General features: G+C 32.4%; 6 protein-coding genes, 4 long non-coding RNA genes and 1 pseudogene across 22 annotated transcripts; 7 read left to right on the top strand and 4 right to left on the bottom strand.

Moving 5' to 3' along the window:
- Window positions 1-19,976: 19,976 nt before the first annotated feature.
- Window positions 19,977-22,249, top strand: LOC107897122 (glycolipid transfer protein 3). Its single transcript, XM_016822469.2, has 6 exons — window positions 19,977-20,302; window positions 20,393-20,448; window positions 20,653-20,783; window positions 21,388-21,523; window positions 21,791-21,934; window positions 22,011-22,249. The coding sequence occupies exons 1-6, from the start codon at window positions 20,131-20,133 to the stop codon at window positions 22,044-22,046; spliced, it is 675 nt and encodes a 224-aa protein (XP_016677958.1). The 5' UTR covers window positions 19,977-20,130; the 3' UTR covers window positions 22,047-22,249.
- A 6,057-nt stretch (window positions 22,250-28,306) lies between these two features.
- Window positions 28,307-35,779, bottom strand: LOC107897123 (protein LAZ1 homolog 1). Of its 8 annotated transcripts, none has more exons than XM_041114113.1 (10): window positions 35,474-35,779; window positions 33,898-34,009; window positions 33,441-33,801; window positions 33,267-33,323; window positions 31,840-31,948; window positions 30,583-30,767; window positions 30,382-30,470; window positions 29,959-30,214; window positions 29,041-29,286; window positions 28,307-28,932 (listed from the first exon to the last, which is right to left on the bottom strand). In XM_041114113.1, exons 3-10 carry the CDS (start codon window positions 33,654-33,656, stop codon window positions 28,642-28,644), a joined length of 1,449 nt encoding a protein of 482 aa, XP_040970047.1. In that variant the 5' UTR covers window positions 33,657-33,801; window positions 33,898-34,009; window positions 35,474-35,779; the 3' UTR covers window positions 28,307-28,641. The 8 variants fall into 8 exon arrangements, with proteins under 8 accessions (XP_040970047.1, XP_040970044.1, XP_040970050.1 ...); XM_041114110.1 differs by having other exon boundaries at window positions 35,246-35,629; XM_041114116.1 differs by having other exon boundaries at window positions 34,872-35,625.
- A 14,822-nt stretch (window positions 35,780-50,601) lies between these two features.
- On the top strand, window positions 50,602-53,643 carry LOC107897121 (uncharacterized). The gene is made up of 5 exons (XM_016822468.2): window positions 50,602-51,095; window positions 51,706-51,785; window positions 51,889-52,064; window positions 52,740-52,848; window positions 53,147-53,643. The coding sequence occupies exons 1-5, from the start codon at window positions 50,765-50,767 to the stop codon at window positions 53,453-53,455; spliced, it is 1,005 nt and encodes a 334-aa protein (XP_016677957.1). The 5' UTR covers window positions 50,602-50,764; the 3' UTR covers window positions 53,456-53,643.
- Window positions 53,644-60,551: 6,908 nt separating this feature from the next.
- LOC107897120 (serine carboxypeptidase-like 42) lies at window positions 60,552-64,614 on the top strand. 2 transcript variants are annotated; one of them, XM_041114109.1, is made up of 11 exons: window positions 60,552-60,858; window positions 61,039-61,338; window positions 61,977-62,039; window positions 62,194-62,286; window positions 62,410-62,502; window positions 62,755-62,840; window positions 62,983-63,261; window positions 63,385-63,518; window positions 63,707-63,799; window positions 63,923-64,040; window positions 64,130-64,614. In XM_041114109.1, the coding sequence occupies exons 2-11, from the start codon at window positions 61,059-61,061 to the stop codon at window positions 64,295-64,297; spliced, it is 1,407 nt and encodes a 468-aa protein (XP_040970043.1). In that variant the 5' UTR covers window positions 60,552-60,858; window positions 61,039-61,058; the 3' UTR covers window positions 64,298-64,614. The 2 variants fall into 2 exon arrangements, with proteins under 2 accessions (XP_040970043.1, XP_016677956.2); XM_016822467.2 differs by having other exon boundaries at window positions 61,977-62,084.
- A 1,127-nt stretch (window positions 64,615-65,741) lies between these two features.
- Window positions 65,742-73,520, bottom strand: LOC107897119 (putative transcription elongation factor SPT5 homolog 1). The gene is given in 23 exon segments (XM_016822466.2): window positions 65,742-65,966; window positions 65,969-66,098; window positions 66,914-67,011; window positions 67,421-67,564; window positions 67,653-67,770; window positions 67,884-67,938; window positions 68,040-68,118; window positions 68,240-68,334; window positions 68,431-68,479; window positions 68,561-68,722; window positions 68,854-68,947; window positions 69,038-69,181; window positions 69,269-69,421; window positions 69,500-69,548; window positions 69,625-69,722; window positions 69,803-69,958; window positions 70,069-70,426; window positions 70,524-70,594; window positions 70,805-70,888; window positions 70,971-71,129; window positions 71,228-71,374; window positions 71,485-71,723; window positions 72,978-73,520. Coding segments are annotated over 23 exon segments (3,126 nt in total). The 5' UTR covers window positions 73,315-73,520; the 3' UTR covers window positions 65,742-65,859.
- Window positions 73,521-78,634: 5,114 nt separating this feature from the next.
- LOC107897118 (uncharacterized) lies at window positions 78,635-82,433 on the top strand. Of its 5 annotated transcripts, XR_005927299.1 has the most exons (6): window positions 78,637-78,918; window positions 79,201-79,366; window positions 79,484-79,546; window positions 79,885-80,057; window positions 80,140-80,500; window positions 80,610-82,433. It is a non-coding gene; the product is annotated as an uncharacterized lncRNA (long non-coding RNA). The 5 variants fall into 5 exon arrangements; XR_001684038.2 differs by lacking the exon at window positions 79,885-80,057 and having other exon boundaries at window positions 78,635-78,918; window positions 80,380-80,500; XR_001684035.2 differs by having other exon boundaries at window positions 79,885-80,500.
- A 4,270-nt stretch (window positions 82,434-86,703) lies between these two features.
- LOC107896061 (uncharacterized) lies at window positions 86,704-87,544 on the top strand. The gene is made up of 2 exons (XR_001683571.2): window positions 86,704-86,914; window positions 87,228-87,544. It is a non-coding gene; the product is annotated as an uncharacterized lncRNA (long non-coding RNA).
- A 20,419-nt stretch (window positions 87,545-107,963) lies between these two features.
- Window positions 107,964-108,656, top strand: LOC121229521 (uncharacterized). The gene is made up of 2 exons (XR_005927298.1): window positions 107,964-108,044; window positions 108,402-108,656. It is a non-coding gene; the product is annotated as an uncharacterized lncRNA (long non-coding RNA).
- Window positions 108,657-109,997: 1,341 nt separating this feature from the next.
- On the bottom strand, window positions 109,998-113,492 carry LOC107897117 (chalcone synthase-like; annotated as a pseudogene).
- Window positions 113,493-133,687: 20,195 nt separating this feature from the next.
- On the top strand, window positions 133,688-134,649 carry LOC107897116 (uncharacterized). Its single transcript, XR_001684032.2, has 2 exons — window positions 133,688-134,118; window positions 134,369-134,649. It is a non-coding gene; the product is annotated as an uncharacterized lncRNA (long non-coding RNA).
- A 6,356-nt stretch (window positions 134,650-141,005) lies between these two features.
- LOC107897115 (chalcone synthase) lies at window positions 141,006-142,503 on the bottom strand. The gene is made up of 2 exons (XM_016822464.2): window positions 142,306-142,503; window positions 141,006-142,189 (listed from the first exon to the last, which is right to left on the bottom strand). The coding sequence occupies exons 1-2, from the start codon at window positions 142,478-142,480 to the stop codon at window positions 141,183-141,185; spliced, it is 1,182 nt and encodes a 393-aa protein (XP_016677953.1). The 5' UTR covers window positions 142,481-142,503; the 3' UTR covers window positions 141,006-141,182.
- Between the last annotated feature and the right edge of the window lie 1,676 nt (window positions 142,504-144,179).

The following is a 144,179-nucleotide window of genomic DNA, read 5'->3' as shown; positions in this document are numbered from 1 at the left end:
ATGAAAATGGGCATAAAATTTTTCCAAAAACACAAAAGTATAAAATATATATTCTCTATTTTTTAAAAGTTTTATATATGATTTGAATTCTCTTATTTTGTCAGTATTTGAATTCTGTTAAATATATTTTTAACTTTTAACTTTTTTATATTTAACGAAATATGATAAACGTACTTAAGGAGCCACTAGATTGCTGAACTCCGTTTATTAACAAAAAATTGAAGTGTTATAAGACTAAGTATTCTTTATAAATCCGAAATTTATTTTAAATATTTTAATATATTTTTATTTTTAAGAGGCTCTCAAATTTTTGTTATTCGAAATTTAGATCCAATTGTCATAGTTATTTTTTTGTTAAATTTATTAATGTAACATTTTGAAATAAAAAATAATGTAATATTTTAAAATAAAAAATACTCACTTGATAATCATGTCACTAAAAAATGATGTTGTAATAAATCTGAATATAAAAAATAATTTGATTTAAATATGTCAAAGGTCCCTATACTCTTTTGAAATTTAAAATTCAATCATTGTACTTTAATTTTGAAGTCTTGAGTCCTATACTTTTTTTTTATTTGAAAATCTTTGTCCCCGTTAGTTTTACCATTAAGTTGGCAGATTTGAAAGTTAAAAAAAAAGATAAATTAATTCTTTTAGCCCTTATTATTTATAGTTTTGTGTTAATTTGGTCTTTACTCTTTAAAAATATAAAAATAATTACAAAAAATATGTTAATATTTTTATTTTCAATAAAAATATTAAAAGTTTGTGAAAATTTTAAAACTCTTTAAAATTTAAAAATAAATAAGTTTAAATAATTTAAAAAGATATGAAACATATAAAAATTTCATATAAAGAATAAAAAAAGAAAATGTTATTTACTTAGACTTGTCCAAGGGTCGGGCTAACTTGGATCATGGCCTGGGTCCAAAAAATCTCTAAGCCTAGGCCCGTTTTTGGCTTAATCCACCCAAAACGCTTAATTTCACTGTTCAAAAATCAATAAAATATTAGAAATATATTTTTATATTAATATTTTATAATTAAATTAAAGTTTAAAAATGTTTTTTATTATTTAAATTGAATTTGGATTAGCCCGACTCGACTCGACGGATAAAAACCTTATTCAAGCTTGACCTTAGTCTAGCTGGATAGGCTGCCCGACCCATGGATAGGTCTCCCAACCCATGGATAGGTCTATTAATTTGCTCCAAGAATGACAATAAGGTCTCTCCAAACTTTGAGTTATCTATTTGGTTCATATTAAATTAAATTAGAAAAAAAATTATTTTCAATTAGATTAATTATATATTAAAATTTTTATATAAATTTAATTATAAAATATATAAAATGTTAGTATAAAATAATTTTTAAATAATGATACATACTATAAATCAATTTGAATTAAATTTAAATATACTATATAATTTTTTATGAAAATTTGAGTACTTAATTTATTGCCTTTGTATTTTTTCAAAATGGGTTTTTTATATAAAATTCTTTTAATATAGTGTATTTTGAACAAAAATATATATTGAATTTAATTTAAACTAGTTCAGAGTTTGTATCAATAATAAAATGATTTTATACTAAATACTTTATAATTAAACTTACATAAAAATATTTTTCGCATATAGTTAATCTGATCTATAAAAAAAATGTGTTCAAATTTAATTTAATATGGACCAAACGAATAGCTCAAAGTTTTAAGAGACATTACCACCATTCAGGGAGTAAATTAATAGACATGTCCATGGGTCAAGCAATCTGCCCGGCCCGACTTGGGCCGAACTTGGACAAAGTTTTTAATGTCCTAAGCCTAGTCAAGCCGGCCCAGTTTGAATTCAATTTAAATAATAAAAATATTTTTAAATTAAAATTTATTATAATATATAATTATATTAATATAAAAACATATTTTTAATAATTTATTAATTTTTGACCAGTAAAATTAGCTTTTTGGTGCGTTGGGGCGAGTCGAAAACAAGATTGGGCTTGAACAATTTTTGGGAATTGGGCCGCAACTTGACTCGGCTCCATTAATGGACAATTCTAAGTAAATAACTTTTTTTTTGAATTTTTGGAAAATTATATATATTTTATATTTTTTAAAATTATGTTTATTTTTAAAAATTTAAAGCCTTTTTTTAAGTTTTCACAATTTTTATATATTTTTTGAAAATACAATTTTTTTTTGTAATTGGTTATATACTTTTAAAGAATAAAGACCAAATTGATACAAAATTGTAAATAATGGGGGATAAAACTAAAAGAGTTATTTTATTATTATTTTTTATAACAGCCAAATCAACCATTCTAACTGCAAAATTGACGAAAAGACCAAGATTTTCAAATCATAAAAAGTAAAGAGACTCAATATCACGAAATTAAAGTATGAGGGCTAAATTTTAAATTATAGAAGAGTACATGAACCTTAGGCATATTTAAACTAAATAATTTGAACAGTGTTAAGAAATAGAGTTAAATTTCAAAATCTGAAAAATAAAAAAACTAATTTCCAATAAACAAAAGTATAACAACTAAATTCGGAAATTACAAAAGGTACAAGTAGTTATAGAATATTTCAACCTTAAAGAAATGTAACTGCTATGGTTTTTTTTTATTTTTTATATTTATAAAGTGGGTTTCTTCCTCCAGGCGTGGAACGACCAACGGGAATTGCAACTGTAAAGCTACAAAAGAATATACATTTTCAAATGTAAATCTGCTTATTTTCTTATTGAAGAGTCAAACCCTACTATTCCAATACTACTATCTAAATATAGATTAGATTACCCATATTCCCACCTTCTTAGACTGCCTTTATATATTTCCCAACCTACTGCCTTTTTTCTATAAAATAATTCTTCTATTTTAATTATATGATTATAAGGTTTTTTTTGTTTTACATTTTAACGTATTCATAATCAATTTCAACTAATGACACTATATACATAAAAAGAATTTTGAGCTAAGCAATTCTTAATTTTTATATAAAATTTTTATAAATATATCTATTATATATATTAATAATGTTATTGATTTAGTGTCACAAATAAATTTAGCACCAATTTAGAATTGATGACAATACCACGATCAATAATTATATTCATTTAGTATTCTTAATCTGATGTATTTTCCTGTTTAAATTTTATTTTACTCACAATTTAATCTATTTTGTTCCATTTTAATATCGTGTGTATTTCATGTGTTATTATTAATTACTTCTAAATCATATGTTCTATTATTTATTATATGTTATTTTTAAATACAATTTTATATTGTAAATACATGATTTTCATATGCATATGCGTGTGATAAAATTTCTAGTAATAATGAACTCAATACATTATTCATGAAACTCAAATAATATTGTCGGAACATCGTGTTGATAATGTGAAGGTATTGTTTTCTTAACATGTTTGGTTTGTTGAAATGGAATAAAGTTGGAATTGATATTCGATGGGAATGGCAAAGAGATACAATAGGTATTACTTGATTTGGTTCATTGAATAGCATAGGTACATATTAGTATTATTATGTTTGCTTGAATAGATAAAGTTTTGGAATAAGTAAAGAACAAACTCAAAAAGATAATTTTATCCTTTGACTAAAAACTCAAACATCATATTAATTTGTTTCGATATAAGTTATCAAACTTATTATTAATGACCCCTATTAACCTAACTCGGATTCGAATAAATACACAGATTGTCCAACCAATACACCAAGCTGGCACTGAAGTGCATTAATAGAAAAACCAATCAAGGAAAACTGACACGTAAAGGGCATACTGGCGCTCGAAGCGCATGCTGGCACACAGAGTGCATCCTAGCGCATAAACACATAAACTCGTACACAATCTAATCCTATGACATGCTAACTATATCCGACTCAACCTGACTAGTTAATAGGGTATTAATGTTCAATTTACATTACATTATTCACAATTCATCATCAATCTATCATATACATAGCATATTTCAACTCAATTTCATGCCAATTTTCGTTTATCAGCTAAATCATACTACTTTCTATTCTATTCAATTAAGTTCATGTTTTGATATTCAATCTCAATGTAACCACTCGATTTTTTAGTGGTGTTGGAAACAGTGGTTCGAGGCCACCAAATCCGGCGAGTAAGTTCATAAATATTATTATTTAATATTTACGAGTCAAATATGGTTTTAAAAGAGTTTTTGAATTAGTAATTTATGTTTTATAATGATTTATTAGGTCAAATGGTTTTAGAAAGTGATGTATCGAGACCTCATTTCTATAAATCGAGCTGTAAATATTTTTATAAATATTTACGGAGTTTTATTAAGGTTGTATTAAAGTTTCGTTGAAAAATTTTTACGTTTCAATAGTTATTTAATTAAAAAGGACTAAATTGAAAAAGGTGTAAAACTTACTAATTATAATATTTAAGTGGTTAAATGGCTTGATTAATAAATGAGGGAGGACTTAAGAAAAAAATAAACCAAAATTACAAGGTGAGGCGACATATGAAGGAAAGAATAATAAAATAAAATGATTGATGAAATTAAAAATAAAACAAATTGAATTTAAAGGTTTCTAGACATTTTTTCTCCAATTTTCAGCCAAAAACATCCATAGGAGAGAGCTTAAGCTGATTTTTCATACTTTTGCTTCATGTGAGTTCAATTCTTAGTAGTTTCTTATAATTTTTATGTTTTTGAGATTGTTACAATTAGGTCCAATTAAATTAAACCTTTGTTTTTGATTTTATTAAAAAATTTGGAAGTTTACATTGATAAATATTAGATTTTTTTTATGAATACCATGGATTTAGAGCTTTGATTATGTTGTGTGATGATTTTATAAAGAGATTTTGTTAAATATTGATTTTAGGATTAAATTGTGAAAAAGGTTAAAATATTAGGGTTTGATAGTGAATTTTGGGTTTATTAGGGGCTGTATGAAGTCCTAGAATATATGGATAAATTATTGATTGAAAATTTAGTTAAATTCATAGATTAACTAATTAAGGGATTAAATTGCAAAAATTATAAAAAATTGGGGTAATTATGTATATTTGAAAAATAAAAGGGTATTAGTTGTAAAGTAAATTAGAAATGAAATATATGCTAATAAGTGAGTAATTTTATATTCTAGATCAAGATCCCGTAGATATTCGTGAAAAAGAAAAAATAGCAGAATAGTCCCCGAACTTCTACAATTACTACAATTCAATCTAGGTAAGTTCGTTCGGTTAAAATTTTATATTTTTATAAATTTGATGAACGATATTATGCATTTATTTTATGAAATGAATCATTGTTGGAATTATAATATTAAATTGGATATTCGATTTGAATGGAACACAAGATTTGAGTACATTTGTATTTTGATGTATAATGGTATTGGAAGGAGACAACGACATTTTTCCCAAGTAAACCAGGGTTTAACATTTGTTGCGAACTCTCGTGTTTTACTTTCTGTTCAGCTTTTACGAGCTTCTGTTCAGCTTTCGAGCTTTTGTTGGCGTATTCGGGAGGACTAGCTCTTATGAGCTTCTATTGACGATGTACTCTTATCTGTAAGTCATTCTTTGAATGAAAAGTTTCGGTAAGGTGATTTATTTAATGAATTTGAAAGACACATTATGTATTTTTGTATTGATTTGAATATGGAGGTATTTATCAATTGAAGGTGTGAATGACATGGAGTTGACAGGGATGATTTTATTTATTTGACTTGTTAGAATAGGTTCAATAACATTTATGTTTAACCCGTCGAACTTACTAATCTTCATTAAGCTTATATGTGTTGTTTAATGTCTTTGTAGATTTTCAAAAAGTTGGATGATCGGACCAGCACTCAAGTCACACTATCCAGCCTATCTCAGTAGTTTTTGAAACATTAAATACGATTTATATGGCATTTATAAGATTTTGTTCGATTTTGGTCAAAATTTAGCTTATGTAAATATTATGAATAATATTTTGTTTATATAACCAACATACACATTGATATGAAACTAAGGTATGAGTATGATGTTAGTATAAGTGATATATGTATGTATATAATTGAGTTAAAATAAACTTTGGTAACTTGGTTAGATAGGTTAATTTGGTAAGTTTGGATACTTGGTTGACATGTTTTAAGTTGTCATATGAGGTGCCTAAGGGCATATTGGTTGTATGTGATGATAATACATGTTTAGGACATAATTTTAGCTTGTGTTGAAGGCCTTGTTATGACTTGTTGATGTACAATTTGTTGAGGCTAGGTTGGTGTCAATTTGGTGAGAAATGTGGTTTAGAAAATGAAATATTTTCATCCACACGGGTAGAGACACGGGCGTGTGTCTCAGCCATGTGTGACACACAGCCAAGTGACACGACCGTGTGTCCCTTGTATCTTTTAGGAATGCAAGTCAGTATGCTCACACAGCCTAGCACACGGGTGTGTGACTTGGCCGTGTGGCCCAAGTCAGAGAGTTACACGGGTATAGACATGGGCTGAGACACAGCCGTGTGTCCCTATTTCGAATGCCACACGGCCTGGCCATATGGTTGTGTGCCTGTGTGACCTCTACAACTTTGAAAAATTTCAATATTTTCCGAAAAATTCTCTGAGTACCCGATTTAGTCCTGACTTGTTTCTAACACGTATTTTGGACCCCGAGGGCTCGTATAAGGGACAATATGCTTGATTTTGATTTGTTTATGACATGAATGTTATATTATATGAAATATTATATGATTTGTTTCAGATAGCGGCTAACCAAAAGAGCATTCTCATCTAATGAGGGGCTCCTAAAATAACAGTCTTGCCCAAAAATAAAGGTTAGCTAAAAAAGCAACATTGTCCAAAAATGAGCTAACCTAAAGAGCAACCTCACCCAAAGAAGGGCTAGCTAAGAAACCAACCTCATCCAAAAAAAGTTGCCTCGCCCAAAGAGTAGCCTTACCTAAAGAGGTACCTAGCCTAATCTGTGTCTAAACAGCTACTATATGATTTTCATGTCTGTAAAGTCTAAACCATTTCCTTCACCAAAACCTATCTATTGTATGTATAACACAAAGCCAAGTGCCTATTCTGTAATACCCCTACCCGTATTCATTGTCGGAATAGGGTACGAGGCATTACCGGAGTTTACGAATTAATTTTTTTTTTTATATTCAATATAGCCCCTTTATAAATATCTAACCTTCCCTGCAATATTAAATCGATACCAATCCACATCAACCAAATCAATTCAACATATTTTCAAGATAAATTCATGCATAATTATAAAATAACGTCATCACATATCTAAAACCAGGTTTGTTAACCATACTAATGGCTAACTTTACATTCATTTCACGTTAACATTTACTTTGTTAGCTTATACATGCCATTGATTTCCAAAATAAAGTTTCTTTATATACCGAAATCCTGAGGTTGACAGTGTGATGTGTCTCCGACCAAATCCGACCTCCGAGCTCTTAACACTACAAAACAGGGAAAAAGGAAACGGGGTAAGCACTTCGTGCTTAGTAAGCTCATGTAATAAGAATTATACTTACCTAATATTTTCAATACAATACAATAAACATCCATATATCCATTCAATGCATTATTACCCTAATATGCACAAACTCAACATTCAAGTTAGTACAATAATTTTCATGTACCAATAATATATACCATGATTGATGAGCTCGTCAATACCATGATTTTCATTTCCTTGTTATTTTTCCATATTTATCCCGTTGAATTTATCGGAATTTCGATGGATTTTCAGAGGTACACATTTATTGTACAATTCCGGATCCGTCAATTCATATTCATGTGCGCACATATCCATTTCAGAGAGCACACTCCCGCAAACCTCAACCTTGCAGCGGGATTACCAGTCCAGGCTAAATCCCCTACAATATAAACTCATAGAGTATTGTCGGGATTACCAGTCCAGGCTAAATCCCCTGCAACGACAATTACTCTAATGAGCTTGGATCTGAATTACCAGTCCAGGCTAAATTCAGACCCTAATTCGGATTACCTGTCCGGGCTAAATCCATTTTACACATATTATTCGGGAGGGCTATATCAGGATAGGATCACCCGTCCGGGCTAGATCCTTTTTACCGTCAATTCCTTTTAAGAGATTCATCGAATTTTCCTTTCATTCAACCGGGATTTCTTCCCATTTTATCAAATATATCAATGTTTCATCAATTTTCATATAATGAACATTCAAATCATATTCATATCAAAAACATGCATTTCAAGCATTTAAGAATATAATTCAAGTTACATGAACTTACCTTGATACTTGTTTGTAAGCAAAAAAAATCTACTAATCCCAAACTTTTTCCTTTCCTCGATCTAGCTTCGTATTTGGATCTTCTGGATCTAAATAAATAATTTTAATTATCAATTAATATATTTCATGTTCATATACAACATTCTCTATAATTCAACTATTATTTATAGTTCATTCAAAGCTATCTACTTGAGTCATAGTAACTAAATTATTTTTATCTTGAGCTACAGAACTCCAAATTAGGATCCGATAATTTTCCATGAAACTAGACTCATATATCTTCTTACCAAAAAATTTTAAGAATTTTTGGTTTTTCCAATCAGTACAGTTTATTCTTTAAAGTCACCCATGTTCTGCTGTCCAATAGTTCTGACTCTTCTTCACTAAAAATTATTTATCTCTTCATACAGAATTTTCATGATGTTCCCATTTATTTCTCTTGAAAATAGACTCATTTAGGATTCTATACATATAAATTTAAGCCCCTAATTGTTTTTCTTCAATTTTTTATGATTTTTCAAAGTCAGAACAGGGGAACCCGAATTCATTCTGACCTTGTCTCAAAAAATTCATTATATCTCAAAATTTACAAATCCATTGCTTACAATATTTCTTCTATGAGAAACTAGACTCAATAATCTTTAATTCCATATTTTTTTTCATCTTCTAATTCGATTTCTAAAATTTATGGTGATTTTTCAAAGTTAGTCTACTGCTGCTGTCCAAACTGTTTTTGTGCAAGCTGTTTATTACTATTTTTCCCCTAAGCTTTTAATAAATGATAATTTCGTCCCTACTCAATTAGCCTCTCAATTGAGCTGATTTTTCTCAATTAAAATTTTATTCTATCACCTTAAGCTATTTTACAACCTTTAGGAATCATAATTTCAGAAATAGACTTTAATTCCAAGCATTTTCACAATTAGGTCCTAAAAATCAATTTCTATTGAAATTACCTAATAAAATCATCTCATAAACAAATTAAAGCTTTAATTTCATTCTATTTCATCATAAAATTATAGAACCCAACCATGGTGACTTTCAATTTCATCCATGAAATCAAAAACTAATGAATTTAATAGTAGGACCTAGTTGTAAAATCTTAGAAACACAAAAATTACAAGAAAAAGGCAAGGATTAACTCACTTGGTGCAAACATTATGAAATACCAGCTTAGATAACCCTCCTATGGCGTTTTTAGCTGCTGGAATTGAAGAGAAATGAAGAGAAATCTAGATATTTCCTATTTAGTCCAAGCTTTATTTAGTTAATTTTGCAATATTCCAATTTTACCCTTAATTTATCAATTTTTCTGCTGATTTCATACCCTTGCCGTCCAGCCCAAATAACTTTTGGGTCTAATTTCCTTTTAAATCCTTTCTCATTAGACTCTTAAGCTATTTAATCACGCTAGCAACTTTTACACCTATTATAATTTAGTCCTTTTCATTTAATTGACTACCCAAACATTAAAATTTCCTACCGAAATTTTAATACCACATTAATAACATTTCATAAATATTTATAAAATTATTTTTGACTCGGTTTTACGAGATAGAGGTCTCGATACCTTGTTTTTACCCAATTTCTTCAATAATTTCTTTTTCTATCTAATCACTAAATTGGTAAAATTTTTCTATCAATATTTTCATACGATTTTCCTATCATATCAATTTTCATGCAAAAATATTGAAATAAATCTCTCTTTAAATCGAATTTGTGGTTATGAAACCACTGTTCCGATAATTTTGAATTTAGGCCATTACATATTCACATTAGCCTCATATGCAAACTGTAACACCCCAAACCCGGCCCAGACATTACGACCAAATTTCGCGTGTCACATTGAAGCGTTACTAGAAAAGTCATGTTTTATCTAAATTCTTTCTTAATGTTTAAAGAATATCTTCGTTAAAGATTAAAGTGAATGGAAGCTGTGCACTAGGTAGGATGCCAGAAAAGAGGAGGTGAGTCAATTAGACTGCTTAAGTACCCAGCTCTTCACGGATCCAATCCCAGCTCTGCAATCTTACCGTTGAAGTTACCAAAATTATCAATACAAACAATCCCACGAGCGTTCACACGCTCGCAAGTTCTCGAAAAGCCGACTTTTCGGCATTTCATCCTTTCGGCTTTTGCCGATCTAGTCTACTAGTGGGTGTCGTTTACACACCTAATTTACGACAACTGCTACCGAAATCTCCCACGATATCCTACAATCGTCACTAGACATATCAGATCCAAAATACAATGGCAACCTTCATAAACTTACTTTCCATAATCAGCCATCAATACATATGGCCCTTGAGATCCTACCTTTGCCAAAACTAGTGACTAGATCTCGATCTAGTCGTTCCACTTGTCCAAGCCTTCGATCAGCAGCCTCCAGATCATACTAACACAAAAAAAATCAATTGTTACAACCCTTAGAGCCTTAAGCTCCATTCGACAGCCTCCCTATGCCTTTAGGGATTTCGACTTTTCTAAAACCCGAAATAAAGAATAGATCTGAATACTTACCAAATGTTCTTTCAACCAAAATGATTCCACTTTAGTTTCTACTCAGATCTGATGCAAATCCAGCCCTTAAACACTTGTAGAAATCGAATCTTAGAGATCTAAAGATTCGGCTATACATCCCTAAAAACTATCTTGTTTTCGATTTTTGGTAGTGTGAAGAGGAAGATGATTTGGTATGGTGGTTTTTGTAGTGGTATTGCCGACAGGGGTTGAGGTTTAGAGGATGTAAAAATTGACCAAAAGAGATGAATAAAATAAGAGGATTTTGGCTAGAAGAAATCGGCACAAGAAACAACTTTTGGGATTTCAGCTTTTATGGCAATCGGCTATAGAGGTTTAGAAAATAATGGGAATGAAAGAGGAGATGAGTAGAATGGTAGGAATGTTTCGTCTAGAAAAGAAAAGAAGGAGAAAAAGAAAATAGAAGAAGAGAGGAGAAGAGAAGGAAGAATTCGGCACTCAGGAGATCTAACTTTGCGTTTTTCGGCTTTTTGAGATACTGAGAAGAGAATAGAATGAAAGGGAAAGCTTTAGGTGGCTAACCCTAATTCGGTAAAACAAAAAGAAAATAAAGCTTGCCCTAATGGCCATTCAGACCCACGACCCAACCTTCCTAAAGCCCTAACCGAATTTCAACTTAAGCTCTATCACATGCCCGGCACATGCACAAAAAAATAAAAGTAACAATACGCTTACCTTGTGACTTGAACTCTAGCTCCCTCTAAACATCCACACGTCACTCCCCAAACATCTAGATGGCGCCACATGCCACTTTACCACAGATCTTTTTGTGTCCTATTTTACTACCTTAACCTTAAAAGCCCATATCGCCAGAACCCTCTCTCCCAAAATTAAAATTCAGGAATTGCCTCGAATTAAATTTGCTCTTGGGCCTTTTTTCCCACACCATAAACCCTTCGTAATTTATTTAATTACTAAACTAAACACACGAAATAATAATAACATCTAAATTATTCGGGCCATTTTCCACTTGAACCCAGACTCAAGGCCCAATAATTCCAGGCCCAAAATTCGGGGCGTTACAACTCTACTCCCCTTAAAAAATTTCGTCCTCGAAATTTTCAAACTATCAACTAACCCTATTAGTCAAGTCAAACCACTATGCTTCTGTTGCGCACTCTAATTAAAAATAATTCTTAGTACGACCTAGAACGTCTAATTACCAAAATAAAGAAACATCTATCAAGTACACATACAACTCGTAACACACACTTTAATAAAATAAGCTAGGCAATCCTGAGCTCGATGCTCCTTGGACCCACATCTAAAGCATGCTCCTGTCTTCCTATGGCATTCACTCGGATGACGCCCGTTGCAGTTCTTGCAGGTTGGAAAGTTTGTTCGTGTCTTAACATGTTTTATAGAACGAGGCTCAGTCTTCTGAGAACTAGAATCCTTCCTCTTCTTACACTCCAAGCACCCTGCTTGAAGCGTTTCCCTAATTTCCTTAACCTTGGTCTCCAGTACTTCTTCTACCACTTTCCTTACTAACTCAGCCAGTGCCTCAGTCCCAAACTCCGAGTTACCGCTACCCGAAGTTGGCAGACTTCGCTTACCCTCCGAATCCATATCAACACTCTACATTATCAGCATGCATAACAATAACTACCAAGATCTCGATTCAAAAATTTTGGTACTTATTCATATGTTTTATGCAGAGATAGTATTTTAAAGTTTCTATTTTCACAGAATCATACCCTAGCTACAGTCTCAGTATTCTAGGGTTTTTAGTATTGCCCTAGCTATAGTGTCATGATATGGTCTCAGTTCTATCTACAGTAATATCTTAATACAGTGTAGTATGAGTAACAGAAATGCTTACAGACTTAGTGCCAGGGATTCAGAGTGCCACTTCTTCGGTTATCAATATTTCAGAAACCCAGAAAAACTTAAACCATTTTAATATTGAATCTTAAAACATGTATACCTTAAAAAATATCTTTGAAAAGAATTTTCCAAAACCGTTTCCAAAATACCCTTCTTAGGCCTAAGTTTAGTAAAGTTTTTCGAAAAGCTTTTCAAAACCTGATCCACAGCCGAGTTGTTGCAACCGGGCTCTGATACTACTAAATGTAACACCCCAAACCCGACCCAGACGTTATGACCGAATCCGGCATGTCACATTGAAGCGTTATTAGAAAAGTCATGTTTTATCTAAAGTCTTTCTTAATGTTTAAAGAATATCTTTGTTAAAGATTAAAGTGAATGGAAGCTGTGCACCAGATAGGATGCTAGAAAAGAGGAGGTAAGTCAATTAGACTGCTTAAGTACCCAGCTTTTCACGGATCCAATCCTAGACATGCACACAACCATTGCCACACTTTAACTAAGTGATTGTTCAGGGAAAACCAATTCGTTTAAAACCATTTGAAAATGTTATTAATTTTGAAAACGTTTTCGTTGCGGAAGCTTTGTTTTGTTATGGCGATATTTTGAAATCATGTAACCTTTTTAAAACGCGCCCTAGAGCTATTCAATTTCAAACAATTGAAACAATATCATATCTAAGCTAACAAAACATACTAAAAACAATTAAAAATGATTAAAGCGGCCTTATTACAAATTAAAAACCCAAAAACATAAAGGAAATAATCTAGAATAAAAGTTAAGGTATAAACACTTATTTTAAACAGTCCACATAGCCACTCTGAATCCCTCCAGCTCCAAGTCCACCGATCTAAGGCTCACCTACAAATATGGGAAAAAGGGGTGAGTTTGGAAAACTCAGTGTGTAAAGTAAACCCAACTAGAACCTAAATCAGTTTAAGCTTTACTGGGCCTAAGCCCTATTCAGAAATCAGAGTTAACTAGGCCTTAGCCCATATCAATATTAATCTAGACCATAGCCCCTTACAGTATCAGAGTATACTGGGCCTAGCCCATATCAGTGTCAATCTGGGCCGTAGCCCTATTACAAGTCGAGATATGTTGGACCTTGCCCATATTAACACAGTTGGGCCTATCTCAATACAGTTGGCCCATAACAAAACAGTCTCATATGATTAATGCATGATAACCCCATCCAACCCTGCACTTGCCTCCGTCCATCCCTACACTTCCTGTGGGGAATAAATCACCCACGCCATCCCTACACTTACAGTGTTAGCACCGGTTGCGGCACTAACTATAATTCGCAACAAAGCTACTTGTATCAGAATATATGGCACAGCCACCAGAACGAGTTCTTCCTCCATAACAAAACCCAACCCTATGCAGTATGACATGTATGCAGAATATATATAATTAACAAGTCATGCTTCAGAAAGACAGTCAGATTATAGCGTAAAAACAGTTATTTACCCCCGAGGGGCGTAATCGTAACCTTACCCCTTTAGGGGTATTACGGTAATTCTACCTTACAGAGGTATTTCAATAATTTTACCAGTCTTTTTAGGGTTTCATGCTCATTGCAGTTATTAACGTATTAACAGAAACACTTACCGAGCATTTTTACCAAATTGAGCCTGTTGGCCCATTAACCCGATTTCGGCCTATTAAGCCCAAATGTACCGAAGTGCACGAAATTGCACACTCTGCAATCTTACCATTGAATTTACCAAAATTATCAATACAAACAATCCCACGAGCGTTCACACGCTCGCAAGTTCTCGAAATGTCGACTTTTCGGCATTTCATCCTTTCGGCTTTTGCCGATCTAGTCTACTAGTGGGTGTCGTTTACACACCTGATTTACGACAACTGCTACCGAAATCTCCCACGATATCCTACAATCGTCACTAGACATATCAGATCCAAAATACAATGGCAACCTTCATAAACTTACTTTCCATAATCGGCCATCAATACATATGGCCCTTGAGATCCTACCTTTGCCAAAACTAGTGACTAGATCTCGATCTAGTCGTTCCACTTGTCCAAGCCTTCGATCAGCAGCCTCCAGATCACACTAACACAAAAAAAAATCAATTGTTACAACCCTTAGAGCCTTAAGCTCCATTCGACAGCCTCCCTATGGCTTTAGGGATTTCGGCTTTTCTAAAACCCGAAATAAAGAATAGATCTGAATACTTACCAAATGTTCTTTCAACCAAAATGATTCCACTTTAGTTTCTACTCAGATCTGATGCAGATCCAGCCCTTAAACACTTGCAGAAATCGAATCTTAGAGATCTAAAGATTCGGCTATATATCCCTAAAAACTATGGTGTTTTTGGCTTTTGGAACTGTGAAGAGGAAGATGATTTGGTATGGTGGTTTTTGCAGTGGTATTGCCGACAGGGGTTGAGGTTTAGAGGATGTGAAAATCGACCAAAAGAGATGAAGAAAATAGGAGGATTTTTGTAAGGCCCCGTATCCGAAACCGTCGCCGGAGTCGAAAACGAGGTGTTAACAGACTTAATTCATTACTTAAACAGCTCAAACAATTTATTTTTAAAATTTTCAGTCAAGCTAGCAATCTACGTCACAGTTGCTTAAAAATTCATATCTCGAGTTCTGAAACTCGAAATCCAATTCCGTAAATTTTTCCTGAAACTAGACTCATATATATATTTACTAATTTTTTATAGAATTTTTGGTTGAGCCAATTAGTACAGTTTATTAGTTAAAGTCTCCCCTGTTTCAGGGTTCGACTGCTCTGACCTCTATGTATTACGAATCAGATATCTCCCTGTACAGAGTTTCAATGACTATTCCGTTTATTTATAATAAAACTAGACTCAATAAGGAAACTGTACATATAAAGCATGACTTCTAATTATTTTTGCAAAATTTATGATGAATTTTTAAAGTCAGAACAGGGGATCCAGAAATTGCTCTGGCCCTGTTTCACAAAAATTTAAACATCTCATAAAATATAACTCATATACCTGTTTTGTTCCATCCATATGAAAATAGACTCATAATTCTTCAATTCTATATTTTATTCATCATATAATTATATCTCTACTATTTTTAATGATTTTTCAAACTCACGTCACTGCTGCTGTCTGAATCTATTTTATGGTAAATTTTACCTATTTCATGGTTTCCATGGATTAGCTAGCAATTAAGCATACATAACACCAAATATGATCATGATTAGCCATTCCAATGGCTAATAATTACCAAGCATTTCTATACCACTCAATAACCATATCATAAGACCATATACACAAAATGATTATAATGCTATACATGCCATGCTCAAAATATACAAGCCATTATGCCAAGATGATACACGGATAGTGTGAGCGAGCCTCCGACCGTTCCCGATTTCCGAGCTGGCTTGTCAAAACTACAAGGAATGAAAATGAGGGAGTAAGCATAAATGCTTAGTAAGTTCACATGCAAATAGCAAGTAACATAACCATATAAGCAAACATAAAACATCATTTGCATAATCATCACCAAGACATTCATATCATATTTTCATTTATCATCTTACCATATTGTTGTTATATCGAGTTTTCAACCCGAGGGTTAAGTACATACCTGTTCAAAGTATCCATTTCACAACATTTACCAATACGTCCCTTTCATCTTGAGTATTCCTCCATTTGAGTAGAATTTTACCCGTTGAACACATCGGAATATAGTTCGGATACATGGAAAGTTTGCACATAAGTGCCACATATGTAGCCAAGCTACCATGTAACCCGCCCATAAGTGAACTCGGACTCAACTCAACGAGCTCGGGCGTTCGCATCCATAAGTGAACTCGGACTCAACTCAACGAGCTCGGATGCCTAGTTATATCTCTCGAACTCGGACTCAACTCAACGAGTTCGGACATTCGCATCCATAAGTGAACTCGGACTCAACTCAACGAGTTCGGATGCCCAAATATCCTAGTGACATGTCACTTGTATCCTAATCCATTCCTAAGGTTCAACGGGACCTTTTTCCCAATCATGTGTCTCAACCATCTTCTACGGAATGCCGATACCGATACTCGGTAGTATTTCACATTTTCCAAGTATATCACATAATTTGACATATTATCAAACAATTATCACAAGTATAATATTTCATAATAATTATCATATCATTTAAATAACATTAAAACATTTAAAATAATAACTATGTTACCAACATTTACATATGAACTTACCTTGTATGCGAAAATGGCTACTTTTACCATTTCGTCGACAACTTGGTATTTTTCCCATTTTAGCCCGAATTTCAGTTTTCCTTGCTCTATTATTTAAAATATAGTCTAATTAGGACTCACATTATTCAAATTGACCCAAAATCATATTTTGGAAAAATTATAGTTTTGCCCCTAAACTTTTGTATATTTACACTTTTGCCCCAAAGCTCGTAAATTAAACTTCAGCCTATTTTATTATGTTTCATGACATGCTGATTAGCAACATCAAATTCTCACTCTAACATGTACTTATGACTATTAGGTATTTTTACCGATTAAGCCCTTTTGCTCGTTTTCACTTAAAACCGAGTAGCAAAGTTGTCTAACATAATTTAAAACCTCATACTCTATCATAAAACACCAAAATACACAAATTTAACCTGTGGGTATTTTTCCAAATATAAACCCTAGGTTAAATTATTGCTAGCATAAGCTAAATCAAGTTACCGGGACTCCAAAAACGTAAAAAACATTAAAAACGAGGCTAGAACGGACATACAATCGAGCTTGGAAGCTTGAAAAACCCTAGCCATGGTTTCTCCTTGCTATATTCGGCCATGGGGTTGAAGATGGATACATTTGGGTTTTAAAATTTGTCTTTTAATTCATTTTACCCCTAAATGACCAAAATGCCCTTTTTACTATTCTTTAAATTTTTACCCTTCCAAGCCCATTTTTGTCCAAATTTTTTTTAAAAATTGGTCAAATTACTCTTTAAGGACCTCTAATTAATAATCTAATTCAATTTTATGCAAAATGCTTCTAGAACACAAGTTTTACAATTTATTCAATTTAGTCCCTAATTTCAAATTAAGCACTTTATGCATAGAATTTCTTCACAAAATTTTCACACAATCATGCAATCATATCATAGACCTCAAAATAATTACGGAATAATTATTTCTATCTCAAATTTGTGGTCTCGAAACCACCATTCCGACTAGGCCCAAAATCAGGATATTACAATTTTGGCTAGAAGAAATCGGCACAAGAAACAACTTTTGGGATTTCGGCTTTTATGGCACTCGGCTATAGAGGTTTAAAAAAGAATGGGAATGAAAGAGGAGATGAGTAGAATGGTAGGAATGTTTCGGCTAGAGAAGAAAAGAATGAGAAAAAGAAAATAGAAGAAGAGAAGAGAAGAGAAGGAAGAATTCGGCACTTAGGAGATCTAACTTTGCATTTTTCGGCTTTTTGAGATACTGAGAAGAGAATAGAATGAAAGGGAAGGCTCTAGGTGGCTAACCCTAATTCGGCAAAACAAAAAGAAAATAAAGCTTGCCCTAATGGCCATTCAGACCCACGGCCCAACCTTCCTAAAGCCCTAACCGAATTTCAACTTAAGCTCTATCACATGCTCGGCACATGCACAAAAAAAATAAAAGTAACAATACGCTTACCTTGTGACTTGAACTCTAGCTCCCCCTAAACATCCACACGTCACTCCCCAAACACCTAAGTGGCACCACATGCCACTTTACCACAAATCTTTTTGTGTCCTATTTTACCACCTCAACTTTAAAAGCCCATATCGCCAGAACCCTTTCTCCTAAAATTAAAATTCAGGAATTGCCTCGAATTAAATTTGCTCTTGGGCCTTTTTTCCCACACCATAAACCCTTCGTAATTTATTCAATTACTAAACTAAACATAAGAAATAATAATAATAACATCCAAATTATTCAGGCTGTTTTCCACCCGAACCCAGACTCAAGGCCCAATACTTCCAGGCCCAAAAATCGGGGCATTACACAAACCTTTCATAAGGACAAAAAGTCCCCTAATCACATCCAAGTGCACACATTGGAGGACCACCATAACTCAATTATTTATTTCTTCTAAATGAGACACTTGTTTCAGAGAACCTACTCTAAGACATATAAGCCCTTTTCATGGGTCATATTCAAAAAGGAAAGTATTTTCATAATAAAAACTCTACCTAGATCACATAGAAACCTCTTGAATCTCATGAACCATTTTGAATGGCTCTCGACACCACCATGTGAATTGTTACCAACTTTCATTGACCACATTTTATATCGCATTGGACGTAATTTATATATGCCTTATGCAAGTATTCAATATCCACTTTCACAAGAGGAAATTATTTTTCTGAATTTATCAAAAACTTCAATAATAAGGTATCTCACTCATCGAAAACATAAATCACCTTGCTAGGATACATTCCCGCAAAGAATGTTACTTTATAACTTGCCCATTGACTAGAGGAAGGGGGCTCGAGTCTCATTAGGATGTCCATTCCATCACATGTACGGCCCTTTATAATTTTACTACCAAATTCTACATGTTATCATCAAGTTTACCCCCAAATCACTTCGTAAAAGGGTTCTGCATAACCCCTTACTAGCAACACTCTATAGCCTACAAAGTAAGGCACCTATCGAAGGGGCCCATGCTAAGCTCTTTCTTAGCATAAACTCTCCAAGAAGGCTCCAACCAGCTTCCATACATACTTAACTTTAAATATCACCACTAACTGCTTTCAATCCTCCGTATGAAACACATCCAACCTCCCGCACCTCATTCTATGTATAATTGAAAAAATAATGCCATCATCTCAAAACAAGTGGGAAAAAAACCCAAATCAACCCGTAATTTGAATGAAACACGAATTATAATTTTAATTTTGTAAGAAATCGTACATTTGTAATTATATATAGATGGTTAAGACTTCAAAATCATAAAATTGTTGTTTTAAATGCAAAGGGCAAGCCTGTTGACAAGCACCAGCTGTTTTTGATCAATATGAGAGTTCCTAATCTGTTTTACTCCCTCAGTGTGGCCAAGTTGACGATAAATATTCTCTCAAATCAACAATCAACAAATATATATATTATTAGTACTAGGGCCCACAACAGTTTCATGCGGTCATGGATGAGATCAAAACTCAGGCTAAATAGAACAGTGGATCGAGATCTTAAAAAACAGTAATTAAGATGGATAGTTCATAGATAACTTCAAGGTCAAATACAAAGTCACTATCAACGGCTTACAGAAGAAATACATATTCAATATTAAACAATTATTAAACAGTACAAGCTAAGCAATTTAAAATAGGGAAGGGGTTTGGGGATAGAGATTTGTCCATGATTGTTCATGCCAGCAAGCTTTTCTCAAGTAAAAAAAAAAAAAAAACTTATATAAGGTTAGCTAGAATCAATCAACAAAATAGCATACGGATGTTGTCGAGACAGAAATGAAGAGAAAAAGGGAAATGGAGGGAAAATCGGAGATAAGGTCCGCCATTGAAGAACTGTCCATGTTAGTCAAAGCTCAGCCTGCAACTGCAGGCGATATTAATCTTGATGCTGCTCCTATCCCAACCAAGCCTTTTCTTCATGTCTGTACTATGATTCTTCAAGTTCTTGGTCAGTTTTTCTCCACTTGTTATCTCCCTTCAAACGTGTGGTTTTCAAGATGTCTACTGAACTTCCTTTTCTTGTTTTTTTTTTTTTCAGACAAGATAGGCCCAACTATGGCTGTCCTTAGACAAGACATTCACCAAAATATCCAGGTTAAAAGTAAACCACAACATAATGGAATTTATTCTTAAAGAACACCACCCTTGTGACATTGCAACAAACCTTGCACTTCTTTGTCTTCATTTCCGTCATTTTACCTGTTTTTCCAAGGGCAGTTATGTGCATGTAGGGACATGTTTTTTTGGTCATTTTATTGATTACCGAACATTGACGGAACACTTTCTCTCCGTTTTTAGAGATTGGAGAATCTTTGCGAATCTGATCCCACAAAGTATTTAAATTTGATTGAGATATTGAAAAAGGAAGAGAGTGAAGGCAATGCAAGAAAGGGTAGCAGTTGCAGTAAAGCCCTTCTCTGGCTTACCAGGTAAACTCTCCTCCATGCTGAGTGTTATATATTATCAAAATTTTATAAGTTTTATATATTTAGACCAACATTTGTGTCACTACGTAATGCCAAATATATATGAGACAGAGTGTTTTTTAAAAGGAAAATAAATTAAGAATCGGAGTAACATTGATCCCAGTTTAGTCTCAGCTAGTAAAATGGTTAACAGATCTGAATAACTTTTTCCTAATAATCAAACTTTGAGATTGTCTGTCATGGCTGACATATCGAAGTTTAATGAAAGTTTGGTGTATTCTTCTATCTTTGAACTTCTCTTTTATAGGTCTTCACGAAGCTTATGATTTGTCTTTTAGTACAAGAAACAGAGACAAGCTGTTACTGTTTCTTTATTCTTTTGCAAATTTTCATTGTCCTAGTTGAAGTTTGAAACAAGGTTCTATCTGCCATGTCTGCTGTCCCATCCATGCTTTAGCAAATGTTAGAAAAGAAACAGATTGTTCATGCCATTATCAAATTCGTTAACATGCATCATTAGCACTTGCAAAAGTTCTGGATGGAACCAGCTTTTTGCTCTGGGTGAAAGGCATTTAACCCAAAGAAAATAAACTTGTGTCGGTTTCAGGTCAATGGATTTTATGGTAGCTTTGTTACAAAAACTGGTGAAGGATCCTGGGCAGAACATGGAACAAGCAGTTGAAGAATCCTATAATATTACTTTGAAGCCTAGGCATGGATGGATTTCGTTGGCTGCTTTTAAGGTATTTAGGCACCTGAGCCAATTTACAACAAATCTTATTTTAACCTAAAAGACCTTGATGAACCGAGTGCTTAGCCGATTGGTTCATGTACTCATAGACCAGATTTAGGCTGAAATTCTAGCTTAGGCATATAGTATTTCAAGAACAGCCTAGAAATGTTTCATCTCCACATTATATGCAAGTCATGGATTGGCATGTTACTTTAAGCACTGTTTTAAGCATTGTCATTAACTTAACATGATGAACTAAGAGATTTGAAGTATGCAGGTGGCACTAAAACTGGTACCAGATAACAAAACATTCATTAGTCTCCTCATGGCAAAAGATCAAAATTGCGACAACCTTAAAGAGGAAATGCTGACATTGATAACGTTACTTGTGCCTTTTCTAGAACAGATCCACTCCGTCATGGTGAGGATGTTTGTAAACTTATCATCATCGGGCTTCGAGTTCATCGGCTAATGCTTTTGTTTCTTAATTTATGCAGAGGCATTACCAGTTGGATAGGTTGAAATCTAGCTGAGGAGAAGAAAAATGGCAGTTGAGGCATATGGAGTTTGGTTTTATTTTGCTGGGGAAAATATTATTAATCTGTATATAGCCTTGTAAATTGTAAGCAAAAATTCTGCTTTTAACAGCTACTTTAGTTTTCTAACGTGCTTAGACATGTAATATAATATACAGAGGATCATATGATATATATATATAATTGTTGTTTAATTTGAATTGAAATGGTAGTTTGAACCATGTAGAAAGTAGAAACTAACTGGGGAAACCTATACCAAAACTGTTAAAAGAATGACAAAATGGATACCATGTATGTTAATTCAACCCAAGGTTAAGCACCTGGAAATATGGATTTGTATTTTTAAAAAAAATACAATAAATAAATAAATAAACCCACCTCAGCTTAGAGTAGCTAAATTTGTTGAATTTTGTATATTTAGGGTCAAATTGATAAAATGTGTAAACATTAGAAGGCTAATTTTGTTACTAGACAAATAAAAAAAATCCACATCAACTTAGATTGACTAAAATATTCGATTTCAAAAAGTTTAGTGACTAAATCGAAAAAAGTAATAGTTGAGTGACCAAAATAGAATGAAAGACATAGTTAGATGACCATTTTTATAGTTTGCCCATAAAAAAATTTGCATGTTCCACGTCATTATTTAATAGAAAATTTAAATAGAGGGGTTAATTTGCACGTTTCAAAATGTGTAATGGCTAATTTACTCTTTTTTTTTTCAATAAAGGGGCCAAAATGCAATTCACCCAAGAATAAGGGCTTCCTCAGTACTTTTTACCAAAAAAATTAGATTAAATTGTAATTAAACTGAAATTTAAACAAATAAATACATCATATTAAGAATATTAAATGAATACAATTATTTATAAACGACATTATTAATATCAACTACATTATTGGTTTATACAATTGATGGAGGTAATAAAGTGTTCATAATAAAATTAAAATGTATAAATTGTAACACCCTACACTCGACCCGATCTCATATCCAAATGTGTGATATCACATTACATCGCCAAATCAACTCAAGTTACTATAACACAAATACATTCAATTCAATCGTCAAACTAATTTTTATACATGCATTTATACATTCATTACTTTCGTTTCATCAATTTACGGGTTATAAGGGTTAATTTCAAAGTTAGGATTCGAATCCAAACTCAAAAGTCAAATTTTAAATTTATGTCTTGAGACAAGGGTTTTCGTGTCTCGAGATAAGTCAAAAATTATTATGGGATTTTTAGCTTCGAAGTTAATATGTGTCTCGAAGTAAGGTCCTTTATGTCCTGAGACTAGGTCTCAAGACTAACCTCCCCTATTTTCCTATTTTTGCTTTGATGTTTGAATCTCTGAAGACAAGGGATTCTTGTCTCGAGACTTGGAACAAGACAAAATCTATTTAGTTTTGATGTTCTTTTGTCTCGAGATAAAGACCACTTGTCTCGAGATCTAAGAACAATTGTTTCGAGACCTCAAACACTTAAATGTAAATTTTAAATGAAATTCATTTTAGCGATCTCGAGATACGTTCTTTCTGTCTCAAGACTCAATGACCAAATGGTCAAAATCCTGCACTTTTAAGTGTTTTAAGCCTTAACCAAAAAAACCTAAACATACCAAAAATGTACCACAAACCATATTCATCCAATTAACCTATCAAACTTGTTCAAACATTTTCAAATCATAAACTCCAATACAACATTACTAAACCAACCAATTTGCTCATTCAAATTAATATTATTAAGCTTAATTAACTAGCAAGCACAAGATAAATTTCAACCATTATAATATTATAGGTCACTTACCAAAAGTGTCAAAATTAACTAAGTATTAGATGCTTGACCGTGGAATTTCTTTAGCGTTATTTGAAACCTGCATACGAAAATAAACAAATTCGTACGCTGAATAAAGTATACTTAGTAGTGCTAATATAATTCGATTCAAATTTAAACATAAGTAACTAACTACCAAACATATTATATTAATCAATAACTAAATTAATATCAATTTCATTAGCACGTATATACCATAGAACCAAATACCCCTTTATTATTCAATCATGTTTATTTCATTAGATGCTTGTTAACATAATAAAATTCTCTATGCACCCTCAAGGTATTTGCATCTGATCAAATCATATTTCATATTTGCATTAATATCTCTTTCCAATTACATACGTGTTCAACATGTTATGTTTACATTTTAATCCCTATTAACTTAATCGGATACAAAAATAGATACATGAATCAATCCACCATTAATCAGGTATAAATACACTGATCCCACCAACCACACTAGAATAGCTCGTACCCCAAGGTATTTGAGCTATTCTTGACCCCCCATGTATTAGAGAATCACAATATATACGCGCATAATGCTAAATTTCCCACCTATCAATATGGACCCTATGACATGCTAGTTATATTAGGGACTCTATTTGACAACGTTAACAATACAATATATCATTATTAAGTATCGAATATTATCAAGTAATCATATACAATAACAATCATTTCAATAAATTATCACAATTCACGTATTCAAGTATATACATACCTTTCAAGCACCCACATAGTTGATTAACCATTTCCGAACATTTAACGAATCAACATATACATATGATATTATTTAACGAACTCGAATTATGACAGCTCAAACCAGAATATCTATTCATTGACAGTTTTGGATTTCCTGTTGTCCCGGGATGGTCTTGCATCATCTTTACCTATGAAATTAAATCCATATACAGGAAATTCATTAATCACACAATTCAAATACAATTCAATACATTATAGACAAGAATGCATTTTATCTGATTTAGTCCTTAAACACCTAATATCCAAAACACTCGTTTCTCACAATTTACTCGATCAAATGTAAATCCAACTTTATAAATATAGTACAGGGATATCCAACAATCATTATGTATTATTAAACCTCAAAGTTTTAATTTCTTACAATTAGGTCCCTTTTAACACATAAATCATCTAATGATTTAAGCTTGATTCAAGCTTAATCTACTACTTTATCTCTCATTACTATCATAATCTTACATAAACTAATTCAACATACTCATGCATGAATTTAAATCATTTACATCAAGAGTTCTTAAATTTTTCCAATTATGAAATCTAAACCAAAACTTAATAATTTTTAATTTGTCACTTGAACTTACATTATCTAGTATGAACCATTAATAATTCAATTAAAATTAAAGTTAAAACTGAAATCAAGGGAGTTAAGTGAGATGGTAAGAGTCTTTTCTACCTTAACCAGTGATCGAGGGTTCAATCCTTGCCCTGGGTATGGAGTAACTTTAAAACTCATGGTTCGCATCTACCCCTTAATGGGCCTACTAAATATGGAGAATTAGTTACTAGACTCGTTCTAGTAGATACTATGAAAAACTAAAGTTAAAATTTACCTATATTCCCAATTTAAGTTACGACAATGGAGGAAAAGTTTTGTTTTTCTTTATTTTCTAATGGACTGTGGGAGAGAAGAAGATGATGGAAATGAAATTTTTTCTCTCCCACTTACTTTATATATGTATATATATATATATATTAATTAACAAACTAAATTAAGTTAATTAGTTACTAATCTAAAGCTTAACTATCTAAATTTCAATTAGTGGAATTTGATGACTAAACTTTCATTAATCATTGTCATGACATTAAAAATGGTTAAATTGCTTTTATAGCCTTAGGTTAATTTCCTACTTGATCCCTCTTCACTTTCTAATTTAAACCTTATTAATGATTATCTTTTTATAATTTAGTCACTATACTATCTTTAATAACTTTATTTAATTCAATAACCCTTATTAGCTGGATCATTCCAATTAGCACTTGACTCATAGTTATTCTATTTTAAATTATTTAGTAACTTTACTCAATTAGTTTGGTCCAAAACCGAATTTTATGACATTGTTAAAAAATGGGTCATTATATAAATGAATAAAAATAAATCTTTAGTTGAGTGATAAGATTAAAGTTTGGGTTCAAATCTTATCATTTGCATACTTTTATTTTTTAAAGTTAAAAGATCACAATACCCTTGAATGATATAAATTATTTTAAATAGGGATGGACATTTTTGTAAATTTCTTAAATGAGTTAGTGTCGGGTTGACTCGTACACCAACTCAATCAAGGGCTTAAAGAAAATATATACAACTAATTAAGGTAATAAATTGTGCATATTAAAATAAAAATATATAAGAAATAATAAAATAAGACTTTAATTAAGTGGTAATTTTAAAGTTTTATTAATTCAATTAGCGTGGGTTCAAATCTCACTATATGCATATATTTTTTTTGTTAAAATAAAAAGACTAAAATATTCTCAAATAATACAACTTACTATAATTATGGATTTTCTTAATTGAGTTGGTGTCCGATTGACACATAACACCGAACTCATTTAGGGACTTAAATAATAGTATAAATATTCATATTCAAATGTGCATCGGATAAAGATATCTAAATAAAAGTATTCTAAGAAAAATGAAGAAACTATGTAACAAAGAATACTATAGACAAATATGGTTGTCAAACAAAATTTTAAAAAAAATTAAATATATAAAAATTTTCAAATGATTTATCAAACAAATTATAACTATTAAAAACAAAACTTTTTAAATTTCAGACATTAAACACAATCTCCTTTTACATTTTTTGTTATCATCACAAATTTGCCTCCATGACTTTTGGCTTTTAGGATGATCTCAAACCCTCAACTTTCTAAGTTTGGTTTGGTACATTACTCTTCATAAAATTCCTCCATTTTTGTCTCACATCTTAAGTTAAATTTCATCCATGTTGGTTCAATGTTTTATGTTTATTAACAGCTTCAAATTTATGTCCAGTTGCAGTTTTTTTACAATTACTATGTTCAGGTTGTTTCGCTTATATAGATAGACATACAACTAAACATGTTTGTGAATGATTAAGATTATGCTCCTCATCCATCCATAAATGAATAGTTTTATATAATAATTTAAACAAACAACGAATAAGCATTTTTCTTTAATTTCAAATCAACAATTGATATTTTTTTAATGTTTTCACCTCATTAGGTCAATTTCAAATTATAACCATTCCACCATTAAAATGTAATGTTAGTGTCTTTTTTTTTAGATTGATGTTACAACAAATTTAATTCTTTATATTTACATATTATTTCAATTTAATTCTAAATTTAAAAATTCAACTAAATTAACCTTCAACATTTACACATTATAAAAATACGAAATATAACAACTTCAAAAACCAAGCATTCAAAAGAAGTTGAGAAAGTAAAATTATTTTTACATTTGATTATGCAAACCTAGAAAATCTTCATAGAATAGCATACCTCAAAAATATTATATATTTTTATTTAATATTTTAAATCTTAACCATTTTAAGTAATTTTTATATTTTTTAATATTTTAATTTATTTGATTTTTTTTATAAATTTCAACAACTTTTTGTTTTTATATATATACACATTTTTTTTTTGAAAATGTTGAAATTTTTATAATCAAATTTTTAGACTTTTAGAATAATAATTGAATTGATCAAAATATGTAGAACATTTACAATTAGATTTGTCAACTTTTTAAAGTTAAAACTAAATTAAAATAGTGTATAAAAATATTAGAGACTAGATTTTTTTTCGATAGATAAAATCAGACGAAGTGAATACAATAACAATCAGTCCATTATACTTGCAATCCTATCAATCCTATCAGCTTGCAAAGAAGCTACTTGTAATGAAATAGGCGATTTCATGAATAACTAAGAGACTAGATTTGTTATTACAGTAAATAAAAGCCAAATATAAGATGATTGAAATTTGACATTGAAGTAACGAGGCGACAGAATTATAAGAAAAAGAAATTTCAATTACCAAAACAAGAACGCCCTCCCTTGAACAATGATTATATGAGTATAGTCTACCCTTTTACTAATCAGTTGCTGAGAACAAGTAAACAAATTTATTCTCGGGGAAAAAATTAGAATGGGCCATCGTTGAAAGAACCCTCAAAATCTAATTCGTAACTCTGTATAACCCCCCGTTTCGGTTCCCATAGTAAAGCAAGAAATAGCTTCTACAAAACAAAAAAGCCTTAATAAGCTACTACCACTCTGAGGCTCAGCAGCGATCTGGCTTCCCAATGTTTCTGTAGTTGAATATAAATTTGACAAAGGCTAGAGATCCAAACCAAAAAAGAAAAACTAAATATCACTTGTACAATGGGGTGTATATAGTAACATCATGATTTTCACCTGTTCAAAAAAGTGGATTCTATACAATTTACCGAACTGCAGTAAAATTTTGCAGTTAAGTCGGGGACTCTGCTCTATACATTTCTCAATGTTAGAAAAGTATGGAGGTTTTTGTTCCCTCCCAACCCCTTCCCAATGGGACCATCATTCCAACCAAGCATTTAAAAAAAGGAAAGGGGGGGGGCAAGTGGGAGAAAACAATATCTGACAAGATTCGAATTTCCAAAGCATCTTTGATATTGTCCACTAAAATTACCATGTTCAAATACTTTTTTGTTAACTCCAATTGCAATGAACAGCTACTTGCACATACTATCTAGCACTTCTGTTCCGAGCTTGGATATTATTATTTCTCTTCCCGGTGGCTGCCAAACCGCTGTCGCTAACACTGCCTTCTACAACATTCTCACGAGCTTCAGAAAATTCCCTATTCCATGAACTTAAAGGGACAAGGTAACTGTCATCCTTAGAGTTCCTCCGCCGCTCCTCTTCATGGCGTTTCACATTTTCTGATATCTGATGGAAGGTCTTATTTATTTTTGCAATTCCCCTTTCAACTGGTTCAACAACATGTGACACTGTATACTTCATGTCATCAACAATCTAGAAATACGATACAAGGATAACAAAGTCAGAACATATATATATACAGGCATACATACATATATAACTATTTTTCCTGCCAGAAAAGCAGATACTTAAATGTCTTACAATTTCACCACTTCCCAAGACCACATCACGAACACTCTGGGGAAAGTTCAAACGCTTCTCCCTTTCATAATGTCGATCCAAGCGCATCCTAGTAGTTCTTTCACAATCTTGGACCTCCTCGGGATCTGGGGGTGTTCCCAGAGAAGCATAGTCAGTCATAACAGCTACATTTCGGACACATCTTTCTCCACGCTTGTAAGGTACCGCAGGGAAGACATAAAGATGCACAACAGCAGCAACACCCATCTATTTTGCAAAAATTACTTTAAACCTCCCGCATGAATATAACTTTACATTTGGAAATAAATTATAATTTCAGCAAAAGAAACAACAGTTTTTCAGCAAATGAGAATAACTACACATCATCAGGAAACCTAATGACATAACTCATCCATAGTATGCAGACTCTGAGAAACATCACACCTCAAATACGAATCTAAATGCTAAAGGTACCATTTCAGCCATTTCCAACCTACGTTGCTCAAAATCAGGAATGTCAGACCTGGATCAAGACAAGTGTATTTAACTATCTCTAGCTTTCTCTCACATTTGGAGTATCAAAAGACCGTATCACCATGCCAGCTTTGACGTGTTAGATATGCAAACAATATAGTTTTAAAAGAGGTTTCAGTCTCGAGAACAGGCACTTCATGTAAAAATGCCTAAGAGGGCAGGAAAAATAACACCCTACCAGGACCCAAAAAAGGACAAAACAAGGAGAACAAGATCAGGAACATATTCATCTTGTAGAGACCAGCAACAGGAAATTTTCGATACCTCAAAACATCATTGCTTAATTGCTCAGATACTAGACTAGTTTGTTTCCAGAATAACCAATTTGTTGCCACTAAGACGAGGGGAAAAAATCGTAACAGTTGCAGCGAATTGTTAACATAGATATATTATTTAAAAGCATACCTCAATACAGATGATATAATCTTGAATTCGTGTTTTCAGTTCCTGAGCCAATGACCCCTTAAAAGCTCCCATGGAAAAGAGAAATGCAACGGCTACACCTTGCCACCATGTCAGGAATACAATTGACTTGAATGTCAAAAACTTGGCCAAAGGTCTAATTGCTTCCAACTTCTCTTTAGTAACAGCATAGAACTGTAAAAGACAATATAGGGCCCAAGTCTGACTGAAATTAAGTACAACAGCCAAGTATGGATAACTGCCAGAGAATAGGAACCGTAAGGTCAGCATGTGATGATGTACACCCCAACCAAAAAAAAAAAAACTACTAAAACCAAATATACAAGAAATCCATAGCCATCTATGATGATTATTTATGTGCAATGAAGTTTTCAGATTCTTAAATGTGGAAAGCATATATCTCACCCATATCTCCATTCGAACTTTCCTTCTCCATAAACTCCAAAGGATTGCAAAATCATTGCCAATAATGCGCAGATCATCTTCAGTATCATCTGAAAGACAGATGCTTTGATAAGCACTGGAAGGCTGTAATAAAATTTACAAACAAAAAAAAAAAAAAAAAAGGTAATCTAATGGAAGCTTTTTAGAAATATAAACACATACATACTGAACAATTCCAATCTTTACAGCATGATAGAACTTGGGACCAAGATACCAATCCTTCAAGAACCAATTTAATGGAAAAGGATGTTCCACAACACCATATGAATATGCATCTTCCAAAAGAGGGGTGCTGGCAGTGATTACCGTCTGACTTTCCATAAATTGAATTGTACGCTCCTCCCCACCTACAGACACCATCTTTTTCAGGTCACAGCATAATTAGGGGGGGCAAACACTAATGTATTTTCACTAGCCAAAAATGGTATTAGTAAGAAAAGTAAATGGAGGTTACAACACTTCTCTATGACCCTGTCAAGCGAAGCCATGGTAGGAATCCAAGCAGTCTGTTGCTTGCTTGTCAGTATACGTCTCTAAGCACACATCCAGACTAGTGTATATTACAAAGAAAAGTTCTACATATAAGAGCAAAATTATTCCACACATAATAATTCTTTACGTAAGATCACCTGTCTAGTACACATAATATTACTTACAAGATGAAATCATGGAACTGTCTAGTTTCATCTAATTTGTATTACAAATAGGCTACCATCTAGGCAACAGATTTCCTTTTATGATGTAGCTAACTAGACGAGCTACAGCACTAAATACTATAGGACAGGCTAGAAAAGACAGAGTCAAAGATTTCTTGCTAACTGATAAAACAAATGCGAAACCTCAAATGCCTAGATAAGAACCCAACAGCTTCAAATAAATCAAGAGAAGTCACTTAGCTCATTAAACCTCTATTGCAGTGGTTACCAACATAAGTCAAAGAGCCTACATAGGAACTCAAAGATTTCCATGTCTAACTTGTGATAAAAACCTCTTAAATGCAGTGTCTACCAATTCGAGGTTTGTAGGGGGCAGAGATTATATGTTTTCAATAACAATGTTGCTAGATAAAAAAATGTCTTAAAACATATCCATAAAACACAGAAATTTCCTATTTCAATCAGACTCTTGTTGAGCCTTCTGAACACAGATCAACACACATATCATCTCTTCAGATACACAGTCCTCATATATTTCTTTGCACAGTTTATTCATACTCCAAAAAGTAAAAAAAGATGAAGGCAAACAGAAGAAAGAAATAAAAAACACATCTCCTCAAGGGGGGGGGAGAAATTGAAGATCTAAAAGGTACTTTATGAGAATGTAATCTATTATTAATCAATCTATTATAAATAACAATTCAAGACATAAAGAATGCTAGTTGGTCAATGCACAAAGAAACATTCGGTCATCTTAGCATACCTAAACAAGCTATCAAATATCTCTCAAAGCAGTACAATGCAAAAGCTTCATAACAGTCCCGAATTACTTCACAATTGAAAGCAGCACCTGAGTCCAACAGTGATAAAAACTGCACCAAAAAATATATATCCAGAATACACAAGGAATTAGATGCCATTTTATAATAGGAGCCCAAGTACTGCTGCTTGAACGGACAAACTTTTAAAGCTAACAGCAGCAGAAGTTGAAGCAGTAGAACCGTATACTGATTAAATAAAAAAAAGTACTACATAATTAACAAATGAACATCAGGGCTGTTCCAATGTTAAATTACAATAAAACGCCAAAGGCCTTAGTGATGTCAAGGAAAGTGCCTAGCTGCTAAGGTGCAGCGCTAATGGCCACTACCACCTCACCCACCTCAAGGCAAGGCAACTTCAATCAGGCAAGCGCCTGGTGCGCTTTTCAGGCACCTTTATTGCAAAACCAAGCGCAATAAAAAGCACGCCTCACTAAAGAGCCATTCCATTCTCCTGTTTATTTTAACTTTAAATTAATTATTGACCTAATTTAATTATATAAAAACCTAGTTAACTCTTAAAAGCTAAAACTTTTCAAGAGAAGATAAAGGAAATTTAGAGCTAGTTTCTGATGATGAGATTTAATTTCATTCTTATGGTGTTTTATTTTACAATACATTAGGTAAGTTATTAAACTATTGAACAATGTTTTGAATTTATAAATTGAACTATATTAAAATCTATCTTTCTTTGACTATTCAATTAATACTTATTAATTATATGCATTAGTTACATATGATTTTATATACATTTTACATATATATTTAAATTTATATGCTTGTGCCTCAGTTTACTCTGGTGATGCTTTTTTGCGCCTTGCACTTCAGGCTATATAGAGGTCCTAGCACCTCGAGTGCGCCTGGTGCCCTTGACAACATTGGGTGTTAGAGACAGAGGGCCCTCCACTTTTAGGAGGCTGTGAAATTATCCATTAGTCAAATTAATAACAATATGATATCTACTTCCCTGCCCCACTGCACTCTCCCAATGACTAAGTGGTTAAGACAATTAACAATCAACATCCTACACTTCACAATTTGCCCCTCCAAAGATAATAAAAAATCTCAGTATGACATAAGTCCACCAAAATTGCTAGTAGTTCATGGTAAATTCAACATCACCAAATATTAGGAATATAAGCAATGACACTATCCAACAAGGTGCTGCCATCACACATTAAATCATGTAGTTCAGTTGAACTGAACCACCAATGCACACTTATGTAAATAAGTGATTGTCTGATAATGAGCAAGGAATATCCACCATTCTGCTAAACAGGATGCATTGAACTCATAATCTATTAACCATCAAAGAAACAAGTGAAGCCAAAAGGGGTAGGGAAGAAAAATTGATAGTTAATAGTCATACCGATTCCAACGCATAAACAGGAACCATAAGAATGAGTCCTATTAAAAACTTCTGCTCCTGAAGTTGAGAAGAAAAGCCACGTCATATAAACATACAACACAATAATAACAAAAAAAATACAACAAAAAAAAGAAAAGAAGAGATCCAGAAAAGGAAAGGAAGATGATAACAAACCTCTGGTTGATTATAAGAAGCTAAATGCTCAAATATGAGGTACATAGAGAGGACAAGAGCGACAAAGACAAATATGCTAGCACTGAAGACTGGCCAGCTGAATTCTACAGCTTTTTGGGCAGCCAAGTTTGAGAACAATATTTTCTCTGATCTACTTGAAGATTCGACTAGAGTGAGAAGAAAAAGTGAAGAATAGAAGACACCTCTCCATCCCATGGAAGCGTAGCAGGCGAATCTTATTCAATGGTCCAACAGGAGTGTGCTTGTCACAATTTTAACTTGCTGAAGAATCTAAAACTCGAGAAATATATTCACCACTCCTTGTTCTTTGGTCACCCAATATATGTTTCCCTTCTGCAAACTGCGAGAAAACTGCTATAAAACTCCAAATTACAAAGAAAACCACCCTTAATTTGTTGCCACAAAAAGTGCCCCAAACTGAACAAAATAATCATACCAAACTACCATTCCATTATCCTTCTCCATTCATATCCTTTGTATGGTATTACCATGAAAACTTGCTTCCAAAAGAAAAAGAAATAAGCTAGGTAGACCAGGACCAAAATTACCTGTAAAGAGCATGGACACCATAAATCAACAAGAAATACCATAAGAACCAACAGAACATTGATAACCAAGATTTTTATGAAGAGAAAATGGCATTCAGGTTGAAAGGAAGTATTGCATAAATGCAGTTCCAAAGTTCCATTAATACAAAGAAAAAGATTGGAGATTAAATATTGAACCATACTAACCTATAAAAATTACACGTCTATACAAAAAATAAGCTCAGTCAAATAACAAGAAGCACTGATTAATGACAATTCCAGTTTGAAAATATGGGAAGTAAGTTACAACCCATCTTAATTTCAAAAAATCAACTGAACGCATGAAAAGCAAAAACAGATGAGCTTAGGAGTGACTCTATGAGAATGGTATAATCTGCCGACTTTCAGTAACTATAAACTGATGCTAAAAGGTGATTATTCCAATACAGATATCCAACAATTTTTCTGTATGCATAGATCCTTTTATCTTTTAGTGTTCACTCATCTACCAATCTTCTTAGCAATCCAAAGGTTATGAGTCATTACATTATCAACTAGAACATGCTAAAGCGTACAGTATACATTAAATAGGAATAAATACATAATCAGCAAGAATAATACAAAGCTCTTAGCCGCTCTGTTAAGAAGCATAGTTTCAAAAAGAACAAGGAGAGCCCAATATCAAATTCATTTAGAGGAACAAAACCAACTAAAGAGAATAAATATTCCGAGGTTCGTTGCTTAGCTAGAAAGGTTCCTGCACTACGAGACAAACATTTGTTTTGTATATGCCCAAATTTCTCAACATTCAAGAAAAACATTGTAATATTCACAAAATATATATCTAATGTTCAATGAAAGTAACCGAATTAGCAGTACTTACTTCAATTAAATTATCTAAAGCACACCAAAGCAAAGCAAAGAAAGGAACTGTACTTGAGTCACTTTTCGCCTAAAACAACGATTAATCAAAACTGCATTTTTTTGAGTTTTCTCAGCAAACAAGCAAGAAAATTATTTAGCCCTAATGGCCATCGATAAACAAAAGCAATTAATAATTGACTGGAAGGAAAACAAAAGGCAACATTGAAAGAAACCCTAGAATGTCGATCATACTGAAGAAAAATAAAGCCTAATCTAGTGTTACTAAAGCCACTTAGAAAGAATAACATAAATATTGCAGAAAACGAGGGAGTTATTATAATTTTATCTAAATGAAAAGAAAAAAAGAAAATAAAAACAATTAAAGGCTCAAACCTGTCGTCGAAATTTCCCCCCACTAAATGCAGGGAACAACAATTAGTCTTATCAATTCTAAGAAAAAGGAAAAATGATGGAGAAATGAATGAAAAGAATACTGTGTTTGGACGAAAGGTAAACAAAAAACCGAATGTTTTTGCTTAAGGCGGTCGGGAAAATATTTCTTTTCCCTTATAAATGCTAAAAGAGAAAATGTGACGACAAGGCTTTTTCTAATTTCTATACCGAGGCAAGGAAGAATTTCAAACCCCCTTGTTTTGGATCCACGTGGCTTTGATCGTTGGGGGTAGTGGCTGAGGTGCGGGATCCAAGTGAGGCTGTGACGGTGGGAGTTGGTAACAGGCCGTCGTTTGAAAGGCTGGGATTAAAGAAGATTACTTTTTAACGAAGCACCCAACACTCGGCCAAAAAGATAATGAAGGGGAGGGATGAATGCCACGTCAGCCCAGGAATGGTAGTTCGTTGACTAAAAGTTTGACGTCTTAACCACGACTGCTTGTTGGCAGATGCGGTGGTCCCCCATTTGGATATGTTTTGCACACCCGATTACTAAATCCCCTCAGGTAAAACTAATTTAAAAGAGCCTGCCCCTGCCCCCGCCCCCAACAACGTAAACATTTATATCTACTTTTGTACGCATTTTCCATCAATATCTCCACAAAAATATTTAATTCATTAATTATTGAATTTGGTAATTTAATCACACATGTTGAATGATAATGCTATCTTTTCATACCTTATAAAAGAAACTAAAAATTATCGATTAAATTTTAATTTAATTGATATTATTATTATCATGAATTTAAAAAATTGATTTTGAATATATTTAAATAAATATTATCTATGTTATCACTAAAGAGCAATGTTATAAATCTATTATAATATGAATTTTAGTTTAAAATATAATTTATATGTTTAGAGTGGTAATTATTTATTATAATGAAAATTATGTGCATTGAATTAACGTAAGTTATATGAAGTAAAATAAAAAGTCGATAATAATACTATTTATTACATTAGGAAAGGGTAAGATATTTTATTTATTTATTTATTTTACTTTGAAAGCAAATCAAACTAATTTAAAATTAAAAGTAACAATTCTATAAAAATAAATAAAATGTAACAACATTTTGTAATAAAATTAATACTAAATAACAAGCTTACTAATAAAAATACATGAATTTCATAAGGTATATTTAATTAAATTTATAAAAAAATATATACATTTAAAACTATTACATCCATCTTTTAGAAAGAAAAAAAAAAGCCTATTACGTTCAAAAATGAATTATCGATGCTCCATAGATAGGCAAGTTTCATTGCTCTACATGAGGCGGTTGACTTTTAAATTATTTCTGTTTTAAAAAATTAGATTTTTTTATATCACTATTTTTCGAATAGATCATGTATATATAAATTGATTCGAAATTAAATATAAAATAATTTTGTAAATATATAATTTTAACTAGTTTTAAAAAAATATATAATATTTTAAAACAAAAAAAATTAAAACTAAAATAAAATTACCACGTGTAGAGCAATAAAGTAGACATTTATTGAGCATATTTGATTTCTAAGAAATTAATATTTGTATTTGTCATTCTGTTAATAATTAACAATTTTATTAGAAACTCGTACTACTTTTAGACTATATTTGGTAAATTAAAAAATTAAGTGTTGATAAAAATAAGTGTCCAAAATTAAAGTTATAAAATATGTTTGGTATATTATTTAAAATCAAATATTGAATATGATTAGATTATTTAATAAATATAATATAATTTTAAATGAAATAAAATAAAATAAAAAAATAATCAAATTTTTTCACAATTAAGTGATAAGTAGGCCTTTATCTATTTATCATTTTTTATTCTTTTTGTAAAAAAGAATTATCTAGTTGTTTTCATTTTGGGTTATCAAATATATTTAGAAAAATAAAGTTGTTGAAAAAATTCATTTTCAATTAATTAAATTTTTTCAATAATTTATCAAATATTTATTTTTTTTAAATTATTACGTTTAAATTTAAATTGCTTCAAATATTTGCTTTCAAATCTAAAGGAAAATTTAAAAAGCAAAATTACAAAAACTTTATTCACCCTTTTTTAATGTTAAGAAAACTTAAATTTAATGTAATTATACACATAAAAATTTAATTTAATTTGTTACTTAAGCTACGCGGTAATATATTATTTTATATACAAACAATTCTCTGCACTCAAAATGAAATTGACTTGATTTATATGTTTTTCTTTATCGTGTAAGTGTCACTATAACCTGAAAATAATTACTTTTATTTTGACTTAATAAATGATTTCTTATTCGAGCTTTACAATTTTTTATGCCATGCTTATGACTTTTTTTAACAATATTAATATTTTAATATTTAATTTGATTTATATGATTAAATTAATAAAAAATAATTAATGAATAATATTAATAATTAATTTTCAATAAATCAATTTTACAATTTCATTTATTATATGTAACAAATTAAACAAACAAAGAAAAATTAATTCATAATTAACATTAAATTTATTTTTTAAAATATTGTGAAAGTTTAGATTTAATTCTATTGAGCACTAAAAGGTTATATCATTACCTTTTATTGTAGCAAAATGTATAATTCTTGCCAAAATATAAATATTATATTCAACAAGAAAAGAACACGAGCACCACGTTAAACCTTTCATTTTTGTGAAAATAAATATATTAATGTTCTTTAACCAATTAATGTCACGTTTGGTAGGAGTATTATTTTTTTTACGCGTGTTTTAGTATATGAGTGAGTAATAAACTAATTCAATTGGTAATATTTAGGCATTCTCGTGGATGTTTTTTAGTAAAGAGAAGGAAATTTTTTCATTTATTTTGAAAAAGTCTTATTTTTTAAAAGAGTATTTAATCTTCAAGTTTAAAATTGTATTGATTATTCTTTATTTTATGTCTAATTATTGTAATACATATGTAATAAATAAGCATTTTCCTCATGTACTTGCACTATATTCAACCATGGGTCTAGTTTAAAAAATATTGGTTTAAAATGTATATGTCCTAAGTTTAAATCCTATTGTAGTATTATTTGACTAAAAATGAAAAGACAATAACACCCTTCTATAAAATATTTGTTACTTCGCAAAAGTAAGGGTATTTTAATAATTTTTCAACTAAATTGATGTCTGATTGACTTCTGACCTCAACTTAATCATTGGCTTAATATATATATACATATATGTATAGATAGGTAATAATAAATTTTCATTAGAACTACCTATTTAATTAAGATAATATATAAAAAAATCTTTAAATTTTATCACTTTATTCAAGGATGAAGCTAGAAATTTTTTTGGTTGGAATTAAGTTGTATATTTTTACGATAATAAAAATACAGTTTCACAATTTTAATAGCTTATATTTTTATATCTTTTAAAAGACTAAAATAAAAATTTATCATTTTAGGGGCAAAAGTATAATTTTACCATTATAAATTTAAAATTTTATAAATTATTAAAGACTAAAAGGATAATTTTTCTATTTTAGGGGGTCGGCCGTATTTCATGGAAAATAGCTTACTAAAAATAAATACATGCTAAGACTTAATATCTTTCAAAAGTCAAAAATGGTGAACAAAATAAAAGAAAAAAGAACAATGAAGCTCCAAATTTGGTCTTCTTGCAGATAAAGGCCTAGATTCTGTATTGATACTCAATGAACTTGCCCACTCTTGCCCAGACATTACTCCCATGCAGTATAAAGAGATGATTCCAAGAATTTTCAAGCATGTTAAATGAATATTTAAGTTAAATCATAACAAAATCTTAAAAGGAAAATTGCGGAAATCAGCATCTCAAAACCTATCCAAAGAGTGAAGAAATTAAATGAAACTCCAACATCATGCACATGACATCAAACAGATCTCAAGCAAGACCATAACATGCTATGCTAGAAGACGTTAAGGTTGTAGGTGACAATCAAATCCCACCAACATTTACCATCACAAGGAATAAGAAATTAATTAATCCATACCATACACAATGTTTACTAGTACAAACAATCATCAGGTTCAGGTGTTCAAACGCCTTGGCTGCTTTGTCTTCATAATTTGCAACAACGATGATGACAGCGTCTCGACTGAGATCGGAAGCAATTTATTTGTTTATTGAAGAATCCAAATTTGCATGAACTAGTTTTGTCAAAATAAAATCCAGCTCAAGGTAAATAAACCATGGAACAAAAAAGTTAGAATGTCAATGGAACTATTGAAGATTGAAATGAAATAAGAAGAAATGTATCGATGAAGTTGATTCGGTAGAGGTGGCCAGGTCCCCTCAAAATTTTGAAAAATGTTGGTTTTTTCTTTCAATATTTTAGAAAATTTTAATTAAGCCCTCCAAAATTTTTTAAATTGTTATTGTCGAAACCATTTTTTTGAAAAAGGATCAACTTTTATTTAAAAACGAAAATGGGAGTCGCCACCAATCCTTTTTTATGAGATGTGATCGGATCACCTCGTAATTTGATCGTTTTAATAAAATGTTTTGATTTACTAAAACAACGCTTTTGGTTTACGAAATTCAAGAAAACAGGTTCGGGAGTCGGTTACGTGTGAGGAATGATTAGCACTATTGTAACGCCCAAAACTGGTACCTAATTAATTAATTACTGTCTTAATGTCGAAAACTGAAAACTAGAAAAGAATTAAAAATACGATTCCTCTCTTTATTAACGTTAATTTTAAAAAGTGCTTGAATAAATTGAAACGAATGTTAAAGACTCCCTCGTCTCGAGATAACAAAATGTCACATCTCGTAAGTTAGGATAGGACATTTTGAGCTCTCAAGAATAAGCTTACCTTTAATTATTATTTAAAACTTAGGCATTTTAAATTTAGAAGGATGTTCGATCGTTTAGATTTGATGAAAAAATTGAAACCCCGTAAGTTAGGGTACTACTTCTCGAATTTTCAAAAAACGAAACATTGCCTCACCTTTAAATTATTTGAATAATAGCGATTACAAAACCGGAACGATACGTGCTATTTAGTTGAAGTAAAATATGATGACCTATATTGGATAAATACGTTGGGACTTAATACGCGATGTGATTTAAACAAAATAAAATAAAAAGGCAATATAGAGCATAGAAGAATAATACATGAATTAAAGGCTATGTTAATGAATGTCAACAATATGAAAATATTAATAAATAATTCCTAGAGCATATAATGGCAATATTCACATAATACACCATTTTAATACCAATATTAACAATCAAAAGAAAACAAAACAAAATAATATATAAAACAATTTAAAGTAAATACCATAAAACATTTTAAAATAAATAATATATAAACAAATTAAAATAGATAATATACAAAGCAATTTAAAATAGATAATATATAAGACACTTTAAAATAACATATAAAAGAGTTTAAGATAAATAATATGTAAAAAGAAATTTAAAATAAATAATGTACAAAATAGTTTAAAAATAAAAGATATATATAAAAAAATAATTCAAAATAAATAATATATATAAAAATTTTAAAATAAATAACCTTTAAAATATTTAAAATGGATAATAGTTTAAAATACATAATACGTGAAAAACTTAAAATAAAAAATAATAAAACAATTTAAAATAAATAATATAAGAAAAACTTAAAATAAAAAATAATAATAATATAGTTTTTTTTTAAAAAGATAATAAATTAAACAGACTAAGGACTAGACCGAGATCGAACTGAAATTTAGAGTACAAATGTAAATAATAAAAAAATAGGCTATCAAGGACCGAAACGAAACGCTCTTAAACAATGAGGGACTGATTGGGAAAATATTCTCAGCCCTTATGCGCAACATTTCAGGTGTCTGTCTCTTCAAATGGTTTGAGGACCAATTTGACATAGAGGCAAAATCCTATGGCATAAATCAAAAATAAAAAAAGAACGTAGGACCTCATTGAGATGCGCTACAAAGGCGGAGGGACCTAACGCGCAAATAGACCATAAGTCAAAAAATGCTCAGATCCCCCCTAGAGGGGGTCGGGTCACGCGGGTCAGAGGCCTTATACGACACCGTTTTGAGGCCACTGAAACAGGCCCTAAACGACGTCGTTTCACTTATTCTATAAAAGCAAATTAAAAAAAAACTCATTATGCCCTTCCTTTAAAAAAAACTCAAATCCCCAAATATCCTCTCACCCTTCTTCGGCGGTCCGCCTTATCGCTGTTGTGGCCAATGGCCGGCATTGCGGAAAATGGGCTTTTTTATAACAGCCCATTTTTAAGGTTAATTGGAACAGTGGTATCGGAACCACGATCCGACATTGAAAAAATTATTTTATTATTATTTTAATATTTACAACATGATATTAGAATTGCGTGAAATTTTTGTGAAGAAATTTTACCGTTTGAATGGTTAATTCGGTAAAAATGACTAAATCGCGTAAAGCGTAAAACTTATGTTCTATTAGTTAAAAGTATCAAACAGCTATAGAATCTTAAAGTTAAGGTCCTTATGTGGTTATTAACCCATTTATAAGGTAGTGGAAGTTAGTGGCATGACATGTGGAGTAGTTATTAATGTTCATTAAGGTTATTTTTGTAAAATGGATATTAAAGGTTAATAAAACAAAATAAAAATGAAGTTAGTCCATCTTTTCTATCATGCTAACCGAATGTAATGAAGAAGAAAGCCATAATAGCTTGAAGCATTCGGCCATGGAGAATTAAATGCATGTAAGCTCAATTTTGTTTCGTTTTTAATAATTTCTACATTTTTGAATTTGTTGCAACTTAACTTAGCTAGCCCGTATCTCCGTTTTCGAAATTGTTATAGATTTTGTGAGATGCCGTTGATGAATATTCATACTTTTTGATGATTGATGATGAAATATGGAAGTTGAATGATAGTTTTACATATTTTACAAAGTGATTTTGAGTAAAAAATGCAAATTATGTACTAAATTGTGAAATTATGAAATTATGTGGTTAAAAGTATGAATAAAGTAAAAATATAGGTTGATTTATGATAGAGTAAAATTCGGCTAGCATGGGTTGTCCCTAATTGCATAAAATTGTGATTTTATGTGATAGGGACTAAATTCAAAAATGTGAAATAATAGGGGTAAAAGTATAATTTTGCTCAAATATGTAAACTGTGTTAAATTGAATGAATTAATGATTAAATAATCTGATTTTGCTTAGAACTAGATTGAGAAAAGCGAAATACGGGTTTAGATCATGGAAAAGATAAAGTATCGAACTAGTCAATCCGGTCTGTAACAGCCTAATTTTCAGTGGTGTCGAAACAGTGATTCGAGATCACTAAATCCTACAAATGAGTAGGAAATATTATTAATTTAGTGAGTATAAATTAAATGTGAAGTTAGGAAAAATTTTGAAATAGTGAATAGTGTACAGTGTACTAAAAATAAATATTAAATAATTAGAATCGAAAACGAGGTATCGAGACCTCGATAATTTTAAATCGAGCCATAAATATTTTTATAAATATTTATGGAGTGTTAATATGTTAGTATTAAAGTTTCGTTAAGAAATTTTAAAGTTCTGATAGTTAATTGAACAAAAAAGACTAAATTGTATCAAATGCAAAATTGTGAGAAATGATTAAATAGCTTAATTGATAAAAGAAAGAGGGTTTAAAAGTAAAATAGACCCAAATTCTATTTGGGCTGGACGGCAAGGGCATGAAATCAGCCAGAAAATAAGGAGAATTAAGGGCAAATTAGGAAAATTACAAAATTTACTTAATAAAGCTAGGACTAAAGTGGAATTATCTAGATTTGTCTTTATTTTTCTGCATTCTCATCAGAAAAATGCCATGGAAGAGTTCTATTAAGCTGGTTTTTCATATTTTTACTTCAAGTAAGTTCAATTCTTGATTATTTCTTGAAATTTTTGTGTTTTTGTGACTTTTACAACTAGGTCGTATTGTTGAATTCATTAGTTTTTGATTCTATGAAAGAAATTGAAAGTTTCTATACATATGTGCTGGAAGTATATGATGATTTGGCATGGAATTAGAGCTTTAAATTGTTTATATGTTGATTTTATTGTAAGAATTGAATAGAAAGTGAATGTTTAGGACCTAATTGTAAAAGAGTTTGAAGGTAGAGTTTTATGTGGAAATTATGAAATTCAATAATTATGAAATAACTTATAATGTTTAGGAAAAGTATTAATTGAGAAAATTATCTTAATTGAGGGGTTAATTGAGCAAGGACTGGATTGTATGAATTGTGAAATTTGGGGCAAAATGGAAATCAACATTTTGCACTAAAACTGTTTTGGACAGCAGCAGTAGTCTAACTTTGAAAAATCATCAAAAATTGTAGAAATGGAATTAGAGGATGAATAAAATATGAAATTAAAGATTATTGAATCTAGTTTCTTATAGAAGAAATAATGTAAGTAATGGAATTTTAAATCATGAGATATGATAAATTTTATGAGACAAGGTCAGAATGATTTTGGGTTCCCCTGTTCTGACTTTGTAAAATCATAAAAAATTTGATAAAAATAATTAGGGACTTAAATTTATATGTTTAAAATTCTGAATGAGTCTATTTTTAATAGAAATAAACGGGAACATCATTCGAATCCTATACAAGGAGATAATTAATTTTTAGTGAAGAAGGGTTGGAACTATCAGACAGCAGAACAGGGGAGACTTTAATGAATAAACTGTATTAATTGACCCAGCAAAAAATTATGAAAATTTTATGGTAAGAAGATATTTGAATCTAGTTTCTGGGAAAATTTATGGATCTTAATTTGAAGTTCTGTAGCTCAAGATAAAAATAATTTAGTGACTATGACACAGATGGACAACTTGAATATTCACATAAGTAGATAGTGAGAATTATAGATAATGTTACCTACAAGTGTGTTGTTTATACTAAAGATGTGGATGGAGAGGAGGAGGAAGAAAATATACAAAAATATATGAATGAATCGTGTATAAATTGATCACATGACCGATTAAAATCGATAAGTGTTGAATTAGAAACAATATAATATTTTATTTGGAATATTTATTATGAAATTATGATTATCGCTATAATACAAAATTCGAACTTGGGAGTTTATATAACTAAATTTAGTGACCATTTGTTAATATTATTAAATTTCAATATTATTTTATGAATGGTGATCAATATTTATGTATGTTAATTGTTGAAAATAAGTAAATTATGTACAAAAGTTATGAAATTAAACTGAGAATTTCGGAGGAACGGAACGCAGAAAATGAGTACAATCTTTCAGTGAAAAAGATGACTTGACGGTAAATTACCCAAGTAAACCGAGATTTAGCATTTGTTGTGAATTCTCGTGTTTGCTTTCCGTTTAGCTCTTACGAGCTTCCGTTTACTCATATGAGTTTCAGTTAACCCTTTTGGGGTTTCAGTTCAGCTCTGATGAGCTTCAGTTAGCCTCCGGGCTTCCGTTTAGCACTTATGTGCTTCAGTTAGCCTTCGGGCTTCCGTTTAGCACTTATGTGCTTTAGCTAGATTTCGGGCTTCAGATCACGATGTACTCAAATCCGTAAGCTATTCATTGGATGGACAAGTTGGTAAGTCGTAAATGTAACATGTGGAAAAAGAAATGTAAGTAATGTTATCATTATTATTATTGAGCTCAATTATGTGATTTTATCATTCAGAGATTGTATTTGACAGGATATGTTAGTAAATTATGAGTATGTGAATTAAAGTGACAGAATTTAAACACCTAATGAGGTTGAGCTGATTCACACGAATTTGTCATTTGAAATTGTGATTGACAGGAAGAAACAGTGAATTACATGCTTATCAATGGTTACACATAATTATCTGAAAAACAAGAAAAATGACGGTTATTGATATATGGAAATGTAAGACATTGATATATGAATGTGGAATATGTTTGATAAATGTGTTCATTCTTAACTATGGAATTATGTACCTCATGTGTGCTATTTGCATAAAGATGATATTTCAAATACTTTGGTGAGTAAAGCTTAAATATGAAATAGTATGAAATCGAGACAAGTTGTTATGAAAATATATTTAAATTATCTGTAAGTGTTTTGTACTCTTCGGTAATGCCTCGTACTTTGTTCCGGCGACGGATACGGGTAGGGGGTGTTACACGTTCCGTCGTTTTAACGATCGAGGTAAGTTCGTATGCAATAAGCATTGTTATATTTATACTTTTAATGCTTTGATATCGTATAAATTGTATATACGTGATTACTGTTATGTTTAATGACATATCGGTTAAATTTGACACTTAGTGTGCAATTTGAGATAGCTTCGGCTATGTACAGCACTTAGTGTGCGAGACATCAAATATGACACTTAGTGTGCGAAATATTGAGAATGACATTTAGTATGCGAAATTTCGAATGATTCAACGGGCATATTCAAGGCAAGAATGATAATACGATCGAAATAAGTAATACAGGTACGTAAAAAACTTAGGAGAGAATCAAATGAAAGTGGTGAGTTATAATGTATCATGTATCTGAAATGCGAAATATCTATGTATAAATACATTTCATGCCAAGATGCGTTTATTTGGCTATAATGAGGTATGGTTTGAATGATATATAAGATATGTGTTGAAGTTGCGTTAATTAAATATACATATGGCACATATGGTGCGAAATACTGTTATTTGATGTTATATATAACATGATTCGTATTTACTAAATAAGATGTGTTAGAAATTGGAATGAATCAAGTTACTTGTATACATATTTGTTCATGAATATGTAAATGCGAATGAATTGATGAGAATGTGATAGATCTATATGAGAAATGATACAAGTAAACAAGTGAAACTCTTGGTCAACTATGTAAATGAATTCACATTATAAAGGTGAAAACATATGAGGACATTATAAGTTATGAAAATTTTTAATATGTGTTTATTACCATACGAGCTTACTAAGCTTTATAGCTTACTTTGTGTTATATTTTCTATGTTTTATAGTGATTCAGAGGTTCGCTCGGGTTGGAAGTCAGCGGAGATCACATCACACTATCCGGTTTGATTTCGGTATTTATACACTTGTAACTTGGTTATATGGCATGTATAGGCTTAAGTCTTTTCTATAAAGATTTTGGTGATGTATTTGGTCACTTTATATGGCTTAATAATGACTTATGTTTGATGTGTAATTTTCCTTGTGTAATGGCATAATTTGGTATGGTTGGTGATGTTCAAGATGAACATTTGGTCATTTGGTATAATATTGAGTATTTACCTAAGAAAAACATGAATTTAGACTAAATAAGTGAATGGTTAATAGATGATTTATAAGTCAAGCTTTGTGTGTGATTGATGATGATAAAATACATATTTGAAATAGATTGAATTAATGAATGTGATATGTGTTTTGGTATGTGATGGAATAGGTGTAAAATGAGAAATGAATCATGCTATTTTTGGTATGTGTTTTGTACAGGAAATGGTTATGATTTGAGTTGATGAAATGGAAGGAATTGGTATAACATATTTGGTGCATAAAATAACATGTTTTGGCTGACTACTAATGTATTGAAATGGTGTAAAATGTTGTGTTTTAAGTATGCATGAGAAGGGTAAGAAATGTGGCTTAAACCAAGCCTATTTTCACTCCACACGGCTAAGCACACGGGCGTGTGGCTCAACCGTGTGGGTCACATGGCCTTGGTACACGGCCGTGTGTCCCCTGGGGTAGCCCTTCTAAGTTAAGCCAGTATACCCTACAGGTTTGGCACGATCTAGACACACGAGATGGCACATGGGCGTGTGGCCGGCTGTGTGACCCAAGTCAGTAACCCTCTTAGATTTCACACGGTCTGGCACACGACCGTGTGGTACAAGTCAGGATGTATGCCCTGTTTTCACACAGTTTATGACACGGGCGTGTTTGGTGGGGGTGTGACCCTTTTATATTGAAAAATTTTCTAAATTCCTCAAAGTTTGGAACTGTTTTCGGTTTAATCTCAAACCACTTCTAAGCTTGTTTTAAGGTCACGTAAGACCTTATAAGGGACAATGTGAATGATTTGATTTGATTTCGATTATGAATGCTTAAATGTATGTGAATGAGGTGTGTTATCCGGTAATACCTTGTAACCCTATTCCGGCTATGGATACGGGTTAGGGGTGTTACATTTTTAGCCCCGCTTTGAAGCGCCCTTGAAAGCCAAGCCACCAAAACCTGAAGAATCTAAAGAAGATCGCTCCCGACCCCCTTTTGGGGCTGATTTTGACGATGGACAAGGGCCCTCTGACGTCGTGACCGAGGGGAACTCTGGTGAGTCTCTCCTTCCCGCCTTTTTTTTGTTTTCATAAGTAAAAATAAATAAATTTAAAAAAAACTTAAGAGCAAGATAAATAGAAAATATACGAAGATCACCTTTATTTTTTACTTTGAGTTTTTTTTTCCAATTAATCTCTGTTCAGAAAAAACCTTACAAAGAAAATGTTTTGACTTTTATAGCCGAGTTACAAACTTTTTGCTTCTAATTTTTTTTGTCTTTTTCCTATTTATTTCTATTGTCTTGCTTGTGCTTCTCTGCTTGCGTGTTGGCCTTGTTTTGCAGGTGTCAGACGCGTGGAGGTGGCTAACGTGCAGCGGTGGACAGTGGTGGCAGAGGTATGCCCAGCATGCGGTGGCAGCAAGGCTAAGGTTCCATTTTTCTAAAAATATTGTTGGGTTTGGGTTAATTTTTGTTTGGGCTTGTAACTGGGTAGTAGGCTGTAATTGGGCTAGATTTAGTTTGGGTTTGGATTGGGTCATTTAATGTAAATGGACTATTAAAAAAAATTTGGACTTTTGTTTATTTGTTTGAGTTTTATTTTATTTTTGGCCCAGGCTAAAATTGGCCTATTACAGTTTTATATCTTTTAATTTTTTGAAAATTTTAATTAAAATATTTTAAAACTTTAAAAAGTTCTCATTGATTTCACAGAAAATTTAATTAGACCCCAAAATTTATTTAAAATATTATCATTAAACTCGAAATTTCTCAAACTTTTACTAGCCTCTTAAAATTTCTCAAAAAACTTTTTGTCTATACACCTTGATTATTAATGCAAAGAAACAATTTAGGAAGAACACTAACTTTCTAATTTTCTTAGAGTAAGTATACAAAGCATGAATTAAAATCGCTCTGTAACAATTAGAGGGAATGACACTCTTGAGTTCAGACCAACAATAATTGAGGGCTTTTGTTCCTCAAAGAAAATCGAATAAGATGGAAGAATAAGGAAGCAAGTTTAGCAAGAGAAGCAAAGAGAGCCTAAAACACAAGAGTTAAAAATTGTGTAAAATGTTTTACGGATTTTACGCTAGCAAGTTATTTTACAAGAAAAAATGCATTCTCCCTCCATTGATCCGAAAGATATTTTACTTTGATCCATTTGATTTTACACAATTAAACACTAAAAAATAAGGAAATCATTTTATTTATAATATTTTACATCAAACAAACACACTTTATGATACACTCACAATGTGGGATAATTATGTAATAAATATATTTATAAAAGCTTGATATAAATAACAAATGTATCTTTTATTGAATGGTAAAATAAAAATATTGAAATTTATAAAGGCTTGAGTTAAAATTTTATTATGTGTATTTTTATTTTTATTTTCTCTATATAAAAGATATAAAATGATAAAAACACCTACAAAATAAATACAATTTACTTTATAAAGTAAAAATATTTGTATTATTACCCAACTGAATTTATGTCCATTTGACTTATGATATTAAACTTTATAAAAAATTTAATATTAATAGAGACATAAGTAGTTTAAAATTAGTTGTGATTTTGTGTTTGAATAAAACAATTAAAAATTATAAATCTAAAGACCAAACATTTGTTCAATAGCATTAAAAATACAATTTCATTATCACTTCACCTATATTTAACTTTTTATGGAAATTTAATGTTTTTATTTTTTTAAATTAAGGCTATGTTTGATCAACTGAAAATTTAAGTACTGAAAAAATAAGTACCAAAAGATAAAGATTAAGATGTGTTTGATAAACTGAAATTTAAATGTTGAAAAGTTAAGTACTAAATTTTTACTACTAAGTTTTATAAGTGCTGAATTTATATTAGAAAATCATTTTGGAAATTAGTATATACAAGTATTGAATATAATTATGCTCTTTGAAAAAAGTAAATATTAATTTTTAAAAGACTATCTATTTTTATTTTTAATATTATTAATATAATGTTTTATATTATTTTAGATAATTTTGGATAAAAGATAAATATGGTAATTTGACTATCTTATTTTTTTAAAAGAGATAATTTATTTAAAATTTTAATAAAATAAAATCCACTTAATATTTTATACTTCAAGTGATAAGTGTTAAATATAAGTTATAATATCTATTTGGTGTATTACTTAAAATTAAATACTAATTATAATTAGATTGATTGATAAATGATAATATAATTTTAGACGAAAGTGCGTTTGATACCCTTATTAACTTTTTACTTAATGTAAAATTTTCAACAAAAAAATGTTAATATGATAAACAGATAGCTACTTATTACTTAATGTTGAAAACATTTTCAAAATTTATTTTTAAAATAAACTATTTTCTCAATTTATTTAATTTAAAATATTAAAATTATTATCTTTAAATTTTATACAAAACTATTCAAAATAAAATAAATAATACAATATTAATATGTTTTAAATTATGAAATAATGAATTTTCAAAAATTAAAATGCTTAATTTTTACTAAGACTGTTTAGATAAATCATTGAAAATAAAATTTTTTAACATTTAATTTTTTAAATGTGTTTGATAATCATTTTAATTTTTTTATTTAATATAAAAATTTCAACAAGAAAGTGTTGAATAAAATTTCCAAGCTAACATATTTATCTTTCATGTAAAACCATCCAAAATTATTAAATTTCAGTTTATCAATCACAGATATCAAATAATTTTATAATATAAATTTAATACCTAATTTTTCAGTATTTAAACCCTGAAATAGAATAAAATAAAAAAATAGTTGAATTTATTCTTTATTAAGTGATATATAAATCCTTATCTACTTATTATTTCCATAATTTTTTGTAACTTTTTTATTTAATATTATCAAATGTATTTAAAAAATTAATTTTAATTTAATTGAATTTATTTTAATGCTTTATCAAATAATGCCTAAGTCAATTATCAAAAAATTAGGTATCAAATAAAATAAATATTTAAAATAAACATGTACTGGGCTTTAGAAAGGACAGATACAGTTTAGCCCATCACGAAACGGCAGAGGCCCAAGAATAAATACTTGATAACAAAGCCGAAAACCCGAAAGTAACCAGTATCCGACACCGTTTAGCAAACTCTTTCCATAGGAATTGCGTTTTTGTTTCGCTTCGTTCTATATCCTCAGACACATTTGCCTTGACAGCACTGTTTTTCATAGCATTCAGGAGAAACGAAAATCAACACTCTTTCAAATTATTGGCGATTTCAAGAATGGATTTATTAGTTTCGGGTTGGAATTTTAAGCAGTTTGCAATTCCAGTATCACCTCCGCCTCCACTTCCACCACCGGTATTACCGCCATCCACCGCCACTACTTGTAGCTTTTCCAAGCCTCCAAGCTCAACACACAAGGTTTCGTTCCCGTTTCGGATATACCGTTTGGCTAGAATCTCAAACAAGTCCTCTTCTCCGTTTGCAATTCATGCCAGGAAGAAGAACTCCAAGTCTGAGCCGCTTTTGGAACCAACCCTTGTTGAAGAAGTTTCAATGGACGACGATGACAAGGAAGATGAGCTGCTTCTTTTTGATGACTTCGAAGATGGTAATTTTATGAATACTACATACCCATTTGCTCTATGGGTGCGTGATTGTTGGTTTCTTTTTAGCTACAGTATTTCTGCTCAATGTGGTTGCTAATGAAAGGTAAACAGAAGTTAGGAATTTCAAGAAAAAAAATTACTGGTTTTTTTAGCCTCGGGAAGGGGGTGAGTTGAGAGCTGACTCAACTCGGGAAATGCTCGGAACTAGTCGAATCGAGCTTGAGCTGGTTTAACTCGAGTAGTCCAGTACAAGCACCTTAGCAGCACCTTTTTTTTCCCTCTGAAAGCTATATATATAAATATCAATTATAGGTAAGTATACATACGCTCTATTAACTTGAATTGTCTCCTTAGTTGAGCTCAAGTTTGAAAAGTAAAACTCGATTGAGCATGTTGCCATGTTGAATTTACAGTCAGACTGGAGCTTGAGAGACGAGATTTATACTGTATTGAGAATTGACTTGACTAAGCTTTGTTCTACCCCTGCTTATGTTACTTGCTTAAAGTTTCTACCGAATAATGTTTGCCTATTTCTTTCTTTACAATTTTAATAGAGTTCTAACATGTTGAATGAACTTCTCATGTCTAAATGAATGTTTCTTGACTGCATAGATGAATTGATGATAGACAATGATGATGATGATGATGATTTCTTTGAAGAAGAGTACACAGAAGACGAAACTGAACTTTATGTAAGTTCTAGTGTTCTACAACAATAGTTATTGGCAACATTTCCTATATTTTTTTTGGTCAAAGCTTACCCAATTTGCTAAAACATGAGTGTATATTTTTAAGGTCGGTGATGGAGCTGGAGGAGGAGGAATTTCACTTGCTGGAACATGGTGGGATAAAGAAGCTTTATTGTTAGCTGAGAATGTATGTCAATCCTTTGGTGGTGATTTGGGTATATATGCCTTCAAAACGCTGTCGAATTCTTCCATTCAAGTCCGCATTGAAAGGCTTACAAATAAGTAAGCATTTATTGGCACTTCTTTCTTTCAATTGAGAAATGCTGGTAAACCTGCTTCTTAATTAATAATGTGGTGATATTTTTTCCTGACAATCTTGTTATACTGTTACACCTGAGTGTATGGAGTTCTGTTTGCAGGAATCATCTAATGAATAATCAAAGTTTTAATATTGAATGATACACATAAATTTAATGGGGTATTCTTGAACATTTCCCATCTTAATGCTTAGCATCTTATTGAAAGTGGAGCCTTTAAGTTACTGGTTAATCATTTAACTATTGCAAATTTCTTATGGTAAGATTTGAGGTTGTATGAGCAATTGAGCTTCAAGCAGTTCAATTTCCATATTGATGGTATCTTTTTACTTCTGATATGGTTTCCTTTATGCTGCCGATTCTAAAAATTCATGGAGTGGTGTCGTCCCTTTAGCCTTGCAAAGTGTCATGTTAGCATGTGAAATCAAAGAATTTGTGATGGCCTTTTGTTTATTAATATAGCTTCCAGTGTCATGATTTCTTTTTAAGTTTTGTAAATTAACCAGTGTCATGATTTCTTTATGTTTTGTATAATTTAGTTGTTCTCAGTTGGCTCTTTACTATTTTTCTTCCCAGTATAAACCATCTTCTTAAAAAATCAAAGAATGCCTCTCGAATGTAATTTATAATGATCCGACAGATCTGGTTCCCCCAGTATGGAAGACATTGAAGCTTTTTCTGTAAGCTACAGAGCAAAATTGGATGAAGCTGAACTTGCTCGATCAATAGCAGAGAATATAACCTTGGAGGTGATGATGTTTCGTAATCACTATTATTTTGCTTTCCATTATTTCTCTGTGATTGTGGTCAAAATAGTATCTTTTCTGAATGGGCAAACCTATTTAATGACCACTTAAAGCAGGCAGCCTTAGGTTAAGTACACTAAATTCCAGACATGGCCAAGTACCATGGTTTTTTTAGGAGCAGAAATTTGTATATCTGCTACACCTTTTGGTGATTAATGCCTTAAAGCTGAAACTTGTATTTGGTTACACATCACACTTAAATCATTTAGTTGTCAGATCTAAAAACCTGTTTTACTTGCAGGTTTCATCTCCTGGTGTTGAAAGAGTAGTTCGAATACCACAGGATCTAGACCGGTTCAAGGACCGCTCTCTGTACGTGAAATATGTGACTGAGGTAGCTGACAGCGGTAAACTTTCGGAAGCTGATGGTGTTTTCAGGCTGGTCTCCTTTGATATGGAAACAAAATGTTGCATCTGGGGTTTAGCAGACGTGAGAATAAATCGAGAAAAAGCTGGGAAAGGAAGACCACTTAGCAAAAAGCAGAGGGAATGGTGTCTAGAGACTAGCTTCGATTCTTTACGTTTAGTTCGATTGTATTCTGAAATATGAATGTTTTCTCTTTTCTTTTCTATTGTCTTCTCTTTCCCCTCGCACAACGTGCATAGTCAAGCAGTTGGTGATTTTTATTAACATTATCATCCAGCCTTTGAAATTGACTCTCTCAGTCTGTCTCCAAGTATGTGTTGTAAAGATATGTTCATCACTGTATTTAATTTGACAAGTCCTGTTTAAGCTCATAATTTGGTTGTTTATGCATTTGTTAAGGGGACAAAACTAATAAAAAAATGCATACGTAGTAGTTTAGTTGGGAATTTGACAGGATACTTGGATGCTGTATACTGGAGATGAGTTATAAATCTCGAGCCTTGAATCTTTAACCTCCCAGGTTAGTACTTTCACCCTGGTACAATTGACCTTTATTTTTGCGATCTTTTTCAATCTATTGATTGGAAAATTTTTAACAACTTTTTGGATTTTAGTTGTTCAGAATGTAATATTATTGCCTGGATGATAAACTAATAAATTGGTGAAAGCCTGATAATGGGATGGAGTCGGTTATTGAAATGGATGATATAGAGCTCTGGAATGGGATATTTCTCTTGGTATGGTATATTTGTATTTTTCGAATAAATTGATTTAAAAATAATATATATTAATTACATTAATGTTCTTTGTATATTGTTTTTAATGTTTTTGTTTAAACTACTCATTTGGTAACTATCTAACAAAAATAATATTTTAATAATTTAAATTTAACAGAAGAATTTTAACTGTCTTAATAATTTGACTTATTTTTTTAAATTTGAAAAGCAAAGGATTAAATTCCTACAAATAAAAGTAAAAGGATTAAATTCTAAATGTATAAAAATTACCTAAAACTTAGCATATGTTAATGTAAATATTTTTATTATACTTTCCACCTAAAAATTGAAGAAATAACCATACATAAAATCATAATTATTGAACATTGGAGATGGTGATTCGGAAGTACAAAATAGTTTTCTGATCCCACAATTAAGCTTTAGCAGAAAGACAGTTTTGATTTCTTTTAGGGTAGGAGAAGTTGACTTTTACTGTTGAATAATTAGATGCCTATTTTAGAGTCATGGACAAACTCAAATGTGAAGAATAATGGTTGCTAGAAAGCGAATTTTAGAAATTAAATGTCATCAACTTAAAAGTCATTATCATTACAAAGATGGGAATACAATAACGTTCAGTATAACAAGTTCTGTTTACTAGTCCGTAGTTCTTATGTACGAAAATGATGGGGATTTGACCTTTGTGAGAAGAGAAGTAAAAAGATTCCATGTCCCACTCTTTTTTTTCCTTCAAAAGGAGGGACATAAAGATAGAAATATATGAGTTAAAATGTATATAATTGAGAATGATGAGGTGGGTTTCTGGTACCTCCACCAAAGTAAGAAAGATAAGAAAGGTTAGAAATGGTGAGGTTTATTGTTTCAGGTTTTGACATGCATAAGGGGGAAAACTGTTCTGACACTACTTAATGATGGAGAAGAATTGGAGGGGCCGCAAGCTTTTTAATGGGTTACTTTGCTCGTGATATCAGAAAGCTCATGCATTCTTTGCTATCACCTTTTTTTCTTTTCCTTTATGAAGGAGAAAAGTAGCATTTACCTGCGCCTTGATGATGATGATGATAAAAAAGAAAGCTCCTTTTGCTGTTTCAGTTTTGGAACTTTGGATAATTGGAGCATGCCCCCACTGTGAGTAAAGACAATGTGATGCAGACGTAAATGGGGTAAATGCAGGAACGGGTTTAGATTTTAGAAGGGATAATTGGAGCATGCCCCCACTGTGCGTAAAGACAATGTGACAGACGAAAATGGGGTAAATGCAGTAACGGGTTTAGATTTTAGAAGGATTTGCATGACAAAAAGTTTGAAGAATAAAGGGCTAAAAAGCAGGGGAAAAAGAGATTTGGGAAAGAATTTGGAGGATGAATTTGTGATTTTCTTTCTTACTGCCAAACACACATTACATTCTTGATAAATGACTTATGTTGATTAAGTTTTTGTTCACATCATGTCCAAATTTAAATTTGGACAACCCCTTTTCCTACATCAATTTACTACTTAAGTGAGATACCTACTATTTAAAAGGAATTAATTGATAAACACCTTTTATTTATCTTTACAATATCAAAGTAGCGTTTCTGCTTTTTTATATTATGATTTTTTGGAATGTAATTGGGACAAAAATTATTATATAACATTTGATACTGTATTAATTAAAATCACCAAAAAATTACATTATTATGTTTAGTTCGTTTAAGTACTTTCCTAATAATATAATGATAATTTATGAATTTAACTTTATTAAATAAAAGGTAATATTCATGTTTTCAATTTTTATAATAAACTTTATTCTTAACAAATATTTGGATTAAATATTTAATAATCAAATTTAATTGATAATTTTTAAATTATTTTTTAATTTATAATTTTAATTGAAAGTAAAATTATTTCAAATTTGTCTCGCATATATTTTCTAAATATAATAATGCATATATAAAATCACGTATATAAAAAAAATATTTTAGAATAAATTTAAGAAAATATTTGAAATCACGTTAACCTATAAGAATATAAAAATAATAATTGATTCTAGGTATTGCTATGAAAAAAACAACAAATAATTAAATCATAATAATATAAAACCATAAGCGGTCTAACCCACAATTCTGATACAGCTTAAATAAACAATTACATTCATATTCTACAAAAAAAATATTTATACAAATACAAATCGTAAATCAAATTTATAGCTAGAAATAAAATAAAATAAAGGAACCACATATTCATGAACTGTTTTTTTAGTTAAGGTTTAGGTTTAAAATTTTAATTAATTAAATTTTTTTAATTAAAAAAATATTTTCATCCCATTTAGAAATCCAAGTTGGCACCTAAAATCTAGTTGGACTGCCACGCAGGATTACCTTTAGAGAGATAACGAAACTTAACGGTAGAGTGATCACTTCGTAACAAAATAATAATATAAGTGACTAAAACGTAACATTTCAAACATAAGTGACTAAAATGTAACTTGAAGCAAACAAAAGTGACTATTTTTGTAGATTACCCTACATTTTAATCATTTACGTTATCGTTTTGTTACGAAGTAGTCACTCTACCGTTAAACTCCGTTATCTTCTTTACAATGGTCCTATATACGTGGCAATCTAAATATGTTTTAAACGCCAACTTGATTGTCTTACGTGGTAGTTCAAATTAAATTTATTTAATTAAAAACATATTTTTATCCCAGCAACTCGACATCTAAGTTGGTATTTAAAACTTATTTGGATTGTCACGTAAGGTTGCCTTTAGGGAGGTAACGGAGTTTAACAGTAATGTGACCACTTCGTAACAAAATGATAACGTAAGTGATTAAAATGTAATATTTCAAATATAAGTGATTAAAATGTAATCTTAAAAAAAATTATTTTTTAGTTATTTTTTTGAATTACTATTTTTAAACATTTATTTTACTCATATGGGATCTTTCAATTGAGAAAATCGCGACAAGCTACCAGTTTCGGTGTTGTGAACATAGCTTGCATGTGACTGCAACGCCAAAAGAGGTGAGAAGCATCCTCAGCATCTTGTCCCACTAGTAGACATAGCTACGTTTGTGCAATTTAACTCTGGTCAGCATCAATAGTGGATTACTATAAAGGCACTAACCAAAGATGATAACTTTACTAGGCATTTTTAACTTCAACAAATGTTTTTGCTGGTTTATGAGTAATTAATAAAGGCTTCGGAAAATATAAATATTTTTTTTTGAGGTTTTATTCGTTTCTATCATATGTTGGTATGTAGAAAATTATTGATAAACAAAGTTTGATAATACAATAAAGCCTAATAATTATATGTGTTTTGTGCATATGAAAACAATTCATTGAGTAGTGTATAATAAAAATATCAATTTTTATAAAGAAATTTTGGATAAAAAGACCTCTCTAGTCCCTCTCAATTTTTATATCAAGCAAATTGACCCCTTTCAAAAAAATCAGAGTAATTTAGTCATTATCAATTTTGAGAGTGAGCAACAAAGGACAATTAATCACAATGTTAATGTTTTTCGTCAATTTTACATAAATTTGATTGGTATAATAATAAATTGAGCTATCATAATTTACACATTCTATCAATTTGGTCATGATTTAACAAATTTAGTCTGTAGTATTTTTATAAATGTGTAAATATTTAGGCTAAATTTATTGGATTTTTTAGAATTAAGACTAAATTTAAAAAAATATGTAAACATCGAGGGATAAATTTGTTATTATACCAATTAAAATTATGCACGATTAATAAATGACATTAATGCCATGATTAATTGTCTTTAATTGCTCACTTTCAAAATGATCCAATTTTTTGAGAGTTACTAATTTGCTCAATTTCGAATTTAAAAGAGACTTGAGTGATTTTTTTACCAAAATTTTGTAATAATTCTTTTTAGAATAACCATTGAATATGAGGGAGAATAAAATAAATTGTTCTCCATATATTTTTTTCTAATGTTTTTTAACGTGTGAAATCAAATGAATTTTAAATACAATTTATAAAAAACTTCTCACTTATTCATACAAACACGAATTTATTTTAGTAATAAACATTTCTGTTCAAACTAGCATTTTTTTAATAATCACAACTCTTAATCAGAGATACACCTTTTTTTCGTGTGAAAGTGAGGGCCAAGCTTTGATAAACTTAAAAATTTAACATAACAAACTGCAGTGTGCGCAACACTGTTAAGATCATCTAATAACAATTTGCAGATATCCATGGGCGGTTTCCTAAATCTATGAAGATAGAGTCATAAGTGTTGGTAATTTTTATCATATTCTGCAACCTTATTTCTCTCTTTGAAAATATGCTTGAACCTGCCTTGTTAATCTCTATTAAATTGCCTTTCAACTTCATCCAATGTATGTCGAGCTTCATGACCATTGTTGTTACACATGAGATCTGTAGTAGTAGAATAATCACTCTCCAACTCTACCATGTGAAATCTGGCTTCCCAAGCAATAGTGAGACTATTGACCATAGCCATTAGCTCCAAATTCAGAACTGAGCTAATATTGATTTGGTGGTTGAAGCCAATAATTCAGTTGCCGTCGCTTCCTCGCAGAAAGTAGTCTTGCCTGATGTCTGCAATGTGGCCAAAATTGAGAGAATGTCTAGATCCCTTTGCTAAGGAACGAGTGGGTTATAAATATGGATTACTACGTACTACGTTTCGATAAGTCAACCCATCACTCTTTGATTCTTTGTTAAGTTAGCAATGCGACGTAAAATCATTGAATTACATAATATGTAAATAATAAGTGATAGGTGTTTAATTTTATCATAACTAAAATATCTATTTGATACTTCTAGTTTTTTTTTAATGATAAATCCAAACAAATTTAAAAAATAAAATTAAATGTATTAAAAATAGTAAAATTCATAATTTATTTTCTAAAGTTATAATTTTTTAAAATTTTAATTATATGAAAAGTTGTTGAAAATTCAACATATTCAGAAAATTGTAGAAAAAATTGCTAAAAAAAATAAAAATGATATGTTTTTGTATTAACGAATGCAATTTACTCCACAAATTATCATTGTTGGAAAATTATTTGCAAATATCAGTTCACAATCTAAACCATTAGCATCATTGGGTCATGAAATCACTTCATTAATAAGCAAGTATAAACTTTAAAAATTCATCAAAGCTGGCATATATAGTATAAACTGAATTTCTTTTCTATTCTCATAATAGTTGTGATGATAGTAAACCTTTGAGTCAATTGGCCAAATAGTTTATCTCGCAAGACTCAAGACATTTTAACATTAAAACATTCTTTTCAATATAGACGAGGTCTCAATTGTTTTTAGCATAACATCATAATATGTGATTTATAAAGTAAAAAACATAACTTGTGCTTTTATCATCTTCACCATTTTCAACTTACTTTTAAAGCGAGGACCATTCACAAAAAAATATGAGCAGAAAACAAAAGGACCATACAGTAAAAAGCTTTGCAGCTAGACAATGGGATTTCATTTTTTTTTATATAAAAATAAGATCTCTTATGAATTTTTATTTTTTTCACACAATTTTAATCTTAAATTTTTTTTGAATTTTTAAGTAATTTTAGATTTTTTTTGAAAAACCTAAACGTTTTAAATTAATATTTTAATTATAGTTCAAAGATCAAATTAATTACTAAACTTATGAGTTAATATGAGTAAAAGTACATGCGAAGTCCCTCTACTATAAGAAAGATTGGATTAAATTAAATCCTCTAGTATTAAATGAGAATAAAGATAAAATTTGCTATTTAAAAAATAATATATTAAATAATAAATATTAATTTATTAAAATTAAAGCTAATCTCTATAATATTAAATTTTAAATAATTGTTAAGAATAATTGAAAGAGAAAGTAAAATGTTAAAGTCTGTAATCCAATGTAGAGATGATTGATGAGAAATCCAAATTGAAGTCATTGAGGCGTGCTATCTAAATGATTTGAAAAAAGCCTGTAATAGAAAAAAAAATAAAAAATAAAAATAAATTTGTAAGTAAATATTGATGGCACGGTAAAAGGATTAGCCTTGATTTTGTAAACAAAAAAAGAAAGCTCCCTGCATTAGATTCCTTTCAAATCCTATTCAACCATTGGTCCGTGCCTTTCAATCTCCCCAAATCATGTTAAAACCCACTTTGCATGGAGCAGCCAAAAGTTAAGCCGAAATAGCGACTTTTCCTTCCTTTGACTTTTTTGACTGCAAAAGTTCTGAGACTTTTTGTCTATCTTTTTTTCTTTTTTTTTTAATCAGAATCTGTTCAGTTTAGAAGATGCCAAGGGGTATCTCTTTTTTTTTTTATTCTCAATGCATCTATATATTTATATTATTTATATATCTACCAACTTATCCATTATTAAATTACTATCTCAATTCCGGAACTATCATCTAAATAACATTATACTTAAACTGTCAAAGGAATAAAATAATAATAAATTATTCAAAAATCAAAATAAATAAAATAATAAATTAAACGAAGTATATTTTATTTTCATAGTCTAGTTTTATATATATTTATAAGTACATATTTTTTTAATTACGGATATTAAATTAAAAATAAGACTAGGTTTTGCATGCTTTTGTTTTGGCCTACAGTAAAAAGAAAAAAAAAAAAAGGGGGTAGTAATAGGTAGGTAGTAAACGGTAACACAGCTTGGCAGCAACTGAAAGGATGAAGCTTCTTTCCTTCCTCAATTCAAACCCCTATAAATCTGTTTATAGCAAGTGTTCCTATATTCAGCACAACTTAGATCTCTTCTCATTTCTAAAAATTTATATATAATAATCGTATTATACTCTACTTTTCATTTTTGTTACAAGCAAACCCAGAATTCACGTGCTACTTGTAAGTATATGTAACAGAAATTAGATGTTAATTTGTATATATATTGGTTAAAGATATTGCTTATGTTATCATTATCATCATCGTAATTATATTTTCTGTTTCTGTTTCTTTCTTTCTTTTTTTCCCTTACTTTATTCATTTATTTACTTCTTTTTTGGTGTTTTTCCTGACATTATATAGGGTTCTGAGGTATAATTCATATGTGTGAAGATAAAGGGTATTTTGAGATGGGTAGGTGGAATACGTTTGGTGGGGTTTTTTTTAGCATTGCATTGGCGGCGGTGGCGGTGGGAGTGGGGGTGAAAGGGTATCCAGCGGAGGATCTGGTAGTCAAATTACCTGGTCAGCCGCCAGTTGGGTTTAAGCAGTATGCTGGGTATGTTGATGTAGATGTAAAGGCTGGGAGGAGCTTGTTTTATTACTTCGTTGAAGCTGATAAGAACCCTGAGAAGCAGCCCCTCACTCTCTGGCTCAATGGAGGTTCTGTGCTTTTTTGCTCTTCTATAAAACTTGAATCTTAAGTCCATTATTTTCAAATCTTTTTGTTGTTGTTGTTGCTGCTTTGTGGACTGAATTATTGAGTTTTGATATGAAATATGTTCCCATTGTTGTCTGTGCGGTTGTTGTGTAGTTGTACTTTCATTCTTTCTTCTTTCACATTGTTTTCAATTTAGTACTTAAATTTTTTTGGGTTTTGTTTTCTGGCTTTCCGGGGGTGAAGATTCATTTTCGTTGTGTGAAAGCACCGTTTTCTCCCACATGTTGTACTTTGGTTCCTTTTATCGATGCTCGGTATTATTAACTTATTTCTGAAAGAGTATCTTTTGAGATTCTAAATATATGTAAAAAAAGTAAAAACAAAAACTCTAGAACATTGAGTATATTTGTATTCAAAACGCCCTAAATTCGGGGGTAATAGACCTTGCTTCTGCTGTATTTCTCTCTCATTCATGTTTGAGCTTATGAACTTGGTCATGTTTAAAAGTGGAGATCCTGGTTTTAGCTTCAAAACTAGTTCAAACGTATTGAGAGAGAGAGAGAGTGATGATATGTTGTAGCCATGGGAATAGAGATGATTGTCTGTTTATATTGATTGTTATCCTCAAATTCCATTTCAGGGCCAGGGTGTTCCTCCGTGGGAGGGGGTGCTTTTACAGAATTGGGTCCATTTTATCCTAGAGGTGATGGGCGAAGCCTTCGAATAAATTCAATGTCATGGAACAAAGGTCCAAAATATGTTTATTGCATTAAAATGCAATGAGATTTCAGTATTTGATTGTTAATGAATACAAATAATGTTCTCACTTACTTCTTTTTTTCTTTTGTTCTCAATAGCATCAAATCTCCTGTTTGTTGAGTCCCCTGTTGGTGTAGGCTGGTCTTACTCAAATACATCTTCAGATTATATCCGTGGGGATGCTTCCACTGGTAATGTGATTTCATCAACTGATCTTAGGATAATTCCTGCAACAAGCTTCATTGATAGATATCGAAATTTACAGTTTTGGAGAAAAAAAAATTGTTAAGAACATGATCTCTTTTTCCTGTCAGCCAAGGATATGTATATTTTCATGATGAAATGGTATGAGAAGTTCCCAGAATTCAAGTCCAGAGAACTGTTTCTTACTGGAGAAAGCTATGCAGGTAAGTTTAGTTTACAGAAACACTTTGGAAAATGCCTATCTACAACTACATGTTTCTGCATGGCAAATCAGATGCGATAGCAAAATTCTATGTCATTTCCTATTCTTTTACAGTATCAAAATAGAATATGATATATTTTAGATTTGGTACCAAGTCTTAGTATTGTTGTTATTTAAGGCAGTAATCAGAAAATTTTCAATCCACCTTTTACCTTTATTCAGTTTTACAGTTGCATGACCCGTTGTCGTACAGGACATTACATACCACAGTTGGCTGAAGTTCTACTGGATCATAATGCACGATCAAAGGGTTTTAAGTTTAACATCAAAGGAGTTGCTGTAAGAAAACTTGCACTACCCTATGTTCTTTAATAAGAAATAAAAGAGAAGATGATATTGGGATCTTGTGGTTCTTCCTTCGATTTGTTTAACATTTTTACTTGGCTTGTTTCATTTTATTAATTTTCTTTTGTGATTTTAGATTGGGAATCCTCTTCTACGACTTGATCGGGATGTTCCAGCAACATATGAATTCTTCTGGTCACATGGGATGATTTCTGATGAAGTTGGCCTTACCATCATGAATGAATGTGATTTCGATGACTATGTCTTTGAGAGTCCTCATAATGTATCCCACCCCTGCTACCAAGCCATAGTTGAAGCAAATAGAATCGTTGGTCATTATGTAAACAATTATGATGTTCTCCTAGATATTTGTTATCCATCTCTCGTCGAACAAGAATTGAGATTGCGGAAAATGGTATACTTCTCTTTTCCTTTCTTCCTTCTTACAAGTAGTTGCTTGAACTAACTGAATTAAACCCCGTATCCGTCATTTCTTTTTTTTCACCTCTGCATGATTAACTTTTCCTGATATACACAGGCAACCAAGATAAGTATTGGTATTGATGTGTGTATGAGCTTTGAAAGGCGTTTCTACTTAAACTTACCTGAGGTTCAGATGGCACTTCATGCTAATCGCACCAAATTACCTTATGATTGGAGTATGTGCAGTGGGTAAGTTTAAATATGATACTGGGTTTGGGAGTTGTGTCAACATTTATCCTAAGGATAGTATGTAATGGATCTTATGGTATCTTAAATCAGTAACATGCTTTATGTTTTGCTTTTTATAAAAGTATTATTTAGAATTTCTAATGATCCTTTACGCCATGATGGTGGTTTTTTGTGTGTGCACTGAACAGTCGTTTAAGCTACAGTGACAGTGATGGTAACATAAACATCCTTCCTATTCTCAAAAAAATTATCCTGAATGGCATTCCTGTCTGGATATTCAGGTAAAATACAGTATCTCTTTACATTATTTCACACATAGAGCATGGATGCTATAATTATATGTGTGTGTGTGTGTGTGTGTGTGTGTGTGTGTGTGTATAATTGGTCAAAACTAATGATTGCAGTGGGGATCAAGACTCGGTAGTGCCATTGCTTGGCTCGAGGACACTGGTTCGTGAACTAGCTCATGACTTGAAGTTCAAGATTACAGTCCCATATGGAGCTTGGTTTCACAAACAGCAGGTTTTTAATGATTGCCAACAAATCTAAAGTGTTATGCTTTTAAGGTTTGCAACTTTCTTCATTTTCTTGGGTCTATGTTTTTTGGTTAGGTTGGAGGATGGGTGACTGAATACGGAAATTTGTTGACATTTGCCACTGTGAGGGGGGCTGCACATATGGTACCGTATTCACAACCATCAAGAGCCTTGCATTTGTTCAGTTCATTCGTCCATGGCCGGAGACTGCCGAACAATACACATCCTCCCATTCATGAATGAGAACACTGTAAACCATACAGCAAAGTGTGATACAGTTTCAAGTTGTTCCGAGTTTCAGAATATGCTTGTCCAATAGGGTAATAAAGGAATAAGGGGGTGTCTCCAGAAGAAAATGGGGGCAAACCTTGATTTGTAGTGGCAGAGAGAGAGAGAGGGAGAGAGAGTTTGATTGTAGGACTAAATTCTTTATGTGATTGAAATGGATGATCAGGCTCCGATTAATTTGATAAGAGAGAATATGGTTTTGATGGGGGAAAATGTAATTTGATTCATTGATTTAAGGTTTATAATTGAAGTGTCTGCATCTGACATCTCAATGAACCAATTCCCTGGAAAATATTCACATCTCTAATGCATGATGTGGTTAATTGAACCTTCTTCCATATCCAGTTCCAAGGCCGTCCTGTCATTGTTACAAAATCTATCCTTCCTTGATTAAAAGAGTTTTTTTTCTATCAGTCCAAAGCCAACAAATTATTTTCTCTCTTAAAGATTGAAGAGTTGCAGCAGTAGTGAGGTGGTGTTCAAGCGTTGGCAGTCTCCATGTAGTTGTTACCCACCTTAAATATAAAATATGTGAGAAAGCCAACAAAGAATACATGCCAAGCAACATTAACTCGTCTATTCTCCCACACTATGCTTTTTTACTTAATTATTGTTATGAGGGCGCTAAATACCGAAGCCTTGAATGATAAAAACCGTCTTAATAATTTTTATATTCATGGTATGAGATTTTCAACCATTTTCCCATATTATTTTAATCACATTATTTTATATATCCTATCTAGTACTATCCAAGGGTAAGAAAGCCTACCCGTAAACCCGATTTGAGTTAGATAAGTCTGGATAAGAATTTTCACACGTCAACCTAACCCGATTTCAGTTTAAATAATAAAAATATTTTATAAATTTAATTGTAAAAATATATAAAATATCAATTAAAATTTAAAAATTATAATTTTATTATTTTTTGAAAAACGAAATGGGGGGAGGCCAACCCAGCCCGATAACAGGCACTGGACTCCTCTGATCCAATCGTATTTCATCTATTATTGGTATAATGAAATGCTAGGTCTAGGTTTTGACCTCAGTATCATTAATAGATCCTGAAAGATATTCCTTAAAATAAATTCAGGGTTTTTTAGAGCTAAAGAAACAACACCTGGAAAACATGCACAGTCTTGCTTAACATTAATTGATCCCGTGACATTTAATTAAAAGTCCAAATACACGCTTGCATAGCCCCTCCATCTCCATTGAATAGGGAAAAGCATAGATATACTAATAAAGAGTCATGGTCGACCTTTTGCCGTTACTTGCACCCACATTTTTTATACATAACACTGCAGCCCCATACATGAAAAATTACATCAACCTTGCATTGAAATTTGAGAATTGAGAATCAAATCATTCATACTAATAAATAAGTTTGACTACGCACCAATGAAGAGAAAGAAAGGGGGAGAGCTTTCATATTATTAACAATTCCTCACAAAAAAATTGCTCAATAAATAATAGTAATAATATACTGTTAATTTTGATGTTTATTTTTTGTATGTTGATTAGGGTAATTTTGCTAGCATAACCAAGTCCAAAATCTTGACATCAAGACTGTCATCTATCCTTACAATGCCATCCGTGCCATCCACACCAATTAACTTGCCAGTACCCCACGAAGTGAGCCACCCATGATTTTGATCTTATCTGATTTCCTTGGGGGTACTATCTCCATCTCACTCGGCATCACAATTATGGTATCGCCACTGCCATTTGATCCCAGCCCCACCTTACACGGTCCATCCTGTATTTATGGACCATCAATTATTTTTCAAACATTCCCATTACAGTCAATAACAGTACTAGAGTATATGCCCTGACTATGTTTCAGAAAATTAAGAGTTAAAACATCATAAATACCCGACACATGAAAATTTTAAAATCTATATAAAATGAATACAAAAGTTGAACTTCACATAAATTGTCATACTTTGGAAACAAAAATAACATATACACGATAAAAACACAAATTTCTCTAAATTGAACCATTATGACAAATTACGAACACTTATTTGCCCTCTAAATTGAACCACTACCAAAAACCATGCAAGATATAAATCGTAATATGAGAAATAACATGAAAAAGACAGGAACACATGAACGTGTCATAACATACATAGAGGTATAAATATTGTATCTAACAATAAAAGATTATTCCCATAAACATATAATCTATAATTATAATCCAAAACAATTCATGCCATAAGCTATAGCCTAAAGTTGATTAATACCAATGCTCAGCTCTCAATTAAACATGGATTCAATTTCCTTAGCCTACTATTGGTTTTGGGGACAACTTTTAAGAGGACTACACATGAAAAACTGAACCGAAATGCAAGTATTTCAAACAAAGGACATTCGTGGATGGTACATGCACCTTTAGAACATAGATATATTTGAAATATGTAATCATTAAAGATAATAACCAATTAAGCAATTGTAATAAAAATTAAACCAAGACCATTTCAATTTTCATAGCACTGAAGAAAATAATTTGTAAATGTATATTTATACAGAAGCAAAAGGCAAATATTTTTAGAACAATGATGGAAGACATACCTGAAGCACCTCTTGGATAATTCCAAGAGTCTCACCTCCAGATTTGTGCACATTGACCAAAATATCAGACATGAACCATGGTCCTTCATTGTCAGCACCTGCAAGCACTGCATGTTAAATAGGAGGGATATTTACAGTTTACTTTTTTCTTTCATTTTCTTAGAAGTTTTGAACTGCAATGCAGGAAATAAATTTACATAAACTTAAAGCATTCTAGAAAAAACTACAGAAGTACCGAAGACTTCATTTCTTCAGTCACAATGAAAAACAAACTCAAAATGGATTCCAGGGTTAACAACAGAGAACTAATAAAAGAAATTTTAAGAACTGATAAAAAAGATAAGTTATTCAGCATTCACCAAAACAGATCAGGTATAAAAAGAATTAATGAATTATACGGGAAATAAAATTTAAATCCCATAAAAACATCCAGAACCACCAGGCAATGACCCAAATAAAAAATGTCAGTATTCTTAAAAATACAGGTGGGGGAGACAGAAAAAATACCTATTACAGGAGACATAATATCAAGACCACCAGTTCCAGGTGTCATTGGCTGCCCTCCAGGTGTACCTGGAATATAAGATCCCGAGCTTGGTGTCATAGGCTGCCCACTGGGAGTTGATGGCATATAAGGACTAGGAGCATTGGCTGAAACAAACATACAATATGAGCAACAGTGCAACACTAAAGAACATCAACACATTCAAATAGCAAAAGTAAGCCAAAATATAATTACCATAAGCCAAATTGCTATACCTTGGTGTTCCAGCCTCACTGTAATTACCACCAGGAGTACTAGCCCAACCTGAACCAGGAGTAGGTGCTTCATATGCCCTTGAAGGAGGACTTCCAGGCTGAAGGGAACAGCATTACAGTTATTTTACAAAGAACGAATCAAATTCATATATTTTCAGTTAGGAAAAATAGCTATATCACTAATAGCACCAAACTGTGGAAAAAACCTAACCTGATACTGCGGACTAGTTCCCCAAGAGGCAGGATTTCCTTCCTCCCAATTATTCCTAATTTGCAGTCATAATAATAATAATAAACCAATCATTAACCAGGCATGATTAAACCACCGAGGCAGGATGCACTAAATAAATGGAAACTACAAATAAACCTGGGTGGACTCATTGGTGCATAAGGATTCCATGCCCGGTCATGCATAGGTGTTCTCATGCCATCATGGATTGGTGTTGCTACAGAGAACATAAAAGTAACCATTTACTATGGTCCTAGTATATAACAATATCAGTTATTAATGGAAGTATCCACACTTGAAAAGCACAAGAAAACACTAAATACATGAAAAAAAGGTACCTCCAGGATCTCTCACAGGAGTCATATATGAATGTAAAGGAGTTCGTGAAGGGTGCATAGGTGTTTCACTTCCCATACCATATCGAGATGTATCACTGGTGAAAAAATAAACATACAACATCAGAATACGTAAGAAGAGAGCTTTCATAGTCAAAAAACAACAAAAGGGATGCCAAGGAAATCATATTTACCGAGTGGGTGTTGAAATAACCACATTATCAGATATAAAATTGCGATCGACTGCAGACATGAACAAGTTCTATAAGTCATAAAGATGTTAGAGAAAAGGAGAAAACATTTTGAACATTAACCTGAACTTGCCTGTAACAACCTTCATTTGAGACTCCAACTCAACTCGTACTGATTGACCTTTAATATCTACAACACGTCCGCGGTAACCCTTAAAAGGACCCTGTCGAATTTTCACAGTAGTACCGATCAAAGCATCATGCCCTCCTCTTCCACCTCTGTGTCTCCCATTGGCTGTTTTGAATAGGCAGAAACTAATAGCATCAAGCTTATAATGAAACTTAATCACTTAACTAGAGAAAATGAAAATTCAGACAAATCGAAAAACCATGTTTGTACAAACAAGGATAACAAAACCAACATACAATCAAATGGAGGACCTCCTCTAGCAAATCTCCTTGGTGATGGTGGTACACGTGGTGGAGTCTTGAAGCTACCAAATCTTGAGAAAGAATCACCCTAAAAGATTGAATCAAGTTCACTACCTCAATTAAATGGTGTTAATTACACATGAATTAACCAGCAAAAAAATGAAAGGAAAAGACTAACATTTCTGTTCCCATTGGAACGTGATCCTCCCACTATACAACAAGAATCAGCTTTAACACATATAAACCCAGCATGCTCAAGGTGATGTCGATCATACACAAACAAAACTCCTTTGTATATGTGCTCTACAGGGCCTTGTTTCCCCTAAATTAATAGAAGTGGATGATTAGTAAACTAAAAATTCATAAAGTAAATACTAGGACAAACCAAAATGAAAAACGAGAATCTTACTTTACAATGACCCTCAAGTATCCTAACCACATCTTTCACAGAAACAGGATTCCTATATCTGTCTTGCACATTAAATTTTTTGTCAAGCTTGCATTTGATTTCCCTCAATTTGACAAGAGAAACCTCTGGCCGCTCTGGAACACCCTTAAGAACCTAAAAGAAAGTAAACGACCATGAGAACAGTCAAAAGAGTATCAGTGAAAATCCGGTCACTTAAGAGAGGTCACTCACCTGAAATGCTTCACTTTCTACACGTATAATTACTCCAAAGCTATTGTTACTGAAACATAATTAATACGTTAAGACCCCAAATTAACTAAAGACAAGTCCAAATCCTTCAGCGAAAAACTACTTACTCTAGTAGCACAAGGTCATGAAGCTCATAGTCTCCAATTTTTGTAACACCAGTAGTTACTTCAGAGCTCTCAACAACATCATCAGCAAAAACACGGATCTAATATAAGAAATGCCAATTATTTTTCCACAAAGATATTCTTTAGGTCTGGCCTACACTTCAAAAGATGTATTACTTACATGTTCTTTGGTTGTATCAGATAAAATGATGAGAACATGCTGCTCAACCTTGACAACCATACCGGTTGCACCTTCCTTTGTCCCAGAAACAACCTTCACGTGATTCCCCGGCTCAAAGTACTTACACAACTCTTTTTCGTTAACAGCAAGAGTTTTCTCCAAAACATCATTGAAGGCCAAGTATGACCTAGCAATAAGATATCTTACATGCACACTAGTGATCAAAGACTTAACTCAAAGAATACCAATATTGACTGAATTCTTACAGGAAGGCCTTTCATTTCCGGTCTAATATAGACATTCTCTTCCTCAACCTTTTCAACCCATCCCTTTAAATTTTTCAGATCTCCCTTGACAACAATAACTGCATCACCCTTCAAGAAATGGTTTTTCTTTCTGTTTGCAAACAAAGTTGATAAACCAACCATTTCACCTTCTCCATCATTGCTAGGTGTCCGAAACTTTTCGAGTTCATCAAACGTTGGTTTTATGTTCTGAGCACTAATTGACTTCATCGACACCGTTTTGTACAAAAACCCATCTTTAAACAACAAGCCCCCAATATTCTCAAAGTAATCACCAGTGATTGAATTTCGTCTGCGCTCTACACGAATATGAAGTTCCCTAAAAAAGCACAAATATCGAGACATGTGAGCTTAAGTTTTCTGAAACAAATAAATGTGGTAGATTTTTCACTAGAGATTGGAACCATTTGACCTACCTAGCTTCATCAACATTCATAAAACGAGGAGGAGGGACGAAAGCCTTCTTCTTTGCAACTTCTCTTCCTTCCTGTATGAAACAGTATAAGACCAGATCAAAGATGATGGAACCGGGAAAGAAAGCCAAATAGTTCATGTAAATCTGTTAAAATACAATCATATATAGACAACTAACAAACTATACCTGCATTGGAAAATTAAAACACTATCTTATTGTAGGGCTTTCAACATGCACAATACATGAGATAAACACCTAAAACAAATGCAATCAATTCCATACCAATTTATTAGCAAGAGCCTGTAAGTCAATCCTAGGAATCAATTTCACAGTGACTCTCTGCCGCACATTATCCACATCAACCACCTATGAAATAGAAATTACACAGTCAGACTAAGATTTTTCAAAAGGGAATATTCATGAAAGTAGAAAAGGACAAAAGGCATACTTGAGCAAGATCACCCTTGTATGTCCCAATCTTCATTCTGACCCAGGTATCTCTAGAAAGATCAACCGCTTTGCTTTCCACTGATAAAACATCAGTCATTTCTCTTATTGGAACAAGCATAATCTTTGCTGCAAATATGGTACGCAGACCTTTCACAGCCTGAAGCAGATCAAAATTGGTCAACAGAAATATAGGTAGACATCTAAAGCTACAATATCCATCCAAAAATTAAAGCAAAAGAATAAAAGATCGCAGACCTCTCTCACATGGGCTTCCTTGTCTGCTTCGATATAAATATAATTTTTAAGGTGATCAAGGGCAATAACAGACCTGATTTGTAGTTCAGATCCTTTATCAATGCATTTCTGCATGAGGCAAACTGCAGTTTCTCGTTCATGACCAATCTAGCATGCATGAACATGATCTTAGTTGAACTCCACAGCTAACGTACTAACCATTTCTGCCCCATAACAAGTTTTCAAAACTTAAACTGCACAGGAAATCATCATCATACCGCACATTTAACCATCCACAACTTTGGATCTCTTACTGAAGGCAAAAGTGCTTGCTGCTCCACATCAGTTGTCTCCTCATCATATTCTGTGTGACTTGATCTTGCATACCTAGCCTGAATGCTTCTCTCAAGAGCTTCAACATCTTCTTGTTCATCCTCCCGGAGTGGTAATGGGCGACGGTGCATCCTTCTACCAACGTCTTCATCAGGTAGATCAGCTCCAGTCTCAACTATGAAATCTGCATTTCCAGACATCAATATATCAGCAACATTAAGAAAATCAAGGATGAAAACCAGGCACAAATAGAAGGTTCAACAGAAATCACCATACTAAGATATGCCACTTATTCATTACACTCGTCATCAGTGAAATAGCTTTCTATGACAATTCCATAAGGGTTTACCAAATCAAATAATTGTGCTGATTATGCATGCCTCATCAGTCAATCTGAACTGCATTTATCTTTTTCAATCAGAGCAATATGTACGATAATTGAAAGCTAATATTGTTTGGGGCAAAACATTGAAAATGTGAACAAATGATACCAGCCATGCTATTCACATGAATGCTTCTACACATCATTTCTATCCGAGTTACTGCTACTGCAGGAGCTATAACCAATTGATTATAGGTGGAATAGAGAATTGTGGTAACCAAAAGATTCTCAAGAATAATATGCTAAAAACTAAGAAGCATAAAAATTTGACTCAATTAGAACTCAATAACCAGGGGAGGAGTAAAAGAAAAAACAAAAACTTGAAATTGCAATTGAATAATTTAAATTTCAAAACAAATAAGTATTCTTAGAATTTGCAAAGCATTGAATACAAACCATCCCAACACAGGTCCAAGTGCAACAGAACAATAAAAAGTGAATCAAGAACTATGCAGAAATGAACTCTTCTTCAGTGCCTACAAATGATTGTGATTCAATGTAATGAAAGAGGAAATCATCACATAAAAGTTTAGAATAAAAAAACAATTAGAAAACAATGAGCTCACTGAGATTTTAATAATTATCGTAGTAGCAAAATTTCAAATTGAGTGATTATGTTCAAAAAGGAGGAATTCCTTGAATCTGCAAGCATCAAATGCCAAGTATGCAATGTAGCATTATTTCCGCCTTGCCTAGCCAATTATAGTCACATTAAGAGTTCATTGTAATGAATGAGACTTTTCGACAGACACGTTCGGAAGGAAAAGGTTGGAAAACTACCAAAGTCATTCCTGATGTTAAATTACACTACCATAATTAACAATGTTCAAAACAACATTCTGATAACTGCTTAGATATCAGAATGACATACAACCACCTAAAGAGTTTTGAATTTAAGTTGAACCATATTGAAGTTGAACTAAATTTAAGTTTTGAATTTGAAACTAATTTCTAAAAAATAACTTAATTTAATTTATCTCAATATATGATCAATTAGATCATCAATTTTCCCACTTCATTACCAATTTCAAGAACAAAATTAAGCAATGAAATTACCGTCCTCTCCCTCATCCTCTTCCTCTTCCTCATCGCTATCGACTTGAGCTTCAAGATCAAAAAACTGAGCGCCAACACGAGGAGCCTTGCTATGCTTTTTCCGACCACCGCCATATAGCTCATCGTCATCGTCATCGTCATCATCTTCGTCTTCCTCATCGTCCTCCTCTGCCACGTCATCGATGAAATCAGATCTCCGCCGCTTCTTACTTGAACTGCCACGGCCTCTCCCTACGTCTTCGTCCTCGTCGTAATCCTCATCGTCCAACAATTGGTCGTCATCTTCGTACTCTTCGCCTTCAATGTCATCATCTTCCTCACCTCTTCCTCTGGCCATTGCAGCAACTCGATGGAGGATCTAAAGTCTAAAAGAAAGATTTACGATATCATACTTCTGAATTTTTTGTGAAACCCTAGATAAGGAAGATGAAGCTTACGAGACTTTGTAGAATTCTTTATTTATTATTTTACACGATACAACATTATAATTAATTAATAGTTTTTAAGTTACCTGCAGCAATTCATTTTTGCTAATAAATAACTAATCAAATTTTGTATTTTGTGGCTCCCTCTTAATCAAAATAACGGTTCACTCCTCTTATACGGTGAGATTTTAGATAAAATAAATTAGGATTGAAATTAGTTATATTAATAGTAAATTAAGAAATATTATCATAAATATTAAATCAAATTTAATATCTCATATTATTATTAAATTAATAAAATGCTATATGTCGTCAAAGAATTATTGTCGCCGACCATCTGTCGGTCGAAAAACCATTGTCGTCGACCATCTGTCGGTCGCCGGATCGTTGTCGTCACAACCATCGTGCTCGATGGTGTCATTGCCAATGCAACTTCCCCGTAGCACTCCGAACCATCGTTGTTTTTTTCGAATGGGCCTGGTCAGCTTGGTGCCTCCTTACGAAGCCGTCAGTGTCGTGGCTAGGGTAGAGTTAGCCCTTTGAACGGCTAGCCCTACGCCCAACCTCACCTTTTTCCCAATTGATAGGTGTCTGCCCAGGTCGATTGTTCGCACGACTAGCCGCACAGGGTGTAACATCCCTCAGTTAGGCGTTTGCACACCTAGTCCGATGCTACCGATGGGGTTGGCCGAGATCCCTACCAAGTTGTTCGAATAGCTTGCTGCCGTGGCTGGGCACCACGGGTTAGACATTCGCATGCTCGGTTGTTGCGACAGTCGATTCGATCTAGGCCTATGAAGGCTCGGCCAATCCAATCCAGCCACCAATTGGATCTTCAGCCCAATTTCATACACAAAGCTTGGTTCATCCAATTTTTGGGTTTCGATCTTGGGTTCAATTTTCCATCTTAGGTCTAATTTTCAAGTTTAATTACCCATTGGATCAATTGTCAAACTTAAAAATTAATTTCTAAAAATATCATATTTATTTTAATTAATCTAATCTTACTTGATAAAAAATTAATTTTCTCAAAAAGCACTAATATTTTCTAAATTAATTTTTGAAAGAAAAATCTTTAATTAAATTCTTTAGTTGAACAAATTCTCACGATTGACTAATTTAATTCATCATCGAATAAATCGACTCAATTAAATTATTTCCAAAGTTATAGAATTTTTTTGAATTCAAATGCAATCCGGTCGAGCTTTCATTGAGCTAGTGGAGAGACCAAACAAACATATACAATTAGACTCAAGTAATTTACTTAATTATGGAGTCAGTCCACAAAAAGTACCATAATTGAAAACTCCTTATTGTATACACTTTACAAAAGCAATTCATCCAATTGTTTTATCTGATGACCTCGTCATGTGTATGTTACTTTCATATGATATTATTGATTCATTTGAGTTAAATTCGTTCGCTCAATAAAATCCTATTTTATCCCATTGTTACCATTGTGTCTTCTTAATGATTAATACGATCACTTTTAGCTAACAACTATGATAAATTGCTCATTTGAGAACAAGCAACCTGTGGCCACGTTTCATATTTATTAATCCAAACAATGCAAATGAGAATATATCGTTAACTCTTTAATCGAGTTATGAATTTCATTGTTGCTAGTAAAGTCCTGTAACCAACATACCGGCTATCGGCTTAATCATCTTTAGAGTATAAACCTCCACTTATATCAAAGCACATGAGTCACACCATGAACGTTACACAAATGAATCAATTCACAAACGGATTCAAAATTAATTTAACTTGGGTCCAGTCCAATGTATCATTCTTTCAATGAGTATATGTGTTTCTCTACTCGTGGAGTCAACTATTCTGATAGTCAAGACTAACCATCTCCCTAATTGAAATTGGAGACGACATAATAATCATTCTAAGTATTTGAATCAAATGCTCACTTTGATTCTTTTACGGGATTATAGATTCGTTTAAATTATCTATTGAAGTAAGTTATCTTTCTCGTAATGTAAACATTCTTACAATGCCACTTATCATCAATTTGAACCTAGATAATCAATGGGCTAATATTTGCTTATCACAACTTCGATATGTATACAAAACATGAAATACAAATACAAAATATATATTAGTGAAATGTGAAATTAATTTTATTTATTTATTCATCGTTCAAATACATAAAAAAATAATTATATATTTAATATAATATATGTATATTTCCCAATAACATCAAGGTCAAGAAATATTATTTCTAATATCTAGAATATCTTTCCACAACAACTCTTGCTCATCATTAACATACTGGGCATAGATGTTAACAATAGCATAAGTGAAATCCATTTGTGTTCATTTTTCTTGAAGCACAATGCATCTGTCTTTACATAATTGATCTAGAAACATTGAAATCCTCTTTATCTCAACCACAATGTATCTTCTAACTTTGCCTCCCCCCCCCCTCTCTCTCTCTACATTTTGATATTCAAATTTTTATTATTTTCCTACGAGCTCTTTTTGCCATTAGAAACTGACAAAGTTTGGTTAGAAAATTTATAATCCCCAAAGAAATAAAGAAAAATTTGACATAACTTATTACAACCTATCAATTTAATAAGGATCTGGTGATTCTTGTAAGCTCGATAATCAATAGTCACTTTTTTTTTTTTGGTTATGGGCTCAATTTTCACACATTAAGATAATGCTCCACATTATCATATTTTTAAATCTATTTGTTGTTGGGAGATAGATCACATTCCTAGAGCAATAAATGTTGAGCCTAACAATCTACAGGAATAATAAATATTGATCCTAACAATCTACTTAAGCCAAAGGTCCTCCGCAAGTACGCACAATATCTTTGTTAAGTTAGGATTTTTGAAAAAATCAGTTTAAAAAATAATATTTAAACATTATAATATTTATAATAATGAGTTCTTAATTGTATTAGTATTTGTGTTTTGTGCAAGGAGAACAACGTTGTTTCTCAATTTTCTACCGACAATATTCTTTATTAACCTTAAACTTAGATTTTCACGAACCAATGCACATAATGAATTTTTTTTTCTTAACTTTCAGCAGGTTTGTTACTTCTCTCTATAAGAACCGAAAACTATGAGCTCTCGTAAAATACTAATTAGGTTAACTTATAGTTCTTATTTATAAAGAAACAATACAAGAGTTTTGTTTAAATAAAATGTAATTAAATAATAATAGTTTAATAGAAAATACAATTTTCTACTAGAAGTGGAACACAAAGGGCCTCGACACATTCTAAAAAACCAGGTTTTTCGCCCCTTTCATATAACAATGTTTATTGGGTCTCTTGTATATGAGGTACAATTATATACGTTATTCAGATTTTTATCCAACACTTATAATTTATCTAACCCAATTATTATTTTCTATTTCTCAAAATATTAATTAAATTAATTTGGCTTAAGGTTCAAAGAATCCCTTAGTAAAAAATGAAAAAAAAAATCAATTGAGCCCTTTAAGAAAAAGTGTGTCCTATTGAGTCATTAATGACCAAAACATAATCAGCTAGGTCTTTCTATTAACAAAAACAATTAGTTGACCGGTTTGACTATTATAGATGTTGACGTGGTAGACGACAGCTACTAGAAGTTGACCACGTGGAATGATGCTGAAATAATTAATAAAAATTATATCTGAAATGAACCTCGAGATATGATTGTCTATGTTCATTTGAATCTTGCTAACCATTTGATTAGAATTGTTCTAGATGAGTTCAAAACTAAAAAATTAGAAATTATAAAAAAATTAAAAATTTAAAAACTAAAAAAAATCAAGTTTCAATATAAATATATATTTTAAAAAAATTATATATAAATTTTATTTTTTTGTTGTTTAAACAAGTTCAAAACTGGATTTGCATCCCTGGTTTTCATTTTTTTTTACCTTACTATTTTCCTGCCTCTAAATCCTTTCACAGGCTTCCTTTTCCAGGTTTACATTAATGAAAATAATTTAGAAGAAACAATGCACGATGGTGTCGACTACCCCATGACCATCACCCATGTCAAAAATGATCAAAAAAAATATTTTTTTGGTGTCGACAGTGTAATGACCGGCACTCATGTATATTTTTTTCACTCGTATTTTATACAATACATTTTATACATAGTTTTAAAATAATATTTTTTTGGTGTCGTGTAGCAAGTGACTAACAACACTAAATATGAGTATTCCATGATAAATAAATAAATAAATAACCAAAAGAAAAAATATGCAAACTCATCTTCTGCAATTGGTTCTCCCTCACTATTTTTTCCCAAACTCCTTCATTCATTTTCATCATCTCTTGTTTTAGAAAACTAAAAAAAAAAAAAAACTTATGATAGTTTAACTATTTCAAAAGATGAAAAGCCAACAGTACTTTGAAAACCAACAAAAAAGTAAATAAATAAATAAAACTAAAACAAAAACAAATGAGTTGTATTTTTCATTGAAACCCAATGTTCCATTCATTTTCATTTTCTATATCTCAATTTATTTATTTTCTCTTCCTTCCTTTTCAATTTCTTTCTCATTTTCTAAAATATTTTTGGCTTTTCATTTTCTGAAACAGATAAACTATCATAAGTCTTTTTTTTTTTCTTTTTAGTTTTCTGAAACAAGAGATGATGGAAATGAATGAAGGGGTTTGGGAAGAAATAGTGAAGAGAATCATTTGCAGAAGATGAGATTACATTTTTTGTTTTTTTTTTATCATGGAATGCGCATATGTACTAATGCTGACCAATGGGTTCACGAGATCTAGAAAAAAAATATTGGTTATTGAAAATAGTTGTTGGCCATCTCAGTACCAGCACCAAAAAATTAAAGAGTTTTGAAAATGGGTGCCGGCCACCTACTACATGGCCCTTAAAAAAAGTACAAAATGTATTGTACAAAATACAGGTGAAACACATGAATACTGGCCATTGTATTGCCGGCAGCAAAAAATTTTTTTTTAATCATTTCTGACATGGGTGCCAGTCATGGAGTTGTCAACAGCACTGTGCATTATTCCTTCTAAATTATTTTCGTTAAATTTTTTCTTTAAGAATTGACTGGGCTTTTATAAACTAAAATCAGAGATATAAAAAAATATTCACCCTTAGTGGGCTAAAAACCAAAAGAAAAACAGTAGAAAAACTTGTAAAAACTAAACAAATCAGGCCTACTCGATCGGTAAGGCCCCCTAAACAAACAAAATTGAAATAAATAATAAAGAAAAGGAAACCTAATTAAATGTCCCGTCAATCACCACAATTGGAGGTCATTTCCTCTTGTCTTTTCATGTCACCGTTCCAGCTATTATGATAACAGTTCCCAAAATTGGTCTTAACTCTTTTGCTATCAGTTTCTTTGAAAATCCCTCTCACATCCCTTTCATCTAGACTCTTCGTCTCTCATCTCTTTTATCAAAGCTCTTCGTCTTTCATTCTTTCATCAAGGCTCTTCATCTCTCAACTTGGCTGCCTTAAGCTCTGATTCTCCCTCTCTCGATAAGCATGGTCCGAATCCTTCCCCTGCAGGTAACATTCTACTCCCCTCTTCAAAGCTTTTTTTGCAGGGAAATGGGCATAATCATTTTCTGATTTTGGGATAAAATGAAACTCTATATGCTGGAAATAAACCTTTTTGCTTTGAATATATCTGATGAGCGCCCCTATAGTTGATTTGTCTGGGTCTTTTTGATTGGCATTTTTTATCATTGTTTTAGAATCCCCCACTATCTGTAAACTGTTAAAACCCATTGAAATGGCTAACTGAATCGCTTGTAATCCTGCATGTACTTCCGTTGCGAACGGTGTCAGTATATCAGAGTGGATAACCGTTTTGGATACCAGGATCTCACCTCTCTCATCACATATAGCCAGACCCGAAACAGATCTGAAGGATCCCTTGTCCAAAGCTGCATAAAAAAAGACAGTAACCCTCGAGTTTCTTTCTGTTTGTTCATAACTTTTATCAACAGTTAAGGTAAGTTTCTTCTGTTCTACTCTATTAAACTCCGAAATGTAGCTGATAACATGATTTGAGATATCTCTGCCTGTTGAGTTCTTTCTTTCGTAAACTAGCTGATTTCTGCATGTCTAGATTGACCAAATTCCGCAACAGATGAGTCGACATTGCTCTATACTTCCTTGTCTAAAAGCCCAGGTGAGCCACTCCCATATACTATTTGGCTAATAACGCAATATTAAATTTATCGAGATTTCGAAAACTTAATCCACTTTTGTCTTTCAAAGAACATAAATCTTTCCAAGTACACCAGTGAATACCTCTTTTATCTCTACTTTTCTGCCACCAGAATTTTGCAAAAATGCCTTGAATTTCAACACATAGGGATCTAGGGAGTAAGAAACATGTCATAGTATAGGTTGGAATGGCTTGTAAAATGGCCTTTATAAATACCTATTTCCACCTTGAGATAGATGTTTAACACTCCAATAATTAATTCATTTTTTAATTCAATCTTTCAAAATTTGAAATGCCAGCTTTTTCTTTCTGCCCACCGTATTAGGAAGACCAATGTACCTTTCTGGGTCATTCGAACTTCGTACCCCTAGAATCCTGGAAACTGTTCTTTTGTCCCCCTCCTGGGTATTGGTACTAAAGTTCGCAACAGATCAGTCGACATTGCTCTTTACTTCCTTGTCTAAAAGCCCATGTGAGCCACTCCCATATACTATTTAGATCATTATGACATACCCAGTCAAGATTTAAATTTGACCACACATCTATTGCTGTAGGACAATACCGAAAGATATGGTTACTGTCTTCTTCCGAGTGATGACATATGGACAGATAGTTGCTAAGACCACTTTTTTAGTCTTAAGATTTGATAGGGTAGGTATATAGTTCCATGAGATTCTCTAATTTGTAATTTTAATTTTCGGAGGGAGATGTAAATTCCATAGTTTTCTGTAGAAATCTCTAGTCTTGGCTTGTAAATAATTATTACTAGGACCCGAATTAACCTCTTGTAATAGTTTATAGGCACTCCTGATTGAGAATTCGCTTGATGATTCCTTTCGCCATACTTGAAAGTCTACCTAAGCTGTTTCTGCCAGAGGTTTCTGCAATATTTTCTTTGCAACATCCGCATTGAAGGTACTAATGATTAAATCTGTATTCCAATTTCTACTAGCTGGGTCAATCAAATCTGATATTGTCTTAATATTTTCATTTCTAACCTCATTCTGTAATCTATCTATTTCAGCACCCAAAATCCATAAGTCGCCCCAAATAGAAATACGTTCCCCCATGCCAACCCTCCAGCATAGTCTTTTCTCCAATATCCCTTTTGTTGCCCAGATGCTCTTCTAGGTAAGCGAAGGTAAATTTCCTAATTGCGCATTTAAGAAATCCGTATTTGGGTAATACTTCGCTTTTAAAACACGACTAAGCAAAGAATTAGGAAAATTAATAAGACGCCACCCTTATTTGGCTAATAACGCAATATTAAATTTATCGAGATTTCGAAAACCTAATCCACCTTCATCTTTCAAAGAACATAAATCTTTCCAAGTACACTAGTGAATACCTCTTTTATCTTGACTTTTCTGCCACCAGAATTTTGCAAAAATGCCTTCAATTTCAACACATAGGGATTTAGGGAGTAAGAAACATGTCATAGTATAGGTTGGAATGGCTTGTAAAATGGCCTTTGTAAATACCTCTTTTCCACCTTGAGATAGATGTTTAACACTCCAATAATCAATTCGTTTTTTAATTCTATCTTTCAAAATTTGAAACGCCAGCTTTTTCCTTCTACCCACCGTATTAGGAAGACCAATGTACCTTTCTGAGTCATTCGAACTTCGTACCCTTAGAATCCTAGAAACTGTTCTTTTGTCCCCCTCCTGGGTATTGGTACTAAAGAGAACTGTAGATTTACCGTAGTTAACACATTGACTCGAATAATTCTCATATTCAAGCAAAATTCACGTCAGTAATTGAGCTCCTCTTTCTGTAGCCTCCTCAAACAATATGCAATCATCTGCAAATAATAAATGTGAAATTTGCGGGCCACTCCTGCTTACCTTAACCCCTCTTAGTATGTTTCCATTCATAGCCAATCGCATAAGACTAGAAAGACCTTCCCCGCAAATTAAGAAAATGAATGGACTCAAAGGATCACCCTGTCTTAATCCCCTTGTAGGATGGAAATTATCTCCTACATGATCATTTAAACGCACCGAATAAGAAACTGTACAGACACACTTCATTAAAGAATCAACCCAACCTAGATCAAAATCCATTCGTTTCATAATTTCTTCGACCAAAATCTATTCCACTCTATCATATGCTTTACTCATGTCTAATTTTACTGCTATAAATCCTTTCTTCCCCGTCTTTTTCTGCTTTAAAGTGTGAAGGATTTCATAGGCCAGATCTGAAATCAATCTCCTTGGTACAAATGTACTTTATGCAGGATCTATACATTTAGCAATGACACTCCAAAGGCGATTCGCAATGACCTTATCTATGTTCGTTAATATTTTTAAATCTAGGTTATTCTTATAAATATTTAATTTTTTTTTATCATTTTAGTAAAATAACCGCCTTTTAACTCTCTATATATATCATGGAATTTCTCTATAAACAAAGAAACCCTCTTTTCTATATATATTTTTATCCCCTCCACTGCCTGACAACCGGATGTTCCACTAAGCTATTATTTGCAAATATAAATATTGTATCCATATGCATGGTTCGCAAGTAGAAGCCAGATATCATCTGTAACTTGATTAATCCCTTTTTTCAAATTCAATAAATTCAGGGTGAAGGAATGCTTTGATTCTTGTGAAATTAACTCAGTCCCGGCCACATAACCAAACCACTAGAAGGTGGATTGCCTGAAACAAGATCTGCTCTATTTAACTTGAACTTGAAATGCAACCCATTTGCAGTTATTGTCTGAAAACTGGAATATGCATTTCCGAACACCCACTTTAACCACATACTCAGCAAAATTTACCATCAACGACAACAGGTTGCAATCACATTCAATTCCAAAGCAATATATTGCTCTTATTTTTCAGTTTCTGGTTCCCATTTTTTCTTTATAAATTTAGTACACTCACTTGGTTCAGAAAGGGAAGTCAAATGATCGAAAGGGGAAATCGACAGCATAGGGAGATATGCTGTTGCAAAATAGCATAGCGGGCCTTAATCATAGGGTTGAAGTTTGGACCTTAATCATATATCATTTTCTTTTTTATTTATTTATAATTTTTAGAATTTCTAAATCATTATTAATATTTTTTATAATTTCTATTTTTTTTAATTTTGAACTCATCCAAAACAAATTTGGACAAGCAATTGTCCAGATTCAAATAGATCTGGACAATAATATGTCCAAATACATTCTAGATGTAATTTCTATTAATTATTTTTAAAAAAATTTTTTTTAAAAAATTTATTAAAAAATGATTTTTTGTTGATGTGGCATGCCATATCAGCATTCTTCCACATGGCATGCCATGTGTCATCTCTTGGTGATTGTTGTCAGTCATGTTAGTACCTTTAACGGTCAAACTGGTCAACTAACAGTTTCCATTAACAAAATGACTTAGTTGATTTTTTTGGTCATTAAGGATTTAATAGAGTGAATATTTTTTCTTAAGATCTCAATTGATTTTTTTTCATTTTTTACTAAGGGTTTTTTTTTTTATTCTTAAGCCAATTAATTTTTCAATTAAATTATTTTTAATCTAATTCTAATTTTGTTAAATTTATGACAACTTTACGGTATTAGAATCTATGAAGAAATATATTTAATTGTCTCATTCAATAAATTATGACGAGTAATTAATTGAATTCTCACTTCGAACTTCACTTATTTAATTGTAAATAATTAAATAATAATTTGAATAAATGAATTTAATTTCTAGGTCATCTTTTTTGTACTTAGTGAGAAAATACATTCATTATGAATTGTGATACATGCTGTCGAAGTCATTTTTTATACTTTTGAAAAAAAAGGCCATCGACTTTAAAACGAGGTATGGAGTCGCTACAAATTTTTTTTGTTTAGATGTGATCAGGTCACCTAATAAAACATTTTATTTTATTAAAATATCAATTTTGGCCTACGAAATTTGAAAAAACGGGTTCGGGAGTCGGTTACGTACGAAGAAGGATTAGCACTATCGTTACGCTCAGAATTGGTACCAAATTGATTAAATAATGTTTTTATGTCTAAAATTTTAAAATATTTTGAAATATGATTTTTGTTAAAACATTTGAATAACTCAAGTTGGACGTTGAAATTCTCTTGTTTCGAAAGAATATAATATTACATCCAGCACGTTAGGACATGATCTTTTAAATTTTCGAAACCACGATCAATTCTTAATTTCTAAAAGCTCATACGTTTGAAAATTACAAAAGGATATTTGATTATTTGGTCCAACGAAAAATTGAAATCAAACACGTTAGGGCACGATTTCTTGGATTTCCAAACATAAAACATTGTTTTATTTTAAAATTTAAAAAACACGGACGAAATTTTAAAGGGATATTTGATTATTTTGGACAAACGAAAAATAGAAATCCAGCACGTTAGGGTACGATTTTTCAAATTTTCAAATATCAAACATTGCCTTTGTTTTTAGAGATAAAACAATTGTAAAGACGGCTTAAAAGGAATTAGTTTGACTTGATATAAAATGGAATAATTAATTTTGAATTAATAAGTTGAAAATTGTAATGTAACAATTGCGAATGAAAGGCGAAATTATAAACATGGAACAATATGCATGGATAGCGAACTCTATTAATGAATGAAAATAGTATAAAAATAAAATTAAAAAAAAATAAATTAACATGTACACAATAACAATAAGCTCACATCTAAACATTAACAATCAAAATAATGAAAACTAAAAAATAAAACTAAAGAAACAAATCAAAATAAAAACTATAACAAGTTTTCAAACATAAATAAAATTAAGATAGCAACATCAGATACTAATTGACAATATGAAATAATAATATATGAAACAATATGAAAACCAAAAAAACACACATAATATGCAAAACAATATGGAAACTAGTATATGATACAAAACAGTTTAAAAACACATGAGAAATTACAAATGAATAACACATGCTAGAATTTGAAATAATTTACATGTATATAAAAAAAGCTACAAATATATGAATGATTATTAAAATAAATATTATGAAAGAAGAAATTTGAATCAAATAATGTATAAAAATATTTTAAAAATGATACATCTGTCGAAACTATTTTTTTGGAAAACAGGGTCAACTGAATTTTGGAACCGAAAACGAAAGAAACGGGAGTCGCCACCAATCCTTTTTGATGAGGTGTGATCGGGTCACCTCGTAAAAGTGGTTGTTTTTAATAAATGTTTTGATTTATTTAAACAACGATTTTGGTCCGCCAAAATTCAAAGAAACGGGTTCGGGAGTCGGTTACGCGCGAGGAAGGATTAGCACCCTCGTAACGCCCAAAAATTGGTACTAGTTGATTAATTAATGTCTTAGTGTCGAAAATTGAAAAACTTGAAAGATTTTGAAATACAATCCCTATTTTGGAAAAAAAACACTCGAATGTTAAAGACTTTCTCGTTTCAAAGTGATAAAATGTCACATCCAGTAAGTTAGGACGCGACATCTCGAACTTTTGAGAATGAGCTTGCCTTTACTTAAAATTCGTGTATTTTAGCTTTTTTAAAAGGGTATTCGATTATTTAAAGTAAACGAGGAAAAAATCGAAACCCAGTAAGTTAGGGCATGATATCCCGAGCTTCCAAATACCGAATATTGCCTTTGTTGGCAAAAATCATATCCAGTAAGTTAGGACACAATACTTCGTATTTTCGAGAATAAGTGTTTTATTCAAAACTCGTGTTTCGAAAAAGGAATATGCCGTTATTTAGGTTGAACGAGAAAAATCGAAACCCAGTAAGTTAGGGCACGATTTTTTCGAAATTCCAAATACGGATCATTGCCTTTATAAAAGAATTAATTTTGGGTTGGGTAAAACATAAATTCGTAATAAAACGAGATAATAAAGAATGCGTAAACAAATAAAAATTTTGGTATTGACAGGCATAACAGAATAAATATAAACACGAATGTGAACAATAATGATGATAAGAGAAAAGATAAAACAAATAAGTAAAATGAATAAGCTAAAATAAAAAAAGAAATAATAAATAAGCTAAAAAAATTGAAATTAAAAGGAACTAGTAGTAAATAAATAAATATTATGTAAAACTATTTTGAAAAAAATGATAGTAATAGTAGTGATAATAATAATATAAAAAATATAACAATAGTGAAATGATAATATAGATATAATGCTTAAAATACAATAACAACGAAAATATTAATAGATAGAAATATAAATAGGTAAGTTACAAGAAAATCTATATAGATGAAAATATAATAGTAATAATAATATGATAGTAATAATGATAATAAAAATTAGTAATAATAATATGTTAAATAAAAGATATGATAGTGACAATAATTAAAGAATGTTAGTAGTAATAAAATAAGGTGGTAATAATAACAATAGCAATAACAATAACAACAATAACAATAATAACAATAATAATAATAATATATTGATAATAAATAATAAAAGGAATAATAATAATAATAATAATAATAATAGGGAATAACAATACATTAATGATAATAATATATGTTGATAACAATAATAATATAAAATAGGAAATAATAGTATGCTAATAAGAATAGTAATAGGTCACTAATAACAATAGTAAAAAAGAAAATAAATAATAATAATAATAATAATAATAATGAAAATAAGAGTAATAATAATACCATAAATTACAATAGTAAAGTAATAATAATAGTGATAATAATATATTAGACAATAATAGTAAAATAATAAGTAATAATAATATATTAAATTAATTAATTTAATTAAAATATTGAAAATGACAAAAAAGAGAGGCTAAATTGAACCTAAAAAGAAAGTTCGGGGCCAATTTGAAAATTAATAAAGAAGAAAAAGACCAAATCGAACGCGCGAACAAGAAGGAGGGACCAAATCGGGCAATAAACCCTCCCTCTAAAACGCGCAGCATCGAGTGGGACCTGATTTAAATCCAAGCGCGAATTCGAGGCTAAATTAAAACCTAAAAAAAAACTCAATTTCAAAGTAACAAAAAAGCGGAAGGGCTAAAAGCGAATTAGCCCTTCCACTTAAAAACACGCGGATCTTGAGGCGGGTCGAGTCGGATTCAGGTCGGCCAAGGAAAAACGACGTCATTTTGAGGCTTATGTGCTTAAGCCAAAACGACGTCGTTTTAATTTCCTATTTAAGTCACATTTTTTACAAAAAAAATCATTCCATCTTTGTTTTCAAAAAAAAAATTCGAAGCTCTCTCTACTCTCTCCCCCCTCTAAATCCGGCCCGACTCCGGTCAATCGCCGCCATGGGCTTTGTCGCTGGCAACCGCCGTGCACGGCGGCCGGAGCCAAAAAATGCCTCCCCTTTTTTTGCGAATCAAAGAGGTAAGATTTCTTTTATATTTTTTACTCTTTTTTGATATAAGTAGTTTTAAAAAAAGAAATAAAGAAATATATATGTATGTAAACCGTTTTGTAAAAGAAAAAGAAAGAAAAAGAGCAAAGAAGAAAACCTTAGCCCACTTCTAACTTTTCTTTTCAACTTGCTTTGTTATTTTCCTTATTTTTGTGTTTGAATATGCTGTTTTGTATTTCAAAAAAATCCAGAGAGAGTACATTGTTCTTGCTTGGCTTTTATATAGCCATTTTTACAATATTTCTTTATTATTGTTGTCATTTCCGTCTTTATTTCTTGCAGGCGGTGGTGCAAGTGGCGAGGGTGGAGCAGGTGGTGGTAGAGGGGCTGACGTCGGCGGCATGGCAGAGGCCAGAGACTAGGGGCGGCACACCTAAGGGCTAGGGTTTCTTGGAGGAGTTTAGGATAGTGGGCTAAAGTTAGGTTAGGTTTGGGCTTAGTTTAGGCTTGTTTTGTAATTGGCTTTTTTTTTTATGTTTGCTGGACTGTTCATTTTGGGCCCGGGCAAATTTTGGGTCTTACAACATCCATTTAAAGTTGACAATGTACATGCATAAAAAATATAATAATATATAATAAATATGTAAGGCTTTAAATCACAACAATATGTAATGAAATATGTACATTTATATATATATAAAATAACATGGGATTAATAATGTATATAGAATAAAACTAACTTTATCATGAACTATATATGTATAATAGAATATAAGAACATTTAAATGATAAAATAATGATTTTATAAAAATAAAATAAAATTATCAAAATAATTCAAAATATACGTAAGAAAATAAAAAAATGAATTATACAAATTAAAAGAAAACTCAATTAAAATAAAATTAAACTAAAATGGATACTTTAAATAAAATAAACCATTGAAATTAAAACAGGGACCAAAGTGCAATGCACGCGAATGCGCAAGGATCAAAATTGGAAATATTCCAGATTCCAAAACACAGCATTTAGGCATGGATCAAATTGGATCTATGCGCATATTACAAAGATAAATTAAAAAAATAAAGGAAAACAAATGAGACTCAATCGAATGACAGCGTGAAAGGGAAGACCAACTGCGCAAATATCCCTTAAAGACCAAACGCGCGGATCTCAACCAAGCATGGGTCGAGTCATCGGATCATAGTTCTTAAACAGTGTCGTTTTGGAAACATTGCAATTGGCTTAAAACGACGCTGTTTTTGGTCATTTATAAAGGTTAAACAAAGCCAAATGAACCATTCGTCCGAACCAAAAATAAAACCCTAGCCTCCCCATTTCATTTCCCTCAGCCGAACCCTAAACTCTCCTCTTAAGTGCCGATCCACTACCATGAATGGCGACCAGCATGCTTGAGCCTCGGGGTTGTTCTCTTTCAGCCTTAAGATCCCCTTATACCTTGACTTCAACGAAACAGAAGGAATCTGATGGCATATTTACAAGGTAAAACTTCATTTTCCTTTTTTTTTCTGCTTTCAAATGCGAAAACGAAAGACCAAAAAGAAATAAACCGAAAGAAAACTCAAAAACTCAAGAAACTTAAGTCAGAAATCACCTTCAAATTTTGGTTGCTTTTGGTATTTCAGTATGCGTGAAACCAAATACAATTGAAAAAAAGATGGCTTTATAGCCGAATAAGAAAAAATACAACATTTTTTTCTCTTTTCTTTTTGTGCTATTGTGCTCTGCTGCTGTTTGTCTGTTTTTTTTTACTGGTACGGAGCGTGTGCTGGCACTCGGCGTGGGGCGTACGGAGGCGTGCGTGGCGGTCGTACGGTGCTAAAGGCTGGGGTTTGGCTGCGGCCCAAGAGGGAGAAAACCTAGGGTTTCTGTTTCTAAAGTATTTTGGGCCGTTTGGGCCTTGAATTTTTGGGCTGTAATTGGGTTAATTTTGGCCCAATGTACTGGACTGTTAATATTTTTTGTAAGTGGGTTGTAATATTTGAACTGTTATAATATTTTTATTATAATTTATTCTTTTTTTATTTTTGTTTTGTATTTGTACGGGCCCGGGCAAAAATTGGGCCTTACACATGCAATCTATTTTTTCTACTTATCGTTCTCATTCGTTGCACAATATCAATTCTAACATGCACTTTGTTCCTGATTATATCGAGTTAGCAAAGAGACTAGCCAGACAAATATAATTAAGACTTAAATAATTTGTAACTAAGTTTTAACTTTTTCACCTAAATTATAATATTATTTAATCATTTAGTCATTCCACTGTAATACCATAATTAAACTCTACTTATTATTTGCTATTACGAAAGCTACTAGTTAAGTACTCATTCATTGACCTTGTCATAAGTGTGTTACCCTCATATAATATCCTTAATAGTTTTGGAATAAAATTTGTTCTCCCAATCATAATATCTATTATATTTTTCGATATGAAAAAGTCAATTAGTAATACAAAGTAACTAAATAATTTATCTTATGACAAATGACCTATAACCACGTTCCTTTTTCATCATTATGTCAATAAAACAAATGGAATCTAAAACATTGATTAAAACTGTATTCCATATACTTGCGGGACTTATTTCTGGTGTTGTTTTGATTTTGATCGAGTTAGGCCTAAAGCTAAGTGGATGCCCTCCTAATTTGGATAAGGAGCCCTTTATCTGTTTTTGAACATAGCCCTTCATTTTTTCTTTTATTAAAGTCTATCTGAAAAAAATAAGAGAGGCTAAATTAACAGGAAGCCTTTAAATTATTCATTTTGTTTGAATTAGATATCTATTTTAGTCGATCTATTTTTAATCAATAGAATTGCACCATGTCATCACCCATTAAAAGATAATTTTATATAAATATTAAAAATAAAAATAATTATCCCTCCCATGTCCCCCTCTCTCTCCATCTTTAAATGAAATGTGCTTCCTTTGAAGCCCATAACACCCCTCCCTCTCTCTATCTTTAAACCAAATGCTTTTCTGCGAAACCATAACACCCTCTCTCTCCAACTTTAAGCCAAATGTCTTTCCTTTGAAACCCATAAAAATAACTCTATTGTCAAACATTAATCGATCACATTGAATTAAATTAAATAACTGTAGTGACGTAATTTTTTTTAGCTTGGTCGCTAATTAGGGTGTTTGATTGAAAGTTTAAAGACCGAGGTTTGATTTTTGAAATAAAAGGGAATCGCCACCGATCCTTTTTCTTAGGTGTGATCGGACACCTATTAGATTTCTTTTTTAAAACAAAAAGAAAGCCGAGTTTACGTCTACGTCAAAAGCCAGAGAAAAATTAGGGTTCGGGAGTTGGTTACACGCGAGGAAGGTATTTGTACCCTCGTGACACCCAAAATTGGTATCTTGTAAAACACGTGTTGTCTTGATTTTCAAAGATACAAGCTCAATGTAACATTTAGTTGTGATCTGGTTGAAACACGAGACTTTTCAATTCTTTTGATTTTTGAGAGGGACATACCGTTTTAACACAAGTCGATTGATGTTCACCCAACATAGCGATGAAATCGATGACTAAACGTTAAATCGATACGTTGCCTTGTTTATCGAAATTAATTTAAAGACATGAACGAAAATATTTCTAGATAGAACAAATAAAAGTAAAAGAAAACTAACATTAGTGTTGCACTATGGTATGAAATACTATGCTAAATTCGGGATAGACAAATAATAAAAGGTTAAAAATATACGAAATAGACAATATATAAAACATTAACAATATACGTGCGATAGTAATAGTATAGAACAATAATAATGCATATGGTATTAAACATGATAGTAATAGCATTAAACACGAAATAAAATCATGAATATATATAAACAATTAATGAAGTGACGTAAACATAATAAAAAAACACTAATATTGCTATATATATATATTAAAATATATAAGTGATAATAGGAATAAAAAATACACGCATAATAATACTAAATATATACATACTAAATATATATATACATAGTATAAATAAATATATACAATACATATTAGGAATACTAATAACATAGAAAATATATTTATATACCAATAATAATAATAAGATGTATGTACACAAAATAATATATAATATTAAAATAATATAATAAGTGGCAATAGTCGAAATAAGTATAATAATGAATAATACGAAAATAATACTATATACAAAGTATATATATATACATATAATAAAATATATGTACTAAGATTAATACTAAATATAAATAAAATAATAATATATACATAATATATAACACATATATGATATATACGTATATATAAAATAAATATTAAAATGTATGTACGTAAAATGTATGAAAAAAATATACATATAATATTAAAATGAAATAATAAGTGATAATAGTGAAAATAATAGGTATAAATACAATGATATATGAAAATAATACTATATATAAAATATGTATACAAGAACAACGAAATATATGTACTAATATTAATAATAAATATGGTAGGAATAAAATAAATGTAATAATAATATATACACAATATGGTATTAAAAATATACATATACATATAATAGTATTTAAGAATATATACATAGAATAATATGGAAATATGTACATGGAATAGTATATAAAAAATATAACTAATAATATTGAAAGTATATATATACATAATATATATATAAAACATATACGACATATACATGTACATTAGAAATGATAACGCTATAAAATGAACTTATTAATACGCTTCGTAGATATGTACGTATATGGGTATAAATAATAAGGATATTAGAAATGCTTAATATATAATACTTGAAATATATACATAATATAAAAAATATATATATATAATGTAGTATTAAAATATATACACAATATATACATATTAAAAATAATAATAATAAAAAACTATTGATAATACTTCACAAATATATATATTAAAAATATACATAATGATATATAAAATATAATATTAAAAACATATATATAATATATGAAAAATATATATAATATAATATTAAAATATTTACATAATATATACATATTAGGAATAAAAAAACGACTAATAATAATGCTACATAAGTATATACATAGATATATTAAATACATATACATATATATATAATTATGCACTGAGATATAATAACAATGATAATAATAATATTGAAATAAAAAGCAAATATAATAAAGATATTAAAATAAAGTAATAAAGCAACACCATATATAAATATGCATATACATATCTGTACATAATAAAAAATACATTACTACATATAATAAATACAATAAAATAATAAATATATAGAGATTATAATTAATAATAATAATAAATAACAGAAAATAATAACAAGTAATTTGAAAATAAAACAGTAAACTAACACAAAAGGGACTTAATCGAACGTAAAACGAAATTTTGGGGCGAATTCGAAAAAGAAAGAAAGAAAAGGATCAAAATGCCACGTGCGCATAACCTAAGAGGACCAAAACAGCAAATATTCCTTCCCATTAAAACACAGCACATCAGTGAGGACTGAATTGAAAAGCGCTAAAACTTCAGGGCCAAATTAAAAAACATGAAAGATTTAATTACAACATATTAAAGAGCGGAAGGGTTAAACGCGTAAATAACCCCTCCATCAAAAAACACGCGGATCCTGAGCGGGTTTGGATCGGGTCGGGTAGGCTCAAAACGACGTCGTTTTGGGATTAAAGGGCAGCCCCTAAAACGACGTCGTTTTGGGGGACTATATAAAGGCCAAATTTTTTTAAAATTTTCATTTGCAGCAGCAAAAAGAAAAAAAGAAGAGAGGAAATGGGAGAGGGGAGAGGGGAAAGGAGAGTGGGGAGAAGGGGATTTCCGGTGGAACTCCTAAAGGTACGTTTTTTTTCTTTTATTTTTTATGTGTTATAATATATATATGTATATGAGAAACAAAAAAAGAAAAAAATAACAGACTAAAAAAATCGAAAAAGAAAAAAAGAATAAAATCACCTTCCGATTTCGTTTCCTTTCGTTTTTTTTGTTCCCCTCTTTTGTGATTCTCACTGCTTTTGTATTTAACTTCTTGTTTGTGTTGTTTTGTATTGATTTGTTTGTCTTTGAAACATCAGAAAAAATGAAAAAAAAATCCCCTTTTAGTTTCGGTTTTGGCTTTTTAAAGCCAAGTTACAAGCCATTTTTTATTATTATTTGTCCCTTCTCATTTCTGATATTTGCAGGTTGGTGGACGGTGGAGCAGGTGGCTGACATGGTGGTAGCAGACCTAGGTGCGACGCACGTAGGTGTTAGGAGGCTAGGGTTCTATTTTTTGTTAATGTTTTTGGGCTGATGTTAGTGGGTTAGGGTTAGGCTAAAATTGGGTTTGGGCTGTTGGGTAGGTTTAGTTTTGGGTTAGTAATTGGGTTATTGTAAATGGGTTTAAAGTTGGGTCAAATTGGCTTATAACAGCTGCCCCTCTTTACTCATTTTCGTGTAACGGGAATAGAGCAAAGACACAAAGAAAGGCCAATTTTGCCCGGTCTTGCCCAGTCTTGACTTCTTTTGGTGTTCTTCTTATCCATGTAGTCTCTTTCTAGTCCACCGCATCCTGTAGCTTTGGTTCAATCCACTGCATCTTCTGATATATGCTTTGTAGCTTCGATCCACTCCAATGTGACTTCAATTATATGAGACTTGTGGCTTCGATCTGCTTCATTGTAACTTTAGAAAGATGAGATCTACAACTTCAATCTGCTCTTCTATTGCTTTAGTGAGATAATGTTTGTAGTCTTCTCTTTTGCAACTTTAGAAAGGCAAGATTTGATATCCTCGATCAGCTCCACTACAACTTCAGGGAGACAAAATCTGGTGTCTTCAATCAACTCCAATCTTTATTCTTTACTCAGCAGGTGATCCTGAGCTCAACTCATTTCTTGCAATCTGAATTGACTCTTTAAAACAAACATTAAAGTAGAAATTGAAAATAGCTCAGCACGTGAGCCAAGGCTCAACTCACCTCCGCAATATGAGTTGGTTTTTTGAAACTTAAAAGCAGATTTTGAAAATACCTCAACATATGACCCGAGATTCAACTCACCTCTCGCAATATGAGTTGATTTTTGAAAAATATAAATTAAAAAAAACAGAAACTGAAAATACCTCAACATGTGAGCCGAGGCTCAACTCACCTCTCGCAATATGAGTTGATTTTTGAAAAATAGAATATTGAAATTACCTCAGCGTGTCCTGAGGCTCAACTCACCTCTCGCAATATGAGTTGATTTTTAACAAAATTGAAAATACCTCAACTTTTCTTGAGGCTCAACTCATTTCTCGCAATATGAGTCGAATTTTGAAAACAGAAATAAAAACATCAAAATACCAAAACCTGTCATCTGGTTGAACTCAGGTGTCTTTTCCTTTGATTCAATACAGCTATCGTCATATCTTCTTGCTCTACTGGAGTAGCTGTATATGTCATGCATGATGTTATCATGATATGCGCATGCTTGTCTTAAATGTCTTTATGCCTACATGATTATACAACACGCCTTAGGCGTGTTTGTCGTATGTCCTTTTTCGTCATGATTTTCGTGATGATCAGCGTTCCTTACTTCAGCTCTTGACTTTCTCTTCCGGCTTTGTACCCGTCTTCAAGCTTCATGAGTAATCGATGTTTCTCAAATATCACTCTTTTGCCCCTAATTGAACTTTGTCCTTGCTTTGAGGCTCTTGTGTTTGTCAAATTTTCATCCAGGTAATGCTTAACATTTCTTTTGTTTAGAGTATGTCATTTCACTATTTATCATATAAATAAACACATAATGAGATGCATGAAACTTGTCAGGTAGGGACAAAAAGGGTATCTTACATTCATTTATTTCACAGGTAACAAACAAAGAAAGTTAACCCAGGATAGTAAAATGCATCATAAAGAGGAAGGGGATCGCATTCAACGAATAAAAATGCTCTAGATATTCAACGCATGAACTCTTCCACGTTACTCAATCAAGAATCTTTTCGAGCATGGCTTCTTGCGCAGAAGATTTTGAGCTTTCATAAATGCTTCAAATACTATAGTCTCACTATTTAACCCACTGTTCAAAACGCCTTGTCTTTTAAGCCCGGGTTTGCTTCACTAGAATGTCCTTTCGGGTTTTCATTCTAATCCTTTGTGTTAACCAAGACGCCCTTTTCGGGTTTTCACCTTGATCTCTCTTTTTTTTTAAGATGCCATTTTCGGGTTTTCATCTTGATTTTTTTTTCTTCAAGCATAATATTTTTTTACAGCATCTGAGTTCACTGGGTTCGGTAACTCCTTCCCATCCATCTCGGTAAGAATTAAAGCTCCGCCCAAGAATGCCTTCTTTACGACGTATGGACCTTCCCAATTTGGTGCCCATTTTCCTCGCAGATATTTTTGTATTGGGAGAATCTTTCTTAGCACGAGTTCTCCTTCGTGGAATTCTCTTGGCCGTACTTTCTTATCATGGGCCACAATCATTCTCTTCTGGTACATCTGTCCGTGACAAATTGCCTTTAAACGTTTTTCTTTGATGAGGTTTAGCTGGTCATATCGAGCTTGAACCCACTCTGCTTCTTCTAGTTTCAACTCCATTAAGACTCGTAGAGAGGGAATCTCAACTTCGATAGGTAGCACAGCTTCCGTTCCATAGACCAGAGAGAAAGGAGTTGCTCCCGTAGATGTCCGCACAGATGTGCGATATGCATACAAAGCAAACGGTAGCTTATAGTGCCAGTCTTTATATGTCTCGGTCATTTTCCCAATTATCTTCTTAATATTCTTGTTGGCCGCTTCAACTGCTCCATTCATTTTTGGGCGATAGGGTGATGAGTTATGATGCTTTACTTGAAATTACTCACACACTTCCTTCATCATCTTATTATTCAGATTCAGGGCGTTATCTGAAATGATTCTTTCAGGCAAACCATATCAACAAATGATTTCCTTTTTCAAAAACTTGAAAACTGCAGTCTTCGTCACGTTGGCAAACGAAGCGGCTTCTATCCATTTTGTGAAGTAATCAATAACCCAAAAAATGAATCGGTGTCCATTAGAAGCTTTTGGGGAAATTGGCCTATAACATCCATGCCCTACATAGAAAAAGGCAACGGAGAAGTCATGACATGAAGGGGTGAAGGGGCTACGTGAATCTTATCGCCATAAATTTGGCATTTGTGGCATTTTCTTGCAAAACTAATGCAGTCGCTTTCCATCGTCAACCAGTAGTAACCAAGTCTCATAATCTTCCTGGCCATAGTGAAACCATTGGCATGTGTCCCACGAATTCCCTCATGGATATCTTCAAGTATTTTTTTGGCTTCAACAGCATCCACGCATCTCAAGAGCACCTGGTCTTTTCCTCTTTCGTATAGGATGTTCCCATCAAGAACGAACCCTGCTGTCATTCTTCTAATTGTTCTTTTATCGTTCTCATTTGCTTGTTCGGGATACTTTTGATTCTTGATATATTCTAAGACATCATGGAACCATAGCCGTCCATCTGGCTCTTTTTCAATGCTGAAACAATGTGCGGGGACTTTATATATGCTCATTTGAAGAGGCATTATTTTTATTTCTCTGTTTGCTTTGAACATTGAAGCCAAAGTAGCTAGGGCATCAGCCAATTGGTTTTCTTCTCGTGAGAAGTAATCAAAAGTTATTTCTTTGAATTCTTTAATCAATCCTGCTACTAGATCGCTATATTTGACTAATTTCGAATCTCTCACTTCTCAATCTCTACGGATTTGGTATATCACTAACGTTGAATCCCCATACACCTCTAAGATTTTGATGTTTCGTTCAATAGCTGCACGAAGTCCCGTGACACAGGCCTCATATTCTGCTATGTTGTTGGTACAGAAGAAATTCAGCCTGGTAGTAAACGGATAATGATTCTCTTCTGGTGATACCACGACTGCTCCAATCCCATGCCCCAAGGCATTCGATGCACCATCAAAGCTCATCTTCCATGATTTTTCTTTTGATGACTCGCACTCTTTTTCTGTAATGCACATCAAGTCTTCATCTGGGAAATCAAATCTCAATGGCTCATATTCCTCTGTTGTTCGAGTTGCTAAAAAATCAGCTATTGCACTCCCTTTTATCGACTTTTGGCTCACATAGACGATATCGTATTCTGACAGTAAGATCTGCCATCGTACCATTCTTCCTGAAAGTGCCTGTGATTCCATCATGTATTTTATTGGATCCAGCTTTGAAATTAACCATGTCGTATGATACAACATATATTGCCTGAGTCTTCGAGCTACCCAAACCAAAGCGCAACAGTATTTTTCAATGGACGAATACTTTCACTCATATTCAGTAAACTTTTTGCTGAGGTAATAGATCGCCTTTTCTCTCTTTCCTGACTCGTCGTGTTGCCCCAGTACGCAACCTATTGAATTTTCGAACACTGTCAAATACAATATCAATGGTCTTCCCGGAGTTGGCGGTACTAGCACTAGAGGATTAGACAAATATTGTTTTATCTTATCAAAGGCCACCTGGCATTCCTCATTCCATTCTCCTGGGTTGTGTTTTCGAAGAAGCCGAAAGATTTGGTTTAGAAGTTGAGCGATGAATCGGACGATGTAGTTTAACCACCCTAAAAATCCTCTGACTTCCTTTTACGTGCGCGGGGGTGGTAACTCTTGAATGGCTTTTATTTTATCTGGATCAACCTCGATACCTTTTTTACTGATAATAAAGCCTCGTAACTTTCTCGAGGTAACCCCAAACGTACATTTAGCTGGATTAAGCTTTAGCTGAAACTTTCTCAGTCTTCCGAACAACTTCTTGATGTTCACTACATGTTCTTCTTCCCCTCGGGATTTAGCAATCATATCGTCGACGTAGACCTCTATTTCTTTATGCATCATGTCATGGAATAACGTCACCATAGCCCTCTGATATGTTGCCCCAACATTCTTTAACCCAAATGGCGTCACCTTATAATAGAAAGTTCCCCATATTGTTACGAATGTAGTTTTCTCCATTCCTCAGGGGCCATCTTGATCTGATTATACCCCGAGAATCCATCCATGAAGGAAAACAATGAATGTTTTGCTGTGTTATCCACCAACGTATCAATGTGTGGTAAGGGAAAATTATCTTTAGGACTTGCTCGATTCAGGTCACGATAATCCACGCACATTCGTACTTTGCTGTCTTTCTTTGGTACCGGGACTATGTTAGCCACCCATTCTGGATATTTGGAGGCTTGTAGGAAGCCAGCATCAAATTACTTCTTGACTTCCTCTTTTATCTTTAACAACATTTTAGGTCTCATTCGTCTTAGCTTTTGTTGAATGGGTTTGTATTTTGGCTTTAATGGGAGCTTATGGACCACTACATCTTCATCCAATGCTGGCATATCCTGATATGGTCATGCAAATACATCTTTGTACTCGTGGAGCAAAGCAATCAAATTGTGCCTGGTGTTCCCTGAAATAGAGGTCCCAATCTTCACTTCTTGCTTCCTTTCTTCAGTTCCCAAATTTATTGTTTCAACAGATTCTTGATGAGGCAAAATCTGTTTATCTTCTTGTTCCACCTTCTTAGCAAGTCAAGAGACGAGACATAGTCTTCAGCATTTTTTTCAGCTTCAAATTCTCCTAAATAAACAGCCTTCTCAAAATCGATTTCTAGACTCGTAACGGGTTTGTTCATGCCGTTGATATCTGAGCACCTGAAAGTTGAATGGAAAAGAAAACTATAGAGGAGAATCAAAATATTGGAACCAACAGGCATGATGTGAGATATATGCAATGACAGGCTGTGAAAAGAGGGAAAAATTATGAAGTTAATGAGAATGTAAAGACTATGACAAAATGCATCTTCATTAATGCTCATTTAAATGAAAAGAGCAAATCATAAGATCTTACAAAAGAATCCCTCTATTACTTAGGGGCACACAAAAAGAATAGTGTTAATATTGAGCATTACTCTGGAGAAGATTTAGAAACTACAAGGAGCTCCACAGCAATCCAATTGTTCAAAACAAATCAGGAGGACAAGGGCGTATCATTGAAACATCTTTAATTGCATCACTTCCTTTGTCAGTGACATTTATACTGACATTCTAAAGACCCCTTTCAATTAATAACATCGTGCTTCGTGGATTATCTTGCCCGGGGTATATCATTCCTGCAGATGTAAATGTTTTTGGCAAAGGAGGGTACATTATGGGCTCCCATTCTAATTCTCGGCCTAAGGTTTTTGTAATCCTTCTTTCTTGATCATTTTTCCATTGTTTTCTTCTTTGACGCACATCTGGTTGGAATCTTAAACCATATCGAGCTTTGTGATGTATTGGCTTTAAAGCCCTGACTATTCCTTGTAGGTACCTTCCCAAACCTTTCCTTACTTAGGCTCCTCTTCCTACAGTCAGCTCAACTTCCATCTTGGTATTCCTTGACAGCTTAGGCATGGGAATTCTATTTCCTTCAGCAACAAAAGTGGCATTGACAAATTCCAAGGATCGGAAAGAACATTCTATTGCATCTTTGCTCACTTCCAGGTACTGTGCATCGGCAGAGATAGATGCGACAATGTCTTCTTCTCCCTCGACAGTGACCAAACAGCCATCCATGATAAACTTCACTTTTTGATGGAGAGAGGACGGAACTACTCCAGCAGAATGGATCCAAGGTCTTCCCAAGAGGCAATTGTATGAGGGTGTAATGTCCATAACTTGGAACTCGACATTATATATGTAGGGACCCACTTCTAGAGGGATCTCAATCTTCCCCATGACTTCATGTCTTGTCTCATCGAATGCCCTTACTGTGGAATGACAGGGCCTTAAATAGGACAAATCCATCGGAATTCTAGAAAGCGTGGCCAAGGGCATGACGTTGAGTACCGACCCATTATCTATGAGCATGTTCGATATTATGTAACCCTTGCAGCGGGTTGTGATATGCAATGTTTTCACGGAACCTCTACCATTGGGTGGTATTTCATCATCACTAAAAGAAATGAAATTATCCATGTTTAGGTTATTCACCCATCTGTCAAGCTTCTCAACGGATATATTGTTTGCCACGTAAGCTTGATTCAACACCTTTAACAAGGCGTTCCGGTGTGGCTCTGAATTTAATAGTAGAGATAATACCGAGATTCGTGCTGACTGCTTACTCAATTGTTCCACCACATTGTACTCACTGTGCTTGATAAATTTTAAGAATTCCTGTGCTTCCTCCTTGTCCATAGGCTTTTTAGCTTCTTGTTCAGGCACAGTTTCATGCTCATCTTCGGTCACATGCATTGGTGCTTTTCCTTTCTGTTTCAACTCACTATTCTTCTTTGCAGGCTCGACTTCTTTAGAATAACACCGCCCACTGCGGGTAAAATGGCCTATCTCCCTATCATCTCCAGTTGTGGCTTCGGACTTTTCACCTTCAGGTGTGACGATATTGACGTCATATTTCCACAGTACCGCCTTGTCGTCCTTGTAAGGGAAAGGAGATGGTAATTTGATTATCACTTTTGATTTCACTGACTCCTTCTTCGCGTCATAATAAATTACTAACGACCGATCAACTCTATAATGAAGACTTGATGATTGGCTGTCAGAGGCGCATACTTCTCTTTCGTTGGCCCCTTCCCTTTTGTTAAGGACCTTAATCTCCTTATTATCCATCCGGTGTTGAAGTAACCTTTTAAATTCCTCATACGACTGAATGTCGTGCCCTACAATTCCATGGAAACCGAAAAAACCTTAACCTCCTTCTCTGAGATTTCTGTCGGGGCGATAGAGCAATCCTTTCTTAACCAGTACCTCCCAGATTTTCTACAGAGGCGTCCTTATTTCTGAAACACATCTTCTGACTTTCCATTCGTCTTCTTTCCCCACTGCACTCACATTTCCTTTGGTATGTTTAGGGAATGGGTTCCCGACCGTACCGCCAGTACCATCAAATCGCAGAATGCCCGCATCGATGAGTCTTTGAACTCTTCTTTTGAAGACAATACAGTTTTTCGTAGAGTGCCCCTGGTTCCCGGCATGGTATGCACAACTAGCATTTGGATTGTACCATTTCGGGTATGGAGGCTTAAGGGGTGCCATGTAATGGGGAGATAATAATTGCTTCTCCAAGAGTTTTGGTTACAGTTCCCCATACGAAAAAGGAATATGAGTAAATTACGGTTTCTCAGGATTAGGTCTTGCTGGCCTTTGTTCGTTTCTGGGTTGGCTTTGAGCGGGTACATTGCTTTGTGGGAATGTGGCGATGAGTCTTTGGTTGTTTGTGGTGTATACGGGGTAAGAAGGAGGTGGTGCTTGGTAGTAAGGGGTTTGAGGAGGATAATAGAAATTTGGAGGTGGATAATTTCGAGGTCGGGGTTGGTTTGGATATGGGTTTGGAGTGTAACGGCTTCCAGTTCCCACCATATGAGTTTCTGGCTCTCTTTTCTAAGGGTGCTGCCCTTTTTGAACTGTCAGAACCTTCCATCCTTCCACTCTTTATGGCATTCTCAATAAGTTCCCTAGATATCACAATATCCGCAAAGTCCTTTGTGGCACTTCCTACTAGTTTGTCATAGAATGGCACTTTCAACGTGTTGATGAAAATGACCGTTATCTCAGTCTTAGTCAGTGGAGGTTCCACTTGGGCCGAGATATCTCTCCACATTTGTGCATATTGTCTAAAGGTTTTTGCTGGTTTCTTTTCCATCATTTGTAGAGTCATTCGATCAGGTACCATACCGATACATGCTTGTACTGCTCACAGAATGCTGACGCCAAGTCCTTCCAGGATCAGATCTTTTCACTACTAAGCTGGTTGTACCACCGAAGAGCCGATCCTACTAGACTATCCTGAAAATAATGTATGAGTAGCTTAACTTCGTTCACATAACCGATCATTTTCCAGCAAAACATGACAAGATGCGCTTTGGGACATCTTGTCCCATCGTACTTTTCAAAATCAGGCACCTTGAACTTTGGAGGCAGAATTAGATCGGGTACCAAACTGAGCTCTTTAGCACCTAGTGCAGAGAAGACTTCAGTGCCTTCTATCGCTTTGAGTCTTTCCTCTAAGCTCCTATACTTCTCTTGAGCCTCGTGATCACCAGTTTTCAACTTGGCTATTTCTGTTGGATCGTCCAAATCTGGCATGAGTGGATCAGCAGGACTAGCCCCCGGGTTTGATACGAACATTCTTTGCCCCAGATTAGCAGGTGGCGCAGGTCGTTGCTCCAGGCCTGTAGGTTCCCATTGAGCGTACCCTCTTTGTGTTGCGTGGGTGTGCGGTGGAGTAAATCCTGGAGGATGGGGCGGATCTTGATCGAGGTTAACCCTTGACTGTGGTTCCACAATGTCAGGGTTTATAGGTCCTTTTTCTTTTACCAGAGCCGACATCATTTCCATCATCTTGGCCATTTGATCCTTATATTCGAGCGATTCTTCTCAAGATCTCACCATTAAGTCTCTTTTCTCTTACTGTGACTTGGCCAACTGCTCTTGTAATTCTCTTTGGATTCTTTCCATCCTTTCGATCCTTTCATTAAATTCGGCCTCCATTACTCTAGCTTGTCGGCGTGTCCTATACAAATGACGTGGTTCCAGTATTGTGGTATTATAACTGCGAATTGTATGTTTTAACCTCAGTGAACGATTATGGGATATGCAATGAATGAATAAATGAATGAATGCATAAATGAATGTTAGTTATACATGAATATGCAAGAATTTGGTGTTGATTTCAAGACGGCCCCTATTTAGGCATTTCATTTATCAAAAGAGTCCATTATAAAATATTTTGCCATTTTCGATTCAGCCATTACACAAACTTCCTAGCTATATCGCCATATTTCTTTACTCGTGCTAAGAATTCTGATATGTTTGATCTTCGACTTGGAGGGAATTGGCAAATGAGAATTTCAGCTTCTTCCGATAATTGTACCATGTACATGGCTACCTCACGAACTTCATTGATCAAATAGCTAAGTTGCATTTTTTTTCTTGGAGGCCCTCTTCGTAAGCACGAATGTCTTTATCATACTGACTATTCTTTTCTTCTAAAGCCTCCAAGAGAGCATCTAGCTATTGTTGACGATCTTGCAGCATGTCTTCTAAATCTCGTATCCTCTCTTTTAGTTCTTGACATTTAGATCGACTAGTCATTACCTCGGTAAACATAACATCATATTCGGCGTTCTTTCTTCCTTAGCTCCATCATAGCCCGCGCAGCCTTTTCTTCTTCTTTTTTCGCTTTTCCTTTCCAAAATTCCATCCCATCTTTGATGTTGCTTAACTCTTCTTTCCATTCCGCTGATGATTTACTCAACTCACTATTCTTGATAGTGACTCTTAACTTCTTATTTTCCAGATGAAGGTCCATTAAGTCATTTCTTACGACTTCAACTTCTTTTTGCACTTTCTCGGTTTTGAACCTTTCAATCTGAATGTCGATCTTCAACTGGTAATTTTCTTCTTGAAGAGCACTAAGGTCCCTTGACATCTTGGTCTTTTCGCGTTCAAACTCTTGTCTTGCCACTTCTAACTCGGATGGCATTTTCTTCAAGAAGGGATTCTGAAAGGTGTAACTCATTGACGAAACTCGCTGGCTATTCACCCGTTATATTATCCATACGTCGTAATCTTGAGTGAGAGTATCAGTGTATAGGGCCAACTCCATCAGATGAACTTCTTTCTAAGATTTTGCAACGCCTCGGACCCTCTTGATATAGCCTTCACCCGCAAGCAAACTCGGACTGCGCTAATCCTCTAGTGGCGGGTATGAATTATCGTGAAGAAAATTGCCTCTGGACCATTAATGGAGCGTATCCAATTCCTCCCTATAGCCCGAGTTCTTGATTTCCAACCTTGTATAACAGAACCGAAGGGCGAATCCATGGTGCTCTCCAGGTTACATCTTCAGCTTGAAGGTTTTGAAAAACTGAAATCCAATGTTCTTCGATAACATCTTTTGGCCATTCTCTCTCAAGATAGGCTTCCAAGGGGTGAAGGTTTTTGAAAACATGTGGTACAGTGTAGCTCTACTTTCCAGAAATGGCTCAAAATCCAGACACTGAGTAACTGCGCGCATCCGATAAAACGTCCATTCCCCACTTTCCTACAATTGTTTAAGGATCTGAAGGTCTCGACCAAGATAGTCAGGACAGGGTTGATTCCTTGCTTTAATCTTCCGAAGATATCCACCACCGCAACTTCTATGTGTCCAAGGACTTTCGGGAAGATGATCAAATCGTAAATGGCCAAAGCAAATAGATTGACCATTTTCAACATGTCGGGATGGTTCAGAACCAAATCTCGCAGGGAAGACCATGGAATGCAAATGGTTTCATTCTTCTTCTTTATCTGTTTTTCGGCCTATGCGTCAGTCATGTCTGTCAATCTCACTAACTTTTTCTTGAAGGTCATCGGCTTAGGCTCCTTCATATATACTTTATAGAATTGCGCATTTTCAACACAAAGCAAAGCAACATACTCTTCTATAGTCGGAGTCATGTCTTCTTGATTGAAAGTAAAACATTGGTAGGCCGGATCCCAAAATTTGATCATGCCTTGAATCAATCGTTCGTCTACGTTGACAGCAATCAAGTTGGCTATGTCCCCATATCTTTCGGTGAAGATACCCCTAGTGTCCGAGTCCCACTGATTCCAAACCCGAACCAAATCTTCAAGGTTATTCTGGCGAACATTCACAGTTACGTGCCCATGCAGATTGGCAATACATCCCTCCACTAGACTATCCTCTTTTTCTTTCCGAGTTTTTAGAGACCAGTCCCGAACCACGACATTCTTCTCGGTTGTTTGTATAATTGACTCTTCCATTAGAAACTCATTTTTTGGCAACCGATCTCTAGTCAACACCTTCCTAATATGATGCCTTTAATGCATGGTGAAAAAAAAGGCAAAGACAAACAACCTTGATTAGTAATTAAATACAGGCAGAAAAACATGGAAAATTTAACAAATCGAACTACCCAAATCTAGTTTATTAAACAGATCCAATTCCCTTGTATAGAAAGTGAAAATACAAAAGGTAAGAGGCGTTCCTCCCGTGCACTTATTTTGGTGACTACTAAACGGACGGAGGTTCGGCATAGCTCTAAATAGGTGGCTCGTATGGTTCACTATATGCAGTTTCGGTTCTAGATAGGTACTCGAATTGTTCGTACTATCGTCTACTAAGACTAATACGAAGTCTCGGTCGTAACCCATCATAGGCTTACGAGTTCAATTCGAGGGATTACATTTACTTATGCCTATGCGAAGGGACAAGTTAACTCACGAAAGCATAAGACATATGTAACTCGAAAGTATTCACTAGCCTGTGCGGAGGGACGAGTTAACTCACGAAGGCATAGCGTTTACTTTCACTTAAACGGACGGAGCCCGGGTAGAGAGCTTATGCTATGCAAAGATGCAGGTGCACGGTGTGTGGGGAGAAACTCATAAACCTTTACGTTTCATTTAAAAAAAACTACAAAACTAAAACCATAAAACTTAAAGCTGAAAAACAAAAAATGACAAAACGAGTTAGAAAAACATTTACAACATAATGCGAATGCATGACTTTTTGAGAACAATAATTTGAGGATCACGACTAAATGTTAATTTGAACAAGGGACTTTGAAAATTTTGACAATGCGAGTTTAATTCCAGACACGACTCTCAAAAAGGGTCCCTAGTGGAGTCGCCAGCTGTAGCGACGTAAATTTTTTTAGCTTGGTCGCTAATTAGGGTGTTTGATTGAAAGTTTAAAGACCGAGGTTTGATTTTTGAAATAAAAGGGAATCGCCACCGATCCTTTTTCTTAGGTGTGATCGGACACCTATTAGATTTCTTTTTTAAAACAAAAAGAAAGCTGAGTTTAGGTCTACGTCAAAAGCCAGAGAAAAATTAGGGTTCGGGAGTCAGTTACGCGCGAGGAAGGTATTAGCACCCTCGTGACGCCTAAAATTGGTATCTTGTAAAACACGTGTTGTCTTGATTTTCAAAGATACGAGCTCAATGTAACATTTAGTCACGATCTGGTTGAAACACGAGACTTTTCAATTCTTTTGATTTTTGAGAAGGACATACCGTTTTAACACAAGTCGATTGATGTTCACCCAACATAGCGATGAAATCGATGACTAAACGTTAAATCGGTACGTTGCCTTGTTTATCGAAATTAATTTAAAGGCATGAACGAAAATATTTCTAGATAGAACAAATAAAAGTAAAAGAAAACTAACATTGATGTTGCACTATGGTATGAAATACTATGCTAAATTCGGGATAGACAAATAATAAAAGGTTAAGAATATACGAGACAGACAATATATAAAACATTAATAATATACGTGCGATAGTAATAGTATAGAACAATAATAATGCATATGGTATTAAACATGATAGTAATAGCATTAAACACGAAATAAAATCATGAATATATATAAACAATAAATGAAGTGACGTAAACATAATAAAAAAAAACACTAATATTGCTATATATATATATATTAAAATATATAAGTGATAATAGGAATAAAAAATACACGCATAATAATACTGAATATATACATACTAAATATATATATACATAGTATAAATGAATATATATATTAGGAATACTAATAACATAGAAAATATATTTATATACCAATAATAATAATAATAATAATAAGATGTATGTACACCAAATAATATATAATATTAAAATAATATAATAAGTGGCAATAGTGGAAATAAGTATAATAATGAATAATACGAAAATAATACTATATAAAAAGTATATATATATGTATAATAAAATATATGTACTAAGATTAATACTAAATATAAATAAAATAATAATATATACATAATATATAACACATATATGATATATACGTATATATAAAATAAATATTAAAATGTATGTACGTAAAATGTATGAAAAATATATATACATATAATATTAAAATGAAATAATAAGTGATAATAGTGAAAATAATAGGTATAAATACAATGATATATGAAAATAATACTATATATAAAATATGTATACAAGAACAACGAAATATATGTACTTATATTAATAATAAATATACTAGGAATAAAATAAATGTAATAATAATATATACACAATATGGTATTAAAATATACATATACATATAATAGTATTTGAGAATATATAAATAGAATAATACGGAAATATGTACATGGAATAATATATAAAAAATATAACTAATAATATTGAAAGTATATATATACATAATATATATATATAAAACATATACAATATATACATGTACATTAGAAATGATAACGATATAAAATGAACTTATTAATACGCTTCGTAGATACGTACGTATATGGGTATAAATAATAAGGATATTAGAAATGCTTAATATATAATACTTGAAATATATACATAATATAAAAAATATATATAATGTAGTATTAAAATATATACACAATATATACATATTAAAAATAAAAAAAAAACTATTGATAATACTTCACAAATATATATATACTAAAAATATACATAATAATATATAAAATATAATATTAAAAACATATATATAATATATGAAAAATATATATAATATAATATTAAAATATTTACATAATATATACATATTAAGAATAAAAAAACGACTAATAAATATACGTACATAATAAAATATACATTACTACATATAATAAATACAATAAATATAATATATATATAGAGATTATAATTAATAATAATAAAAAATAACAGAAAATAATAACAAGTAATTTGAAAATAAAACAATAAACTAACACAAAAGGGACTCAATCGAACGTAAAACGAAATTTTGGGGCGAATTTGAAAAAGAAATAAAGAAAAGGATCAAAATGCCACGTGCGCATAACCTAAGAGGACCAAAATAGCAAATATTCCTTCCCATTAAAACACAGCACATCAGTGGGGACTGAATTGAAAAGCGCTAAAACTTCAGGGCCAAATTAAAAAACATGAAAGATTTAATTACAACATATTAAAGAGCGGAGGGGTTAAACGATCCTGAGCGGGTTTGGATCGGGTCGGGTTTGGTAGGCTCAAAACGACGTCGTTTTGGGGGACTATATAAAGGCCAAATTTTTTTAAAATTTTCATTTGCAGCAGCAAAAAGAAAAAAAGAAGAGAGGAAAGGGGAGAGGAGAGAGGAGGGAGGGGAGAAGGGGATTTCCGGTGGAACTCCTAAAGGTACTTTTTTTTTATTTTATTTTTTTATGTGTTATAATATATATATATGTATGTATGTATATGAGAAACAAAAAAAGAAAAAATAACAGACTAAAGAAAACCGAAAAAGAAAAAAAGAATAAAATCACCTTCCGATTTCGTTTCCTTTCGTTTTTTTTTGTTCTCCTCTTTTGTGATTCTCACTGCTTTTGTATTTAACTTCTTGTTTGTGTTGTTTTGTATTGATTTGTTTGTCTTTGAAACATCCGAAAAAATGAAAAAAAAATCCCCTTTTAGTTTCGGTTTTGGCTTTTTAAAGCCAAGTTACAAGCCATTTTTTTATTATTATCTGTCCCTTCTCCTTGCTGATCTTTGCAGGCCGGTGGACGGTGGAGCAGGTGGCTGACATGGTGGTGGTAGACCTAGGTGCGGCGCACCAAGGTGTTAGGAGGCTAGGGTTCTCTTTTTTGTTAATGTTTTTGGGCTGATGTTAGTGGGTTAGGGTTAGGCTAAAATTGGGTTTGGGCTGTTGGGTAAGTTTAGTTTTGGGTTAGTAATTGGGTTATTGTAAATGGGTTTAAAGTTGAGTCAAATTGGTCTATAACAATAACAAAATGGTCAACTTTGAATAAAGTTCAGCTTCAAAATAACTAGAAATTATTATTCTAAAACTCAAATACATAACTCTTAAATCTATTCTTCACATTCTCTAAGTAAGTCACGACAATTCATGTAGAAATATCACATTCTTTAAGTAAGTCACGGCAATTCATGTAAGAATATTATTTATACACAAATGTGAAAAAAAAAACTATAACAAACTAAATGAAGCAGAATCATCATTCCAACTCAAACCCAAAACCACGTATTTCCCTACGCTATATTAGCTTATCCAAAATCACTCATTCATCGACCGGAGCTCCTCCAAAATCTTTGAAGATGGAGAGAGCGGAAGGGGATGTAATTTTTTATTTTTATTTTTAATCTTAATATAATTATTTTATTTAATATTAATATAAAAAATTTTAAATATATTTTAAGGGAGTGGTTTGATTGGGAATTTTTTTAATGGTATTAAAGGCAAGTACCAATTTCAGTACGGATTGACAAAAAAATAATTGAGAATGTAACTCAAACAAAACCTATAATATCAACAATAGCCGAAAAGTATATAATTTATGTAAGAACCAAATTATAAATTAGGCATAGGGCTGCTTTCCCCTAGCGCTCATTGCATTTATTTCTCATAATAACAAAATTTCTGTCTTATTTATTGACTTATATACTAATTAACTGAATTTTACCGTTTGTTTTCTTTTTGGGTCAAACTCCTTCCCTCCTCCAAATCCACTGATCTGTAGAATGTTGCTTTAACAGGTATGAAATTTCAAGGTAATGATTGAAGTGTATAACTTCAACTATAGCTTATTTTGGAGATTTTAGAGGAAAAATCACTCCTCTTTGTTTTTTAATTCAACCCTAACGGGCTTTCTTTAAAAACAAAATTTGAAGGCATGAAAGAAAGTAGAAATACTTCTATACAAAAATAATTTCATTTTTTTTAATTAAAAACGGATTCTACAAAGAAAATACTTTTTTTCTAGGTAACAAAAAGGAAGAAACTATTAAGGTTTAATGGGCACAGTTCTTATATATATAAACTCCTAAGGTTAGGGTCAAATTTTGAGATGATTAATCGAAAAGAAATATGGTGGGTAGAATAGCTTGAAAATGGCCACATAATGGTCAACTTCAATTTGATTCATTTTCCTGGTATTTCAAATTTGTTAAAGCAACATTCAATCGATTTGAAGAAAGAAAAACAAACGGGGTATAATGTTGATGGCAAAACTCAATTATTACCTTCAAATTTCAGATCTGTTAAAGCAACCTTCTGGATTTGGAGAAGGGAACACAATTCCCTCTTTGACCAGAAGAGAAAACAAAGATTGACCACAAAACTCAATCCATGTGTCAGGGGAACGCTAAGAGGCACGAGTATACTGAAATTTGAAATAATAATGCATGACGCTTCATTTTTCTAGATTAAATGTTTTTTTTTAAGTTGTTTTTTAGAGAAACATGCATCAACCCTCTCATTTTATTGAGTATGCGTCACATTCGAGTACTGATTCACACACCAGAAGTTTTTTTCTAACAGAAATAAAGTTATAGCTATGGACTATGGTGCTGTATTTGTAGCAATGCTACGAAGCACTATGGTCTCCACCGTGAGACCTTGCCCAAACCCGAACAACACACCCCACTCAAGACCTGTACCAGTTGTGGCTTTGCCTTCTAACATTGACATTTTCCTCATCTCGTTAAGAACAAATATCACGGTTGGACTTCGCATGTTTCCATATTCGCTTAGTACATGCCAACTCGCTTTAAGCTTCTCCTTATTCAACCCAAGTTTTTCTTCAATTCCTTCGAGAATTGCAGCTCCACCAGGATGGACTACGTAAAACAAGTTTTCCCATTTGGTGATGCCAAATGGAGTAAACGCTTCAGCCATGCATTGCACGATGTTGTTAGCAATGTACTTAGGCAAATCTCTTGACATATAATACTCTATTCCCATTTCACGTTCTTTCCCTATCAGCATATCATCAGACTCAGGGATAAAGGTCTGACTCGCTGATACAATTTGAAACAAAGGACGCTGGTTGATGCTGGCAATAGGATTAGAACCAACAATCAAAGCTGCTGCCCCATCGGCAAAAATTGCAGAGCCGATATGTCTAAATGGGTGTTCGAAGGTGGTTGAAAGCTCGCAACAGTAATCTCGGAGCACACGATTAGCACTCGAGCACTAGCATTGTTCTCGGCTAAATCCTTGGCAAGACGTAGGGCAGAGGCACCGCCAAAACAACCTTGATTATAAATCATGAACCTCTGAACGGAAGGTTTGAGTCCAATGAGCTTAGCAAGCTTATGGTCGGCACTAGGCATGTCTATCCCTGAAGATGTGCAAAATATAAGGTGAGTGATCTTTGAAATGGGCTGTCCCCATTCTTTGATGGCTTTCAATGCCGCTTCCATACCAAGCTTCGGTACTTCAGTTACAAGGATCTCTTGACGAATATCAAAAGATGGAGCCTTGTAGATAGTTAAGTTGGGATTTTCTTTTAGCATGGCCTCAGTTAAGTACATGTAACGTTTCTTTATTGTAGATCTCTCACCTGATAACATATATAAAAACATTTATATTAGTGTAGAAATGGAAGATTCATTTGATGAAAGATTATATATATGTAGGTATAAAATAAAAGTCAATTCCTGGCTTTTACAAAATTATCATACCTAATATTCATCGAAATTTGTCATTTAATTACGTTATGTGTTCATTTTTAATCATTAGAAAGTAAAAATTTGAATAATTAGCTTCATAGAAATAGTTAGGTGAATTTGTTGTGCCAATAGCTAGAATAATGACTAATTTCTCAACTTGAAAATCCTCCAAATTATTTTTTGTTGCCATATCTAAATATTTTTGGGTTCTTACTTTTTAGTAAAAGCTTTCAAAATTGAGTTTACATAGAAATTATTTTGAGGACTTCAATTACAAAAATAAGTGAATTAGGCTTTAATGTTAAAAATTCCAAATTCTCTTATCCAAAGATAAGTGGATTTTTTTTTGGCTATTTCAATAAGATTTTATTAATTTATAATTTTTTATGATTGATCTGATTTTTTATCCAAAGATAAGTGTATATTAATCTGATTTAGGGTTTGAATATAGGGTTTTTTTGTTTACATGTAAAAGATTTTATGGAAAATGTTTTATGCATTTTCCTGTGTTTGTTTCACAAAAAATAGTCTGGCAACGAAAAATGACTTAAAGGTCAAGGTAAAATAAACATTTTTTCCTGTAAAATGACTTACCCTTTTGAAATACGTAAATCATTTTTGGAAAAGAGTTCATCTATAGATAATTTTATTTTTATGTAAAAATTAACTTAAACCAAGCTTAATATTATTATATTGATAATAAATTTTATTTTTATTTTTAAAAATATTTAAAATATTATATTTTTTAATATTATTAAACATACATATTTAATTATTTATATTTAGTCATATAATAAATTATTAATATAATAAATATAATTTATTATTTTAATAAATTATTTAATATTTCAATTTTATTTTAATAATAAATTTTAAAAATAATAATTTTAAATAATATTATTCACATATTATTGAAAATATTTAATATTAATATTTTAATAATAAATATTTATTACAATTATAAATATATTAATAATAAATTTTTTGTAATATAAATGTTAAAATATGTCATAAGTCTATGTACACTTCACATATTTGTAATTTAGTCTTTGTACTTTTATTTTCAAGAATTTAGTCTCTTTAATTTTCAAATTTGAAAATCATGTCTAATTGTTGACATCGTTAATTTTTTTTTGTCAATTTTGTTGATGTCTCATTTTTAAATAAAAAATACTTACTTAGTAGTTATGTAATTAAAAAATAAAGTTGTAATGAATCTGAATTTAACATAATATTTTTAATATATGCAAAAACAATGTAAAATATAAAATTATTGATAAAATAAATTCAATTAAACAATGAAAAGATAAGAAAATCTCAAATGTATGTTTGTTTAATTGAAAACAACTTTTATAAAATATTTTTAAGAAATATACCAAACAACAGAAAATATTGTACACAGATTAATCCAAACACTTGAAAATATTAACTTTTCCAAAAAAGTAAATTATTTTCCAGAAATTATTTTCTGAAAGTCATTTTCAATGAAACAAACGGAGCCATAGTCTTGTACTAATTTATAATTTTATACTATACTTTGAATCATTAGAAATTAATTCATGTACTATTATCATTTGACCCTTTATCCTTATTACTAATCCACATTAAATATGAATTATTGTGGTTTAACTATGAGCTTTCAGTGTTTTGAATTAGAAAGGATAATGAAAAGGTCTATGAGAGTGGTAGAAAGAACATAGTGATCAATTTTGCACTAGTTCCAGTCATACAAGTGTACACTGATCTAGTTTTAAAGCGGAACAAGTAACACCATTTTCCGCACTGGTGAAAATTTCGATTCATATCAATTACATCAGCTTGTTTCGATCAATTCCAATCACATAGATTGGAACATGGTGCACTGACCAATGCATGAATAATAGTAAAAAAATAAAACTTTTAACTATTTACTATTATTATAAAGACTTAATAATTATTTACTTACATATTCGTCGAAATTTATCTTCCAATTGCGTCATGTGTTTACTTTTAGTCACTCGAAAGTAAAAATCTGGATAATCAACTTGATAAAAGCAGTTGGGTGGATTTGTTGTGCCAATAGCTAGAATAGTAGCTAATTTCTCAACTCCACAACCCTCCAAGTTATTTTCTGTTGCCATATCTAAATATTTTTGGTTTGTTGCTTTTTAGCAAAAACTTTCGAAATTGAGTTTATATATGGTTTGTTGCTTTTTAGCAAAAACTTTCTAAATTGAGTTTATATAGAAATTATTTTGAGAACTTCAATTGCAAAAATAAATGAGTTAGGCAATAATATTAAATGTACTTTAAGCATTTGGCCTACCTAACAAACTTTTAGCATTTGGCCAACTTAACTTGTCAAATCCTAAAGCTTCAAGAAGATTAAATCCTATTTAACAAGTGATTGGCAAATTATCTTGAGAAGTTTATTTTTAGCTATTTCAATAAGATTTTATTAATTTATAGTTTTTTTATAATCACATGGGTCTTCATTGGTTTTACGGTTTGAATATAATCATGTATTAATTTATAATTATATAATATATAAAACCGATTCCTCTTTTTATCATTAAACATTAATTCCTGTGCTATTATCATTTAACTTTATAATACTAATTTTAAACTTAATATTTCTTTCTCTCAATATTATTGAGAAAAAAAATTGATATTTGTTAACAAGAGCTTTGGCATATCTATTGAATGTACAATTGCAACATTGATAAATATAATACGAGTAACAATTTTCATGCACAAAATATTCATATAAAATTTGAATTATTGTGGTTTAAGTACTAGCTTTTCTTGTTTTGAATTAGAAAGGACAATGAAAAAGTCCATGAGAGTGGTAGAAAGGACATGGTGGTCAGTACTGCATAAGTTCCAGTCATACCAATTAAAGTATATTGATCCAATTTTAAAGCGGAACAAGTAAAATCATTTTCTGCATTGGTGAAAATTTTGATTCATATCAGTTACATCAACTCGTTTCGATCAAATCGAATCACACCGATAGGAATATAGTGCACCAAACGGTGCATGAATAATATTAAAAAAAAACTTTTAACTATTTACTATTATGCTAAAGACTTAATTGGAATTTACTAACAAATAAAAAATGATTACACTGAAAAGTAAAGTTTAACATTTTAAACATTAAAGGTTTTATTTTTTGGGCATACTTTCACATTTAAAATATGAAAACCACTATTCACATTATTATATAAAAAAATGCCCTACTCACCATTTGGTTATTTCTTGTTAATTTATTAAATAATGAATTTTATTTGTGGAGTTTATTGATGAGCATTTTATAAACTAATGAACACTTTATATTTAAAATTTATTGTAACACCCTAAAACCCGGCTTAGAAGTTTCAACCAAATTCCGGAGGTCACATTGCTCACCAAAGTGTCCCAAATTAAAATACTGATCAAATCTCAAAAATCTCTTTTAAAAACCCTTTTCTTTTTATGCTTAACAAAATCCAATAAAATCTTTACTTATGTTTTGCAAATTAGGGGATTAATCGTTGTTAGAATTAAAATAAAACCAATTTAATAATTATAAATATTCAGTTTGCAAATAATTCAAGTTTTACTAATCGCCAACTGCAATTTCAAAATCAAGTACATCAGAAAATACATCAGATATTTTTAAAATAGAAACCATAAGTTATCTTTTCAAAACCGTGTGTTCTTTATAAAGAGAATAGTAATTGATTAACTATAATCCATGCATGATAAATCATAACTTCCATTCAAAACCAAAATCCCGCAATCTCACAAGTCCAAACGAAATCAAAATCCATACCATATTTCCTAAAACTTATTTATAGTCCAAATTAAACAAATTATAACTTATAAAAACTTAATTAAATCAAACCAAAACGCGTCATTTCAAGATCTCCGATTTGCCGAGTCTAACACCTAGTCTCGAGATTTACCTGAAAAAAGGAAACTAAGGGAGTGAGCTTTGAAAGCTCAGTGTGAATCTAAACCAAATGTAATTAAACAGAGACGAACAGTTACCTAAAATTTTCTATTACAAAAAAAAAAATCAATTCAGAAACAAAAATCATATCAGACTGATGTATCACATTATTATAACACTTCGCAGTTAAGCAAATCAAATACACGTAGAATTTCTCAAACGTACAAACGCCGAACCAATTCATAGTCAAACGGTTAAATGTGGAGTATTTACTCAAAAAATGGAACAAATGCAACTCATAATCAAATGCACTAGTCCCAATATCAACCAATCCAGTCTCTACACACCATCTCCAGCCAACCGACACACACCAAAAATAAGGTTTTTTTAAACGCTTCCATCCTCTACACACCACTATCGAGTTATGGTTGTTGTTCCAATAGGGTCGGAAGCGTGTAAATTATTGTACTAAAAAATCACACAAAGTTCAATTCCCAGGGAAGAGAGGTGGATCACATGGATCTCTTAAATACCAAGTCTTTCCTTAGACAGAATATCCCTTCTATAGTAATTTAATAGCACAATTAAATACTACTATTATACCCTCAAATATTGAAAGAAAAATAGGACAAGAAAGAACACAATAGTTTTAACGAGGTTCGGTAAATTATACCTACGTCCTCGGGCACTAACACCAGATGATAACTTTACTATCTTCAAAGTATTACAAACAAATAGAATTCCTTAAGAATTCTCAAATGGGGGAAGAGAGAAAACTAAGAGAGAAAGATTGGTTGGGATGAATTGAAATGAGAAATGAAAAGGCCTATTTATAGTTGAGGTTTAAGGACCAAACAATAAATAGCCCATTATCTCAAGGACCAAAAAAAATTATCCCATGCCACTTTTTCAAAGTCAACTTTAGGGTGCTAAACTTGCACCACTTTGTATTGTTTGCCATTAATGTTGTCTCCCATTAATGTTAACAATCTCCACCTTGAAGATTTGATTAGGATAATCACATCTTCACACACTTCCTTCAACTCCCCAAATTCGATAAAGCTATCTTTTGTAGTGCCTACAAATGCACTCTCGAGCGCCATACACCTGAAGGTGCTCAAATTCTCAGGATGTTAATCAAGTTCAAACAATGATTAAACTTGATTGTTGTTACCACCTTGGTCATCATATCTGCGGGATTATCTGCTGTTGGAATCTTCTGAAGTAGAATTTTTCCTTTTTCAAAGACTTGCCGCACAAAGTGATATCTTACGTCGATATGTTTGGTTCTTGAATGATAGACTTGATTTTTCGCTAAATGAATAGCGCTCTGACTGTCACAATATAAACTTATGTGACTTTGAACAACTCCTAAGTCTTTCAACAATCCATTAAGCCAAATAGCCTCCTTAACAGCTTCTGTAACTGCCATATATTCTGCCTCTGTAGTAGACACAGCTACTGTAGACTGTAAGGTAGACTTCCAACTCACTGGGGCTTTCGCAAGAGTAAACAGATACCCCGTAGTTGAACGACGTTTATCTAAATCACCAGCAAAGTCGGAATCAACATATCCAACTACAAACTGACCAAGTGCTTCATCCTGTTCAAAAATTAAACCAACATCTACGGTTTTTCGAAGATACCGTAGAATCCATTTCACAGCTTGCCAATGTCCTTTTCCAGGATCATGCATATACCTGCTCACAACTCCAACAGCTTGTGAAATGTCAGGCCTCGTACACACCATCGCATACATCAAACTCCCAACTGCATTAGCATATGGGACTTTCGCCATATATTCTCTTTCATCTTCAGTCTTCGGAGATAATTGAGCACTAAGTTTCAAATGAGAAGCAAGTGGGGTACTTACATGTTTTGTGTTTTCATTTACACTAAAACATTGTAATACCTTTTTCAGATATTGCTTCTGATTTAAACAGAGCTTGCCTCTCGGTCTATCTCTACTTATCTCCATGCCGAGAATCTTCTTGGCCTCACCTAGATCTTTCATCTCGAACTCTTGATTCAACTGAGCCTTCAGCTTATCTATCTCATTTTAGCTCTTCGAAGCGATTAACATATCATCAACATACAAGAGTAGATAAATGAAAGATCCGTCATGCAGCTTCTGCAAATATACACAATTGTCATATTTGCTTCTTGTGTACTTCTGCCTTCTCATAAAGCTATCAAATCGCTTGTACCACTGCCTCAGGGATTGCTTCAATCCATATAGCCATTTGTTTAGCTTACGAACCCAATTTCTACCACCAGCATCTGTGTATCCTTCGGGCTGAGTCATATAGATCTCCTCTTCTAACTCACCATGCAAGAAAGCCGTTTTAACATCAAGTTGAGCTAGCTCCAAATTCAACTGTGCTACCAAGGCCAACAAAATTCTAATGGAGGAATGCTTCACAACAGGGGAAAATACATCATTGTAGTCAATTCCCTCCTTCTGAGCATAGCCTTTAGCTACCAATCTTGCCTTGTAGCGAATATCCTTCTTGCTAGGAGATCCATCTTTCTTTGCGAATACCCACTTGCATCCGATTGCCCTTTTACCTTTCGGTAATTGCGTCAACTCCCAAGTATTGTTCTTCCGGAGAGACTGCATTTCTTCATCCATGGCGCTTTTCCATTTATCACTTTCTAAGCTTTGCATTGCTTCTTGATAAGTGATAGGAATATCATCAACAACGGGAAGGGCGTCGGCCACCATATCAGTAAATCGAGCAGGTTTACGAATTTCTCTCCGTGGCCTTGCAACTGCAACTGGTTCTGGTGTACTTAGTGGTTCTTGGGTCAGAACCTCTTCAACCTCTAATTCCTCCATTGTGGCTGGAGAATTAGACTTATTAACTGGGCAAATCCCCATCTGCTCAAACTCCACCTGTTTTGGAGTACACTCCACCTGCTGTGGAGTATTGCTCGTCTGAATATCTTTATCTGCTACCTTTTTCAATGTGGCAAATTCATCAAAGGTAACATCTCTGCTACAGATCATTTTCTTTGTGCTTAAGCACCAAAGACGAAATCCCTTCACTCCAGAAGTGATTCCCATAAAGAGAGCTTTCTTTGCCCTCGGATCTAACTTTGACTCCTTCACATGGTAATATGCAGTGGTTCCAAACACATGTAAGGAATCATAATCTGTAGCCGGTTTTCCAGACCATACCTCCATAGGAGTTTTTCTTTCTAATGCAGATGATGGCAAATGATTAACAAGATGGCCAGCGTATGTCACAGCCTCAGCCCAAAATTGCTTGCCCAACCCAGCATTGGACAACATACATCGAACTTTCTCCAGCAATGTTCGATTCATACGCTCTGCCAATCCATTCTGCTGTGGTGTATCCCTAACTGTGAAGTGTCGAACAATACCATACTCTTGGCACACATCGAAGAACGGATCACTTTTATATTCCCCTCCATTGTCCGTCCTAAGCCGCTTGATTTTCTTGCCAGTCTGGTTTTCGATCATAGTTTTCCATTTAAGAAAAACTCTAAGCACTTCATCCTTAGTTCTCATGGTATACACCCAAACTCTTCTGGAAAAGTCATCAACAAAAGTAACAAAGTAGTGTTTTCCTCCCAATGAAGGTGTCTTGGAAGGCCCCCACACATCTGAGTGAACATATTCCAAAATACCTTTTGTATTATGGATAGCAGTACCGAATTTCACTCTCTTTTGCTTTCCCAGAACACAATGCTCGCAAAATTTTAATTTGTAAGCCTTTACACCTTTCAACAATCCTTGCTTTGCCAGAATTTGCAAGGATTTTTCGCTGGCATGTCCCAACTTCATATGCCACAACTATATTGAGTCCAATTCTTTGTTGCCGGAAGCTGCAGCGACTGCTCCAATAACTGTACTACCTTGGTAGTAATACAAGTTATTTTTCCTGATGCCCTTCAATATCACAAGTGCGCCAGATGTCACTTTCAAAACCCCATCTCTCATAGTAACAACTAAACCATTGGATTCTAGGGCTCCCAATGAGATGAGATTTTTCTTCAAACTGGGCACGTACCGAACATCAGTCAGAACTCTGGGTGATCCATCTTTATTCTTTAATTGGATTGAACCTATCCCAACAGTTTTACAGGCATTGTCATTGCCCATATAAACAACTCCTCCATTTAGTTCTACTAAATCAGAGAACTACTCCCGGTTAGGGGACATATGATAGGTACAACCCGAATCCAATATCCACTCATCTGAATGGAACGACGACGATGATGCAACCAGTGATAGTTCAGAGTCACTGGTATCATGCTTTGCAACACAAGCATCTACAACAGCTTTTCCCTTATTCTTCAGCTTTGGACAATTTTTCTTCCAGTGGCCTTTCTCATGACAAAAAGCACATTCATCTTTCCTGAGTCTGGACTTTGACTTTGATCTCCCCTTTTGAGTTTTCTTCCGAGTGTATGAACGACCTCGGACTACTAAAGCTTCTGTATCTCTGATTGAGTTTTTCTGTTTGTCCTTCTTTCTCTGTTCATAACTGTATAAGGCCGCACAAACTTCGCTCAGAGATATATCACTCCTACCATGAAGTAGAGTAGTTTCTAGGAACTCAAACTCCTCAGGAAGTGACCCCAACAGCATCAAAGCCAAATCTTCATCTTTGAATGTCTCATCCATATTCAACAAATCAGTGACTAACTGATTAAATTTGGTGATGTGATCATTCATTGTGGTACTTGGAACGTAAGTGAAGCGAAACAGTCTTTTCTTCAAGTAGAGCTTATTTTGACTGTTTTTCTTCAAAAAATTTTCTTCAAGTGCCACCCACAACTTATTTGCAGAAGTCTCCTTTGAAAAAGCATACCTCTGCTCTCGAGAAAGGCATGATCGAATTGTGCCACATGCCAACCGATTGATCGCCTTCCAATCTTTCTCCTGTACATCATCTGGTTTCTCTTCATCAATGGCAATGTCTAGACCCTGCTGAAAAAGGGCATCTAGAACCTCACTTTGCCACATACCAAAATGGCCCGTGCCATCAAAGATCTCCACGGCCAATCTTGCATTTGCAATTGTCGGTCTTGTCCACATGGACGATGTTGAAGCTCCTACGCCGACCGTTTTCTCCATAATCTTTCAATATACCTAAGGAAATCTTTTTTGATGTGGAAAATCAGTTTAAACTGCAACCACAGAGCATACTACGATTAACCTTCGGCTCTGATACCACTTGTTGTTCCAATAGGGTCGGAAGCGTGTAAATTATTGTACTAAAAAATCACACAAAGTTCAATTCCCAGGGAAGAGAGGTGGATCATATGGATCTCTTAAATACCAAGTCTTTCCTTAGACAGAATATCCCTTCTATAGTAATTTAATAGCACAATTAAATACTACTATTATACCCTCAAATATTGAAAGAAAAATAGGACAAGAAAGAACACGAGTTTTAACGAGGTTCGGTAAATTATACCTACGTCCTCGGGCACTAACACCAGATGATAACTTTACTATCTTCAAAGTATTACAAACAAATAGAATTCTTTAAGAATTCTCAAATGGGAGAAGAGAGAAAACTAAGAGAGAAAGATTGGTTGGGATGAATTGAAATGAGAAATGAAAAGGCCTATTTATAGTTGAGGTTTAAGGACCAAACAATAAATAGCCCATTATCTCAAGGACCCAAAAAAATTTATCCCATGCCACTTTTTCAAAGTCAACTTTAGGGTGCTAAACTTGCACCACTTTGTATTGTTTGCCATTAATGTTGTCTCCCATTAATGTTAACAATGGTAGACCGTCAAACCGAACACATCCCAATATGATCATATGCCACTTTAATGTTGCGATTATACCACTAAAATAAATATGCAGTTTAACTGCCACACAATCTTCCTTCACTTCAAACAATTTCCAAAACCCCAAAAAAATGCAGATGCAGATAGTATCATACAACTAATTTACAGAATCGGATAAACATATTTTCAAACTTCCTTACTCAATAATCATGCTGACTAGCAGTTCAGTCTAGAAGAATCGAATTCAGACATATTAGAACATAGTTAAACCAGCAACAAAAGTAACATTATACACAGATTTCTAATGTTCACAACATCCAACACTATTGCAAAGTAAAAAATTATGTCAAACGAGGTCATATTCACAACTAAATTTTAACAGTAATTATCCATTTCTTAACCTCCCTCGATTAATTTGTAATAACATCCCCGACACACTTACAGAGATTTAAATAAGCGTGGGGTTACTCGAAAATCAAAACACAAGTCCATTTACTATCGAAGAATTAAAGCTGCAAGAAAAATATATCATTTTAACTAAATCGCAAGCCGTGGTCCATGGTAGCTGTGTTTGTTGGGTTCAATAAGCAGCATATTGCAAAAATGTTGTACAGTGCCCTAACCTGGGCACATTTATAGGCAACTGATATTGTCGAAATCATTTTTTTTAAAAAGGTCAACTTTTATTTAAAAAGAAAATGAAAAAATAGGAGTCACCACCAATTTTTTTTATGAGGTATGATCGGTCACCTCATAATTTGATTATTTTAATAAAATACTTTGATTGATCAAAACAATGATTTTGGTTTACGAAATTCGAGAAAATAAATACGGGAGTCGGTTACGTGCGAGGAAGGATTAGGATCCTCGTCACGCCCAAAATTGATACCTAATTGATTAATTAATGTCTTAATGTCGAAAGTTAAAATTCTAAAAAGATTTTAAAATACAATCCCCTTTTTATTAATGTTAGTTTTAAAAACGCTTGAATAAATTAAAACGCGAGTTTAAGACTTTCTTGTCCCGAAGTAGCAAAATATCACATCTCGTAAATTAGGACACAACACCTTGAACCTTCGAGAATGAGCTTGCCTTTATTTTTTTATTGAAATTTCATGTATTTTGAAATTTAAAAGGCTACTTGGCTATTTAGGTTTAACGAGAAAACTGAAACCCCGTAAGTTAGGGCACGATTCCTCGAATTTCCTAAAACGCGAAATATTGCCTTATTTAGAAAATTTTCTTTTTTGAAATATAGCGAGTATGATATTTAATAATGTGCATTTTTTTATTTGAAATAAAATCAAGCGATCCAAGTTGGATAAATACGTTGGGTTAATCACGATGCGATGACACAAAAAAAGAAAAATAGTGATTAGCATAGAACAATGATACATGAATACAATATTATACAAGTGAACGACAATAATACAAAAAATACGAAATCAATGAATTAAAATACACAATGACAATAATCACACAACATACATTATTTAAATATTAACATTAAAAATTAGAGAGCAATGAAATAAATGTCATATGTAACAATCTGAAAAGAAATAATATAAAGCCAATTAAATAGAAATGTAAAAACCATTAAAAATGATAATAACAGTTCAAAGGTGTAATACCCCAACCCGTATTCATTGCCGGAATAGGGTACGAGGCATTACCAGAGTTTATGAATTATTTTTTTTTATATTCAATATAGCCATTTTATAAATATCTAACCTTCCCTGTAATATTAAATCGAGACCAATCCACATCAACCAAATCAATTCAACATATTTTCATGATTGATTCATGCATTTATATAAGATAACGTCATCACATATCTATAACCAAGTTTGTTAACCATACTAATGGCTACCTTTACATTTATTTCACGTTAACATTTACTTTGTTAGCTTATACATGCCATTGATTTCCAAAATAAAGTTTCTTTATATATCAAAATCCTGAGGTTAACAGTGTGATGTGTCTCCGACCAAATCCGACCTCCGAGCTCTTAACACTACAAAACAGGGAAAAAGGAAACGGGGTAAGCACTTTGTGCTTAGTAAGCTCATGTAACAAGAATTATACTTACCTAATATTTTCAATACAATACAATAAACATCCATATATCCATTCAATGCATTATTACCCTAATATGCACAAACTCAACATTCAAGTTAGTACAATAATTTCCATGTACCAATAATATATACCATGATTGATGAGCTCGACAATATCATAATTTCCATTTCCTTGTTATTTTTTTTATACTTATCCCGTTGAATTTATCGGAATTTCGATGGATTTTCAGAGGTACACATTTATTGTACAATTCCGGGTCCGTCAATTCATATTCATGTGCGCACATATCCATTTTAGAGAGCACACTCCCGCGAACCTCAACCTTGCAGCGGGATTACCAGTCCAGGCTAAATCCCCTGCAATATAAACTCATAGAGTATTGTCGGGATTACCAATCCAGGCTAAATCCCCTGCAACGACAATTACTCTAATGAGCTTGGATCTGAATTATCAGTCTAGGCTAAATTCAGACCCTAATTCAGATTACCCGTCTGGGCTAAATCCATTTTACACATATTCTTCGGGAGGGCTATATCAGGATAGGATCACCCGTCCGGGCTAGATCCTTTTTACCATCAATTCCTTTTCAGAAATCCATCGAATTTTCCTTTCATTCAACCGGGATTCCTTCCCATTTTGTCAAATATATCAATGTTTCATAAAGTTCCATATAATGAACATTCAAATCATATTCATATAAAAAACATACAATCTCAAACAATTTAAGAATATAATTCAAGTTACACGAACTTACCTTGATACTTGTTTGTAAATAGTAAAAATCTACTAATCCCAAACTTTTTCCTTTCCTCGATCTAGCTTCGTATTTGAATCTTTTGGATCTAAATAAATAAATTTAATTATCAATTTAATACATTTCATGTTCATATGCAACATTCTCTATAATTCAACTATTATTTATAGTTCATTCAAAGCTGTCTACTTGAGTCATAGTCACTAAATTATTTTTATCTTGAGCTACAGAACTCCAAATTAGGATTCGATAATTTTCCCTGAAACTCGACTCACACATCTTCTTACCATAAAATTTTAAGTATTTTTGGCTTAGCCAATCAGTACAGTTTATTCTTCAAAGTCACCCCTGTTCTGTTGTCTAACAGTTCTGACCCTTCTTCACTAAAAATAAATTATCTCTTTATACAGAATTCAAATGATGTTCTCGTTTGTTTCTATTAAAAATAGACTCTTTCAAAATTTTATACATATAAATTTAAGTCCCTAATTATGTTTATTCAATTTTTTATAATTTTTCAAAGTAATAATAGGGGAACCCGAATTCATTCTGACCTTGTCTCACAAAATTCATTATATCTCAAAATTTACAAATCCATTGCTTACAATATTTCTTCTATGAGAAACTAGACTCAATAGGATTTAATTCCATATTTTTTTCATCTTCTAATTCGATTCCTACAATTTTTGGTGATTTTTCAAAGTTAGTCTACCAAACTGTTTTAGTGCAAGCTGTTTATTACCATTTTTCCCCTAAGCTTTTAATAAATGATAATTTCGTCCCTACTCAATTAGCCTCTCAATTGAGCTGATTTTTCTCAATTAAAATTTTATTATATCACCTTAAACTAGTTTAAAACCTTTAGGAATCAGAATTTCAGTAATAGACTTTAATTCCAAACATTTTCACAATTAGGTCCTAAAAATCAATTTCCATTGAAATTGCCTAATAAAATCATCTCATAAACAAATTAAAGCTTTAATTTCATTCTATTTCATCATAAAATTACAGAAATCAACCATGGTGACTTTTAATTTCATCCATGAAATCAAAAACTAATGAATTTAATAGTAGGACCTAGTTGTAAAAGTCTTAGAAACACAAAAATTACAAGAAAAAGGCAAGGATTAACTCACTTGGTGCAAAAATTATGAAATACCAGCTTAGAGAACCCTCCTATGGCATTTTTAGCTGCTGGAATTGAAGAGAAATGAAGAGAAATCTAGATATTTCCTATTTAGTCCTAGTTTTATTTAGTTAATGTTGCAATATTTCAATTTTACCCTTAATTTATCAATTTTTCTGCTGATTTCATACCCTTGCCGTCCAGCCCAAATAACTTTTGGGTCTAATTTCCTTTTAAATCCTTTCTCATTAGACTCTTAAGCTATTTAATCACTCTAGAAACTTTCACACCTATTACATTTTAGTCTTTTTCATTTAATTGACTACCCAAACATTAAAATTTCCTAACGAAATTTTAATACCACATTAATAACATTTCATAAATATTTATAAAATTATTTTAGACTCGGTTTTACGAGATAGGGGTCCCGATACCTTATTTTACCCAATTTCTTCAATAATTTTTTTTCTAACTAATCACTAAATCGATAAAATTTTCCTATCAATATTTTCATACGATTTTCCTATCATATCAATTTTCAAGCAAAAATATTGAAATAAATTTCTCTTTAAATCGGATCTATGGTTACGAAACCATTGTTCCGATAACCTTGAATTTAGGCCATTACAACTCTCCCCCCCTTTTAAGGATTTTCGTCCTCAAAAATCTTACCAGTAAAGAGGTTTGGGTATTGTTTCCTCATTGCCTCCTCCGGTTCCCATGTTGCTTCCTCAATCCCGTGCCTTTGCCACAATACTTTCACCAAATTTATCTTTTTATTTCTAAGCTCTTTTGTCTCCCGTGCCAATATCTTGACCGGTTCTTCACTGTAAGTCATAACCGGTTGAATCTCTACTTCTATCGGAGAAATAACATGTGAAGGATCTGATCGATATCGTCGTAACATAGATACATGAAAAACATTATGGATTCTATCAAGTTCCGGTGGTAATGCCAATCGATAAGCGACCGGTCCAATTCTTTCTATGATTTCATAGGGCCCGATAAATCTTGGACTCAATTTACCCTTTCAACTGAATCGAAGAACTTTCTTCCAAGGAGACACTTTCAGAAATACCTTGTCACCGACTTGAAATTCAATCTCTTTTCGCTTAAGGTCAGCATATGATTTTTGACGATCAGAAGCTGCTTTTAGACTATCTCGAATAACCTTTACTTTTTCTTCTGTTTCCCGGATCAAATCAACCCCATGTATCTTCCTTTCACTGAGCTCTGTCCAATATAACGGTGTTCTACATTTTCTACCATACAAAGCTTCATACGGAGCCATTTTAATACTAGACTGATAACTGTTATTGTAAGCAAATTCAATCAAAGGTAGATACCTCTCCCAATTACCTTCAAACTCTAGTATACAACATCGGAGCATATATTCTAATACTTGAATTACACGCTCAGATTGACCATCTGTCTGAGGATGAAATGCAGTGCTGAAATATAACTGAGTACCCAAGGCTTCTTGCAATTTGTCCCAGAAACAAGACGTAAATCGGGGATCTCTATCTGATATAATGGAGACAGGCACTCCATGTAACCTGACAATCTCAGATATGTACGGTTCAGCTAGTTTATCTAAAGAATAATCCATACGTACCGGAATAAAGTGAGCTGACTTTGTTAATCAATCAACAATCACCCAAATAGCATCTTTTTTCCTCGGAGACAAAGGTAGCCCCGATACAAAATCCATAGTGATTCTTTCCCATTTCCATTCCGGTATAGTAATTGGCTGAAGTAACCCCGAAGGTACCTGATGTTCAGCTTTAACTTGTTGACATATTAAACACCTTGATACAAACTCAGAGATATCACGTTTCATTCCCGACCACCAGTACATCTTTTTCAGATCATTATACATTTTATTACTTCCCGGATGTACAGACATAGTACTACTGTGGGCCTCGCATAGAATCTTCTGTATGAGCTCTGAATTCTGAGGTACACATACCCTACCTCTGAATAATAAACAATCATCAGAACCAATCTGAAATTCAGAATCATTACCTGCCTCACACTGTGCCCGTTTAACCTGTAACTTCTCATCATTCTTCTGAGCTTCACATATTTGCTGTAAAAATGTCGGTTTAGCTCTCAATTCAGCTAGGATTGAACCATCATCAGCCAATGATAATCGGGTATTCATAGCTCGTAAAGCAAACAGAGATTTCCGGCTCAAAGCATCAGCTACAACATTAGCCTTACCCGGATGGTAATCAATAATCAAATCATAGTTCTTTATCAGTTCAAGCCACCTGCGCTGTCTCAAATTCAAATATTTCTGTGTCATCAAATATTTCAAGCTTTTATGATCAGTATAAATATGACATTTCTCACCATACAAGTAATGCCGCCAAATCTTCAGCGCAAATACAATAGCAGCTAATTCAAGATCATGTACTGGGTAATTTCTTTCATGTGGTTTAAGTTGTCTTGAAGCATAGGCTATTACTTTACCTTCTTGCATCAAAACACAACCTAAACCATTTAATGAGGCATCACTGTAAATAACAAATTCCTTACCCGGTTCAGGCTGCACTAATACAGGTGCTTTCGTTAATAGGTCTTTCAATCGGTTGAAACTTTGTTGACATTCATCAGTCTACTCGAACTTTACATCTTTCTGCAATAATCAAGTCATTAGAGAAGCTATCATAGAGAATCCCTGTACAAATCTCCTATAATAACTAGCTAAACCCAAGAAACTTCTAACTTCAGATACATTCTTTGATGGACTCCAATTGACAATAGCTAAGGTTTTACTTAGATCTACCCTGATGCATTCGGCAGATACAATGTGTCCAAGAAAGCCCACTTCTCGAAGCCAAAATTCACATTTACTGAATTTAGCATACAACTGCTTCTCTCGTAGAATTTGCAACACAATTCTCAAATGTTCTGCATGTTCTTCTTCATCCCGAGAATAAACCAAAATATCATTAATGAATACTACTACAAATCTGTCTAAGTACGGTCTGAATATCCGGTTCATCAAATCCATGAATACTGCAGGTGCATTAGTTAGCCCAAACGGCATAACTAGAAACTCATAATACCCGTACCTGGTTCTAAAGGCTGTTTTTGGCACATCTGACTCCTTTACCCGTAACTGATAATAACCCGATCGAAGATCAATCTTTGAAAACATAGTAGCACCTTTCAGCTGATCAAATAAATCATCAATCTGGGGTAACGGGTACTTATTCTTTATGGTTACTTTATTAAGCTGCCGGTAGTCGATACACAATCTCAAAGACCCATCTTTCTTTTTCACAAACAGAACCGGAGCACCCCAAGGTGAACGACTCGGTCGGACAAAAACCCTGTCAACAAGCTCTTGCAACTGTGTCTTTAACTCTTTTAATTCTATAGGAGCCATCCGGTACGGAGCTATGGAGATCGGAGTAGTTCCCGGAATCAAATCTATAGAAAATTCCACTTCTCTTTCTGGTGGCAATCTTGGTAATTCTTCTAGAAACACATTGGAAAATTCACATACCACTGGAACTGCCTGTATCTTTGACTCAGATACCTTGGTATCGAGTACATAAGCCAAGTAAGCATTATACCCCTTTTTGACATACCTCTGTGCTGCCATTACTGAAATCATATCAGATAACCCCTCTGTCTGATCAGATTTAACCCGGAGCAACTCACCATTCTGACATTTTAGCACAATATATTTTTGTTTACAATTTACTACCGCATCATGCTAGGTTAACCAATCCATACCCAATATCACGTCAAATTCATCAAATGGCAGTAACATCAAATCAGCCAGGAAACAATAACCTCTTACCATCAGTGGACAATTTTTACAAATTTTATCCACTAACACAGACTGGCCTAGAGGATTCGAGACTTTAACCACAAATTCAGTAGGTTCAACAGATAAATTTTTAACAATTGCAAGTTTAACACATATATATGAATGCGTAGAACCAGGATCAATCAATGTAGTAATATCAGTATCAAGTAAAGAAAATGTACCAGTAATAACATCGGGTGCTGAAGCATCTTCTCTGGCACGAATGGCATATGTCCTAGCAGGTGCTCGTACCTCAGGCCTACCTATAGTATCTTTTGTAACTCCTCGACCACCACTGACGTTACCGGATGGTCGAGGTGGTCTGCCCCTCGAAACTAGATTACTCGGCTTCGATATATGTTCAACTTCTTTTTCAACCCTTTCTGAACAATCTTTAAGGAAATGGTCAAAAGAACCACATCGGTAACAAGCCCTACTCTTAAATCGGCATTCACCAAAATGAGCTTTATTACAGTACTGGCATCTCGGTTTAGGAGTGCCAACACTGCCAACACTGGTCACTGATGGAGTAGAAGGCCTTGGATTAGTGCGTTGAGAACCTCGATCTTTGCCCGAATACCCAATGGCTGAAGTAGAACGATCCTGATATTTCTTCAATTTCTTTGAAGCAGAAAACTGGGATTTTCCCATCGGTCTTTTACTAAAAATTTGAGCTTCCCTCTCAGCCTGTTTCTTTTCTTTGCTCAATTCTTCTGCTTTATAAGCTCTCTCTACCAATGTAGCAAACTCTCGAATTTCAAGAATTCCGATCAGTAACTTAATATCTTCATTCAACCCTTCTTCGAATCGTTTGCACATTTCAGCTTCTGACTGTACCCATTCTCGAGCATATTTACTTAATCGAACAAATTCTCTTTCATATTCAGATACTGATCTATTGCTCTGTTTCAACTCAAGAAATTCTTTTCTTTTCTTGTGAAGGAACCTCTGGCTAATATATTTTTTTCTGAACTCGGTCTGAAAGAATTCCCATGTAATTTCTTCTTTCGGAACAACTGAAGCCTTAGTATTCCACCAATGGTAAGCTGTATCTTTTAGCAGTGAGACGGCATATTTCAAATATTCTTCTGGTGTACAAGATAATTCTTCCAGAACCCGAGTAGTGTTTTCTAACCAGAATTCAGCCCGTTCGGAATCATCAACTGCTGCTCGAAATTCTTCGGCCCCATATTTTCGAATTTTATCTACTGGAGCTTTCCCTTTTCTGACAGATTCAGTACCTGTACCTTGTGGGATCTTGGGAACCGGTGGAGGAGCAGGAGGGGGAGCTTGAACTTGCTGCACTACAGGGTTAGTTCTTAAGTATTGATTAAACCATTCATTCATCATTTGAAAGAAGGCTGTTTTTGCCTCTTCCCCTCGACCCTCTGTCTCGGGCCTTCTACTGCTAGTTTATTCTCTTTGTACTGAAGCCAGAGCATGACTCCCAGCTTCCTCAGATTGAGCTCGGTCGGATGACATTACTATAAGAAAAACACATTTTAAATGCTCAGGAGATATCACACTATCAATAATAATTTAAATGGCATGTATAGCTAATCCCGTATTTGCTACATCGATCTTAGAACCGGCTAAACCGTAGCTCTGATACCAATAAATGTAATACCCCTACCCGTATTCATTACCGGAATAGGGTACGAGGCATTACTAGAGTTTACGAATTAATTTTTTTTATATTCAATATAACCCTTTTATAAATATCTAACCTTCCTTGTAATATTAAATCGAGACCAATCCACATCAACCAAATCAATTCAACATATTTTCATGATAGATTCATGCATTTATATAAGATAACGTCATCACATATCTATAACCAGGTTTGTTAACCATACTAATGGCTAACTTTACATTCATTTCACGTTAACATTTACTTTGTTAGCTTATACATGCCATTAATTTCCAAAATAAAGTTTCTTTATATACCGAAATCCTGAGGTTAACAGTGTGATGTGTCTCCGACCAAATCCGACCTCCGAGCTCTTAACACTACAAAACAGGGAAAAAGGAAACGGGGTAAGCACTTTGTGCTTAGTAAGCTCATGTAACAAGAATTATACTTACCTAATATTTTCAATACAATACAATAAACATCCATATATCCATTCAATGCATTATTACCCTAATATGCACAAACTCAACATTCAAGTTAGTACAATAATTTCCATGTACCAATAATATATACCATGATTGATGAGCTAGTCAATATCATAATTTCCATTTCCTTGTTATTTTTTTATACTTATCCCGTTGAATTTATCGAAATTTCAATGGATTTTTAGAGGTACACATTTATTATACAATTTCGGGTCCGTCAATTCATATTCATGTGTGCACATATCCATTTCAGAGAGCACACTCCCGCGAACCTCAACCTTGCAGCGGGATTACCAGTCCAGGCTAAATCCCCTACAACGACAATTACTCTAATGAGCTTGGATCTGAATTACCAGTCCAGGCTAAATTCAGACCCTAATTCGGATTACCCATCCGGGTTAAATCCATTTTACACATATTCTTCGGGAGGGCTATATCAGGATAAGATCACCCGTCCGGGCTAGATCCTTTTTACCGTCAATTCCTTTTCAGAAATCCATCGAATTTTCCTTTCATTCAACCGGGATTCCTTCCCATTTTATCAAATATATCAATGTTTCATAAAGTTCCATATAATGAACATTCAAATCATATTCATATAAAAAACATACAATCTCAAGCAATTTAAGAATATAATTCAAGTTACACGAACTTACCTTGATACTTGTTTGTAAACAGTAAAAATCTACTAATCCCAAACTTTTTCCTTTCCTCGATCTAGCTTCGTATTTGAATCTTCTGGATCTAAATAAATAAATTTAATTATCAATTTAATACATTTCATGTTCATATGCAACATTCTCTATAATTCAACTATTATTTATAGTTCATTCAAAGTTGTGTACTTGAGTCATAGTCACTAAATTATTTATAACTTGAGCTACGGAACTCTAAATTAAGATTCGTTAATTTTCCCTGGAACTAGACTCATATATATTTTTACCATAAAATTTTCAAAATTTTTGGTTTAGCCAATCAGTACAGTTTATTCTTCAAAGTCACCCATGTTCTGTTGTCTAACAGTTCTCACCCTTCTTCACTAAAAATAAATTATCTCTTTATACAGAATTCAAAGATGTTCTCGTTTGTTTCTATTAAAAATAGACTCTTTTAGAATTTTATACATATAAATTTAAGTCCCTAATTATGTTTATTCAATTTTTTATAATTTTTCAAAGTAAGAACAGGGGAACCCGAATTCATTCTGACCTTGTCTCACAAAATTCATTATATCTCAAAATTTACAAATCCATTGCTTACAATATTTCTTCTATGAGAAACTAGACTCAATAAGATTTAATTCCATATTTTGTTCATCTTCTAATTAGATTCCTACAATTTTTGGTGATTTTTCAAAGTTAGTCTACCAAACTGTTTTAGTGCAAGCTGTTTATTACCATTTTCCCCTAAGCTTTTAATAAATGATAATTTCATCCCTACTCAATTAGCCTCTCAATTGAGCTGATTTTTCTCAATTAAAATTTTATTATATCACCTTAAACTAGTTTACAACCTTTAGGAATCAGAATTTCAGCAATAGACTTTAATTCCAAACATTTTCACAATTAGGTTCTAAAAATCAATTTCCATTGAAATTGCCTAATAAAATCATCTCATAAACAAATTAAAGCTTTAATTTCATTCTATTTCATCATAAAATTACAGAAATCAACCATGGTGACTTTCAATTTCATTCATGAAATCAAAAACTAATGAATTTAATAGTAGGACCTAGTTGTAAAAGTCTTAGAAACACAAAAATTACAAGAAAAAGGAAAGGATTAACTCACTTGGTGCAAAAATTATGAAATACCAGCTTAGAGAACCCTCCTATGGCGTTTTTAGCTGCTGGAATTGAAGAGAAATGAAGAGAAATCTAGATATTTCCTATTTAGTTCTAGTTTTATTTAGTTAATTTTGTAATATTTCAATTTTACCCTTAATTTATCAATTTTTCTGCTGATTTCATACCCTTGCCGTCCAGCCCAAATAAATTTTGGGTCTAATTTCCTTTTAAATCCTTTCTCATTAGACTCTTAAGCTATTTAATCACTCTAGAAACTTTCACACCTATTACAATTTAGTCCTTTTCATTTAATTGACTACCCAAACATTAAAATTTCCTAACAAAATTTTAATACCACATTAATAACATTTCATAAATATTTATAAAATTATTTTCGACTCGGTTTTATGAGATAGAGATTCCGATACCTTATTTTACCCAATTTCTTCAGTAATTTCTTTTTCTAACTAATCACTAAATCGATAAAATTTTCCTATCAATATTTTCATACGATTTTCCTATCATATCAATTTTCAAACAAAAATATTAAAATAAATTTCTCTTTAAATCGGATCTATGGTTACGAAACTATTATTCCGATAACCTTGAATTTAAGCCATTACAAAAGGTAATATAAAAAGAGTTATTTGAAATACATAATATACAATAACTTAAAAATAAACAATATAAAATAATTTGCAATAAATATATAGCAAAACGGTTTTAAAAGAATAATAAATATATAAAAAATTGAAATAAACTACATATATACATATATATAATAGGTAAGGAATATAAAATAGATTAGGATAAAATATATACATAAATCAAGTTAAAATAAATAATAATAATTTGAATAAACAGTACATTAAAATAAGTTAAAATAGATGTAAAGTAAATAACACATAAAATATTTAAAATAACATATAATGAAATGGTTTTTTTTAAAAAGGTTAATAAATGAATTAAATAGATTTAGGACGTGGCTAAAAACGAGTTAAAATTCGGGGTATAAAATTATAAATACTGGAAAGTTAATCAAGGATCAAAATGAAACGTGTAGAAAATAGCGGGGACTGAAGAGGAAATTATTCCCAGCACTCATGTGCACTGTTCCACGCAGGACCAAAATGAGACAAACGCAAAAACCATGAGGTCAAATTGAAAACACAAAAGAAAGAACAAAAGGGGCGAATTGAAAGCAAGTAGCAAAGCGGAAGGACCCGCAGCTCAAATAGCCCACTTGGTCTTAAAAACGCACAGATCTGCACAAAAATGGGGTTTTTAACCCATTTTTGTGGTTTTTAACCCATTTTTTAAACCTCATTGAAGGCCAATCCCCAAAACTAGAAGAGCCAAAAAGAGATGGCTCTCGACCCCTTTTTGGGTTCGATTTCTCCGGCGTCGCGACCGTGGGGAATCCGGTAAGCCTCTCCCCCTTCCTTAGATTTGAAACAAAAATAAAAAAAAATCGAAAAAGGAAAAAAACAAGAAAAGAAAATCCCAAAATCAACCTTTTTCTTCTGTTTTTGCTTTTGATTGCTGAATATGCCTATGAAAAATTTACATTTTTAGTTCTTGTGGCTATATAGCCAAATATATATTTGTTCGTCTCTGTTGCCCTTGCGTGCTGCGTTATTTTTGTTCCTTTTTTGGTCTGTTTGCAAGTTGAAGAGGGAGGTCAGTGAGTGGGGCCACCGTTTTGGTGCAAAGGGATAAAAAGAGTCGAGCCTCGGGCGTTGGACTTGCCGACGAGGTACGTGGGGGGTGCGGCGCTAGGGGAAACTAAGGTTTCCAAGTTTGTTGAAATTGGTTTGGGCATTGGGCCTATCGGGCCATCAAGAATTGGGTTAGAGGTTTAGGTTTTGTTTATACAATAGGTTAAATGTAATTTGGGCTGTTTGGGCTTTTAATGTAAATGGACTTTGGGCTATTAACATTGTCTTTGGTTTTAATTTTGGTTTATTGGGTCCCGGGCAAAGTAGGCACATTACAGATATGAGGTCGGTTCATGGTCTATCGTCGATCCAGCTCTTAGTCAAAGCCAATACAATTAGCTAATGCGATAGTTCTTTAAGGTAGAAATGCATTCCAAATTCATTTAATTTTCAGAGGGATGGGGGAGGTGTACACTACCAAGAGTCCTTGAAATGGTTGCCCAATAAATGTTAGACACTGTTCTTCATGGGTGACTAATGGCTATAGCTACAAGCCAAGATTAGATTGAGTTGATGTGAAATAAATTTTTAAAAATGAATATCCCAACAAAATTTGATGTAAGCAATGAAACTTTTTACTGATTAAAAGAACAAATAAATTAATAATAAATAAAACATGGATGAAATTGAAGGGTCATTATTGGCTTTAGGTGATGAATAAAATATGAGCAAAACAAGAACCTGTTGGGTATTCCAGCAAACATATTGAAGTAGTCAAAACCCATCATCGTGCTTTCCTAAGCGCAAATATCGCACAAGTGAAGGAAAATGAAATTATAACAGTAACCACACAAAACTATATTCTAAGGAAAAAGATATAGGACTCAAAAATGATTCATCTTACCCAAATGTACCGCAGAATACGAATTTAACACCCAAAAATCGCCCCATTTTCAAGAGTTCAAAAAGCATACCTTAAAGACGATTCCCACATACTAGCGATCAACTGATGCTCCTCAATTAAACATATACTACCTTGATTCAACGCGTTGTTGAGCGAAGTTTCTAAAAAACGATTAAAATTAGAGGAACGACACAAGATTACTAGGACCGAATAATCCACTGCGGAACAAAAGAAAAACTAATAGAATTCAATAATGATTATAAAAAAGAAAAGATGTCAAAAGGAAACACAGTAGCCAAAAAGGCAAAAGTCTGAAATTGGAAATGAAATTGACGTAAGAAGGAAAAAAAATGGAAACGTGGGAGTTATTTTAGGGTTTTCAAAAATAAAAAAAAATTAAAAACATAATAAATTAAAATAACATAAATTTTTTGAAACCAACAAAAATAAAATAAATCCCATTTCACACGCAAGGATTTGAACTCAAGAGCTAGGAGTAACTGAATGTTTAATTGTTGAACCACTAGCTCATTGTTAATTTTAAAAAGTAGAAACTCGCTTAAAACTCATTTAAAGTCGTTCAAAACTTGACTGATTTGGATTTGAAAGATGTAGGAATTACTGTGCTTAGAAAAACTCAGCACATCAAGAGGTCGAAAGGGAGGTGAAAGATTAAGCATATTATAAGAAATTGAAACTTGGTAGCGGATCGTCTAGCTAAACTTAGCCAGAGCTGGAAATCAGGCTTACAAGTCTTTAATGAGACTCCTAAGGAAATAATAGACTTATTACAAGAAGATAAAGACAATAGTTGTTTTATGTAGTAGATGTAATCCATATTTTCTTCTTACAAAAAAGAAAAAAATTGTATGCCTTACCTATTCAACGTTGGGGAGGAGAATTTTTCAAAAAAAAGGAAAAAAACATTGGGAGGAGAAAAAAAAAAGAAAATAAGGGAAATGATATTTTTAAAAAATAAATTTAATCATTATGTTTAGATTAATAATTGTGGATTTAATATTTTTGTTTGGTTAAAAGGTGGAAAGGAAAAGAATGATCAAATATGGTGATTTTTTATAACATAATTATATAAAAAATAAAGAGGATAGAAAAGATATTTTATATCTTAAAATTTTATTTATTTTCCTTTCCCTAGCCTTTTTTTTATTTGGGGTAATTGAAAATTTGAAATTTTGAATGAAAGTAAAGGATATTTAACTCGCTTAGCTAATCAAACGAGGGAAAAAAATGTCTTCTTTATTTCTTTTCCTTTTCTTTGTATTATCTCAATTGAAACACGCTCTATAAGTTACGAGTAGAAAAAGTAAGAGAAGTTACCCCAATTTAGAGGAAAAGTTAAAATAAATTTTAAGTTGTAAAATGTCTTTTTTTATCTTCTCTTTCTTTTATAAACAGTTTTATGAAAAGCATATGATTGTAAAAATTTGTTGTAGTTAATCATTTTCTTTCCACTGTCTATCCAAACAAAAATAGTTAAAATTACTTTTTTTTTCCTCCACTAATTTTAACTATTCAAACAAGATAATAAAGACTTATTTACTTTCTTTAGCTTTCCATTAGGGGTGTTCAATCGGTTAATCGACCTAAAATAACATTAACCGAATTAACCGACATTTCAAAATTTTTAATTGTTAACCTAACCGAAATTTTTTCAAAAAAATTAATCGAACCGAATTTTTTTTTGTTAATTCGGTCAGTTAACCGAATTAACCGAAAATTATTTTTAAAAATTTTTGGTTAAAATAAGTATAAAATTAACCGAATTAATCGAATTAACCGAATTACCCGAATTACCTGAATTAACTAAATTAACCGAATTATTTGTATAAAGTTATTTTTTTTATTTTTATTTATTAAATTATTTGTAATTTTTATGATTGGGTTGGGTAATTGGGTTGGGTTGGGTACTTGGGTTAATATATATTAGATTGGGTACTTGAGTTTGTGTTGGATTGAGTTTGAGTGAATAGTGGGCTATTTATATATTATAATTTTATTTTTTGGTTAAACCGAAAAAATTCGGTTAACCGATCTGTTTCGAACCGAATTAACCGTTAACAAAAAATTCAAAAAATTATTAATCGACTCCCGACCGAATTAATTCGGTTAACTGACTGATTAACCGAATTTTTTCAGTTTTATCCGAGTTTTGCACACCCCACTTTCCACTCTGTTACTCTCTTTTCCTTTCCTTTGCTGCTTTTGATCCAAACATAGTGTAATGGGTTAGAAAAAATCATGGAAAGCTAAGTAAAGTGAGGGAAAAGAAAAAATGATCCATTGCCTTTGCATAAAGTATTTTTATTAAGAGGGTGAATATAAAGAGAGTTGGAATCTTTCACTTTCTCTAACTTTATTTTATTTTTAACTAGTTTTTTTCTCTCTCGCAATGTAAAGATTTCATGTGTATAAAATTATTTAGAATAAAATATATCTGAAATATTTTAAATATATTACATGAAAAAAGGTTTTGGAATACAAATATTAATATTAAACAAATTAATATAGAAATGAAATTATAAACATACCATTTTTATGTTTAAACCATACTTTAGTATATATATGATATGTATGATGTATATGATATGAGTAATTTAAATAAAATTTGGTACATATTTTAGAATTAAATGGAAATATTTAATAATTTTTTTATAATGAATGAATACAATTACTTATGGTTTTCTATCCTCAAGACATTTTTGTGCCTTTTTGAAGATGATGATTGAGGACATTAACTTCAAAATTTTCTCTAAGTTATATAAAAAAATGCTAACGTTATGAATAAACTAAAATTATTCTTACAGACAATAAAAACAAATCATTTTTTATTAAAAAGTTATACAACTTCTTCTTCCATGATGGGTATCTATACCTTGATGATGATCCCACCTCGATATTTGAGCAAGAAGAATATATATGTTCTCACTTTATGTTCCAATTTAACTGTCTGTCTCTTTTTCATACGGATTAGGAGTTTTTTAATAGAAAATATTGTAATATTTGACTACCTTTAATAATAGGACTAAATTGATCTGAGCCTTATGATAAAAAGAACTACTAGATACTTCCACCTAAAAACCAAATCCAAGAATATTGGTACAAATAAGTTGTTGAAATATTTTTAAAATATTTATAATATTTTAATAGTAATAATTGAAAAATTACAAGTGATTTAAAAGTTATGTCATTTGCTTATTAACCATGAGTTGTCACTATTTATAGAGATGAATTATGTCTTTTGTTACTAAAAGTTATGCTGATTATTAATAAAGAGTCATAATTATTCAAATAGATATCTATTGAATAATTACATTTATTATTAATAAATGTGACCATTCATCTGGATAATTATATTATCACTACAAAATAAAATAATTCGAGCTTCTAGTTGAGTTAATAGACTAGAAATAGGTGAGTGAGCGTGTGTTTTTGTATCAAGAAAGGATTGAAATGATTTTAGATGGGATGGAACATGTAATTCCTATTTGTTTCTGTGTAATTGATGAATCATTAGTTCTGATTGTATATTGTGTTATTCTAATTTTATCTTTTAGCTTCACATGTTTATGTTCATTGATGTACGAGCTATAGGCTTTTTTTTAAATTGAAAGTAGATATTTACATAAGAGGTAAAGGTGTAACGTCCCAAGAATTTAAATGTCTGATTGTCGATTTCTGTCGTAATTTATGTTTCTGTGACGGTACTTTGCTTATGTGTTCGAGGTTAGGGGGTTCGAGTTTTTGTGTTAGTGAAGCAGGGATATGTTTTTGCTGCTCTGCAAAATTAGTTTAATTGCTCTTTTAGAATTTAATATTTCTTTCCTTTTTTTTAATCATTCGTTTCTTATGTTTCTTCTTTTTCGTTCTTCTTTTCCTTTTCTTTTTTCTTTTTTCCTTCCTTTTTTTTTGGCTTACCATTAAAGTTTTGCTGTGGTGTAATCGGGTAAGTACACATCTCATTGTTGTCGACTGAAAGGTTAATTGCGTGAATTTTATTGTAGAACTTTTATTAAACTTTTGTTCGTTCGTTTCTGTCGAAATAGGTTTTGACTTGGCTTGTTTAAATTCTCTGTTAAATGACCATATGGCTTCCTTTTTAAGCGTAGATATCGAAGGTAGCGATCCCCAACGCTCTAAATTGAGTAATTACCATTGATTTATCGGTAAGTGTTAATTTCATTTGAAGCTTTTGCGTCGAAGCTTTTGACATAGTTAGTTTTGTGCTGAATTGTGCAATTTTTGTCGATTAAGTTGTTTAATTGGTTATTGGGAGTCTTTTGTGTTGTTTCTACTTCGAAACTATTCCAAGTGTTTAACAAAAACCCGATTTTCTGCAAGTGTCAAATGCCGAAAAATATGATTTTCGACGCCAGTGTGTGTCACACTGCTATGTGCCAAGTCGTGTAACTCACTGTTTGTGATTTAGGGTCATATGGGTCAGGGACACGGTGCGTGTGTCTAGGCCATGTAACTCACAATGTTTGTGAATTAGTGTCACACGAGCTAAAGAAAAGGGTGTCTATCCAGGCTGTGTAAGAGATATTTTGGAGATTGGAGCCACATGGGTGTACACTTTACTGTGTGTTAGATCGTGTAAATCACTATTTTAAGCCACAGGTTGTGTGCTAGGCCGTGTGAGAAATTAATAGGGCCACACGGACATGTGCCAGATCGTGTGGACGACACGGGTTAGGCACCCAGGCCCTGTGAATCTATACGAATATGTGGGAAAATTTCTAAATTTTTCTCGAGGGCCTTAAGCATTGTTCGAATCAAACGTAGGCCTTCTGTAGGGTTTGTATGATCTGAATTAGACCGTATAATTAGATGTCCAATAATCTGAGGTTGAATAATTGATTATCTGTAACTATAATCGATGCAACAACTGAAATGTCAATGATATGTCTTATCTGATTATGAATTATATTTGGATAACTGTATGTACATCCTTGATATCTGATATCTGTAATTTGTGTATGCATTGTGTGGGAATGATATAATGAAGGAAGTGCTAGTAGTTTAATGATCTACCCAATTAAGTGGCTAAGAGACAAATCTATAATTGATTCTAGCGATTTATTGCATACTGATCTGACTGCTAGTCTGTACTCACTCTGAAATGTGTCATACTGACACTAATTGGTGTTTAAAATTGGATGGGTACTAGATACCCTATATGGCATGTTAGGATGGTTAGAGATGGTGTGTAGCGGATGGGGGTAAGAAATTGCATTTGATCCTGATATGTTCTGTATCTGTATTTGATATACTCTGCATTTTATTTGAACTGTTACAATAATAATGAGTATCATATGTTATTGAATTTGTATCTGAACATGAGAAAATTACTGTTATATTTATATTTCTGTCTTGTCTTTATAATTGTTACACACATTGAGTTATAAACTCATTCTATTTGTGACTGAATTGTAGATAAACCATCGATTTAGGAAGGCTCGGTGTGCTAGGAGCTTGGTTATATCTCTTACTAGATATTTTATTGTTTGTTTAAACTTTAAATAACGTATGTTTTCAGGATATGGTTTATAAACTCGGATTTGATGTTGGTTTAAGTACTTAAGTGTTTTCTGTAAGACGAATTTTAAGATACTTAGAGGTTGGTTTTCCTTAACGTTTTGATGTAGCCTTCAGACTTGGTCTTAACGTCTAGGCCGGGTATGGGGTGTTACAAAAGGAATTTTGTTTTGAATCTACTAGAAAAAGAGGCTGAAACCTAAAATAATAATATATAAAGATTATTGTTTCATACATGAAACTTTTAAGGGTTCTATGGTTCATTATTGTAGACTTATATTTTTAAGTTGTTTTATTTTTTTAAAGAAACATGTATCAATCTTCTCGTTCATATTCGCATATTGTTTCACACACCGGCAATAGCTATGGACTATGGTGCTGAATTTGTAACAAAGCTACGAAGCACCAATGTCTCCACTGTAAGACTTGGCCCAAACCCAAACAACACGCCCCACTCAAAACCTTCACCCATGGTGGCTTTCCCTTCCAACACTGACATTTTCCTCATCTCGTCAAGAACAAAGATCACGCTTGGACCCCGCATGTTTCCATATTCACTTAGCACATGCCTACATGCTCTAAGCTTCTCTTTATTCAACCCAAGTTTCTCTTCAACTCCATTAAGAATAGCTACTCCACCAGGATGAACTACATAAAACAAATTTTCCCATTTGTTGATGCCAAATGGAGTAAACGCTTCAACCATGCATTGCTTAATGTTGTTAGACACGTACTTAGGCAAATTTCTCGATAGATAATACTCCATCCCCATTTCACATATTTTCCCTATCAGTAAATCATCAGATTCAAGAATAGTGGTCTGAATCGCTGATACAATTTGAAATAAAGGGCACTCGTTGATGCTGACAATAGGATTAGCACCAACAATCAAAGCCGTTGCCCCATCGAAAAATATTGCCGAGCCAATGAGTATGTCTATATGGGTCTCCGAAGGTGGTTGAAAACTCATGACCATGTTCTCGGAGCAGACAATAAGTACACGAGCACCGATATTGTTCTCGGCCAAATCCTTGGAAAGGCGCAGGGCAGTGGCTCCGGTAAAGCAACCATGATTATAAATCATGAATCTCTGAACAGAGGGTTTGAGGCCAATAAGTTTAGCAAGCTTATGGTCAGCACTAGGTATGTCTATCCCTGATGATGTGCAAAATATAAGGTGAGTGATCTTTGAAATGGGTTGTCCCCATTCTTTGATGGCTTTCAATGCTGCTTCCATACCAAGTTTTGGTACTTCCTTTACAAGAATATCTTGACGAACGTCAAAGGATGGAGCCTTGTAGATAGTTAAGCAGGGATTCTCTTTTAGCATGGCCTCACTTAAGTGCATGTAACGTTTCTTTATTGCAGATTTCTCACCTGGTAACATATATAAATTACATTTATATTAGTGAGGAAATGGATAAATAATTTGATGGAAGATTACATATAAAATAACAGTCCATTCCTAGCTTTTACAAAACTATGATACTTACATATTCGTCGAAATTTATCTTTCAATTGCGTCATGTGTTCACTTTTAGTCACTCGAAAGTAGAAATCTGGATAATCAATTTGGTAAAAGCAGTTGGGTGGATTTATTGTGCCAATAGCTAGAATAGTAGCTAATTTCTCAACTGCACAAGCCTCTAAGTTATTTTCTGTTGCCATATCTAAATATTTTTGGTTTGTTGCTTTTTAGCAAAAAGTTTCAAAATTGAGTTTATATAGAAATTATTTTGAGAACTTCAATTGCAAAAATAAGTTAGGCAATAATGTTAATGAACTTTTAGCATTTGGCCAACCTAACTTGCCAAATCCTAAAGCTCCAAGAAGATTAAATCTTATTTGACAAGTGTTTGGCAAATTATCTTATCTAAGGACAAATTTATTTTTGGCTATTTCAATAAGATTTTATTAATTTATAGTTTTTTTATAATCACGTGTCTTCATTCGTATTACGGTTTGAATATAAGCATGTATTAATTTATAACTTTATAATACATAAAACCAGCTCCTTTTTTATCATTAAACATTAATTCATGTATTATTATCATTTAACTTTATAATACTAATTTTGAACCTAATATTTCTTTCTCTCAAGAATATTGAGAAAAAAATTCGGTATTGGTTGACAAGTGCTTTGGCACATCTATTGAATGTACAATCGCAACATCGATAAATATAATACAAGTAACAATTTTCATGTGCAAAATATCCATATAAAATCTGAATTATAGTGGTTTAAGTACGAGCTTTTCTTGTTTTGAATTAGAAATGACAATGAAAAAGTCCATGAGAGTGGCAGAAAGAATATGGTGGTCAGTTCTGCATCATTTCTAGTCATGGCAATTAAAGTACATTGATCCTATTTTAAAGTGGAACAAGCAACACCACTTTTCGCACTGGTAAAAATTCCAATTCATATCGATTACATCGGCTCATTTCGGTCAATTCCAATCACACTAATTGGAATATGGTGCACCGGCTGATGCATAAATAATATTAAAAAAATAAAACTTTTAACTATTTACTATTATACTAATTACTTAATTGAAATTTACTAACGAATCAAAAATGATTACACTGAAAAGTAAAGTTTAACATTTTAAACATTAAAGGATTTATTTTTTGGACATACTTTCACATTTAAAATATAAAAACCCTATTCACATTATCACCAAAAAAAATCCCTACTCACCCTTAAGTTCTTTTCCTTGTTAATTTATTGAATAATAAATTTTATTTGTGGAGTTTATTGATGAAAATTTTATATAATTGATGAAAATTTTATATTTAAAAATTATTAAGTGTTATTTGTTTGATATTGTAAATATTTTTATATACATATATTAAATATCTTTTAAAAATAATAATGATACATCGAAACAAACTAATACATATTAATTTTAATAAAAATGATATATCCAGAAATATGATACTATTTGCCTTATAAAAAACCCATGTCACATGTCCAACAATTCATACACAATTATGTTGGTAATTATTGATCGTACTTTCACAAACTTCAGATTTTGATAAAATATGGTGGCTCTCAACTGTTGGTGCAGCCTGCGGTCATGTTATTACTTACTTTGGCATTGGTTTATTGCAAGTACCACCTATTTAATTTTAGTGAAAAGCTATTATAAGTTGTTGAATCATTTTCAAAATATGTATAATATTCTAATAGTGATAATTGGAAAATTACAAATGATTTAAAAATTATGCCACTTGCTTATTAACTAAGAGTTCTCAACCAAGAATTATCACTATTAATTATAGAGATGAGTTGTGTCTCTTGTTACTAAAAGTTATGTTGATTATTAATAAAAATTCATAATTATTCAAGTAGAGGTCTATTGAATAA

The sequence above is a fragment of the Gossypium hirsutum genome, chromosome A05 (genome assembly GCF_007990345.1).
Source record: "Gossypium hirsutum isolate 1008001.06 chromosome A05, Gossypium_hirsutum_v2.1, whole genome shotgun sequence".
Classification (NCBI taxonomy): Eukaryota; Viridiplantae; Streptophyta; class Magnoliopsida; order Malvales; family Malvaceae; genus Gossypium; species Gossypium hirsutum.
This window is presented reverse-complemented; position numbering and strand designations above follow the sequence as displayed.

Excerpts from the sequence above, each read along its gene's own strand:
- LOC107897120 (XM_016822467.2), top strand. The coding sequence starts at position 61,059 with ATGTGTGAAGATAAAGGGTATTTTGAGATGGGTAGGTGGAATACGTTT. Across the intron at positions 62,503-62,754 it reads TACTGGAGAAAGCTATGCAG|GACATTACATACCACAGTTG; the intron begins GTAAGTTTAGTT and ends GTTGTCGTACAG. Across the intron at positions 62,841-62,982 it reads TTAACATCAAAGGAGTTGCT|ATTGGGAATCCTCTTCTACG; the intron begins GTAAGAAAACTT and ends TTGTGATTTTAG.
- LOC107897121 (XM_016822468.2), top strand. The coding sequence starts at position 50,765 with ATGGATTTATTAGTTTCGGGTTGGAATTTTAAGCAGTTTGCAATTCCA. Across the intron at positions 51,096-51,705 it reads TTTTGATGACTTCGAAGATG|ATGAATTGATGATAGACAAT; the intron begins GTAATTTTATGA and ends TTGACTGCATAG. Across the intron at positions 52,849-53,146 it reads CAGAGAATATAACCTTGGAG|GTTTCATCTCCTGGTGTTGA; the intron begins GTGATGATGTTT and ends TTTTACTTGCAG.
- LOC107897115 (XM_016822464.2), bottom strand. The coding sequence starts at position 142,480 with ATGGCAACAGAAAATAACTTAGAGGCTTGTGCAGTTGAGAAATTAGCT. Across the intron at positions 142,190-142,305 it reads AGATAAATTTCGACGAATAT|GTGAGAAATCTGCAATAAAG; the intron begins GTAAGTATCATA and ends ATATGTTACCAG.
- LOC107897122 (XM_016822469.2), top strand. The coding sequence starts at position 20,131 with ATGAAGAGAAAAAGGGAAATGGAGGGAAAATCGGAGATAAGGTCCGCC. Across the intron at positions 20,303-20,392 it reads TATGATTCTTCAAGTTCTTG|ACAAGATAGGCCCAACTATG; the intron begins GTCAGTTTTTCT and ends TTTTTTTTTCAG. Across the intron at positions 21,935-22,010 it reads AACAGATCCACTCCGTCATG|AGGCATTACCAGTTGGATAG; the intron begins GTGAGGATGTTT and ends TAATTTATGCAG.
- LOC107897123 (XM_041114113.1), bottom strand. The coding sequence starts at position 33,656 with ATGGGATGGAGAGGTGTCTTCTATTCTTCACTTTTTCTTCTCACTCTA. Across the intron at positions 31,949-33,266 it reads CTGTTTATGCGTTGGAATCG|TTTTTATCACTGTTGGACTC; the intron begins GTATGACTATTA and ends TTTTTGGTGCAG. Across the intron at positions 28,933-29,040 it reads TCTTGGGAAGTGGTGAAATT|ATTGTTGATGACATGAAGTA; the intron begins GTAAGACATTTA and ends TCGTATTTCTAG.